The following is a 144,179-nucleotide window of genomic DNA, read 5'->3' on the forward strand; positions in this document are numbered from 1 at the left end:
TAAAATATCTCACATGGAAGGTGACGATGCGGTTAGCCCTGGTTTCAACCAGGCGTGTGTCAGAATTGGCGGCTTTTATCATATAAAAGCCCTTACTTAATGTTTCATTCTGACAGGGCAGAATTGAGGACTCGTCCTCAATTTCTCCCTAAGGTGGTTTCTGCTTTTCACATGAACCAACCTATTGTGGTGCCTGCGGCTACTAGGGACTTGGAGGACTCCAAGTTACTTGACGTGGTCAGGGCCCTGAAAATATATGTTTCCAGGACGGCTGGAGTCAGAAAGTCTGACTCGCTGTTTATCCTGTATGCACCCAACAAGCTGGGTGCTCCTGCTTCTAAAGCAGACTATTGCTCGTTGGATTTGTAGTACAATTCAGCTTGCACATTCTGTGGCAGGCCTGCCACAGCCAAAATCTGTAAAAGCCCATTCCACAAGGAAAGTGGGCTCATCTTGGGCGGCTGCCCGAGGGGTCTCGGCTTTACAACTTTGCCGAGCAGCTACTTGGTCAGGGGCAAACACGTTTGCTAAATTCTACAAATTTGATACCCTGGCTGAGGAGGACCTGGAGTTCTCTCATTCGGTGCTGCAGAGTCATCCGCACTCTCCCGCCCGTTTGGGAGCTTTGGTATAATCCCCATGGTCCTTACGGAGTTCCCAGCATCCACTAGGACGTCAGAGAAAATAAGATTTTACTTACCGATAAATCTATTTCTCGTAGTCCGTAGTGGATGCTGGGCGCCCATCCCAAGTGCGGATTGTCTGCAATACTTGTACATCGTTATTGTTAACTAAATCGGGTTATTGTTGTTGTGAGCCATCTTTTCAGAGGCTCCTTCGTTGTTATCATACTGTTAACTGGGTTCAGATCACAAGTTGTACGGTGTGATTGGTGTGGCTGGTATGAGTCTTACCCGGGATTCAATATCCTTCCTTATTATGTACGCTCGTCCGGGCACAGTATCCTAACTGAGGCTTGGAGGAGGGTCATAGGGGGAGGAGCCAGTGCACACCAGCTAGTCCTAAAGCTTTCTTTAGATGTGCCCAGTCTCCTGCGGAGCCGCTATTCCCCATGGTCCTTACGGAGTTCCCAGCATCCACTACGGACTACGAGAAATAGATTTATCGGTAAGTAAAATCTTATTTTTAATTACCTACCGGTAAATCCTTTTCTCGTAGTCCGTAGAGGATGCTGGGGTTCCATTTAGTACCATGGGGTATAGACGGGTCCTTTGGGAGCCACTGGCACTTTAAGAGTTTAACAGTGTGGGCTGGCTCCTCCCTCTAAGCCTCTCCTACCAGACTTATTCTAGAAACTGTGCCTGAGGAGATGGACATACTTCGAGAGAAGGAAATACAGATAGTGGTGAGATTCACACCAGCTTACACCGAATCGAAAAAACCATGCTGACCAGTATGCAACATGGAGAAACCATGCTAACCAGCATACACCATGAAGAAATCATGCAAAACCGCATGAAACATGAAGAAACCATGCTAACCAGCAGGCAACATAAAGAAATCATGCCAACCAGGATGAAACATGAAGAAATCATGCCAACCATCATGCAACACGAAGAAAATAGGTTATATAGCATGAAACAGGAAGCAACCATGCCAATCCGCATGTAACCTGAAGAAACCATGCATGAAAGAGGAACAGCAACAGCTCAACCAACACTTAACCAAGTAGCAACGCAGGAAAACAAAGCACTGGGCGGGCGCCGAGCATCCTATACAGACCACAAGAAAAAGGATTTACCGGTAGGTAATTAAAATCCTATTTTCTCTTACGTCCTAGAGGATGCTGGGGTTCCATTTAGTACCATGGGGATGTACCAAAGCTCCCAGTACGGGAGGGAGAGTGCTGAGGATCCTGCAGAACGGAGTGACCAAACTTTAGGTTTTCAGATGCCAAAGTATCGAACTTGTAGAAGTTCAGCAAACGTGTTCGACCCGACCAAGCAGCTGGTCGGCAAAGCTGTAAAGCCGAGACACCCCAGGAAGCTGCCCAGGAACAACCCACTGTACGAGTAGAGTGGGCCTTAACAGATCTTGGACACGGCAGGCCCGCCGTAGAATAAGCATGCTGGATTGTAAACCCGATCCAGCGAGCAAATGTCTGCTTAGAAGCAGGACACCCAACCGAGTTGGGACCATAAAGGACAAACAGAGCGTCAGACTCAGTGGCGGAACTAGCGAGCGGTGGGCCCAGGTGCGACAAAATGCTTTGGGCCCCCCATCCCTTCCAAGTCCACCCCCTCACCCCTGGAGAGGATCTGGTGAGGGGGACCTGCTCAGGGCCAGAGAAATGGATACCTAGCAACAGCGCCGTAACTAGACATTTTAGCACTGTGTGCAAGAAACGGCATTGGAGCCCCACCCCTGCACGCAAAACAGGGGCAGTGCGCGCCGTAGGTGCGTGCAAAAATACATAGTTGCGTGGCTTCGTGGGGAAGGGGTGTGGCCACAAAATAATACCAATTCATAAAACGGTGCACAGTAGTCTCCATTATTAAAATTACGCCACACAGTAGCACCAATACACCAGGTAGAGACCCTTTTACACCTTACGGCGGACAGATTCCTCTTTTTACACATTACGGCAGACAGCGTCCCCCTTTTTACACATTACGGCAGACAGCGTGCCCCTTTTTACACATTACGGCAGACAGCGTGCCCCTTTTTACACATTACGGCAGACAGCGTGCCCCTTTTTACACATTACGGCAGACAGCGTGCCCTTTTTACACATTACGGCAGACAGCGTGCCCTTTTTACACATTACGGCAGACAGCGTGCCCTTTTTACACATTACGGCAGACAGCGTGCCCCTTTTTACACATTACGGCAGACAGCGTGCCCCTTTTTACACATTACGGCAGACAGCGTGCCCTTTTTACAAATAACGGCAGACAGCGTGTCCTTGTTAAACATAGCGGCAGACAGCGTCACCTTTTTACACATTGCGTCAGGCAGATTCCCCCATTTTACACATTGCGGCAAGCAGATTCCCCCATTTTACACATTGCGGCAGGCAGAAAGAAAGAAAGAAAGAAAGAAAGAAAGAAAGAAAAAAAGAAAGAAAGAAAGAAAGAAAGAAAGAAAGAAAGAAAGAAAGAAAGAAAGAAAGAAAGAAAAAAAGAAAGAAAGAAAGAAAGAAAAAAAGAAAAAAAGAAAGAAAGAAAGAAAGAAAGAAAGAAAGAAAGAAAGAAAGAAAGAAAAAAAGAAAGAAAGAAAGAAAGAAAGAAAGAAAGAAAGAAAGAAAAAAAGAAAAAAAGAAAGAAAAAAAGAAAGAAAGAAAAAAAGAAAGAAAGAAAGAAAAAAAGAAAGAAAGAAAGAAAGAAAGAAAGAAAGAAAAAAAGAAAGAAAAAAAGAAAGAAAGAAAGAAAAAAAGAAAAAAAGAAAAAAAGAAAAAAAGAAAGAAAGAAAAAAAGAAAAAAAGAAAAAAAGAAAAAAAGAAAGAAAGAAAAAAAGAAAAAAAGAAAGAAAAAAAGAAAAAAAGAAAGAAAGAAAGAAAGAAAGAAAGAAAGAAAGAAAGAAAGAAAGAAAAAAAGAAAGAAAGAAAGAAAGAAAGAAAGAAAAAAAGAAAGAAAGAAAGAAAGAAAGAAAGAAAGAAAGAAAGAAAAAAAGAAAAAAAGAAAGAAAAAAAGAAAGAAAGAAAAAAAGAAAGAAAGAAAAAAAGAAAGAAAAAAAGAAAGAAAGAAAGAAAGAAAGAAAAAAAGAAAGAAAAAAAGAAAGAAAGAAAGAAAAAAAGAAAAAAAGAAAGAAATTATACTTACCCTCTCCGCTGGCTCAGGCTCCTCGGTGCAGCTTCTGGTCACGATTCCCGGGCAGGAGAGAAGGAGGAGGAGGGAGGTGGAGGAGGGAGCCGCAGCAGCGCTGTGTTATTGGTGGAGGCGCTGCTGTTGCTGCCCCTCTGCTTCACTATAGGCTGTTCTCGGAAGACAGCCTATAGTGAAGCAGAGGGACAGCAGCAGCGCCTCAACCAGTAACAAAGCGCTGCTGCGGCTCCCTCCTCCACCTCCCTCCTCCTCCTTCTCTCCTGCCCTTCTCCCCCCATGCCGCTGCGCTGTTCTTCTCTCCTGTCCGGGCGGCTGTGTGCTGCGGGCAGCGGTTGCCCGCAGCACACAGCGGCATGTAATGAGTCAGTTTGACTCATTACATGCTTTGGGCCCCTGGACAGTGGCGGGCCCCAGCGCAACGCACTGGTTGCACTGGCGGTAGTTCCGCCTCTGGTCAGACTACCTGTGACGAGAAGTCCTCATCACAGAAACTTTCAAAGCCCTCACAACACATCCAAGGACTGTGAGGTAACTGAGGAGTCAGTAGCCACTGGCAGCATAATAGGTTGGTGATATGAAAAACCGACACAACCCATGGAAGAAATTGCTGCCACGTTCTGAGCTCAGATCCATCGTCATGGAAAAACAAGTAGGGGCCCTTGCATGACAATGCCCCCAATTTCGACATCCGTCGAGCAAATACCAATGCCAACAGTGTGACCACCTTCCAAGTTAGAAACTTGATGTCCACCTCCTGTAAAGGCTTGAACCAATCCGACTGCAGGAACTGCAGCACCACATTTAGATCCCAAGGTGCCATAGGAGGCACAAAGGGTGGCTGGATGTGCAGAATCCCTATCAAGAAAGTCTGAATCTTAGGGACAGCAGTCAATAGTTTCTTGAAGAAATGGACAATCTGGACCTTTATGGAGCCCAAGCGTATGCCCACAACCACACCTGCTTGCAGTAAGTGGAGAAACCATCCTACTTGAAACTACACCGTAGGAAACTTCTTGGATTCACACCAAGACATGTACGTTGTACAAATGCGACGGTAATGTTTAAACGTTACCCCCTTCCTAGGCTGTATATGGGTAGGAATTACTTTGTTCGGAATGCCATTCCGAGCTAAGATCTGGCGTTCAACCTCCATGCCGTCAAACATAGCCGTGGTAAGTCTTGATAAGCGAACGGCCCCTGTCGCAGAAGGTCCTTGCGAAGAGGAAGATGCCTCAGATCTTCCAGCAGTAACTCCAGAAGATCCGCGTACCAAGCACTTCTTGGCCAGTCCGGAGCAATGAGGATCGCCTGAGCTCTTGTTCTTTTTATTAGCTTGAGAATCCATGGGATGAGTGGAAGTGGAGGGAACACATACACTGACTGGAACACCCACGGAGTTACCAGGGCCTTGTGCTTGTGGGTCTCGTGACCTGGAACAGCATCTCCGAAGCTTCTCGTTGAGTCGAGAGGCCATCATGGCTATCTGAGGTACACCCCATCAGCTTGTTACCTCTGCGAAAGCCACCGGGTGGAGGCCCCATTCTCCTGGATGGAGATAGTGTCTGCTGAGGAAGTCTGCTTCCCAGTTATCCACTCCCGGAATGAAGACCGCTGACAGCGCCCGCACATGCTTCTCTGCCCAGAGGAGGATTATGGTCACCTCTGATATTGCAGCTCTGCTCTTCGTTCCGCCCTGCTTGTTTATGTAGGACACCGCTGTGACGTTGTCCGACTGAACCTGAATGGCTTGATCTCGCAGAAGATGTGCCGCTTGTAGAAGGTCGTTGTACATGGCCTTCAGATCCAGAATGTTTATTGGAAGGAGAGATACCTGAACTGACCGCTTTCCTTGGAAATTTTCCCCCTGAGCGACTGCTCCCCAACCCCTGAGACTTGCATCTGTGGGTAGATGAATCCAATTCTGAATTCCGAACCTGCGGCCCTCGAGGTGAGAAGTTTGCAACCACCAGAGGAGTGAAATTCTGGCTTTCAGGAACAGGCGTATGCGCTGGTGCATTGAAGATGAGATCCTGTCCATAAGACCAGGATATCCAGTGGGAAAGACCGTGCAAGGTATCTTCCGTACTGTCGAGCCTCTCCGTAGGCAACCATCTTCCCCAGAAGGCGAATGCACCGATGAACAGATACCCGGGCTGGCATCAGGACATCCCGGACCATTGATTGGATCACCAACGCTTTCTTCACCGGTAGAAACACCCTCTGCACTTCCATGTTGAGAATCATCCCCAGGAAGGAACGCCTCCTTATCGGCTTCAAATGCGAAAGTGGAAACTTCAGGATCCACCCGAGATCCCGAGACAGTTGATTTGAGAGAGCAACATTCCGTAACAACATCTCCCTGTAGGATGTTAAGGTCGCCCAGATATGGAATTATGTCCACTCCTGGTTTGTGGAGCAGGAGTCTAAAGGCTGCCATGGCCCTGATGAACACCCCCGGTGTTGCGTAGAAGACAAGCTCAGTGTTTGGAACTATAAGTGACATAGTTGTAGTGCAACCCTAGATAGGCGGCCAGATTGGAATGTGAAGTACGCACTCCTGATATCCCGGGATACCAGGAATTCCTCTACATCTCGAGCAGAAGTCACCACTCCCAGACTCCATCCTGAATTGAACACCCACCAGTAGGGAATCAATGACCCCAGGTTTGAATAGTAACCCCTGTTACGTAAATGAGGTGGAACTGGAATAATGACATTAGTTTGACAAATGATACGATAGCTTCCAGCAGTAGTGCACTTTCTGTCTGAGAAGCTAGTAAACCAGATTTGAATAATCTGTGAGGCGGGAATACCTGTACTAGAAATTCTAGTCTGCCCCCCTGGGTAGCCCAACTGCTTCCAGGGGTCTAGGCAGGATATCGCCCAGATGTGTTACTGAATCTCTTTAGTCTCACTCCCACCTGCCTGATCCCCAGGCAGTGAGGTCCACCGACAAACCGAATGGTTTGAAAAAGGCCAAATTTGAAATCAGTCCCTGGGAACCTGGCGGTGCAGGTTTTCTGGATTTCCCCAACATCCTCTAAAGGAAGTGGAGGAATATGTGGAATTATGTTCGAAGGAATTGCAGTGTAGCCGTGGGATATAATTTCCTGGTCTGTGCAGCTGCGGAAGGAAGACATACGACTTACCCGCAGTTGACATGGATAATCACGTATCCCGTGCGTCCCAAAAGGGTCCCAAATAAGGAGTTAAACGCCCTACACAGTGGGAAGGCATTCATTATATACAATAATATTCCTCATCCCTAATAGCCTCAAACATATGTTTGACCCCTCATATATATGCATTATATGGGCAAGTGTACGCTTTCTAGGGTACGGAGATTGGGTGAGAGGCACAGCAGTGGCATTTGAAACCCCTCTTCTCTCAAAACTGCGGCTTCTACACAGTATGGGATATACTGGAAGCGATATATTCTTAAAGTACACCTTATGGAGGCCACCCCAGGGGGATCTGCCACCAAAGCCTGAGATGTGTACAGTTTTGAGCATGGTATAGACTCCCCAGGAGAAGATACACATTCTGCAGTACAGGACAAAGTCCCTTAAACATGGTAAAGTGGATTACACATACACAGGAAAATGTCAACACAGTCCCCCCCCCTAGAATATCTTCAGAGAGTCACAGATCACAAGAAGCCAGCCACAACGCGCCCTTATAGGCTTTTATAAAGATAAAAACCCTGCTGACTAGCGTAACCTTAACAGGGTAGCTAGTACATATCACTACCCCCTTTTATAACACCTTTTACCTCAGTGTAGTTATGTGGAGGACAGTGTTCCCTGTCAGCGAGTGTCTGCAGGGAGAAAATGATGCTGGTTAGTGCTGGATCTGCTCTGAGGAGAAGCTCGGCCCCCTGTAATGGCATGTCTTCCCGGACTTAGAGATTATACTGGTCTGAGGTAATTTTTGCAGCAAACAGTGGGTTAGACCTTGAAAGCTATGTTTGACCAGTGTAAGGTATCGCACTGGCCCAGGACGCCCCTCACAGTGCCGTACACAGTGTGCCGCTGAGCCTTCCGGAGCGCAGCCTGTCAGAGCCACCCTTGTGCTGCCATTCCCGCTGGGGACCCGCTTACCGGGACTCCGGTGTCAGATTCACCACTCTTCTTTCTTCTGGCTCTGTTAGGGGGTGGCGGCATGCTGCGGGAGTAAGCGGTCGCCTCGGGAGGCTAACGATCATCACCCTCAAATAAAACGAAGAAAACTCCTAGGAGCTCCCCTAGCTGTGACCGGCTCCTCCGGGCACATTTTCTAAACGGAGTCTGGTAGGAGGGGCATAGAGGGAGGAGCCAGTCCACACTATTAAACTCTTAAAGTGCCAGCGGCTCCCAAAGGACCCATCTACACCCCATGGTACTAAATGGAACCCCAGCATCCTCTAGGACGTAAGAGAAACGTAAGTGGAGCAAGAGCTCCTTTCTGTGCTTCCTACTCCTAGCACAATTTTTCAAACTGGAGGGATTAGGGGGCATGAAGGGGGAGGAGCGAGCTGTGCATAATTTTGTTTATTGTATTGTGCCACCTCCGGTCTGCATCCCTTCACACCCCAGCTGTCTGAGAATTCTCCAGTGTCCCCTAGTGGATGAAAGAGAAAATAAGAATTTACTCACCGGTAATTCTATTTCTCGTAGTCCGTAGTGGATGCTGGGAACTCCGTAAGGACCATGGGGAATAGCGGGCTCCGAAGGAGACTGGGCACTCTAAGAAAGAATTATGACTACCTGGTGTGCACTGGCTCCTCCCTCTATGCCCCTCCTCCAGACCTCAGTTAGGGAAACTGTGCCCGGAAGAGCTGACACAATAAGGAAGGGATTTGGAATCCCGGGTAAGACTCATACCAGCCACACCAATCACACCGTACAACTCGTGATACTATATCCAGTTAACAGTATTAACAACAACTGAGCCTCACGAACAGATGGCTCATAACAATAACCCTTTAGTTAGGCATTAACTATATACAAGTATTGCAGACAATCCGCACTTGGGATGGGCGCCCAGCATCCACTACGGACTACGAGAAATAGAATTACCGGTGAGTAAATTCTTATTTTCTCTGACGTCCTAGTGGATGCTGGGAACTCCTTAAGGACCATGGGGATTATACCAAAGCTCCCAAACGGGCGGGAGAGTGCGGATGACTCTGCAGCACCGAATGAGCAAACTCAAGGTCCTCCTCAGCCAGGGTATCAAACTTGCAGAATTTTGCAAATGTGTTTGAACCCGACCAAGTAGCAGCTCGGCAAAGTTGTAAAGCCGAGACCCCTCGGGCAGCCGCCCAAGAAGAGCCCACTTTCCTCGTGGAATGGGCTTTTACAGATTTAGGATGCGGCAGTCCAGCCGCAGAATGTGCAAGTTGAATCGTGCTACAGATCCAGCGAGCAATAGTCTGCTTAGAAGCAGGAGCACCCAGCTTGTTGGGTGCATACAGGATAAATAGCGAGTCAGTTTTCCTGACTCCAGCCGTCCTGGAAACATATATTTTCAGGGCCCTGACTACGTCCAGTAACTTGGAATCCTCCAAGTCCCGAGTAGCCGCAGGCACCACAATAGGTTGGTTCACATGAAAAGCTGAAACCACCTTAGGAAGGAATTGGGAACGAGTCCTCAATTCCGCCCTATCCATATGAAAAATCAGATAAGGGCTTTTACATGACAAAGTCGCCAATTCTGATACACGCCTGGCCGACGCCAAGGCCAACAGCATGACCACTTTCCACGTGAGGTATTTTAGCTCCACGGTTTTAAGTGGCTCAAACCAATGCGACTTTAGGAAATCCAACACCACGTTGAGATCCCACGGTGCCACTGGAGGCACAAAAAGGGGGCTGAATATGCAGCACTCCTTTAACAAAAGTCTGAACTTCAGGCAGTGAAGCCAGTTCTTTTTGAAAGAAAATCGACAGAGCCGAGATCTGGACCTTAATGGAACCCAATTTTAGGCCCATAGTCACTCCTGACTGTAGGAAGTGCAGAAATCGACCAAGCTGAAATTCCTCCGTTGGGGCCTTCCTGGCCTCACACCAAGCAACATATTTTCGCCATATGCGGTGATAATGTTGCACGGTCACATCTTTCCTAGCTTTAATCAGCGTAGGACTGACTTCCTCCGGAATGCCCTTTTCTTTTAGGATCCGGTGTTCAACCGCCATGCCGTCAAACGCAGCCGCGGTAAGTCTTGGAACAGACAGGGCCCCTGCTGCAGCAGGTCCTGTCTGAGCGGCAGAGGCCATGGGTCCTCTGAGATCATTTCTTGAAGTTCTGGGTACCAAGCTCTTCTTGGCCAATCCGGAACCACAAGTATAGTTCTTACTCCTCTCCTTCTTATTATTCTCAGTACCTTGGGTATGAGAGGCAGAGGAGGGAACACATAAACCGACTGGTACACCCACGGTGTCACTAGAGCGTCCACAGCTATCGCCTGAGGGTCCCTTGACCTGGCGCAATATCTTTTTAGCTTTTTGTTGAGGCGGGACGCCATCATGTCCACCTGTGGCCTTTCCCAACGGTGTACAATCATGTGGAAAACTTCTGGATGAAGTCCCCACTCTCCCGGGTGGAGGTCGTGCCTGCTGAGGAAGTCTGCTTCCCAGTTGTCCACTCCCGGAATGAACACTGCTGACAGTGCTATCACATGATTTTCCGCCCATCGGAGAATCCTTGTGGCTTCTGCCATCGCCATCCTGCTTCTTGTGCCGCCCTGACGGTTTACATGGGCGACCGCTGTGATGTTGTCTGACTGGATCAGCACCGGCTGGTGTTGAAGCAGGGGTCTTGCCTGACTTAGGGCATTGTAAATGGCCCTTAGTTCCAGAATATTTATGTGTAGGGAAGTCTCCTGACTCGTCCATAGTCCTTGGAAGTTTCTTCCCTGTGTGACTGCCCCCCAACCTCGAAGGCTGGCATCTGTGGTCACCAGGACCCAGTCCTGTATGCCAAATCTGCGGCCCTCTAGAAGATGAGCACTCTGCAGCCACCACAACAGCGACACCCTGGTCCTTGGAGACAGGGTTATCAGCCGATGCAACTGAAGATGCGATCCGGACCACTTGTCCAACAGATCCTACTGAAAGATCCTTGCATGGAACCTTCCGAATGGAATTGCTTCGTAAGAAGCTACCATCTTTCCCAGGACTCGCGTGCAGTGGTGCACCGACACCTGTTTTGGTTTTAGGAGGTCTCTGACTAGAGATGACAACTCCTTGGCCTTCTCCTCCGGGAGAAACACCTTCTTCTGTTCTGTGTCCAGAACCATCCCCAGGAACAGTAGACGCGTTGTAGGAACCAGCTGCAACTTTGGAATATTCAGGATCCAGCCGTGCTGTTGTAGCACTTCCCGAGATAGTGCTACTCCGATCAACAACTGTTCCCTGGACCTCGCCTTTATAAGGAGATCGTCCAAGTACGGGATAATTATAACTCCCTTTTTTCGAAGGAGTATCATCATTTCGGCCATTACCTTGGTAAATACCCTCGGTGCCGTGGACAGACCAAACGGCAACGTCTGGAATTGGTAATGACAGTCCTGTACCACAAATCTGAGGTACTCCTGGTGAGGAGGGTAAATGGAGACATGCAGGTAAGCATCCTTGATGTCCAGTGATACCATGTAATCCCCTTCGTCCAGGCTTACAATAACCGCCCTGAGCGATTCCATTTTGAACTTGAACCTTCTTATATAAGTGTTCAAGGATTTCAAATTTAAAATGGGTCTCACCGAACCGTCCGGTTTCGGTACCACAAACATTGTGGAATAGTAACCCCGTCCCTGTTGAAGGAGGGGTACTTTGGTTATCACCTGCTGGGAGTACAGCTTGTGAATCGCCTCCAGCACCGCCTCCCTGTCTGGGGGAGTAGTTGGCAAGGCTGATTTGAGGAAACGGCGAGGGGGAGACGTCTCGAATTCCAGCTTGTACCCCTGAGATACCACTTGTAGAATCCAGGGATCCCCCCGTGAGCGAACCCACTGGTCGCTGAAGTTCCGGAGACGGGCCCCCACCGCACCTGGCTCCACCTGTGGAGCCCCAGCGTCATGCGGTGGACTTAGAGGAAGCGGGAGAGGACTTTTGTTCCTGGGAACTTGCTGTTTGGTGCAGCTTTTCCCCCCTACCTCTGCCTCTGGGCAGAAAGGACGCGCCTTTAACCCGCTTGCCTTTCTGGGGCCGAAAGGACTGTACCTGATAATACGGTGCTTTCTTTGGCTGTGAGGGTACATGGAGTAAAAATGTCGACTTCCCAGCCGTCGCTGTGGAAACGAGGTCCGAGAGACCATCCCCAAACAATTCCTCACCCTTGTAAGGCAAAACCTCCATGTGCCTTTTAGAATCCGCATCACCTGTCCACTGCAGAGTCCATAATGCTCTCCTGGCAGAAATGGACATTGCATTTATTCTAGATGCCAGTTGGCAAATATCCCTCTGTGCATCTCTCATGTATAAGACTACGTCTTTTATATGCTCTACAGTTAGCAATATAGTGTCCCTGTCAAGGGTATCAATGTTATCAGACAGGGAATCTGACCACGCAGCTGCAGCACTGCACATCCATGCTGAAGCAATAGCCGGTCTCAGTATAATACCTGTGTGTATATACAGACTTCAGGATAGCCTCCTGCTTTCTATCCGCAGGCTCCTTTAGGGCGGCCGTATCCGGAGATGATAGTGCCACCTTCTTTGACAAGCGTGTGAGTGCTTTATCCACCCTAGGGGATGTCTCCCAGCGTATCCTATCCTCTGGCGGGAAAGGGTACGCCCTTAGTAACTTTTTGGAAATTACCAGTTTCTTATCGGGGGAAACCCACGCTTCATCACACACTTCATTTAACTCTTCAGAAGGAGGAAAAACCCACAGGTTGCTTTTTCTCCCCAAACATAATACCCTTTTTTGTGGTACCAGGGTTAATGTCAGAAATGTGCAACACATTTTTCATTGCCGTAATCATGTAACGAATGGATGGCCCTATTGGAATGTACACTAGTCTCATCGTCGTCGACACTGGAGTCAGTATCCGTGTCGACATCTGTCTCTGCCATCTGAGGTAGCGGGCGTTTTTGAGCCCCTGATGGCTTTTGAGACGCCTGGGCAGGCACGGACTGAGAAGCCGGCTATCCCACATCTGCTATGTCATCAAACCTCTTATGTAAGGAGTTGACACTGTCACGTAATTCCTTCCACATATCCATCCACTCAGGTGTCAACCCCGCAGGGGGTGACATCACATTTATCGGCACCTGCTCCGCCTCCACATAAGCCTCCTCATCAAACATGTCGACACAGCTGTACCGACACTCCGCACACACACAGGGAATGCTCTGAGGACAGGACCCCACAAAGTCCTTTGGGGAGACAGAGAGAGAGTATGCCAGCACACACCACAGCGCTATAAATCACAGGGATGTACACTATAATGAGTGATTTTACCCTATAGCAGCTATATATATATATATATATATATACACATACTAATATATATATATATATATATATATATATATATATATATATTTGCGCCTAAATTTAGTGCCCCCCCTCTCTTTTTTTACCCTATTGAGCCTGGAAACCGCAGGGGAGAGCCTGGGGAGCTTCCTTCCAGCGGAGCTGTGAGGGAATGGCGCCAGTGTGCTGAGGGAGATAGCCCCACCCCCTTCACGGCGGACTTCTCCCGCTTTTTTTATGGATATATGGCAGGGGATTTTACACATATATAGTCTTAATGACTATATTATGTGTATTTTTTGCCAATGTAAGGTAATCTTATTGCAGCCCAGGGCGCCTTCCCCCCCCAGCGCCCTGCACCCATCAGTGACCGGAGTGTGAGATGTGCATGAGGAGCAATGGCGCACAGCTGCAGTGCTGTGCGCTACCTTAATGAAGTCCAGAGTCTTCAGCCGCCGATTTCCTGGACGTTCTTCTTGCTTCTGCAAGGGGGACGGCGGCGCGGCTCCGGGACCGGACGACCGAGGCTGGGCCTGTGTTCGATCTCTCTGGAGCTAATGGTGTCCAGTAGCCTAGAAGCCCAAGCTAGCTGCAAGCAGGTAGGTTCGCTTCTCTCCCCTAAGTCCCTCGTAGCAGTGAGTCTGTTGCCAGCAGATCTCACTGAAAATAAAAAACCTAAATATACTTTCTTTTCTAGAAGCTCAGGAGAGCCCCTAGTGTGCATCCAGCTCGAGCCGGGCACAGATTCTAACTGAGGTCTGGAGGAGGGGCATAGAGGGAGGAGCCAGTGCACACCAGATAGTCCTAATTCTTTCTTAGAGTGCCCAGTCTCCTTCGGAGCCCGCTATTCCCCATGGTCCTTACGGAGTTCCCAGCATCCACTAGGACGTCAGAGAAATGAAAGTTTGGGGCTGCTTTATTAGAGATGCATCCAGCTTCCTGCTGGCACCAACAAAAAACTGACCCGCCTGAGCATGGAGGCGAGGTTATTGGGGGTTGGAAGAGTACACTGGGTTTGCTGAAAGTTTGGTGCCCGTACCTGATCCCACCACCTACAACCCCGATGTTTTCCTGTGGAGCCCTATGGAATCCAAAGAAGAAAACAATGTTGCCATGCAAAAGGCGCAAATACATTTGTGTGTTTCTGAGCAGAGTAAATAATGGCTGCTTTTGCATGTAGCCTACAAATGTTAGACAGCTTTATTTTTACATTGCAAATTAGATTTCAGGTTGAAAACACATTGGGGTAGATTCAAAATGTTTGAAAATAAGAATTTACTCACCGGTAATTCTATTTCTCGTAGTCCGTAATGAATGCTGGGAACTCCGTAAGGACCATGGGGAATAGACGGACTCCGCAGGAGACTGGGCACTCTAAAAAAAGATTAGGTACTATATGGTGTGCACTGGCTCCTCCCTCTATGCCCCTCCTCCAGACCTCAGTTAAGGAAACTGTGCCTGGAAAAGCTGACACAACAAGGAAAGGATTTGGAATCCAGGGTAAGACTCATACCAGCCACACCAATCACACCGTACAACTTGTGATAATTATACCCAGTTAACAGTATGAACAACAACGTAGCCTCAGTAACAGATGGCTCATAACAATAACCCTTTAGTTAAGCAATAACTATATACATGTATTGCAGAGTCCGCACTTGGGACGGGCGCCCAGCATCCACTACGGACTACGAGAAATAGAATTACCGGTGAGTAAATTCTTATTTTCTCTGACGTCCTAGTGGATGCTGGGAACTCCGTAAGGACCATGGGGATTATACCAAAGCTCCCAAACGGGCGGGAGAGTGCGGATGACTCTGCAGCACCGAATGAGCAAAGGCAAGGTCCTCCTCAGCCAGGGGTATCAAACTTGTAGAACTTAGCAAATGTGTTTGAACCCGACCAAGTAGCAGCTCGGCAAAGCTGTAAAGCCGAGACCCCTCGGGCAGCCGCCCAAGAAGAGCCCACCTTCCTTGTGGAAAGGGCTTTTACTGATTTAGGATGCGGCAATCCTGCCGCAGAATGAGCTTGCTGAATCGTGTTACAGATCCAGCGCGCAATAGTTTGCTTTGAAGCAGGAGCACCCAGCTTGTTGGGTGCATGCAGGATAAACAGCGAGTCAGTTTTCCTGACTCCAGCCGTCCCGGCTACATAGATTTTCAAAGCCCTGACTACATCTAGTAACTTGGAGTCCTCCAAGTCCCGAGTAGCCGCAGGCACCACAATAGGTTGGTTCAAATGAAACGCTGATACCACCTTAGGGAGAAATTGGGGACGAGTCCTCAATTCTGCCCTGTCCATATGGAAGATCAGATAAGGGCTTTTACACGACAAAGCCGCCAATTCTGACACACGCCTAGCCGAAGCTAAGGCCAATAGCATGACCACTTTCCACGTGAGATATTTTAGTTCCACGGTCTTAAGTGGCTCAAACCAGTAGGATTTCAGGAAATCCAACACAACGTTAAGATCCCAAGGTGCCACTGGAGGCACAAAAGGGGGCTGAATATGCAGCACTCCCTTAACAAACGTCTGAACTTCAGGCAGTGAAGCCAGTTCTTTTTGAAAGAAAATGGATAGGGCCGAAATCTGGACCTTTATGGATCCTAATTTTAAGCCCATAGTCACTCCTGACTGTAGGAAGTGCAGGAATCGACCCAGCTGGAATTCCTCTGTAGGGGCCTTTCTGGCCTCACACCAAGCAACATATTTTCGCCATATATGGTGATAATGTTGTGCTGTCACATCTTTCCTAGCCTTTATCAGCGTAGGAATCACTTCATCTGGAATGCCCTTTTCCGTTAGGATCCGGCGTTCAACCGCCATGCCGTCAAACGCAGCCGCGGTAAGTCTTGGAACAGACAGGGCCCCTGTTGCAACAGGTCCTGTCTGAGAGGCAGAGGCCATGGGTCCTCTGAGATCATTTCTTGTAGTTCTGGGTACCAAGTTCTTCTTGGCCAATCCGGAACGATGAGTACAGTTCTTACTCCTCTCTTTCTTACTATCCTCAGTACCTTGGGTATGAGAGGAAGAGGAGGGAACACATAAACCGACTGGTACACCCACAGTGTCACTAGTGCGTCCACAGCTATCGCCTGAGGGTCCCTTGACCTGGCGCAATATTTTTTTTAGCTTTTTGTTGAGGCGGGACGCCATCATGTCCACCTGTGGCCGTTCCCAACGGTTTACAATCTGCTTGAAAACTTCTGGATGAAGTCCCCACTCTCCCGGGTGGAGGTCGTGCCTGCTGAGGAAGTCTGCTTCCCAGTTGTCCACTCCCGGAATGAATACTGCTGACAGTGCTAGCACGTGATTTTCCGCCCATCGGAGAATCCCTGTGGCTTCTGCCATCGCCATCCTGCTTCTTGTGCCGCCCTGTCGGTTTACATGGGCGACCGCCGTGATGTTGTCTGATTGAATCAGCACTGGTTGGTTTTGAAGCAGGGGCTCTGCTTGACTCAGGGCATTGTAAATGGCCCTTAGTTCCAGTATATTTATGTGTAGTGAAGTCTCCTGACTTGACCACTGTCCTTGGAAGTTCCTTCCCTGAGTGACTGCCCCCCATCCTCGGAGGCTTGCGTCCGTGGTCACCAGGACCCAGTCCTGTATGCCGAATCTGCGGCCCTCGAGAAGATGAGCACTCTGCAGCCACCACAGCAGAGACACCCTGGCCCTTGGGGACAGGGTGATCAACCGATGCATCTGAAGATGCGATCCGGACCATTTGTCTAACAGATCCCACTGAAAGATCCTTGCATGGAACCTGCCGAAGGGAATTGCTTCGTAAGAAGCCACCATCTTTCCCAGGACTCGCGTGCAGTGATGCACCGACACCTGTTTTGGTTTCAGGAGGTCCCTGACCAGAGATGACAATTCCTGGGCCTTCTCCACTGGGAGAAACACCTTCTTCTGTTCTGTGTCCAGAATCATGCCCAGGAAGAGCAGACGCGTCGCAGGAATCAGCTGCGACTTTGGGATATTCAGAATCCAGCCGTGCTGTTGCAACACTTCCCGAGAAAGTGCTACGCTGACTAAACAACTGCTCTCTGGACCTCGCCTTTATAAGGAGATCGTCCGAAGGAGTATCATCATTTCGGCCATTACCTTGGTAAATACTCTCGGTGCCGTGGACAGACCAAACGGCAACGTCTGGAATTGGTAATGACAATCCTGTACCACAAACCTGAGGTACTCCTGGTGAGGTGGGTAAACGGGGACATGCAAGTAAGCATCCTTGATGTCCAGCGACACCATAAAATCCCCCTCTTCCAGGCTTGCAATAACCGCCCTGAGCGATTCCATTTTGAACTTGAACTTCCTTATATAAGTGTTCAAGGATTTTAAATTCAGAATGGGCCTCACCGAACCGTCTGGTTTCGGTACCACAAACATTGTGGAATAGTAACCCCGTCCCTGTTGAAGGAGGGGAACCTTGATTATCACCTGCTGGAGGTACAGCTTGTGAATTGCCGCTAATACTACCTCCCTTTCCCTGGGAGCAGCTGGTAAGGCCGATTTGAGGTAACGGCGAGGGGGAGTCGCCTCGAACTCCAGCTTGTATCCCTGAGATACAATTTGTACAGCCCAGAGATCCACTTGTGAGCGAACCCACTGGTTGCTGAAGTTTCGGAGACGCGCCCCCACCGCACCTGGCTCCGCCTGTGGAGCCCCAGCGTCATGCGGTGGACTTAGAGGAAGCGGGGGAGGATTTTTGTTCCTGGGAACTGGCTGCCTGGTGCAGCTTCTTTCCTCTACCCCTGCCTCTGGGCAGAAAGGATGCGCCTCTGATCCGCTTGCCTTTCTGAGGCCGTAAGGACTGTACATGATAATACGGTGCTTTCTTAGGCTGTGAGGGAACCGGAGGTAAAAAAGTTGACTTCCCGGCTGTTGCCGTGGATACGAGGTCCGAGAGACCGTCCCCAAACAATTCCTCACCCTTATAAGGCAACACCTCCATGTGTCTTTTAGAATCAGCATCACCTGTCCACTGCCGAGACCATAATACTCTCCTGGCAGAAATGGACATTGCATTAATTCTAGATGCCAGCAGGCAAATGTCCCTCTGTGCATCCTGCATATATAAGACGACGTCTTTTATATGTTCTATGGTTAGCAAAATAGTATCCCTGTCGATGGAATCAATGTTGTCTGACAGGGAATCAGACCATGTGGCTGCAGCACTACACATCCATGCTGAAGCAATAGCAGGTCTCAGTATAGTACCTGAGTGTGTATACACAGACTTCAGGATAGCTTCCTGCTTTCTATCCGCAGGCTCCTTTAAGGCGGCCGTATCCTGAGACGGCAGTGCCACCTTTTTTGATAAGCGTGTGAGCGCCTTGTCCACCCTAGGGGATGTTTCCCAACGTAACCTGTCCGTTGGCGGGAAAGGGTACGCCATCAGTAACCTCTTAGAAATCACTAGTTTCTTATCGGGGGAACTCAACGCTTCCTCACACAATTCATTTAATTCATCAGATGGGGGAAAAGTCACTGGCTGCTTTTTCTCCCCAAACATAATACCCTTCTTGGTAGTAACCGGGTTAATATCAGAAATGTGCAATACATTTTTCATTGCAGTAATCATGCATCGGATGGCTTTTGTAGACTGTGCATTTGTCTCATCCTCATCTACACTGAAGTCAGACTCCGTGTCGACATCTGTGTCTACCATCTGAGCTAGCGGGCGTTTATGAGCCCCTGGTGGCCTCTGAGACGCCTGGGCAGGCGCGGGCTGAGATCCCGGCTGTCCCAAGGCTGCTGCGTCATCGAACCTTTTATGTAAGGAGTTGACACTGTCGGTTAAAACCTTCCACATCTGATATATATGATATGCAATGATTTTGTCCCCTTTTTTTGGAAAAGTATTGCTGTAATGTTCTGTCTGCTGCTTTAATTAATAAAAAACAGTTTACACAAAAAAAAAACCTTCCACATATCCATCCAATCCGGTGTCGGCCCCGTCGGGGGCGACACCACACTTATCTGCTCTTGCTCCGCCTCCACGTAACCCTCCTCATCAAACATGTCGACACAGCCGTACCGACACACATCTGCCTCACTTGCATTTTTGCCCAACTGACTACTGTTTTGCTTTACTTGCAAACATAAATCAAACCCTGTATACTGTACGCACAACAAACCCATTCATGTACATGCCTGAACCAAAAGCAACCCATGCCTTCTATCCCCTACAAACTTCCAGGAACAAATATCATAGTTATTCTAACAATGAACAACACAAACACGAGTTACTGAGCTGAAATGTATATTTTTTTTCGGCATTCCGCGCTATATACAATTTGTACATTGTTTCAAGGTCACAGTCTTCACCTCAAACAAAACAGGGTAGATTTATGGAATGTGTTAATAAAAACAATACCCTCCTCTCCTGGTCATATCATCCATCCCTGCGAGACCTTCCCCAGCAAGAGAGGGCAAAGTTTTGCCCGATGTGATATCAATTCTTTTAATGTTAGACTATTATTAATAATTTAAAAACAAAAAACAGTCTACAAGTGATTAAAACAAGAATGTGTAGTCTTTATACAGAGGCAGAGGAACCTGGCCGATCCTTTCACATGCCTCACATTGATTTGAGGGGAGTTCCAGTAAGACACTTCAGATAAGTTGGATTAAACTTTCCGTCACACATACTTATCCAATCACTTGATGAACATTGGCAAATGTCACAGCCTGTGTATGTATGACCCAAACGTGCACACACACACACAGGCAATGTCTACACATACACAGCACTTTCACTCCATCCAATCTACTCGCCACTTTCACTCAAGTCACTGATAAAGTGTGTGTCTGTGTGTACATATATTACATGGTCTAAACCAGAGGTTCTCAAACTCGGTCCTCGGGGGCACACACAGTGCATGTTTTGCAGGTAACCCAGCAGGTGCACAGGTGTATTAATTACTCACTGACACATTTTAAAAGGTCCACAGGTGGAGCCAATTATTTCACTTGCGATTCTGTGAGTAGACCTGCAAAACATGCACTGTGTGGGGTCCTGAGGACCGAGTTTGAGAACCTCTGGTCTAAACTATATTTATATGTAATTGTCAATATATAATAATATATTTATTTATACATATACACACACACACACACACACACACACACACACACAAACCGTATATTCTCTCATGACACTATCATATATGTGCACCATATTGTCCAAGGGAAGGCATCCCACTACTCTACAGGTGTAGTAAGAGAGTAGGTCCACCCCTGATCATCACACGTCATCTGTCACTCACACACACACATCCCAGTCCACACATACACCTCCACACACTCACATGCTGACACTTTGTGATATTTCCTCCATGTTGCCGTACTGGGATGTCCGGAGGTAGTACGGAGTGTGTGGACAGTTTTGATTGTTAGGGGGGTTATTTCAAGCCAGGAAAACCACAAAGATGATGAAGAAAACAATAAGTATAAGAAAGATCTTTATCATCAGCCAGCGGTTTGATGTGACGGATTGAAAGTATTTCAGGATCTCCGAGTGGGCGGCTTCCACATTTAGGTGCGTCTCTTCTACATTCCCATCAATTCTGAGCAGAGAGAGAAAAAAGGGTGAGAGCGCTGAAAGGGAAACTATATTACCATTTATACAAGATAAGAATGCTACTGGGAATGAAAGGCTGTATTACTTTTAACCTTTATTTATAGGGTCTCATAAAGACTGTATGTACAGATACGAGGGAATCATGACAGGGTCTGATTTGGAGTCACACAAGACCTAATGCGGCCACATATATAGCGAATATCAGCAAACACTGTGTGGTGGGCTGCATACACATTTCTGCAAAACAGATGATCGATTCAGAGTCTTAAGCATCTTGTTCTTTATTCTGCGGCTGCTTAATGGGCGGCAACAATGCAAACGCAAGTAAAATAACTGTTACATAGGTGTACTGGGTGTGTGTTGTGGGCGTGCAGTCAGTGACTTTCTATTCTGTTACGCAAAAATCAGACAGACATCCTCCACCCAGGATTGGGTAGGTATAAGTGCCAATGATAAGGATGATGATACGGGTAGAGTTGATGGATACAAGCAGGCAAGCTCAGGGCCACTGTAAACATTAGGAGGGGTGGGGGAGTAATGGCAAAAGTAAAAGGACTGTACATTAGGGAAGAGGATCCAGTTGTTGAGCACAATACTGGGTGTGGATAATTAGATCTACAAGAAAAAAAGTCTACAGTGAATAGGTCGACCCCACATGGTCGACATGGAAAAAGTAGACCGTGTCAAAAGGTCGACATGAAATAGACCGTAGAAAATGTCGACATGGTCAAACGGTCGACATATGAAAAGATTAACATGATAAAAAGGTAGACACAAAAAGATCAACACAACATTTATATATTTTTTGTCATTTTCGCAATCAAAGCACATTGAACATCAATTAGTGTACCGTCCCCTCGCATCTTTGGGATTGGTGCCTTGTTCTGCTACTGCTGCGCCCGGCAGAGTTTACTATTCCCAATCATAGTCCACGTGGATGGTAAAATATGAAAAAAATTGAATAAAATGAAAAAAAAAAAAAAAAAAAAAATACCCCAAAAAGCTGTGTTGACCTTATGTGTGTCAGCCATTGACATGTTGACCATTTGACCCTGTCACCGTTAAGAACTGTTGACCTTTTATATATTGATCTCTTGACCATGTCGACCATTAGTGATCGACCTAATGAATGTCGACCTATAGTCCGGATACCTTACAGAATATAGGGAAAGGGAGACACAGAGAGGTAAGTTGTTGTGCTAGGACTCAGATGCAGTTCTAATGGTGGGTTCTTTGTCATTACCTTTGTATAGTTTCCTCCTGCTCCTTTACCATGTGAGCCAACTGTTGGAAAATGGAGCCCAGCTCAACTATGGTGGATTCTATATTCTGCATTGTGTCTGCTCGGCTTTGAATATAGGAATCCTGAAATAAAAAATAAAATTGTACTTGTGAAGCCTGCAGATTTCACAGGTTTACTCCATCTATGAATCTCCTTTATCCTTTTAACCCTCTCATTCAAAGCCATACTCCCTTGCACCTACCTGCTCATCTATGAGCTGCAGCTGTTGGCTAACTTTAGAATCCATCTCTATTGTCACTTCTCCATGTCTACGGGAGTCATCCTGGAGGAGAACTGAAGGACCTAGAGATATAGGTGGAAAATGAGAAAAGCAGGTTTGGGATAGAACATTGGAAATGTGGATAAAAGAACAGGTCAGACAGAAAAAATAGGATTTTAATTACCTACCGGTAAATCCTTTTCTCGTAGTCCATAAGGGATACTGGGGTCTTAATACGATGGGGTATAGATGGGGTCCAAGGGAACCGGTGCACTTTCAATTTCTTCAACTGGGTCCTCCCCCCTATGCCCCCTCCTACAGCCAGTCTAGGTAAAACTGTGCCCGAAGGAGAATGGACATACTTGAGTGAAGGAACATAACAGCAAGTGGTGAGATTCACACACCAGCACACCACAACAAGGCTTGCACAGAATACAATGCCTCTGGAGGAGCAGAAGTGCCAGAACTAGACGGGACCACAATAGGTTGGTTTAAGTGGAATGCAGAGACAACTCTCGGCAGGAACTGCTGCCTAGTACTGAGCACTGCTCTGTCTTCGTAAAAGACCAAGTATGGACTTTTGCACGATAAGGCCCCCAATTCTGAGACACGCCTAGCAGAAGCCAGGGCCAGTACCATTACAGTCTTCCACGTAAGGTACTTGTCTTCTACCAACATTAACAGTTCAAACCCGGAGGACTGTAGAAAATTCAGTACCACACTCAGATCCCAGGGTGCCGTTGGTGGCACAAAGGGAGGCTGTATGTGAAGTACCCCTTGCAAGAAGGTCTGCACTTCTGGCAGCACTGCCAACTTCTTCCGGAAGCAGATAGAGGGCTGAAATCTGGGCCTTAATGGAGCCTAGACGTAGGCCCATATCCATTCCAGTCTGCAGGAAACGCAATAAGCGTCCCAGGTGAAAATCCACATAAGGATAAATGCTTACCTCGCACCAAGGGGGTAATTCTGAGTTGATCGCAGCAGGAACTTTGTTAGCAGTTGGGCAAAACCATGTGCACTGCAGGGGGGCAGATATAACATGTGCAGAGAGAGATAGATTTGGGTGTGGTGTGTTCAATCTGCAATCTAAATTGCAGTGTAAAAATAAAGCAGCCAGTATTTACCCTGCACAGAAACAAAATAACCCACCCAAATCTAACTCTCTCTGCACATGTTATATCTGCCTCCTCTGCAGTGCACATGGTTTTGCCCAACTGCTAAAAAATTTCCTGCTGCGATCAACTTGGAATTACCCCCCAAGAGACATATCTCCTCCAGATATTATGGTAATGCTTTGACGTCACAAGCTTCCTGGCCTGAACCATAGTTGCAATAACCTTTTTGGAAATGCCTTTTCGAGCTAGGATGTTCCGCTCAACCGCCATGCTGTCAAACGAAGCATCCGTAAGTCCGGGTAGACTAACGGTCCTTGTTGAAGATCTCTTCTCAGTGGCAGAGGCCAAGGGTCTTCGACGGACATGTTCAGAAGATCCGCATACCACACCCTCCGAGGCCAGTCTGGGGCAATCAGAATTGCCTAGACTCTGATGCCTGATTCTCTTCAGCACACTTGGGAGCAACGGAATTGGCGGTAAGGCCACGGCTATCGCCTGAGGGTTCCTGATTCTTGAATAATATTGGTAAAGCTTCTTGTTGAGCCGAGAAGCCATCAGGTCGACCTGTGGGCAACCCCACAGGTCTTCGTGTCAATACAGGCGTGGCCGGACCGTGCAGGGAGCGGGCCGCAGCGGCTGCGTGACCTCACACGCAGCCGCTGTGACCAGGGGCATCGACCAGCAACTGCCAGTCAGCCGCAGGAGCTGCGCTGGCCGGCAGTTACTCATCAAATACGCATCTCCGCTGTGCGATGCTTTTGTACTTGTGCGGGGGGGGGGCTGGACAGACATGCGGGCGGGCTAAACCTGTGCTGGGCATCCCCCCCGCATGTCTGGGAACATGATCGTAACTGTGCTAAATTTAGCACAGCTACGATCAACTCGGAATGACTCCCTATGTACGAATGGCCTGCGTAATCCAGCAGCCTACAGAGATGGGTCTCTAACCTTGTGGTTATGTATTAGACATCAGTTTTCCATTTCGTGGGAAAGCACAGAGAACACACAAACTCCACACATCCAGGGTCGTGATCGGAACAGAACCCCCCGACCGCAGTGATGTGAAGCAGCAATGCCAATCTCGGATAGGGAAGCCAATTGTTTCTGGAAGAAAATGGATAAGGCCGAGATCTGGACTTTTATGGAGCCCAGGCGTAGGCCCACTTCCACACCTGACTGCAGAAAAAGCAGAAAACATTCCAGCTGAAATTCCAACGCAGGAAATTTCCTGTTCTCACACCAAGAGACGTATTTTATCCAGATACGGTGGTAATGCTTAGACGTTACCCCCTTTCTGGCTTGGATCAAAGACGGAATAACCTTGTCCGGAATCCCTTTCCAGGCTGGGATTTGACGATCAGCTTCCATGCCATAAAACGTAGCCGTGGTAAGTCTTGATAGACGAACGGCCCCTGTTGCAGGAGATCCTCTCGAAGAGGTAGAGGCCACGGATCCTTCAGAAGCATTTCCAGTAGATCCGCGCACCAAGCCCTTCTTGGCCAGTCCGGAGCAATGAGAATTGCTTGAACCTTTTCCCTTTTTACTCTTGAGAATTTTTGGGATCAATGGAAGTGGCAGAAACACATACACCAGGTAGGCCCATGGGGTCACCAGAGCGTCCACCGCCACTGCCTGTGGGCCCGTCGACCTGGTACAATACCGTTTGAGCTTCTTGTTTAGATGAGAGGCCATCAATTCTTGACACCACTAACATTGCTGCTCTGCTTTTCGATCCACCCTGTCGATTTATGTACGTTACTGCCGTCACACTGTCCGACTGAACTTGAATGGCTTGATCTTGAAGAAGACGTGATGCCTGTAAAAGGGCATTGCATATGGCCCTTAGTTCCAGAATGTTGATTGGAAGAATGGTTTTCTGACTTGACCATTTTCCTTGGAACTGTTCCCCTTTGGTAACTGCTCCCCAACCTCTGAGGCTTGCGTCTGTGGTTAGCAGAATCCAATTTTTAAACCCGAACCTTCGACCCTCGGTCAGGTGAGAAGTCTGAAGCCACCACAGAAGAGAAATCCTGGCTTTTGGTGACAGACGTACCCTCTGGTACATGTGAGATGCGATCCGGACCATTTGTCAGCTGGAAGGGCTTGCGTGAAACCTTCCGTACTGTAGCACCTCGTAGGCATCTTCCCCAGAAGGCGAATGCATAGGTGCACCGATATCCGGGTTGGCTTCAAGACATCCCGCACCATTGACTGGATTACCAATGCCTTTTCTAATGGAAGGAATACCTTCTGTGCCTCTGTATCAGTATCATCCCCAGGAATGGAAGCCTTCGTGTTGGTTCCAGGTGAGATTTCCCGTGATGCTGGAGTAGTCGAGTTTGGGGCAATGGTGTCCAACAACCTCTCCCTAGATGTTGTCTTTATCAGCAGGTTGTCCAGGTAAGGAATTATGTTCACTCCCTGTTTGCGGAGGAGAAACATCATCTCTGCCATTACCTTGGTGAATACCCTCGGTGCCGTGGAGAGGCCAAATGGCAGGGCCTGGAACTGGTAGTGACAGTCCTGTAATGCAAACCTTAGATAAGCCGGATGAGGCGGTCAGATTGGAATATAAAAGGTACGCATCCTTGATATCCAGAGACACCAGGAATTCACCTTCCTCCAGACCTGAACTCACCGCTCTCAGAGACTCCATATTGAATCTGAACACCCGTAAATATGGGTTCAATGACTTGAGATTTAAAATGGGTCTTACGGAAGCAACCGGCTTCGGTACCACAAACCGGTTGGAATAATAACCTTTGTTCTGCTGCTGAGGTGGAACTAGAAGAATGACCTGAGTCTGTACCAGTTTTTGAATTGCATCCTGTAAAAATATGATTTTAGTTACCTACCGGTAGATTCTTTTCTCGTAGTACGTAGAGGATGCTGGGGTCCATATTAGTACCATGGGGTATAGACGGGTCCTCCAGGAGCCATTGGCGCTTTAAGAGTTTAACAGTGTGGGCTGGCTCCTCCCTCTATTCCCCTCCTACCAGACTCAGTTCAGAAACTGTGCCCGAGGAGACGACATACTTCGAGAAAAGGAATTACACAGATAGTGGCGAGATTCATACCAGCACACACAACAGACAAATCCGGCTAACATGCCGGAAATCTCAGCAACAGCTGAAACAGTACTGTAATAGTAAATAAGGCAGAACCTACCTAGGAACAAGGTAGACCTGAACTTTAAAACCAATGCAGGAAACAAAGCGCTGGGCTGGCACCCAGCATACTCTACGGACTACGAGAAAAGGATTTACCGGTAGGTAACTAAAATCCAATTTTCTCTTACGTCCTAGAGGATGCTGGGGTCCATATTAGTACCATGGGGATGTACCAAAGCTCCCAGTCCGGGGTGAGAGCGCGGAGGCTCCTGCAAGACTGCTTGACCAAACCTGAGGTCATCAGAGGTCAAAGTATCGAACTTGTAAAACTTAGCAAACGTGTTCGAACCAGACCAAGTAGCTGCTCAGCAAAGCTGTAAGGCCGAGACACCCCGGGCAGCCGCCCAGGAAGAACCCACTTTACGAGTAGAGTGGGCCTTAACCGATTTCGGACACGGCAATCCTGCCATAGAATATGCATGCTGGATAGTGAACCTGATCCAGCGTGAAATCGACTGCTTAGAAGTAGGAAACCCAATTTTCTTGGGATCATAGAGGACAAACAGAGAGTCAGTTTTTCTATGACGAGCTGTCCTCTTCACATAGATCTTCAAAGCCCTCACAACATCCAAGGCCTCTGAAGCAACTGAGGAGTCAGTAGCCACAAGCACTACAATAGGTTGGTTGATATGGAAAGCAGATACAACCTTGGGCAGGAACTGTGGACGAGTCCTAAATTCCGCCCCGTCCTCATGGAAGATCAGATAGGGACTTTTACAAGATAAAGCCCCCAATTCCGACAGGCGTCAGGCAGAAGCCAAGGCCAACAAAGTGACCACCTTCCACGTGAGAAACTTGATGTCAGCCTCCAGCAGAGGCTCAAACCAAGCTTATTGTAGGAACTGCAATACCACATCAAGATCCCAGGGCGCCGTTGGTGTCACAAAGGGAGGTTGGATGTGCAGAACCCCTTTCAAAAAGGTCTGAACCTCAGGGAGGACAGCCAATTGTTTTTGAAAGAAGATGGACAAAGCAGAGATTTGGACCTTGATGGAGCCCAATCTCAGGCCCATATCCACACCTGCTTGCAGGAAAAGGAGAAAACGTCCAAGTTGAAACTCCACGGCAGGAAACTTCCTGGATTCACACCAAGAAACATATTTCTTCCAAATACGGTGGTTATGTTTAAACGTTACCCCCTTCCTAGCCTGAATCAGGGTAGGGATAACCTTACTCGGGATACCCTTCCGAGCTAAGATCTGGCGTTCAACCGCCCTACCGTCAAACGTAGCTGTGGTAAGTCTTGATAGGCGAACGGCCCCTGCAGTAGCAGATCCTCCCGAAGAGGTATGGGCCTTGGATCTTCTGTTGGAGGATCCAGCAGATCTGCGTACCAAGCCCTCCTTGGCCAGTCCGGAGAAATGAGGATTGCCAGAACCTTTGTTCTTCTCACCAGCTGAAGAACCCTTGGTATCAGAGGAAGTGGAGGGAACACATACACTGACGTGAACACCCACGGCGTTACCAGTGCATCCACCGCCACTGCCTGAGGGTCTCTCGACCTGGAACAGTACCTCCGTAGCTTCTTGTTGAGGCGGGAGGCCATCATGTCTATTTGTGGAACCCCCACCAACCGGTTACCTCCTCGAACACCTCCGGGTGGAGACCCCACTCTCCTGGATGGAGATCGTGTCTGCTGAGGAAGTCCGCTTCCCAGTTGTCTACTCCCGGAATGAAGATTGCTGACATCGCCACCGCGTGCCTTTCTGCCCAGAGGAGGATTCTTGACACCTCTGACATGGCAGCCCTGCTCTTCGTTCCGCCTTGTCGGTTTATGTAGGCCACTGTGGTCACGTTGTCCGACTGCATCTGAACAGCCCGATCCTGTAGAACATAGGTCTTCAACCTGTGGCCCTCCAGCTGCTGCGGAACTACACATCCCAGCATGCCCTGCCTCAGTTTTACCATGCCTTAATAGCAAAACTGTGGCAGGGCATGGTGGGATGTGTAGTTCCGCAGCAGCTGGAGGGCCACAGGTTGAAGACCCATGCTGTAGAAGGTGAGTTGCCTGCAGAAGGCCCTTGTAGGCCCTCTTAGCTCCAGAATGTTTATTGGGAGAAGGGATTCTTGATCCGACCACCATCCTTGGAAGGTTTCCCCCTTAGCGACTGCTCCCCAACCTCTTAGACTTGCATCTGTGGTTAGAAGGATCCAGTCCTGAACTCCGAACCTTCGGCCTTCCAGAAGGTGTGGTAGTTGTAGCCACCAGAAGAGCGAAATCCTGGCTTTCGGTGACAGACGTATCCTCTGGTGCATGTGTAGGTGAGAGCCCGACCACTGGTCCAAGAGATCCAGCTGAAAGGATCGAGCATGAAACTTTCCGTATTGTAGAGCCTCGTAGGAGGCAACCATCTTCCCCAGAAGGCGGATGCACTGATGAACCGAGACCCGGGTAGGCTTTAAGACATCCCGGACCATTGACTGAATCACCAATGCTTTCTCCACCGGCAGAAACACCCTCTGCACTTCCGTGTCTAGGATCATCCCCAGGAAAGACAGCTGCCTCGTCGGCTCCAGATGAGACTTTGGAAGGTTCAGGATTCAACCGTGCTCCTTGAGCAGATGCGTTGTGAGAGCAATGGATCGCAACAACTTCTCCCTGGACGACGCCTTGATCAGGAGATCGTCCAGATACGGGATTATATTTACCCCCTGCTTGCGGAGAACCATCATCGCCGCCATCACCTTGGTGAAGATCCTTGGTGCTGTGGAGAGGCCAAACGGCAGCGCCTGAAACTGATAATGATTGTCCAACAGTGCAAACCTGAGATATGCCCGATGCGGCGACCAAATGGGAATGTGGAGGTAGGCATCCTTGATGTCCAGAGACACCAGGAACTACCCCTCCGTCAATCCTGAGATGACAGCTCTCAGAGATTCCATCTTGAATTTGAACTCTCTGAGATAAGGGTTCAACGACTTTAGGTTCAGAATAGGCTGTACCGAACCATACGGTTTCAGTACCATGAAAAAGGTTCGAATAATAACCTTTGTTCCGCTGAGGCGGAACAGGGACAATGACCTCGGACACCACCAATTTTCGGATGGCCGCCAGAAGAATTGTTCTGTCTGCCAGCAGAGCTGGCAAGCCTGACTTGAAGAAACGGTGAGGTGGGAGATTTTGAAACTCAAGTCTGTACCCCCTTGGGCACTATATCCAGGACCCAGGGGTCCAGGCCAGACGACACCCAGACGTGGCTGAAATGTCGGAGTCTTGCCCCCACCTGACCTTCCTCCAGGCCTAGTCGTCCACCGTCATGCGGAAGACTTAGGGTTATCAGAAGCAGGTCTCTGGATTTGGGAACCTGTTGGAGCAGGTTTCTTTCCTTTGGCACGACCACCTCTGAAGAAGGTGTTCGAAGGCTTGTTCTCTCTAGACCTTGCGGGCCGAAAGGACTGATGTGGCTGGTGTAAAGGGCTTCTTCATAGCCGGAGCCGCTGAGGGGAGAAAAGGAGACTTACCCGCAGTAGCCATGGCAATCCACGCATCCAGCGCCTCCCCAAAGAGAGCCTGACCTGTATATGGTAGGCCCTTCACACTTTTGCTGGATTCCGCGTCCGCGGACCATTGGCGCAGCCAGACACCCCTGTGAGCCGAGACAGACATGGAGGAGATCCCCGCAGCCATGGAACCCAGGTCCTTCGTGGAATCTACCAGGAACCCTGCAGAATCCTGATTACGTAAGAATAAATCAACGTCACCTCTATCCAGCGTAGTCAATTCCTCCTGCAGAGTGATTGACCACCTGGCAATAGCTTTTGCAATCCAAGCACAGGCTATAGTAGGCCGCAATATAGCCCCTGAAGCCGTGTAAATGGATTTTAGCGTAGCATCCACCTTGCGATCCACCGGGACCTTCAACGCGGTAGATCCCGGGACTGGCAGCACCACCTGTTTGGACAGCCTAGAGACAGAGGCGTCGACTAACGGTGGGGACTCCCACTTTTTCCTATCTTCCTCTGGGAAGGGAAAAGCAACCAAGACCCTCTTAGGGATCTGTAATTTCTTCTCCGGATTTTCTCAGGCTTTTTCAAAGATAGCATTTAATTCTTTGGATGCCGGGAAGGTGAGGGGGGCTTTTTATGGTCTGTGAAAAAGGCCTCCTCCTCTACCTGCTCAGGAGCTGTGTCAGTAATATGTAACACATCCCTTACAGCTTCAATCATCAACTGCACCCCCTTAGCAAGTGAAGCCGTCCCCCTCAACGCATCCCCGTCACTGTCTGCAGTGTCAGAATCGGTGTCCGTGTCATCCTGCATAAGTTTGGCAAGTGCACGTTTGTGAGAATGTACTGCAGGGGACCCCGGGGAAGCAGTATCAGACCATACAACCATAGAGGATTGCAGAACTTGAGTGGCATGCTCAGTCCTAGCAACCCTATCAGAAATCTGACAAATAGTTCCCCTCAGAGAGACTAACCATTCTGGCTCTCTAGCTGGGATCTGAGCTACAACAGTGCAATCCTGATTACATGGTATGGAGTCTTCCTGGGAAGATAAATCCTCTGCAGCATATGAAACAGTGTCCCTAGACATGTTTGCACATACACACCAATCACCCCACAAACACACAGGGCACTCGGCTTGACAGAGTTTCCCCCCCAAGAATGGCAGAGAGACACAGAGATTGGAGCCAACCCACACACAGCGCTATTATAGGTATAGGGCACCCTAACCAGCGCTGACTGTGTCCCTTAATAGGTGACCCAGTCTTTACACAGCTTCCCCTCCCTTCTAAAACCCCCTGCTACCGTACATATAGCTGGAGGTGCTCTGGAGGGACCTGCTCTTCCACTGGCAGTGAGCTGCAGGCAGGAAAATGGCGCTGAGTGCTGCTGAGTCCACTCTGAGAAGCTCCGCCCCCCTAATGGCGCGGTCTTCCCGCTCTGTGAGATTATACTGGACTGAGGATTTCTTTGCTGGCTGAGATCCGCAGACACCGCCAGGTTGGATTTGGTCAGTGTAGGGTCAGGTGCTGGCTCAGGGCGCCCCTCACAGCGCCGCACCACAGTACCGCTGAGCCGCCCGGAAGCGAGGTTAATACCGCGCTCCTACCCTTAAAGCCGCCCTCTTCACATTGCCCCCGCACTTGTAAGGGGGGACAGTGACTTACTCTCCACACTTCAGCTCTGCAAGGGGGTGGCGGCTGGCTGCCGGGGTGAGCGTTCCCTTGTGGCGGGGCGCGATCTGTCCCCTCTGGAGCTCAATGTCCAGTCAGCAGATACAGTGGCTCAGACCCCGCAGGGCAGACCCTGCTCTTCCCCCTCAGTCCATCATTGCAGGCAGGCTGTTGCCAGCAGCCTCCTGCAAAAAAAATAAACTCTAAGATAAACTTTTACCAGGAAAGCTCTGTAGAGCTCCCCTAGCTGTGACCGGCTCCTCCGGGCACATTTTCTAAATGGAGTCTGGTAGGAGGGGCATAGAGGGAGGAGCCAGCCCACACTGTTAAACTCTTAAAGTGCCAATGGCTCCTGGAGGACCCGTCTATACTCCATGGTACTAATATGGGCCCCAGCATCCTCTAGGACGCAAGAGAAATTATACTTGCTTCTTGAGAAGCTGGTAAGCGTGATTTGAAGAATCTGTGAGGTGGAAGTTCCTGAAACTCCAGTCTGTAACCCTGGGCGACAAGCTCTTTGAGACAGGGATCCTGGCATGATGTCGCCCATGTGACTGAAATCTCTTAATCGGGCTCCCACCTGCCTGTCTTCTAGGCAGTGTGGTCCACTGTTATGCTGAATGCTTAGAGGAAATAGAACCTGAGTGCAGTTATGGGGAACCAGCAGTAGCTGTTTTTTTGGGTTTACCGCTATAACCTTTGAAGGCTGTAGAAGAACCTTTGGTCTTATTTTTAAATTTTGCTGTCCGAAAGTACTGCAGAGTCGGAGCCGAGTAGGTCTTCCTAGCTGGGGAAGCTGTGGAAGGAAGGTATGTAGACTTACCTGCCGTAGCCTTGGATATCCACGTATCCAGTTCATCTCCAAACAGGGCCTCACCTGTGAATGGAAGGCTTTCCACACCCTTTCTGGAATCCGCATCCGCAGTCCACTGACGTAGCAATAGGCCCCTGCGTGCTGACACTGCCATGGCCGTGGTGCCTGTATTTAGCAAGCCTATCTCTTTTATGGCCTCCACCATAAAACTTGCAGAGTCCTGTATATGCTGTAGGAGTAAAACAATATCCCCTCTGGGTAAGGAATCTAATCCCTCAATTAAGTTACCGGACCATTTTGCAATAGCTCTCGCTATCCATGCACAAGCTATAGTAGGTCTTTTTGGCCACCCCCACAGCTGTGTACAGAGATTTGAGAGTGGTTTCAATCTTGCAGTCAGCTGTGTCTTTTAAGGAGGCTGCCCCCGGTACAGGCAAGACAATCTTGCGTGACAACCTAGATACCGATGCATCAACAATCGGTGGGTTTTCCCATTTTTTCCTATCATCCTGAGGAAAAGGGAAGGATGTAATTAACCTCTTAGGGATCTGAAACTTTTTGTCAGGATTAACCCACGTTTCTTCAAATAGGGAATTTAATTCCTTTGATGCAGGGAAAGCAGCAGAGGATTTCTTTTTTACATTAAAATAAGATTCCTCATCCTCCTCTGTCACTTTTTCAGGAATTTGCAGGACATCTCTAATAGCTTTTATCAGGGCTTTTATTCCTTGCGACAGGGCTGCATCCTCCACCCCCTCCTGAGCCCACCTCACCCTCCTCTGCATCTGACACATCATCATCAGTGTCAGCCTGCAATATCTGTGCCAGTGTACGCTTCTGTGGACAAATGGCAGAGGTTTGAGACCTGAATCTCTATTCATCAGGTCATCCACAGACAGTCTTAAGTATTGCGTCTCTTTCTCATTATGGGACAATTTGTTTGAATTATTTGAGATCATCCCCTTTAATGAATCCAACCATGCAGGTTCGGAACCACCAGCCTGAGAATGTGTACTGTCCCGAGTACACTGTAGCGATTTCCCTGGGGAAGAAAAACACTGCCGTGCATGAGACACATTCCTTAGACATTGTACAATGTAAAAGAACACACACACAGAAGAAAGGGAAAACACAGTTAACCCACACGGAGCCCTCTAGGGAGACACAGTATGTTGGAGCCAGCCACACTCTTATAGCCAATTGCAAAGTTAGCTGGGTCTCAAACTAAGTACCCTTAGTAGGGTCTTAGTATCCCAATATTGCTCCCCACCTTGCTATGACCCTCTGGTACCGCTGAGGTAGCTTGGAGTCCTTGTGGAGGAGCTGCGCGTCTCTGCCAGTCTGATCTGTGTAAGCTGCAGAGGGAAAATGGCGCTGGTGAGCCGCTGGATCCGCTCATAGCGAAGCACCGCAGTCTTCCCGTTTTTTTTTATACTGGCTGAGGATTTATGATGCTAAACAGCAGGTTAGAACCCCTGTAAGCAGTGCTGCCAGTGTGGGTAATATTTATAGTGACTCAGCTCGCCCCTCACAGCGGTTTAACATACACACACACACACACACACACACACACACACACACACACAGCATGTTGCCTGAGCCAGGAGACGCAACCTGCATGTCAGTGCTGTGCTCCATACCCTTATGCCTCCATTACAGCAGGCGACCCGCTAATCGGGACGCCGGCCTCCTACTCACCACTCTTCATACTCATGGCTCTGTTAGGGGTGGAGGCGTGCTGCGGGAATGTACGCTCGCCATGGTGGGGCTTGCGAATAGTTCCCCCAGGAGCTCAGTGACCTGTCAGTGGGGAACGGGACCATTAACCCTATGGGAGGTTGGGCCTTCCCCGCCTCCCCAACCTCCCCTCCCCTCCCATAAGTCCCACGAAGCAGACCGGCTGGTGCCAACCAGCCCTGTCTGAAAATAACAAACAGAGCTATAAATAAAGAAAACTCTTCAGGAGCTTCCATTTTCTAAACTGAGTCCGATAGGAGGGGCATAGAGGCAGGAGCCAGCGCATACTATTAATTTCTTAAAGTGCCCAAGGCTCCTAGTGGACCCATCTATACCCCATGGTACTAATGTGGAGCTCCAGAGTGTGCATCCTCTCCCGAGGGCACAATTTTCTAAACTGGCTGTAGGAGGGGACAGAGGGGATGAGCCATAAAGGGGAGGAGCCTGCACACCCAGCTGAAGAAATTTAAAGCGCACCGGCTCCTTTGGACTGCAGCAATACCCCATCGTACTAAGACCCCAGTATCCCTTATGGATGCTAGAGAAAAGATGGTGCTAGAGCAGACTGACCATTACAGACACAGACAGAGGATGATAAATAGGTATGTAACAGATCACTGTTTCATACAATAGGGCTGTGACAGACAAGAATACAGACAATATGACATATTACCCATGCTATTGTGATGGAGGGGGAGAGCAGGGACCTGGTGCTGAGAGAACTGCTCCCTGCGACTCCGCTGCTGCTTTAGATTCTGGGGTTAAAAACAAACACGGATTTAGATGACTGCAGAATAAGAGAGACTCTTCCCCTCCCTTAAATCTGGTGCACTAAATCCCCAAATCTTACCTCGGTCCTTACTTCCAAAACAGACTTGAAATCGTTAGACATTGATGCCAGTTTTGACTAGAAAGATTAAACAAATATATCTAAATACATTTTTGAGTTTAAGAACATTTGAAAAGAAAACATGAATGGAATACGGGTTACACTTATCTATGGATGACACAGTTTGGGTATTCACTGGGAAAGAGGATGGATACAAAATGATTCATGGTTCGTTTATACTCCACAAGTGACCAATTTCTGGCTCTCCAGTTAGTTCATTGACTTTGCCTGCCACCGAGCTTAGAGTCTATTTACATGTATTTACTCACAATTCTAAACGTAAGGAACATCTTCATTCTATGAATATTTAGTAATGATACCAGTTGTTATAGACTAGCCTAGGTCACTTTAATGCAGTATAGTACTATATGTAGTGCAGGAATTTATGATTGGAGCCCACCATATACTTAGTGAATCTACACAATAGAATCCAGGGGTCTATATCTTGCATTGATGGGTTCAATTATGGGTTTTCGTGGACAAAATCTAGAATTCGGGCATGGGATGCAGTGACCAGGGTAGGGGAGAGGCTATGGACATTGGCCGATTGGAGATGGCAGGATCCAATATGTAGGGTGATGAGCTGGGAGATGTAGGTAGCAGTGGAGTTAGAGAGGGCCTTGCATGGAAGGGTGACGAGTTTGAAGAGGATTCTGTAGGGGAAGTGGAACCAGTGCAAGTTTTGTCGAATAAGAGTGGCAGATGTGGCTCTCCAGTTAGTTCACTGACTATGCCTGCCATCAAGCTAAGAAGCAATTTGCACGTAGCAGCAGGATAGGAAGAGAAGTCTAGCTGCTGAGTTGAGAACAGTTCAGAGGGAAGCAAGATGGCAGCATGGGAGGCCAGTGAAGAGAGTGTTGCAATAGTCTAACCATGAGATGACTTATTGTAACCTGGTTATAAATAGCAGATACTTTAAGTAAGCGGCCATGGAGGTTGTAGCCCCACAAAAGTCGGTCAGTGTCAGTACACTACATACTTATCACCTCACCTGAAGAGAGACCACCACAGTATTAGAGTGAGTCTGAAGATGCTTTCCACTCTGACTGCCACGAGCTCTAACAAATGACTGTAACTGAGCAATCTGCTGATTCAGGCTACCAATGTCCTGTACAAGAGAAGGCAAGTACACGTTAGGAACAATCAGAAATAAAAATGTAATATGTGCCTTATCTATGACACACATAAGATATGTATATTATAAATACAGACTTACTTGCTTGATAATGTATGTCAGTTCCTCAATTTCCACAGCTTTGTCATTGAAAAGAGACTTTCTTTTAGCCACTGAGGGAAGAAGAGTTATTTTTCAGCATAAAATGTTTTTAAACTTTCTATCCTGATGCCAAAATGACTCAAAATCTTGCCCTCTCCCCTTTCTGTATTACATCCCTTATGCTGGAGAAAATATATATTATATACATTCACCTAACTTTAAGTTATAATTTTTTCTGACCTGGATCTTTGTCAATCTCTGCTGTTGTGAAGGGCTTTAATGAACAGCCCTGATGTAGTTATATTTTACCCCAAAACTGGCCAGACTGATTGTCTAAAGGCAGAAAGATAGGTGGCAATCCAATCTGGTCAGCCTAGTAGTGGATGCTCGGGCTCCTCCCATTGCGACGTTAACAATGAATACAGCAAGGCTACTCATTGATGTCTTAGAACAGTTATATTGGTTAATATATATATATATATAGATATAGAGAGAGAGAGAGAGAGAGAGAGAGAGAGAGAGAGAGAGAGAGAGAGAGAGAGAGAGAGAGAGAGAGAGAGAGAGAGAGATGGACGGCGGCACTCAGGAAATAAAAAACGCAGACACAGCCACTTGTTCCAATCTGAACAAGTGGCTGTGTCTGCGTTTTTTATTTACTGCAATATTATATATATATATATATATATATATATATATATATATATATATATATATATATATATATATATATATATATATATATATATAATAGGAATTTACTTGCCGATAATTCTATTTCTCATAGTCCGTAGTGGATGCTGGGGACTCCGAAAGGACCATGGGGAATAGCGGCTCCGCAGGAGACTGGGCACAAAAGTAAAAGCTTTAGGACTACCTGGTGTGCACTGGCTCCTCCCCCTATGACCCTCCTCCAAGCCTCAGTTAGGATACTGTGCCCGGACGAGCGTACACAATAAGGAAGGATTTTGAATCCCGGGTAAGATTCATACCAGCCACACCAATCACACCGTACAACTTGTGATTTGAACCCAGTTAACAGCATGATAACAGAGGAGCCTCTGAAAAGATGGCTCACAACAATAATAACCCGATTTTTGTAACAATAACTATGTACAAGTATTGCAGACAATCCGCACTTGGGATGGGCGCCCAGCATCCACTACGGACTATGAGAAATAGAATTATCGGCAAGTAAATTCCTATTTTCTCTGACGTCCTAGTGGATGCTGGGGACTCCGAAAGGACCATGGGGATTATACCAAAGCTCCCAAACGGGCGGGAGAGTGCGGATGACTGCAGCACCGAATGAGAGAACTCCAGGTCCTCCTCAGCCAGGGTATCAAATTTGTAGAATTTAGCAAAGGTGTTTGCCCCTGACCAAGTAGCTGCTCGGCAAAGTTGTAAAGCCAAGACCCCTCGGGCAGCCGCCCAAGATGAGCCCACTTTCCGTGTGGAATGGGCTTTTACAGATTTTGGCTGTGGCAGGCCTGCCACAGAATGTGCAAGCTGAATTGTACTACAAATCCAACGAGCAATCGTCTGCTTAGAAGCAGGAGCACCCAGCTTGTTGGGTGCATACAGAATAAACAGCGAGTCAGATTTTCTGACTCCAGCCGTCCTGGAAACATATATTTTCAGGGCCCTGACTACGTCCAGCAACTTGGAATCCTCCAAGTCCCTAGTAGCCGCAGGCACCACAATAGGCTGGTTTAAGTGAAATGCTGAAACCACCTTAGGGAGAAATTGAGGACGAGTCCTCAATTCTGCCCTATCCGTATGAAAAATTAGGTAAGGGCTTTTATAGGATAAAGCCGCCAATTCTGATACACGCCTGGCTGAAGCCAGGGCTAACAGCATTACCACTTTCCATGTGAGATATTTTAAGTCCACAGTGGTGAGTGGTTCAAACCAATGTGATTTTAGGAATCCCAAAACTACATTGAGATCCCAAGGTGCCACTGGAGGCACAAAAGGAGGCTGTATATGCAGTACCCCCTTGACAAACGTCTGAACTTCAGGAACTGAAGCTAGTTCTTTTTGGAAGAATATTGACAGGGCCGAAATTTGAACCTTAATGGACCCTAATTTTAGGCCCATAGACAGTCCTGTTTGCAGGAAATGCAGGAAACGACCCAGTTGAAATTCCTCTGTAGGGGCCTTCCTGGCCTCACACCACGCAACATATTTACGCCAAATACGGTGATAATGTTGCACAGTTACATCCTTCCTGGCTTTGATCAGGGTAGGGATGACTTCATCCGGAATGCCTTTTTCCTTCAGGATCCGGCGTTCAACCGCCATGCCGTCAAACGCAGCCGCGGTAAGTCTTGGAACAGACATGGTCCCTGCTGGAGCAGGTCCTTTCTTAGAGGTAGAGGCCACGGGTCTTCCGTGAGCATCTCTTGAAGTTCCGGGTACCAAGTCCTTCTTGGCCAATCCGGAGCCACGAGTATAGTCTTTACTCCTCTCCTTCTTATGATTCTCAGTACCTTGGGTATGAGAGGCAGAGGAGGGAACACATACACTGACTGGTACACCCACGGTGTTACCAGAGCGTCCACAGCTATTGCCTGAGGATCCCTTGACCTGGCGCAATATCTGTCCAGTTTTTTGTTGAGGCGGGACGCCATCATGTCCACCTTTGGTTTTTCCCAACGGTTCACAATCATGTGGAAGACTTCTGGGTGAAGTCCCCACTCCCCCGGGTGGAGATCGTGTCTGCTGAGGAAGTCTGCTTCCCAGTTGTCCACTCCCGGAATGAACACTGCTGACAGTGCTATCACATGATTTTCCGCCCAGCGAAGAATCCTTGCAACTTCCGTCATTGCCCTCCTGCTTCTTGTGCCGCCCTGTCTGTTTACGTGGGCGACTGCCGTGATGTTGTCCGACTGGATCAACACCGGCTGACCCTGAAGCAGAGGCCTTGCCTGACTTAGGGCATTGTAAATGGCCCTTAGTTCCAGGATATTTATGTGAAGTGACGTTTCCATGCTTGACCACAAGCCCTGGAAATTTCTTCCCTGTGTGACTGCTCCCCAGCCTCTCAGGCTGGCATCCGTGGTCACCAGGACCCAATCCTGAATGCCGAATCTGCGGCCCTCTAGGAGATGAGCACTCTGTAACCACCACAGGAGAGACACCCTTGTCCTTGGAGACAGGGTTATCCGCTGATGCATTTGAAGATGCGATCCGGACCATTTGTCCAGCAGATCCCACTGAAAAGTTCTTGCGTGGAATCTGCCGAATGGAATCGCTTCGTAAGAAGCAACCATCTTTCCCAGGACCCTTGTGCATTGATGCACTGACACTTGGCCTGGTCTTAGGAGGTTCCTGACTAGGTCGGATAACTCCCTGGCTTTCTCCTCCGGGAGAAACACCTTTTTCTGTACTGTGTCCAGAATCATCCCTAGGAACAGCAGACGTGTCGTCGGAATCAGCTGCGATTTTGGAATATTTAGAATCCATCCGTGCTGTCGTAGTACTACTTGAGATAGTACTACTCCGACCTCTAACTGTTCTCTGGACCTTGCCCTTATCAGGAGATCGTCCAAGTAAGGGATAATTAAGACGCCTTTTCTTCTAAGAAGAATCATCATTTCGGCCATTACCTTGGTAAAGAACCGGGGTGCCGTGGACAATCCAAACGGCAGCGTCTGAAACTGATAGTGACAGTTCTGTACCACAAACCTGGGGTACCCTTGGTGAGAAGGGCAAACTGGGACATGGAGGTAAGCATCCTTGTTGTCCAGAGACACCATATAGTCCCCTTCTTCCAGGTTCGCTATCACTGCTCTGAGTGACTCCATCTTGAACTTGAACCTTTTTATGTAAGTGTTCAAGGATTTCAGATTTAAAATAGGTCTCACCGAGCCGTCCGGCTTCGGTACCACAAACAGCGTGGAATAATACCCCTTTCCCTGTTGTAGGAGTGGTACCTTGATTATCACCTGCTGGGAATACAGCTTGTGAATGGCTTCCAATACCGCCTCCCTGTCGGGGGGAGACGTTGGTAAAGCAGACTTCAGGAACCGGCGAGGGGGAGACGTCTCGAATTCCAATTTGTACCCCTGAGATACTACCTGCAGGATCCAGGGGTCCACTTGCGAGTGAGCCCACTGCGCGCTGAAATTCTTGAGACGGGCCCCCACCGTGCCTGAGTCCGCTTGTAAGGCCCCAGCGTCATGCTGAGGACTTGGCAGAAGCGGGGGAGGGCTTCTGTTCGTGGGAAGAGGCTGTCTCCTGTAGTCTTTTTCCCCTTCCTCTGCCCCGGGGCAGATATGAGTGGCCTTTTGCCCGCTTGCCCTTATGGGGACGAAAGGACTGAGCCTGAAAAGACGGTATCTTTTTCTGCTGAGAGGTGACCTGGGGTAAAAAGGTGGATTTCCCAGCCGTTGCCGTGGCCACCAGGTCCGATAGACCGACCCCAAATAACTCCTCCCCTTTATACGGCAATACTTCCATATGCCGTTTGGAATCCGCATCACCTGACCACTGTCGCGTCCATAACCCTCTTCTGGCAGAAATGGACATCGCACTTACTCTTGATGCCAGAGTGCAAATATCCCTCTGTGCATCTCGCATATATAGAAATGCATCCTTTAAATGCTCTATAGTCAATAATATATTGTCCCTGTCCCAGGGTATCAATATTTTCAGTCAGGGAATCCGACCAAGCCACCCCAGCACTGCACATCCAGGCTGAGGCGATTGCTGGTCGCAGTATAATACCAGTATGTGTGTATATACTTTTTAGGATATTTTCCAGCTTCCTATCAGCTGGTTCCTTGAGGGCGGCCGTATCAGGAGACGGTAACGCCACTTGTTTTGATAAGCGTGTGAGCGCCTTATCTACCCTAGGGGGTGTTTCCCAACGCGCCCTAACCTCTGGCGGGAAAGGGTATAATGCCAATAATTTTTTAGAAATTAGCAGTTTCTTATCGGGGGAAACCCACGCTTCATCACACACCTCATTTAATTCATCTGATTCAGGAAAAACTACGGGTAGTTTTTTCACACCCCACATAATACCCTTTTTTGTGGTACTTGTAGTATCAGAAATGTTCAAAACCTCCTTCATTGCCGTGATCATGTAACGTGTGGCCCTACTGGAAAATACGTTTGTTTCCTCACCGTCGACACTGGAGTCAGTGTCCGTGTCTGTGTCGACCACCTGAGGTAACGGGCGCTTTAGAGCCCCTGACGGTGTTTGAGACGCCTGTACAGGTATTAACGGATTTGCCGGCTGTCTCATGTCGTCAACAGTCTTTTGTAAAGTGCTGACACTATCACGTAATTCTTTCCATAAGACCATCCAGTCAGGTGTCGACTCCCTAGGGGGTGACATCACTAACACAGGCAATTGCTCCGCCTCCACACCATTTTCCTCCTCATACATGTCGACACAACGTACCGACACACAGCACACACACAGGGAATGCTCTGATAGAGGACAGGACCCCACTAGCCCTTTGGGGAGACAGAGGGAGAGTTTGCCAGCACACACCAGAGCGCTATATATATATATATATATATATATATATATATATATATATATATATAGGGATAACCTTATATAAGTGTTTTTCCCTGATATAGCTGCTGTATATATATATATCTGCCAAATTAGTGCCCCCCCTCTCTTGTTTTACCCTGTTTCTGTAGTGCAGGACTGCAGGGGAGAGTCAGGGAGCCTTCCTCCAACGGAGCTGTGAGGAAAAAATGGCGCCAGTGTGCTGAGGAGATAGGCTCCGCCCCCTTCTCGGCGGCCTTTCTCCCGCTTTTTTAAGGAAAAATTTGCAGGGGTTAAATGCATCCATATAGCCCAGGAGCTATATGTGATGTATTTTTTGCCAAATAAGGTGTTTTTATTGCGTCTCAGGGCGCCCCTTCCCCAGCGCCCTGCACCCTCAGTGACCGGAGTGTGAAGTGTGCTGAGAGCAATGGTGCACAGCTGCGGTGCTGTGCGCTACCTTATTGAAGACAGGACGTCTTCTGCCGCCGATTTTCCGGACCTCTTCAGTCTTCTGGCTCTGTAAGGGGGCCGGCGGCGCGGCTCTGGGACCCATCCATGGCTGGGCCTGTGATCGTCCCTCTGGAGCTAATGTCCAGTAGCCTAAGAAGCCCAATCCACTCTGCACGCAGGTGAGTTCGCTTCTTCTCCCCTTAGTCCCTCGGTGCAGTGAGCCTGTTGCCAGCAGGTCTCACTGAAAATAAAAAACCTACTTTAAACTTTTACTCTAAGCAGCTCAGGAGAGCCCCTTAGTATGCATCCTTCTCGTTCGGGCACAAAAATCTAACTGAGGCTTGGAGGAGGGTCATAGGGGGAGGAGCCAGTGCACACCAGGTAGTCCTAAAGCTTTTACTTTTGTGCCCTGTCTCCTGCGGAGCCGCTATTCCCCATGGTCCTTTCGGAGTCCCCAGCATCCACTAGGACGTCAGAGAAATATATAATAAGAATTTACACACCGGTAATTCTATTTCTCGTAGTCCGTAGTGGATGCTGGGAACTCCGTAAGGACCATGGGGAATAGACGGGCTCCGCAGGAGACTGGGCACTCTAAAGAAAAGATTAGGTACTATCTGGTGTGCACTGGCTCCTCCCTCTATGCCCCTCCTCCAAACCTCAGTTAGGGAAACTGTGCCCGGAAGAGCAGACATTACATTACAAGGAAAGGAAATTTTGAATCCAGGGTAAGACTCATACCAGCAACACCAATCACACCGTACAACTTGTGATAACCTTACCCAGTTAACAGTATGAACAACAACTGAGCCTCACTCAACGGATGGCTCATAACAATAACCCTTAGTTAAGCAATAACTATATACACGTATTGCAGAAAATCCGCACTTGGGACGGGCGCCCAGCATCCACTACGGACTACGAGAAAATAAGAATTTACTTACCGATAATTCTATTTCTCGGAGTCCGTAGTGGATGCTGGGGTTCCTGAAAGGACCATGGGGAATAGCGGCTCCGCAGGAGACAGGGCACAAAAAAGTAAAGCTTTACTAGGTCAGGTGGTGTGCACTGGCTCCTCCCCCTATGACCCTCCTCCAGACTCCAGTTAGGTACTGTGCCCGGACGAGCATACACAATAAGGGAGGCATTTTGAATCCCGGGTAAGACTCATACCAGCCACACCAATCACACCGTACAACTTGTGATCTAAACCCAGTTAACAGTATGACAACAGAAAGGGCCTCTTAAAGATGGCTCCTTAACAATAACCCGAATTAGTTAACAATAACTATGTACAAGTATTGCAGATAATCCGCACTTGGGATGGGCGCCCAGCATCCACTACGGACTCCGAGAAATAGAATTATCGGTAAGTAAATTCTTATTTTCTCTATCGTCCTAAGTGGATGCTGGGGTTCCTGAAAGGACCATGGGGATTATACCAAAGCTCCCAAACGGGCGGGAGAGTGCGGATGACTCTGCAGCACCGAATGAGAGAACTCCAGGTCCTCCTTTGCCAGGGTATCAAATTTGTAAAATTTTACAAACGTGTTCTCCCCCGACCACGTAGCTGCTCGGCAGAGTTGTAATGCCGAGACCCCTCGGGCAGCCGCCCAAGATGAGCCCACCTTCCTTGTGGAGTGGGCTTTTACAGTTTTAGGCTGTGGCAGGCCTGCCACAGAATGTGCAAGTTGAATTGTGTTACAAATCCAACGAGCAATCGACTGCTTTGAAGCAGGTGCGCCCAACTTGTTGGGTGCATACAATATAAACAGCGAGTCAGATTTTCTGACTCCAGCCGTCCTTGCAATGTATATTTTTAAGGCTCTGACAACGTCCAACAACTTGGAGTCCTCCAAGTCGCTAGTGGCCGCAGGCACCACAATAGGTTGGTTCAGATGAAATGCTGATACCACTTTAGGGAGAAAATGCGGACGAGTCCGCAGTTCTGCCCTATCCGAATGGAAGATTAGATAAGGACTTTTATAAGATAAAGCCGCCAATTCAGATACTCTCCTGGCAGAGGCCAGGGCTAGTAACATAGTCACTTTCAATGTGAGATATTTCAAATCCACCTTTTTCAATGGTTCAAACCAATGGGATTTGAGGAAATCTAAAACTACATTTAGATCCCACGGTGCCACCGGAGGCACCACAGGAGGCTGTATATGCAGTACTCCCTTGACAAAAGTCTGGACCTCAGGGACAGAGGCCAATTCTTTTTGGAAGAATATTGACAGGGCCGAAATTTGAACCTTAATGGATCCCAATTTGAGACCCATAGATAATCCTGATTGCAGGAAATGTAGGAAACGACCCAGTTGGAATTCCTCCGTCGGAACCCTCCGATCCTCGCACCACGCTACATATTTTCGCCAAATGCGGTGATAATGTTTCACGGTGACTTCCTTCCGTGCCTTAATCAAGGTAGGAATGACTTCTTCTGGAATGCCTTTCCCTTTTAGGATCTGGCGTTCAACCGCCATGCCGTCAAACGCAGCCGCGGTAAGTCTTGAAAAAGACAGGGACCCTGCTGTAGCAGGTCCCTTCTCAGAGGTAGAGGCCACGGTTCGTCCGTGAGCATCTCTTGAAGTTCCGGATACCAAGTCCTTCTCGGCCAATCCGGAACCACTAGTATTGTTCTTACTCTTCTTTGCCGTATGATCTTCAATACCTTTGGTATGAGCGGCAGAGGAGGAAACACATACACTGACTGGTACACCCAAGGAGTTACCAGTGCGTCCACAGCTATTGCCTGTGGATCTCTTGACCTGGCGCAATATTTGTCCAGTTTCTTGTTGAGGCGAGACGCCATCATGTCTACAATTGGTCTTTCCCAACGGTCTATTAACATGTTGAAGACTTCTGGATGTAGACCCCACTCTCCCGGATGAAGATCGTGTCTGCTGAGGAAGTCTGCTTCCCAGTTGTCCACGCCCGGGATGAACACTGCTGACAGTGCTATCACGTGATTCTCCGCCCAGCGAAGAATCTTGGCAGCTTCTGCCATTGCACTCCTGCTTCTTGTGCCGCCCTGCCTGTTTACATGGGCGACCGCCGTGATGTTGTCCGACTGAATCAACACCGGCTTTCCTTGCAGGAGAAGTTCCGCCTGGCTTAGAGCATTGTAGATTGCTCTTAGTTCCAGAATGTTTATGTGAAGAGACTTTTCCAGACTCGTCCATACTCCCTGGAAGTTTCTTCCTTGTGTGACTGCTCCCCAGCCTCTCAGGCTGGCGTCCGTGGTCACCAGGATCCAATCCTGAATGCCGAATCTGCGGCCTTCTAATAGGTGAGCCTTCTGCAACCACCACAGAAGTGACACCCTTGTCTTTGGTGACAGGGTTATTCGCAGGTGCATCTGCAGATGCGACCCTGACCATTTGTCCAACAGATCCCTTTGGAATATTCTTGCATGGAATCTGCCGAATGGAATTGCTTCGTAAGAAGCCACCATTTTTCCCAGGACTCTTGTGCATTGATGTACTGACACTTTTCCTGGTTTTAGGAGGTTCCTGACCAGATCGGATAACTCCTTGGCTTTTTCCTCTGGAAGGAAAACCTTTTTCTGAACCGTGTCCAGAATCATTCCTAGGAACAGCAGACGAGTTGTCGGGATTAAATGGGATTTTGGAATATTCAGAATCCACCCGTGTTGTCTTAGCACCTCTTGAGATAGTGCTAAAGCTGTCTCCAGCTGTTCTCTGGACCTTGCCCTTATTAGGAGATCGTCCAAGTATGGGATAACTAATACGCCTTTTCTTCGAAGAAGAATCATCATCTCGGCCATTACCTTGGTAAAGACCCGAGGCGCCGTGGACAATCCGAACGGCAGCGTCTGAAACTGATAGTGACAGTTTTGAACAATGAACCTGAGGTACCCCTGGTGTGCGGGGTAAATCGGAACGTGTAGATACGCATCCTTGATGTCCAAGGATACCATAAAGTCCCCTTCTTCCAGGTTCGCTATCACTGCTCTGAGTGACTCCATCTTGAACTTGAACTTTTTTATGTAGAGGTTCAAGGACTTCAGATTTAGAATAGGCCTTACCGAGCCATCCGGCTTCGGTACCACAAATAGAGTGGAATAATACCCCTTTCCTTGTTGTAATAGGGGTACTTTGACTATCACCTGCTGAGCGTACAGCTTGTGAATGGCTTCCAACACCCTCTCCCTTTCGGAAGAGACGGTTGGTAAGGCAGACTTCAGGAAACGATGAGGAGGATCCGTCTCTAATTCCAACCTGTACCCCTGAGATATTATCTGCAGGATCCAGGGGTCTACCTGCGAGTGAGCCCACTGCGCGCTGTAATTTTTGAGACGGCCCCCCACTGTCCCCGAGTCCGCTTGAGAGGCCCCAGCGTCATGCTGAGGTTTTTGCAGGAGCCGGGGAGGGCTTCTGTTCCTGGGAAGGAGCTGCCTGTTGGTGTCTCTTCCCTCTTCCTCTGCCTCGTGGCAGGTACGACAAGCCCTTTGCTCTCTTATTTTTGTAGGAGCGAAAAGGCTGCGGTTGAAAGGTCGGTGCCTTTCTCTGTTGGGGAGTGACTTGAGGTAAAAAAGTGGATTTCCCGGCAGTAGCCGTGGCCACCAAGTCTGATAGACCAACTCCAAATAACTCCTCCCCTTTATACGGCAAAACCTCCATGTGACGTTTTGAATCCGCATCGCCTGTCCACTGTCGTGTCCATAAGGCTCTTCTGGCTGAAATGGACATAGCACTCACCCGAGATGCCAGTGTGCAAATATCCCTCTGTGCATCACGCATATAGATAAATGCATCCTTTATTTGTTCTAACGACAGTAAAACATTGTCCCTATCTAGGGTATCAATATTTTCAATCAGGGATTCTGACCAAACTACTCCAGCACTGCACATCCAGGCAGTTGCTATAGCTGGTCGTAGTATAACACCTGCATGTGTGTATATATTCCTTTGAATAACTTCCATCTTTCTATCTGATGGATCCTTAAGTGCGGCCGTCTCAGGAGAGGGTAACGCCACTTGTTTGGATAAGCGTGTGAGCGCCTTGTCCACCTTAGGGGGTGTTTCCCAGCGCGCCCTAACCTCTGGCGGGAAAGGGTATAATGCCAATAACTTTTTTGAAATTATCAACTTTTTATCAGGAGCAACCCACGCTTCATCACACACGTCATTTAATTCTTCTGATTCAGGAAAAACTGTTTGTAGTTTTTTCACACCATACATAATACCCTGTTTTACGGTATCTGTAGTATCAGCTAAATGTAACGTCTCCTTCATTGCCAAAATCATATAACGTGTGGCCCTACTGGAAAATACGTTTGAATTTCTACCGTCGTCACTGGAATCAGTGCCCGTGTCTGGGTCTGTGTCGACCGACTGAGGCAAAGGGCGTTTTACAGCCCCTGACGGTGTTTGAGGCGCCTGGACAGGCATTAATTGATTGTCCGGCCGCCTCATGTCCTCAACTGACTGTTTAAGGGAAGATAAACCATCACGTAATTCCACAAATAAAGGCATCCATTCTGGTGTCGACCCCCTGGGGGGTGACATCTGCATATTTGGCAATTGCTCCGCCTCCACACCAATATCGTCCTCATACATGTCGACACCACGTACCGACACACACCGCAAACTCACAGGGAATGCTCTAATGAAGACAGGACCCACTAGCCCTTTTGGGGAGACAGAGGGAGAGTCTGCCAGCACACACCACAAAGCGCTATATATACAAGGGATATCCTTATATTAAGTGCTCCCTTATAGCTGCTTTAATATATATATATATAGCCATTAATGTGCCCCCCCTCTCTGTTTTACCCTGTTTCTGTAGTGCAGTGCAGGGGAGAGACCTGGGAGCCGTTCTGACCAGCGGAGCTGTGACAGAAAATGGCGCCGTGTGCTGAGGAGATAGGCCCCGCCCCTTTTTCGGCGGGTTCTTCTCCCGCTATTTTTCCAGTCAGGCAGGGGTTAAATATCTCCATATAGCCCCTATGGGCTATATGTGAGGTATTTTTAGCCTTGTATAAGGTTTATATTTGCCTCTCAGAGCGCCCCCCCCCAGCGCTCTGCACCCTCAGTGACTGCCCAGTGAAGTGTGCTGAGAGGAAAATGGCGCACAGCTGCAGTGCTGTGCGCTACCTTATGAAGACTGAGGAGTCTTCAGCCGCCGGTTTCCGGACCTCTTCACGCTTCAGCATCTGCAAGGGGGTCGGCGGCGCGGCTCCGGGACCGGACTCCACGGCTGGGCCTGTGTTCGATCCCTCTGGAGCTAATGGTGTCCAGTAGCCAAGCAGCAAATCCACTCTGCATGCAGGTGAGTTTACTACTTTCCCCCTAAGTCCCACGTTGCAGTGATCCTGTTGCCAGCAGGACTCACTGTAAAGAAAAAAACCTAAACTAAACTTTCTCTAAGCAGCTCTTTAGGAGAGCCACCTAGATTGCACCCTTCTCGTTCGGGCACAAAATCTAACTGGAGTCTGGAGGAGGGTCATAGGGGGAGGAGCCAGTGCACACCACCTGACCTAGTAAAGCTTTACTTTTTTGTGCCCTGTCTCCTGCGGAGCCGCTATTCCCCATGGTCCTTTCAGGAACCCCAGCATCCACTTAGGACGATAGAGAAATAGAATTACCGGTGAGTAAATTCTTATTTTCTCTGACGTCCTAGTGGATGCTGGGAACTCCGTAAGGACCATGGGGATTATACCAAAGCTCCCAAACGGGCGGGAGAGTGCGGATGACTCTGCAGCACCGAATGAGCAAACACAAGGTCCTCCTCAGCCAGGGAATCAAACTTGTAGAACTTTGCAAATGTGTTTGAACCCGACCAAGTAGCTGCTCGGCAAAGCTGTAAAGCCGAGACCCCTCGGGCAGCCGCCCAAGAAGAGCCCACCTTCCTTGTGGAATGGGCCTTCACCGATTTTGGATGCGGCAATCCAGCCGCAGAATGAGCCTGCTGAATCGTGCTACAGATCCAGCGAGCAATAGTTTGCTTTGAAGCAGGAGCACCCAGCTTGTTGGGTGCATGCAAGATAAACAGCGAGTCAGTCTTCCTGACTCCAGCCGTTCTGGAAACATATATTTTCAAAGCCCTGACTACGTTCAGCAACTTGGAGTCCTCCAAGTCCCGAGTAGCCGCAGGCACCACAATAGGTTGGTTCAAATGAAACGATGACACCACCTTTGGGAGAAATTAGGGACGAGTCCTCAATTCTGCCCTGTCCATATGGAAGATCAGATATGGGCTTTTACATGACAAAGCCGCCAATTCCAACACACGCCTAGCCGATGCTAAGGCCAACAGCATGACCACTTTCCACGTGAGATACTTTAGTTCCACGGTCTTAAGTGGCTCAAACCAGTGGGATTTCAGGAAATCCAACACAACATTAAGATCCCAGGGTGCCACTGGTGGCACAAAAGGGGGCTGAATATGCAGCACTCCCTTTTAACAAATGTCTGAACCTCAGGCAGTGAAGCCAGTTCTTTTTGAAAGAAAATGGATAGGGCCGAAATCTGGACCTTTATGGACCCCAATTTTAGGCCCATAGTCACCCCTGACTGTAGGAAGTGCAGGAAACGACCCAGTTGGAATTCCTCTGTAGGGGCCTTCCTGGCCTCACACCAAGCAACATACTTCCGCCATATACGGTGATAATGTTTTGCTGTCACGTCTTTCCTAGCCTTTATCAGCGTAGGAATAACTTCATCCGGAATGCCTTTTTCCGCTAGGATCCGGCGTTCAACCGCCATGCCGTCAAACGCAGCCGCGTTAAGTCTTGGAACAGACAGGGCCCTTGCTGCAGCAGGTCCTGTCTGAGAGGCAGAGGCCATGGGTCCTCTGTGCGCATTTCTTGCAGTTCCGGGTACCAAGTCCTTCTTGGCCAGTCCGGAACAATGAGTATTGTTCTTATTCCTCTCTTTCTTACTATTCTCAGTACTTTTGGTATGAGAGGAAGAGGAGGAAACACATATACCGACTGGTACACCCACGGTGTCATTAGGGCGTCCACAGCTATCGCCTGAGGGTCCCTTGACCTGGCGCAATATCTTTTTAGCTTTTTGTTGAGGCGGGACGCCATCATGTCCACCTGTGGCAGTTCCCATCGGTTTGCAATCAGTTGGAAGACTTCTTGATGAAGTCCCCACTCTCCCGGGCGGAGGTCGTGTCTGCTGAGGAAGTCTGCTTCCCAGTTGTCCACTCCCGGAATGAACACTGCTGACAGTGCTTGCACGTGATTCTCCGCCCATCGAAGAATCTTTGTGGCTTCCGCCATTGCCATCCTGCTTCTTGTGCCGCCCTGGCGGTTTACATGGGCGACCGCCGTGATGTTGTCTGACTGAATCAGCACTGGCCGGTTTCGAAGCAGGGGCTCTGCTTAACTCAGGGCGTTGTAAATGGCCCTTAGTTCCAGTATATTTATGTGTAGAGAAGTCTCCAGACTTGACCACAGCCCTTGGAAGTTTCTTCCCTGAGTGACTGCCCCCCATCCTCGGAGGCTTGCATCCGTGGTCACCAGGACCCAGTCCTGTATGCCGAACCTGCGGCCCTCGAGAAGGTGAGCACTCTGCAGCCACCACAGAAGAGACACCCTGGCCCTTGGGGACAGGGTGATCAGCCGATGCATCTGAAGATGCGATCCGGACCACTTGTCCAACAGATCCCACTGAAAGATCCTTGCATGGAACCTGCCGAAGGGAATGGCTTCGTATGAAGCCACCATCTTTCCCAGGACTCGCGTGCAGTGATGCACCGATACCTGTTTTGGTTTCAGGAGGTCCCTGACCACAGATGCTAATTCCTGGGCCTTCTCCACCAGGAGAAACACCTTCTTCTGTTCTGTGTCCAGAATCATGCCCAGGAAAAGCAGACGCGTCGTAGGAATCAGCTGCGACTTTGGAACATTCAGAATCCAGCCGTGCTGTAGTAACACTTCCTGAGAGAGTGTTACGCTGATCAACAACTGCTCCCTGGACCTCGCCTTTATAAGGAGATCGTCCAAGTACGGGATAATTATAACTCCCTTCTGCCGAAGGAGTATCATCATTTCGGCCATTACCTTGGTAAATATTCTCTGTGCCGTGGACAGGCCAAACGGCAACGTCTGGAATTGGTAATGACAGTCCTGTACCACAAATCTGAGGTACTCCTGGTGAGGTGGGTAAATGGGGACATGCAAGTAAGCATCTTTGATGTCCAGCGACACCATAAAATCCCCCTCTTCCAGGCTTGCAATAACCGCTCTGAGCGATTCCATTTTTAACTTGAATTTCTTTATATAAGCGTTCAAGGACTTTAAATTCAGAATGGGTCTCACCGAACCGTCCGGTTTCGGTACCACAAACATTGTGGAATAGTAACCCCTTCCCTGTTGAAGGAGGAGGACCCTGACAATCACTTGCTGGAGGTACAGCTTGTGAATTGCCGCCAGCACTACCTCCCTTTCCATGTGGGAAGCTGGCAAGGCTGATTTGAGGTAACAGGCGGGGGGAAGTCGCTTCGAATTCCAGCTTGTATCCCTGAGATACAATTTGTATAGCCCAGAGATCCACCTGTGAGCGAACCCACTGGCTGCTGAAGTTTCGGAGACGCGCCCCCACCGCACCTGGCTCCGCCTGTGGAGCCCCAACGTCATGCGGTGGACTTAGTGGAAGCAGGGGAGGACTTTTGTTCCTGGGAACTGGCTGCATGGTGCAGCTTCTTACCTCTACCCCTGCCTCTGGCAAGAAAGGATGCACCCCTGACCCTCTTGCCTTTTTGGGAACGAAAGGACTGCATTTGATAATACGGTGCTTTCTTAGGCTGTGAGGAAACCTGAGGCAAGAAAGTGGACTTTCCAGCTGTCGCTGTAGACACGAGGTCCGACAGACCGTCCCCAAACAATTCCTCACCCTTATAAGGCAAAACCTCCATGTGATTTTTAGAATCAGCATCTCCTGTCCCTTGCCGAGTCCATAAGACCCTCCTGGCAGAAATGGACATAGCATTAATTCTAGAGCCCAGCAGGCAAATGTCCCTCTGAGCATCTTGCATATATAAGACGACGTCTTTGATATGGCCCAGGGTTAGCAAAACAGTATCTCTGTCGAGGGAATCTATATCGTCTAACAGAGTATCTGTCCACGCTGCTACAGCACTACACATCCAGGCTGAAGCAATAGCAGGTCTCAGTAGAGTACCAGAGTGTGTATACACTGACTTCAGGATAGCTTCCTGCTTTCTATCCGCAGGCTCCTTTAGGGCGGCCGTATCCTGAGACGGCAGGGCCACCTTTTTAGATAAGCGTGTCAGCGCCTTGTCCACCCTAGGGGATGTTTCCAAACGTAACCTGTCCGTTGGCGGGAAAGGGTACGCCATCAGTAACCTCTTAGAAATCACTAATTTCTTATCAGGGGAACTCCACGCTTCTTCACACAATTCATTTAATTCATCAGATGGGGGAAAAGTCACTGGCTGCTTTTTCTCCCCAAACATATAAACCCTCTTGGTATTAACCGGGTTACTCTCAGAAATGTGTAATAGATCTTTCATTGCAATAATCATGTATCGGATGGCCTTGGTCATTTTAGACTGTAAATGTGCCTCATCATCGTCGACACTGGAGTCGGACTCCATGTCGGCATCTGTGTCAACCATCTGAGATAGAGGGCGTTTATGAGCCCCTGACGGTTTCTGAGTCGCCTGGGCAGGCGCGGGCTGAGACCCCGGCTGTCCCAAGGCTGCAGCGTCATCAAACCTTTTATGTAAGGAGTTTACATTGTCATTTAAGACCTTCCACATATCCATCCAATCAGGTGTCGGCCCCGACGGGGGCGATACCACACTTATCTGCCCTTGCTCCGCCTCCACATAACCGTCCTCATCAAACATGTCGACACAGCCGTACCGACACACCGCACACACACAGGGAATGCTCAGACTGAGGACAGGACCCCACAAAGTCCTTTGGGGAGACAGAGAGAGAGTATGCCAGCACACACCACAGCGCTATATAACACAGGGATTTACACTGCTAATAAGTGATTTACCCAATAGCTGCTTTTTTTGTATTGTTTGCGCCTAAATTTATGTGCCCCCCCTCTCTTTTTAACCCGTCTTGTACCTGGATACTGCAGGGGAGAGCCTGGGGAGCTGCTTCCAGCGGAGCTGTGAAGAGAAAATGGCGCTGGTGTGCTGAGGAAGAAGGCCCCCATCAAAGCTATAAATGTACAGGCATTAATGGTTGCTTAACAACCATATTGATGGATCATACCTAGATCTCACAGCACGTCACGTAATAACGGAAGTGACGAGCTACATTCAGCTGCTAAGCAACCATCAAAACAATATACCTGTCAGAGCTTAGGGTATACAGACACTATTGGTCACTTAGCAACCATACCAATAGATGCATTATAGCAACCTTGAAAAAGGCTACTATCAAATTGTACGTATATCTTATTCATTTATTAAAGGGGCAAAAACATAATTATTCAATAATTAAAAGGGCATATATTTTATTCATTTATTAAAGGGGCAAGGGCATAATTATTTAATAATTAAAAGGGGAAAGGAGCCGGTGAAGCATCGCGGACAACATGACACACAAATACAAACAAATACTTAACCACTAAGCAAAATCTTAAGCTAAAGATTTATATCATCAGATGAAAGACTATATCTATCCACCTGTGGCTTATCCAAAGCCTAATATATATCTTTAGTTTAATACTATAGAAATTACATTAATATTTTTTCTTTATTTCATTTTATTACTTTTTTTCTTTTTTCTCAAAAAGTGTTATTTAAAATTATTATTTAGAAGTGCATTGGTCCTATAAAAATTATCTCAAGAACACCCCTAATGGGTTGTTTTCGTTAAGTCCATGCGGGGCCAGTGTCCCCAACCTAAAAATCCATCTGGCTTCCAGTTTCTTTAGGATCATAGCTCGATCACCACCTCGTATAGGGTCTGGTACCCAATCGATCAATCTGCATCTAAGTGCGGAAACTTGATGGCCTGCTGTCAAGAAATGTTGGGCCACAGGTTTATCTGTCCGTCCTGAGATCACTGCCTGATGAATAGAGCTCCTGTGGTTCGCCATTCGTTCTCTAAAGCTGCAAGTGGTCATTCCAACGTAAGCTAAGCCACAGGGGCATAAGAGCATGTAAACTACAAAACTCATTCTGCAGTGCAATTTATAGCGAATCTGGATTAGGCTTCCAGTATGTGGATGTGGAAATGTGCTCCCAGGCAGTAATGATCGACACGTTACGCATCCCGCACATTTAAAGCATCCAGGTTTTCTAGAATTTAGCCAAGTGCTGTCTTCACGTGGTACGAAGGATCGTCCCGGCTGCATCAGAATCTGCTTTAGGTTCCTACCACGCCGGTAGGCCATCATTGGTAATTTATTCATAGTACCCTTAAACTTTGGCTCAGATTGAATAATCGGCCAGTGTTTTTTGATGGTTTTAGCAATCACGGGAGACCTATCGTCATATTGCGTTACAAAGATCATTCGTCCTTGTTGACGATCTCGTTTCTGAGTCAGTCTCATCCGTGCTTTATTTAGACAGCCTCATAGAAGGCTGTCTAAATAAAGCACGGATGAGACTGACTCAGAAACGAGATCGTCAACAAGGACGAATGATCTTTGTAACGCAATATGACGATAGGTCTCCCGTGATTGCTAAAACCATCAAAAAACACTGGCCGATTATTCAATCTGAGCCAAAGTTTAAGGGTACTATGAATAAATTACCAATGATGGCCTACCGGCGTGGTAGGAACCTAAAGCAGATTCTGATGCAGCCGGGACCTTCCTACCACGTGAAGACAGCACTTGGCTAAATTCTAGAAAACCTGGATGCTTTAAATGTGCGGGATGCGTAACGTGTCGATCATTACTGCCTGGGAGCACATTTCCACATCCACATACTGGAAGCCTAATCCAGATTCGCTATAAATTGCACTGCAGAATGAGTTTTGTAGTTTACATGCTCTTATGCCCCTGTGGCTTAGCTTACGTTGGAATGACCACTTGCAGCTTTAGAGAACGAATGGCGAACCACAGGAGCTCTATTCATCAGGCAGTGATCTCAGGACGGACAGATAAACCTGTGGCCCAACATTTCTTGACAGCAGGCCATCAAGTTTCCGCACTTAGATGCAGATTGATCGATTGGGTACCAGACCCTATACGAGGTGGTGATCGAGCTATGATCCTAAAGAAACTGGAAGCCAGATGGATTTTTAGGTTGGGGACACTGGCCCCGCATGGACTTAACGAAAACAACCCATTAGGGGTGTTCTTGAGATAATTTTTATAGGACCAATGCACTTCTAAATAATAATTTTAAATAACACTTTTTGAGAAAAAAGAAAAAAAGTAATAAAATGAAATAAAGAAAAAATATTAATGTAATTTCTATAGTATTAAACTAAAGATATATATTAGGCTTTGGATAAGCCACAGGTGGATAGATATAGTCTTTCATCTGATGATATAAATCTTTAGCTTAAGATTTTGCTTAGTGGTTAAGTATTTGTTTGTATTTGTGTGTCATGTTGTCCGCGATGCTTCACCGGCTCCTTTCCCCTTTTAATTATTAAATAATTATGCCCTTGCCCCTTTAATAAATGAATAAAATATATGCCCTTTTAATTATTGAATAATTATGTTTTTGCCCCTTTAATAAATGAATAAGATATACGTACAATTTGATAGTAGCCTTTTTCAAGGTTGCTATAATGCATCTATTGGTATGGTTGCTAAGTGACCAATAGTGTCTGTATACCCTAAGCTCTGACAGGTATATTGTTTTGATGGTTGCTTAGCAGCTGAATGTAGCTCGTCACTTCCGTTATTACGTGACGTGCTGTGAGATCTAGGTATGATCCATCAATATGGTTGTTAAGCAACCATTAATGCCTGTACATTTATAGCTTTGATGGATTAATTGCGTTTGTGGCTGCTTAGGAATTGATTATAGTTTGTTACTCCCGTTAGTAAGTGTTTAGCTGTGATACATAGCGACTTACAGGCCCTTTGTAATAGTACAGCGTCCTCCGGTTACCTAGTAACCGAGAGCGGAACGTCATTTCCGCTATCACGTGACCTGTTGTCACGTGTTGCGGTTCACGGAACCCAGGAAGCAGCAATGCGGTCTCTGGCGGTGGGTTAAATCCACCCGTAGGTAAAGGTAAACACAATGGGTAATATGTGTCCTGATTGTGATGTGACTAGATGTTGGCGAAAACGCTATCTGTAGGGCATAAAGGGTAAGGTCTAATATATTTTGATTTATACGTAGTGGTGACAGTTTAGTGTGGTTTGGGTGGCTCCGCCCACACAATGAGGTCACTATGACGCCGTATTGGCGCGAATTTTTGAATTTTAGGGTATTTAAGGAGCCGGTGAGGCATGGCCAGATATGCTGCAGATGGATGATTGGATGGTTAAGACAGCTTTCCTTGAATATTATTGAATATCTCCTGATGATGGTCTGCAAGGACCGAAAACGTTTGAGATACCCTGTATGCTGGAAGGTACACTTGTTACCACATAGGCTGTGAGGCACAGCTGAATTATGCTGTCAATACTAATAAATCTGGTGCATATTTGAGTATTGAGACTGGTGAGTGCTCCAATTTCTTTATATATATATATATATATATATATATATATATATATATATATATATATATATATATATATATATATATATATATACATACATATATACATACACATACACATACACACATACACATTTTATTATACATGTACCTAAGCATGCACACATACACACTCATATCTGAAGCATTTCTGCATTTTACAGACTTACGTATCGTCAACTTTTCCAGTTTGCTAAATGTGTTGCTAAGATCCTTCCCGATGCGTCTGCAGAACAGAGAGTACCAAGTAAAACAAGTTGGATGTGTGAACTTTGTTTCCTGACATAAGATTTACAAGAGCCTCTAATTACTGATCCGTGTAACTACAGGGAACCCTGCTCCTTCCACTATCTGTAAGTCTGTGGCGTTTTACTTTTCCTCCATGCCCTGTCACACACATCCCTGCCGTCACTATCATTATCTTTCATTCATAATCATAGAAGTGAGACTATCACTGACTATACAATATAGGTGCCCTAAAAATCTGTTGCTCTGATGATTGGCCAATAAACTAGGGCAATGATGGCTAACCTTGACACTCCAGCTGTTGTTGAACTACACATCCCAGCATGCCCTGCATCAGTTTTAGCATGGCCAAATAGCAAAACTGTAGCAGGGAATGCTGGGATGTGTAGTTCAACAACAGCTGGAGTGTCAAAGTTAGCCATCACTGAACTAGGGACATCCCAGTGGTACAGTTGTAGAAAGCCAAACACAATAAGGTTATCTAATCCTAGTCCCATCTCTCTCCTCCCTTTTGCCTCCAAACTCCTTGAGCGTATTGTCTACAACCGCCTTACTTCCTTTCTTTCCTCACACTCACTGCTTGACCCATTCCAGTCTGGCTTCCGCCCTCTCCACTCCACTGAAACTGCCCTTACAAAAGTATGCAATGACCTCAATGCTGCTAAATCTAAGGGACACTACTCTATACTTATTCTACTTGATCTCTCTGCTGCTTTTGACACTGTGGACCATCCTCTCCTACTGCAAATCCTTTACTCCATTGGTCTGCGTGACAATGCCCTCTCTTGGCTGTCCTCCTACCTTTCTGACCGTTCTTTCTCTGTCTCCTCTCATGACTCCACCTCCCCCTCACTTCCACTAACTGTAGGGGTACCCCAAGGTTCTGTCCTTGGTCCTCTTCTCTTCTCTCTCTATACGTCCTCACTAGGTAAGCTCATTAGTTCTTTTGGTTTCCAATATAATCTCTATGCTGATGACACCCAAATCTATCTTTCCTCTCCAGACCTCTCCCCTGCTCTCCTCACTAGTATCTCCAACTGTCTCTCTGCTACCTCTTCCTGGATGTCCCAGCGCTTTCTTAAACTTAACATGTCTAAGACCGAGCTGATCATCTTCCCTCCCTCCCGCATAACCTCACCTCCTACAATCTCATTATCTATTGATGGCACTACTATCTCCTCTAGCCCCCAAGTACGCTGTCTTGGAGTAATCCTTGACACCTCCCTCTCCTTCAAACCACACATTCAGCACCTCTCACAAACCTGCCATTTTCATCTAAAAAATATTTCCAGGATCAGACCCTTTCTGACCCAGGATGCTACTAAGACTCTTATCCCACTCACTGGTCATCTCCAGACTGGACTACTGTAATCTGCTCCTGATTGGCATTCCTGACAGATACCTCTCTCCACTCCAATCTATCCTCAATGCTGCTGCCCGGCTCATCTTCCTCACCAAACGCACTACGTCCACCTCTCCTCTCTTACTAGACCTTCACTGGCACCCCTTCCCTTTCAGAATCCATTTCAAGCTTCTCACACTCGCTTACAAAGCCCTCACCCACTCCTCTCCCATCTACATCTCTGACCTTATCTCCCTTTACACTCCCACCCGTCCTCTTCACTCTGCTAATGCACACCAACTCTCCTACCTACGGATTACTTCCTCCCACTCCTACCTCCAAGATTTTTCACGTGCTGCACCACTTCTCTGGAATTCCCTACCTCTCCCCCTCAGACTCTCCACCTCTCTACAAAACTTCAAACGGGCTCTCAAGACCCACTTCTTCACCAAACCCAGCCAAATCTCATCCTAACCCTCTGTTCTACGCTCTCTATGTACCCCATCTGTGTCACACCTGTCTGTCTACCCCTCCCCTTTAGAATGTAAGCTCTCACGAGCAGGGCCCTCTTCCCCCATGTGCTTATCCTTTCTTACTTTAATAATCTTCAACTGCACCAAATCCATCAGTCTTCTGCCACCTGATACTTATTCCAGTGTCATCTGCTGATGTAACTATGTTTATTTACCCTGTACTTGTCCTATACTGTCATTAACTGTAAGTTGCTATTTTCCTGTTTGATTATTTGTTTATGTACTCTGTAATTGGGCGCTGCGGAACCCTTGTGGCGCCATACAAATCAAGGATAATAATAGTGTAAAGTATATTCCAAATTAATTTACAAATGGGAACTGTGTATTTAAAAAATCAGGTTAACATGAGAGGAAGAGAAAACAAAAAGAAGAAAATAAGTAGTGGTTATGTTGACAGAATAGAAACTGAAAGTGGAAGAAATACAAAAGACTCATGTAACACAGTACTATACAAAGATTAAGGTTGAAAATCAGAGCAGGCCAGTAGAAACAAAAGTAAGAAAAATAAAGAAACAAAGGAGTGCCTTACTTAGCCATAAGAGTGAATTCACTTCTCTGTTTCACAGCATTGAGAGTGGGATTGGACAGCTGAACTCCATTCTGTAAATCAAAGCATACAGTGGGATGAGCAGAGATACATTTCCAGCACATTGGGGGTCATTCCGACCTGACCGCATGCAAGGTTTTTCCGCTGCGATGCGATCAGGTCAAAATTCAGCAAAACTGCGCATGCGCGTCATACGGGTACAAAGCGGATCGTTGCTGAGCGATGGATTTAACAAAGAATCCATTCACACAACCAATCGCAAGGAAATTGACAGGAAGGAGGAGTTTGTGGGTGGCAACTGACCGTTTTCTGGGAGTGGTTGGGAAAACGCAGGCGTGTACAAGCGTTTGCAGGGCGGGTGTCTGACGTAAATTCCGGCCCCGAATAGGCTGAAGTGATCGCAGCGGCTGAGTAAGTTCTCGGCAACTCAGAAACTGCACAAAACTTTTTTGTACCGCTCCGCTGCACATGCGATCGCACACTTGCAAAGCGAAAATACACTCCCACATAGGCGGCGACTATCTGATCGCAGCGCTGCAAAAAGTACCTAGCGAGCGATCAACTCGGAATGACTTCCATTGTTCTCAATATGTCACTTTTTTACTAATACCCCCTAGCCGGGGTTACAATCTCCAACAATCAATCTTTCTACAATCTTAAGGCCCATACACACTGGTCGATATATCGGCCGTTCTCCTGAGCGGCCAATATATCGCGGGACCGTTGGCCAGTGTGTACGGCCGATACGTCTGTCAACTCCGTCGTTCACAGACGTATCGCGTCGGCCGCGCAGCACAGCCGACGGCCAATATATCTACCGATATATTGGCGCGTCGCTGTGTGTGTACGGGGCGGTCGGCCGACCGCACACATGCTGCGGCGGCCGGCGGTGATTGACAGGTGAACTGGGCGGGCGTGTGTACACGCCCGCCCAGTTCATGACGTCAGTCCCCGACGGATCGAGCAGTGTGTATGCTGAACACACTGCTCGATCCGTCCATAGATATATCTGCAGATCAATTGATCTGCAGATATATCTACTAGTGTGTTCCCACCTTTACAATGTAACTACAACATAAATATTTTGTTATAGTATAGAAAATGGTGAACTGTACAAAAAGGATTCTCAAAAGATTTCACAAGTTGATTCCATCAATGACTATCCTCAAAAGATATGTATACTCAGCAAATTGCCACTGTAAGCGGCCATATTTCTGTGGAGGGAGGAAGATATTCCAAATAATTTTCCTGCATTCCATTCACCGCATATAATTCAGTATAAAACAACAATTTATCAAGTTCACGTACATAGTTAGATGCCTCTTAAGGGCCCTACACACAGGCCGCCAAGGTGCCCGACGGCCGATGGACGACACATACGGCCGAAAAACGACCCGTTGGGGGGTGAAAGGGGGAGTGAAGTCTCTTCACTTCCCCAGTCACCCGGCCCCATAGCCCTGCATGCTAATATGAACGATATTGTCCATATTGGCATGCAAGCATCAATGAGCCGGCACCAACGATAAACGAGTGAGGGGCTGAGCATCGTTCATCGTGGGTGCATACACACTGAAAGATATGAACGATATCGCCAAGTGTGTAGGGCCTATTAGACAGCATTTCAAGATACATATCCTAATTTCTAGCCATTAGTTCCACTTTTTTCAAGTGAAGGTAGTATTCACAAACAGTACTAGCAAATCTACTCCAGTGCCTTTAACCACGTTCCCCATTTTGTGACTTTCTACCACACTGACCTGCCGTCCACGCAAAGACTTGCAAGCAGACATGAACTCAGCAGTACGATCCCGGCAAGACATGACGTCAATCGGTGGGGCAAGAACAGGGGGAGATGAAGTTTCTGAGGAGGTTTGGGAGGGCAGGACCTGGGTCTGGGGGGGTCCTACGTATACTCCGTTCTCAGTGTTGCGGGAACCGAGACGTTTACGAGTGTTCATGGGTCCTGGGCCGGCTAAAAAGAAAACTTAAAATTATTTCATGCAAAAGCACTTTAAGACTTCCAAAATTGTAAGGGCACAAGTCTGCACATTAATCAAAAATCCATGAGACAAAGACTGTAAAAATAGGATTTTAATTACCTACCGGTAAATCCTTTTCTCGTAGTCCAGAAGGAATACTGAGGGAAACTAGTATGGATGAGGATATAGACAGGGTCCAAAGGAGCCAGTGCATTTTAAATTTCTTCAACTGGATGTGCTGGCTCCTCCCATCTATGCCCCCTCCCACAGGCAGTTATAGGTAAAACAGTGCCCGAAGGAGAAAGGACATACTTGAGAGAAGGAACATAACAAAAAAGTGGTGAGATTTACACACCAGCACACCACGAATATAAAAACTACCAGCAACAGCTGGTAACCAAACAGCAACAGCTGAACAGGTAACCATAAAGAGACAACCTGCAGACAAGTCCACGCACTGAGGCGGGCGCCCAATATTCCTTATGGACTACGAGAAAAGGATTTATCAGTAGGTAATTAAAATCCTTTTTTCTCTAGCATCCATAAGGGATATTGGGGGAAACTAGTATGATGGGGATGTCCCAAAGCTTCCAGAACGGGCAGGAATGTGTGGAGACGTCTGCTGCATTGCCTACCCAAACTGGGTATCCTCTTTCACCAGGGTATCAAACCTGTAGAACTTCACAAAGGTGTTCTTCCCCGACCAGGTAGCAGCTCGGCACAGTTGCAGGGCCGGGACTCCACGGGCAGCCGCCCAGGAAAACCCCACCGACCTTGTAGAGTGGGCCTTCAGAGACTGTGGAACAGGTAAGGCTGCCGACACATAGGCCTGTTGGATAGTAAGCCTAAGCCAACGAGCAATGGACTGCTTTGAAGCAGGGCAACCCTTTTTCTGCGCATCATATAGCACAAACAAGGAATCAGTCTTTCTGATCCGAGCCGTCCTCTTGATATAGATCTTCAGAAGTGCCAGAACCGGATGGGACCACAATAGGTTGATTCAAATGGAACGCCGAGACGACCTTCGGCAGGAACTGCTACCTAGTCCTGAGCTCCGCTCGGTCCTCATAAAAGACTAAGTATGGACTTTTACACGGTAAAGCCTCTAATTCTGAGACACGCCTAGCAGAAGCCAGAGCCAATAACATCACCGTCTTCCACGTGAGGTACTTGTCTTCTGCCATCATCAGAGGTTCAAACCAGGAGTACTGTAGACATTTCAACACCACATTCAAATCCCAAGGTGCTGTGGGCGGCACAAACGGAGGTTGTATGTGAAGCCCCCCTTGCAAGAAGGTCTGAACTTCTGGCAAAACTGCCAATTTCTTCTGGAAGAAAATTGAGAGAGCTTAAATCTGGACCTTAATGGAACCCAGACGCAAGTCCTTATCCACACCAGCCTGCAAGAAACTGAGGAAAGGCCCCAAGTAGAACTCCACAGGTGGATACGTGCGTTTCTCGCACCAAGAGACATATCTCCTCCAGATATGAGGATAGTGGTTTGACGTCACAGGTTTCCTTGCCTGGACCATGGTAGCAATAACCTTCTTGGAAAGGCCCTTGTGAGCTAGTATGTTCCGCTCAACTTCCATGCCATCAAACAAAGTCGCTGTAAGTCCGGGTAGATGAACGGCCCTTGTTGAAGAAGATCTCTTCTTAGTGGCAGAGGCCAGGAGATCTGCGTACCAAGCTCTCTGGGGCAATAAAAATTGCCTGAACTCCTTGATGCCTGATTCTCTTGAGCACCCTTGGGATCAATGGAATCTGAGGAAACAGGTAGACCAGCCAGTAAGGCCAAGGTGATGTCAGTGCATCTACTGCCCTCGCCTGAGGGTCCCTGGTTCATAAGCAATAGCAACAAAGCTTCTTGTTGAGTCGAGAAGCCATCATTTTCTATCTGTGGGCAGCTCCACCGGTCGATGATTTGCTGAAACACCAGATGGTGAAGCCCCCACTCTCCCGTGTGGAGATCGTGATGACTGAGGAAGTCTGCCTCCCAGTTGTCTACTCTCGGAATGAAGACTGCAGACAGTGCTCTTGCATTTCTTTTTGCCCAGAGGAGTATCCTTGACACCTTTCGCATGCAGGCCCTGCTTTTTGTCCCTCCTTGTCGATTAATGTACGCCACAACCGTGGTGTTGTCCGACTGTACTTGCATCGAATGATCCCTGAGCAGAGGAGAGCCTGAATCAGAGCATTGTAGATCACCCAAATCAAGAATGTTGATTGGAAGTAGGGCTTCATGGGCAGACCACCTGCCCTGGAACTGAGCCCCATGGGTGACAGCTCCCCATCCTCTCATCCGTCGTGAGAAGGATCCAATCCTGAATCCCGAAATTTCAGCCTTCCAGGAGGTTGGAAGACTGCAGCCACCACAGGAGGGAAATCCTGGCCTGAGGTGACATCTGTATAATCCAGTGCATCTGAAGATGTAATCCAGACCACTTGCTCAGGAGATCCAATGGAGATGTCCTGGCATGGAACCTTCCATACTGGATCGCCTCGTACGAGGCCACCATTTTCCCCAACAATCTTATACAAAGATGGATATCCGAGTAGGCCGGAGAACCCTGTGGACCATCTTCTAAAGTGTTCGCGCTCTGTCCTCTGGGAGGAACACTTTCTGGTCCACAGTATTCAGTAGCATTCCCAGGAACAGGAGCAGCTGAGATGGCTCCAGGAGGGACTTCTGTAAATGGAGGATCCACCCATGGTGTGACAGAAGTTGGACAGTGCGGTCTATATGGAGCAATAAATGTTCCCTGGATTTTGTTTTAATCAGATCGCCCAGGTAACGGACAATATTGACCCCCTGGACCCTGAGCTGGAACATCATTTCCGCCATCACCTTCGTGAATACCATCGGAGCTGTGGACAGGCCAAAGGGCAGCACCTGGAACTGGTAGTGATCGCTCAGCAGGGCAAACCTCAGGTAAGCCTGATGAGGGGGCCAAATCAGTATATGGTGATAGGCGTCCTTGATATCCAGGGAGACCATGAAATCCTGCTCTTCCAGGCCCACAATCACTGCTCGCAAGGCTTCCATCTTGAAAACCTTTAGGTAAAAGGTTCAGAGATTTCAGATTCAGAATGGGCCTTACCGAACCGTCTGGTTTCGGTACTACAAACAGGTTGGAGAAATAACCCTTTCCTTGTTGTTGTAGTAGCACTGGAACAATGACCTGCGACTGGACCAACTTTAGGATGGCCTGTTGCAGCGTAACACGTGTATCCTCCAAAGCTAGTAAGCTTGATCTGAAAAATTGTTGGGGAGGATCACCGTCGAACTCTAGCTTGTAGCCCTGAGAAATGAGATCCCTTACCCAGGTATCTTGGCAGGAACTTTCCCAGATGCAGCTGAAGTGACGCAGCCGAGCACCCACCTCGAGATCCCCTCGGGGTGGGTGTGCACCGTCATGCTGAGGCCTTAGTGGAAGCTGAACCAGTGCTCGGATTCTGGAAACCGGCGATTGCTGATTTTCTTGTCTTACCTCTGGCCCTAGATCGAAATCTGTTAGACCAAAAGGACTGAGTAGATGGCCCTGTGTAGGAACGTCTAGCCGGCGGGGCCATAGAGATGAGAAATGTGGATTTTCCCGCAGCAACCTTTGAAATCTAGGTATCCAAATCCACCCCGAAAATTGTATACAAAGGAATTATCCTAACCCAGCGCGCATATGTATAAGCAGCCTAGCCCCAGTGAACGAGGTACAGTATCACCAATCACCTCCACCAATAATTCACAAACAAAAAACACACCGTTTCCAGGCGCTGCATATAAATGTTCACCAAAATTCACCATACAGGAGATATGTTGATATTACTGGTCCCAATTGTCCATCAGGTGTTTCTCTTGAATATTTTCCCGGTATCATACATAAAGCGAAGAAAAAGAAACTCCAATAGTGTAATACCGATTAGTCCACTAATGAACCTTCTATTTCTGGAAGTTGTAGACTCTTACTAGAATAAATGGTCTACAAGATTTGCAGACAATAACGCAATCATATTATTTAAATATTTTGCAGTAGGCATAAATTTTTCACATCACAATTTAATAAGGTTAAAACAGTACAAAACAGGTATGGGTTAAGATTGGTCTCTCACCAAAACGTAATGTCTGCCAAACAACAGACAAAAAGGCATGTGTACAAATCCACAGGCGTCCCTGGATAGATGGTTGAAAAGAGAGTATCCAAAATTCAACCCACTGATACGCAGGAGTACAGATTACAGGGATACAGGGGTACACCGGTATCCGTGTACAGATTATACAACCAAGTCTAGAGTTTGCGCTTTCGACGGATCCAAAGAGATAACTGTCGTGCAAAACTGGCGAGGGAGACGTCTTATGAAAGAGATTGCGTAACCGTGAGAGACAACTCCCCGCACCCAGGCGTCTGAAGAGGTCTTTAACCAGGCCTGGGCGAACTGCAGAAGTCGGCCTCCCACCCTGGGGTCCCCCAGAGGAAGGCCCGCCCCATCATGCAGAAGGCTTGTCTTGTTTGGAAGCAGGCTGATGGGCAGCATAAGATTGTTTAGATTTGGGATTAGTGGTTTTGGAAGCACGAGACTGTCTCGGGTACGCCTGACCTATTGCTTTGCCTGGAGGATGAAAGGAACGAAAAGTGGTACTCTTAACCTTCGGAGCAGAGGGATTAGTACTTGGGTGAAACGCAGTCTTGGCCGTCGCCAAGTCAGTCACAATCTTGTTCAGATCCTCCCCAAATAGTATGTCTCTCTTAAAAGGAAGCACCTCCAAGGTCTTCTTAGAGTCCAGGTCCACCTTCCAGGACCTCAATCACAGAATCCGGCGAGCCAGGATAGACGTAGTAGACGCCTTGGCCGCCATTACACCTGCATCAGAGGCCGCCTCCTGAATATAGTGGGAGTCTGTGGTAATATACGACAGATAATTCCTGAGGTAGCTCATCCTCTATTGCCTGAACCCATGCTTCAATTCATTTTGCAGCCCAAGGGGCCGCCATAGTGGGTCTATGTACTGCACCGGTAAGAGTGTAAATAGACTTCAGGCATCCCTCCACGCGCTTATTCGTCGGTTCCTTCAATGAGGTGACGGTGGTAACAGGTAGAGTAGAGGACACCACGAGACAGGCGACATGAGAGTCACCCGACGGTGGAGTTTCCCACTTGTTACTTAATTCCGCCGGAATAGTATAATGAGCTAGCATCTTTTTAGACAGGGAAAATTTATTTCCTGGAGACGACCAGGATTCCTGACGTTTGTCAATTAAAAGGTCAGAATGTGGTAAAACTACTTTAGCAAATCAGGTTTCTGAGACGTAGCAGGAGGCTCAATCTAATCATCAATCTGGAGAATCAACTTGATAGCCTCCACTAGGTAAGGAACATCAACCTGGGTTGTAGATTCCTCATCAGAAGTAACTGTATCAGTGTCTGACAGATCAGTATATTCTCCATCCTCATCGGACGAATTATCCAAAATATGAGTGGACTGTGAGGAAGAAATGGCCCGCTTAGATGACCCCTTGGCCCCAGAAGGGCGTGGGGTACACTTTTGTTTAACCAAAGATTGATTTAATTGTTGTAACTGGTTAGACAGAGTATCCGCCCAGGGCGGACTAACTACAGGGACAATATGAGGCTGTAATGGCACAGGAGGTCCCACAGAGGGCGTAAGGCGTGTTACAAGCGCAGTTAGCATACTTGAAAACGCTGCCCAAGGTGGGTCCTGAATGGCCACAGGTGCTGCGGGCTGACTTGAAAGAATCTAGCACCCAGGGCCTGAACCCTCAGCTGAAACTTCTCCCTCAGGTAAATTCGTGAAGCCAGCACTGCATGATGCAGGAGTGTCTTCGGATTTCCCGCCCTGTGCAGCATACATTACAAGCAATGTCCCCTTCGGGCGTAACAGTACAATATAGCCAGACAAATACAAAACCTGCAAACAACCCCATGTTATGTGACAGTAAATACAGAACACAAAGAGGATTTAAGCGGTGTGAGGTGTCTGAAAAACACAGTGAAAATTACAAAACAGTATATCCCGTGTAGCACTATTATTATATGAGACCCTGATGCACTTGGCCCCCCAGAGTACAGAATATAGTGATAGCAATATGTGTGATACACAAGAATGGAATCCACACAGCAGCTACAGGCACACTCAGTCACAGGTACAATGCAGAAGTTAATACAGATAGACAATAAAACTGCACTGGACTAGTAAAGCTACGTAGATATGTATGTATGTATACAGATATAACAATGCACAGTAACTACTGGATGTATATCACAGAATACTTATACTAAATATTCAGATAGCAATACACTTGTTCTTAACTAACACTGTCTAAAATGACATGTAGAATACTTAAGTGTGCTGTAAATGCGCTGAGGAGACAGGCGGGTTTACAGAGGAGACAGTGCCCTGCAGTCCCAGAGATCAGTCCAGCTAGTAGTGAAGATGACGCCAAAATCTCTTCAGGGAGTAAGGGAGAGAGAAATGCAGCTCCAGGGCGGAAACACCAGCAGTAGATGGCGCCCGGAGCTGAGGGAGGGGCTACAGGTCAGCGCCTTACCCCCTATGCTGGTCCTCACCACCAGGTACTGCGGAGCCTATGAAAAACGGATTTTAGTAAATCCGACCTGTGCTCCTTGCCATGGTGGATATTGCAGGGTCCCTGTGCGGCACAGTGTCCACGCCAGCGGCGCGGTCCATCTCCTGGGACCGCGACCGGATCGCTATTTACCCGTGGGTCCCAACTGGGGGACCCTCTTACCTCCTCCCCGTTGAGCAGCCATGCGATCCTGGAAAGTGGCAGCGGTAGTGTGCCTGAAAACCGGTGCATCTCCGCTGCAAGTACCCGGGAACCCGGCCGCGGGAGTATGCAGCGCCGTAGAGGAAGGTGATGGAGCCGCAGCACAGCATGTCATAAAGACAAAGTGCTGTGGCCCTTGAAGGTTTCTAAAAAGCTCTTTTCACCCGTTAGTGACCTGCACTGCAGGCACCAACTTACAAACTGAGCTCCAGTGCCTGCAGGCAGGGCTATAGAGGTGGTGGTGCATCCTGGGAACAGTCAAAGCTTTAGCCTGTTGGTGCCTCGGATCATGATCCAATTCAAAAGTCTAGAAAAAGTCAAGCAGGTTCCCTGGACGCAGAGCCGCCTGTACACTTCTGATGTCAAAATAAATGTCACCACATTTATAAAACACAGATATCTAACACAACAGATAGACACCAGATTGTGTCCTAGGCGCTTAAAGAAATGGATAATTTGTACAATACGTTCCTTTTTTGAGATGGATGGCCTCAGGATTGGTTCCCTCCTTGTATTGTAATCTCGTCCGGTTGTATTGTACCGTAATTATTCAAACATGTGGAAGAAAAAATAGCATACAATGTGTAGTATTGCTAACAATCCAATAATGACAGACAAATGAAGAAAAATTGTAGTGAGAAAGATGCTCCACAGCTATCTTGCGTACCCCACTCACAATAAGGTGAATGTAGGTGTATCCATAAAGGTATCTTTTAGTATAGTGATGTTGACAGCATCCAGGTGACCAGACAGTATATTATGGTGATTTAATCAAACACAGGCGTACCCAAAACTCACACAAAGGATGTAGAGGGCACTCCTTGAAAGGTATCTTTAAATTAAGTATTCTTCAGAAAAATAAAGCGTACCCCAACTCACACTGGCACGAAGAGTTATAATCCTATCAAGGTTTCTTTATTCCGTAGTGGTGCTGTCGGTAAACTTCAGTGCTCTGGTTTAATAACTCGCAGATATGCGGAGAGGAGGAGATAATGACAAACAATGTGTGATATTGTTTTAAATCAAAAATGTGCACAGAATGGAAGGCACCAATACTACGTGGGACACTCGTGTTTAACGTACCCCACTCACATCAAAAAAAGGGTAATGATAAGCCCATAAAGGTATCTTTCATATGGAGACTGCCATAAACCATAAAATAGAGGCTTAATCTAAAATGGATTGATGTACACAGGCGTACCCGAACTCACACTGGATAAATGACACACGTTCCTATAGCAGTATCTTTCACACCATGGCACTCAAATATAGGCGTACCCAGACTCACGTTGAAGTGAAATAGATGAATCCTATCAAGGTATCTTTTAAAAAACTTTCTCCAATCAGTGTGTGATGGCAGGAAAAGTCACAAAAAGTGTATAAAAATTTCCCAAAAGAAAATCCAAATATAATATTCATAAAAACAAAATTGTACTTTATTCCAATCCGACAGAACAAGAGGTTTTTCAAATAGAAGAAAAGTCCAGGTTCAATACAAAACAATAATTGTCCATAAAAAAATAAATTTGTTGGCCGTTTAAAAATTCAATTAAAAGAGGAAAATGGAAATCTTGCTACTCACAGTCCAGATAATGTCTTTACATTATCTGGACTGTGAGTAGCAAGATTTCCATTTTCCTCTTTTAATTGAATTTTTAAACGGCCAACAAATTTATTTTTTTATGGACAATTATTGTTTTGTATTGAACCTGGACTTTTCTTCTATTTGAAAAACCTCTTGTTCTGTCGGATTGGAATAAAGTACAATTTTGTTTTTATGAATATTATATTTGGATTTTCTTTTGGGAAATTTTTATACACTTTTTGTGACTTTTCCTGCCATCACACACTGATTGGAGAAAGTTTTTTAAAAAGATACCTTGATAGGATTCATCTATTTCACTTCAACGTGAGTCTGGGTACGCCTATATTTGAGTGCCATGGTGTGAAAGATACTGCTATAGGAACGTGTGTCATTTATCCAGTGTGAGTTCGGGTACGCCTGTGTACATCAATCCATTTTAGATTAAGCCTCTATTTTATGGTTTATGGCAGTCTCCATATGAAAGATACCTTTATGGGCTTATCATTACCCTTTTTTTGATGTGAGTGGGGTACGTTAAACACGAGTGTCCCACGTAGTATTGGTGCCTTCCATTCTGTGCACATTTTTGATTTAAAACAATATCACACATTGTTTGTCATTATCTCCTCCTCTCCGCATATCTGCGAGTTATTAAACCAGAGCACTGAAGTTTACCGACAGCACCACTACGGAATAAAGAAACCTTGATAGGATTATAACTCTTCGTGCCAGTGTGAGTTGGGGTACGCTTTATTTTTCTGAAGAATACTTAATTTAAAGATACCTTTCAAGGAGTGCCCTCTACATCCTTTGTGTGAGTTTTGGGTACGCCTGTGTTTGATTAAATCACCATAATATACTGTCTGGTCACCTGGATGCTGTCAACATCACTATACTAAAAGATACCTTTATGGATACACCTACATTCACCTTATTGTGAGTGGGGTACGCAAGATAGCTGTGGAGCATCTTTCTCACTACAATTTTTCTTCATTTGTCTGTCATTATTGGATTGTTAGCAATACTACACATTGTATGCTATTTTTTCTTCCACATGTTTGAATAATTACGGTACAATACAACCGGACGAGATTACGATACAAGGAGGGAACCAATCCTGAGGCCATCCATCTCAAAAAAGGAACGTATTGTACAAATTATCCATTTCTTTAAGCGCCTAGGACACAATCTGGTGTCTATCTGTTGTGTTAGATACATGATCCAATTCAATTGTATTCCCTGTGGAATACCAGTGTACCCCGCAGCAGAAAATAGGATTTCAATTACCTACCGGTAAATCCTTTTCTCGTAGTCCGTAGAGGATACTGGGGTTCCATTTAGTACGATGGGGTACAGACGAGTCCACTAGGAGCCATGGGCACTTTAAGAAATTGATAGTGTGGACTGGCTCCTCCCTCTATGCCCCTCCTGCCAGACTCAGTCTAGGAAACTGTGCCCGAGGAGATGGACATACTTTGAGAGAAGGATATAAAGGATAGTGGTGAGATTACGAACCAGCACACACAAACCAGAGGAAATCTATGCTAACCCAACTTTAAACAGGAACAGCAACAGCTGAACCAACAATACTTAACCAAGTAACAGTGCAGGAAGAACGAAGCACCGGGTGGGCGCCCAGTATCCTCTACGGACTACGAGAAAAGGAGTTACTGGTAGGTAATTAAAATCCTATTTTTTCTTACGTCCTAGAGGATACTGGGGTTCCATTTAGTACCATGGGGATGTACAAAAGCTCCCAAACCGGGTGGGAGAGTGCTGAGGTTCCTGCAGAACTGATTGACCAAACTGAAGGTCCTCAGAGGCCAAAGTATCGAACTTGTAGAACTTAGCAAACGTGTTCGAACCAGACCAAGTAGCTGCTCGGCAGAGCTGTAAAGACGAGACACCCCGGTCAGCCGCCCAGAAGGAACCCACCGTCCTATTAGAGTAGACCTGTACAGATTTTGGAACCGGCAAACCTGCCGTGGAAAAAGAATGCTGGATAGTGAGCCTAAGCCAGCGTGCAATGGACTGCTTTGAAGTAGAACACCCAATTTTATTGGGATCATAAAGAACAAACAGCGAGTCCGATTTTCTGTGACGAGCTGTTCGCTTTACATACACCTTCAAAGCCCTCACAACATCCAAAGACTTTGAAGTAGCAGAGGTGTCAGTGACAACCAGAACCACAATAGGTTGGTTGATGTGAAACACAGACACCACTTTAGGAAAAAATTGCTGACGAGTTCTGAGTTCAGCCCTGTCCTCATGGAAAATTAAATCCGGCCTTTTGTGAAACAAAGCCCCCAGCTCCGACACACGTCTTCCTGAAGCCAAGGCCAACAGTGTGATGGTCTTCCACGTAAGATATTTTACATCCATTCAAACCAGTCCGAATGGAGGAACTGCAGCACCAAATTGAGATCTCAAGGTGCAGTGGAAGGCACAAAGGGAGGTTGGATGTGCAGAACACCTTTCAAGAACGTCTGGGCCTCAGGGAGAGAAGCCAATTGTTTTTGAAAGAAAATGGGCAAGGCCCACATCCACACCTGCCTGCAGAAAAAGCAGGAAACGTCCCAGATGAAATTCCACCGCAGAATAATTTCTGCTCTCACACCAAGAGACGCATTTCTTCCAAATACAGTGGTAATGTTTAGACATTACCCCCTTCCTGGCTTGGATCATAGGTGGTCATTCCGAGTTGTTCGCTAGCCGTTTTCGGTTGCTGTGCAGCAATCAGGCAAAAAAATGGCATTTCTGCGCATGCGTCGCAATGCGCACGCGCGACGTACTTTCGCGACGGCCGTTGCAGTTTCACACAAGGTCTAGCAACGCTTTTCAATCGCACTCCTGGCCGCAGAGTGATTGACAGGAAGTGGGTGTTTCTGGGAGGCAACTGACCGTTTTCGGGGAATATGTGTAAAAACGCAGGAGTGGCTGGGGAAACGTAGGGCGTGTTCGTGACGTCAAAACAGGAACTAAATAGTCTGCAGTGATCGCTAGGAGTAGGTCTGGAGCTACTCTGAAGATGTACTGGCGCTGGCTGTTAGTCAAATAATGATTACCAATGTAAAAAATATAACAAATTTATTTAGACATTCATAAAAGGCAGTAAAATACCCCCATTCATCAAGGAAAAATATAAATATAGCAGCTGCTAAAATTCATATATCTAAAAATGCAGGATACCACTAATTATCGTTTTTGTTGGATATAATGTCCACTGTTTCTGGCTAGGGCTCTATTTCCACATTATTCACAAGTCATTAGATGACAAGATTAATTACCAGACTTGCTTCCGGATAAGAAAAGTCCCCCTAGGTATCTTTGTGCAGATAAGATCCAAATAGCAGCAGGGGAAAGTCCGGGTCTTTGAAGTACTTGTGTTTGGAAAAATCCAGTGGATGCAAAGAGTCCGTGAATTGCCAGAGAGTCTATTAGGGTAAATCCAATATCAGTGGTCCTGCAGAATGTGGCTCAACGCGTTTCGCTGGTCTGATCACTGCCAGCTTCCTCAGGAGCATATGCTCCTGAGGAAGCTGGCAGTGATCAGACCAGCGAAACGCGTTGAGCCACATTCTGCAGGACCACTGATATTGGATTTACCCTAATAGACTCTCTGGCAATTCACGGACTCTTTGAAGTACTTGTGTTTGGAAAAATCCAGTGGATGCAAAGACCCGGACTTTCCCCTGCTGCTATTTGGATCTTATCTGCACAAAGATACCTAGGGGGACTTTTCTTATCCGGAAGCAAGTCTGGTAATTAATCTTGTCATCTAATGACTTGTGAATAATGTGGAAATAGAGCCCTAGCCAGAAACAGTGGACATTATATCCAACAAAAACGATAATAAGTGGTATCCTGCATTTTTAGATATATGAATTTTAGCAGCTGCTATATTTATATTATTTTTCCTTGATGAATGGGGGTATTTTACTGCCTTTTATGAATGTCTAAATAAATTTGTTATATTTTTTACATTGGTAATCATTATTTGACTAACAGCCAGCGCCAGTACATCTTTTTTGTATTCTATATATTTCCCTTGGAGAATCGACCCTCTCCATACTGGCTGCTGTTGACAGCGCACTCTAAATCTTTGTTTCTTTCGCTGGAGCTACTCTGAAGCTGCACAAAATAATTTTGTAGCCGCTGTGCGATCCTTTCGTTCGCACTTCTGCTAAACTAAGATACAATCCCAGAGGGCGGCGGCTTAGCGTTTGCACGGCTGCTAAAAGCAGCTAGCGAGCGAACAACTCGGAATGAGGGCCATAGTCGGGATAACCTTGTTAGGGATCCCTCTTCTGGCTAAAATCAGCCCTTCAACTTCCATGCCATCAAACATAGCCGCGGTAAGTCCTGATAGATGAACGGGCCCTGTAGCAGAAGATCCTCGCGAAGAGGTAGAGGCCACGGATCTTTGAGGAGCATCTCCAGAAGGTCCATGTACCAGGCCCTTCTTGGCCAGTCCGGAGCAATGAGTATTGCTTGAACTTTTTCCCTTTTTATTCTTTTTAGAATTCTTGGGAGCAGAGGAAGTGGAGGAAACACGTACACCACCTGATAGACCCATGGAGTCGTCAGGGCGTCTACCGCCACTGCCTGTGGGTCTCTCGACCTGGAACAATACCGCCTGAGCTTCTTGTTGAGACAAGAGGATATCATGTCGATCTGTGGATATCTCCATCGATGTGTCAAGCACCTGAACACTTCCAGGTAAAAGCCGCCCTCCCCCGGGTGCAGGTCATAGAAACATAGAATTTGACGGCAGATAAGAACCACTTGGCCCATCTAGTCTGCCCTTTTTATCCTTTAGGTAATCTCAACCCTTTTTGAACCTTAATTCCTTGTAAGGATATTCATATGCCTATCCCAAGCATGTTTAAATTGCTCTACAGTCTTAGCCTTTACCACCTCTGATGGGAGACTATTCCACTTATCCACTACCCTTTCCGTGAAGTAATTTTTCCATAAATTTCCCCTGAACCTCCCCCCCTCCAGTCTCAGTGTATGTCCTTGAGTTCTAATATTTCTCTTCCTTTGAAGAATGTTTCCCTCCTGAACATTGTTAAGATCCTAGATATATTTGAAAGTTTCTATCATGTCCCCCCTTTCTCTCCTCTCCTCCAAACTATACATGTTAAGATCTTTTAGCCTTTCCGGGTACGTTTTGTGATGTAGACCATGCACCATTTTAGTTGCCCTTCTTTGTACACTCTCTAATGTATTTATATCCTTCTGGAGATATGGTCTCCAGAACTGGACACAGTATTCCAGATGGGGCCGCACCAATGACCTATACAGTGGCATTATCACTTCTTTTTTCCTACTACTGATTCCTCTCCCTATGCAACCAAGCATCTGACTTGTCTTTCTCATTGCTTTGTTGCATTGCTTTCCTGCCTTCAAGTCACTTGAAATAGTGACTCCTAAATCCCTTTCCTCCTCAGTAGTTTCCATTATAGTACCCATGATACTATATTTAGCCTTTGGGTTTTTGAGACCTAAGTGCATGATTTTGCATTTTTTTGCATTAAACTGTAGTTGCCACGTGCTTGACCATTTCTCAAGCCTACCTAGGTCATCAATCATTTGTTTTACCCCTCCCGGTGTGTCTACCCTGTTGCATATCTTTGTATCATCTGCAAAAAGGCATACCTTCCCTTCAATACCATCTGCAATGTCACCAACAAAGATATTAAAGAGAACTGGACCAAGTACAGATCTCTGGGGTACTCCACTAGTAACATTTCCCTCCACAGATTGCACTCCATTAACTACAACTGTCTGTTTCCTATCCTGCAACCAGGTTTGTATACATTTAACTATTTTATAATCCACCCCCACGCTTTCAAGTTTATTTAGCAGTCTGCAATGTGGGACAGTGTCAAATGCCTTACTAAAGTCTAGATATGCTACATCTACAGCTCCCCCTTGGTCTATTATTTTCGTCACAGAGTCAAAAAAGTCAATAAGATTTGTTTGGCATGATCTACCACCAGTAAATCCATGCGGTTTTGGATCCTGTAAGTGGTTTGATTTAAGACATTCCACAACTCTTTCTTTTAATAGTTTTTCCATTACTTTCCCCACTACTGATGTAAGGCTTACTGGTCTGTAGTTACTTGCTTCCACTTGTGTGCAGTGGAACTACATTTGCTCTTTTCCAGTCCTCTGGAATAGCACCTGTATTTAGTGACTGGTTAAATAATTCTGTTAATGGTGTAACCAGCACATCTTTTAGCTCTTTGAGTATCCTTGGGTGTATCCCATCTGGTCCCATTGATTTATCCACTTTTAGTTGTGAAAGTTCTGTTAGGACCTTCTCCTCTGTAAATGTACTTTCATCTACCTTATTTTTATGAATGTCCTTGCAACTTAACTGTGGCCCCATCCCTTCTTCTGTAGTAAATACTGAGCAAAAATTATTATTTAGGTGATCTGCTATTGCCTTGTCACCCTCCACCAAATGCTCACTCTCTGTCTTAAGTCTTATTATTTCTCCATTTGATTTTCTCCTTTCACTTATATACTTAAAAAAAGTTTTGCCCCCTTTATCTACTGACTGGGCCATTTTTTCCTCAGCTTCTGCCTTTGCACGTCTGATCACTTTCCTGGCATCCTTCCGTCTGTCACGATACACCTCTTTGTCGTTATTATTTTGAGTCTGTTTGTATTTCCTAAAAGCCATCTTTTTTGCTTTCACACTAGTTGATACTTCTTTTGTGAACCACACTGGCTTCCTTTTCCTGGTGCTTTTACTAACCCTTTTGATACAAAGATCAGTTGCACTTAGTATTGCACTTTTCAGTTTTTCCCACCTCTCCTGCACTCCTTCCAAGTTCCATCAGTCCGCCAATGAATCACTTAAACATCTCCCCATTTTTGCAAAATCAGCATTTCTAAAATCCAACACCTTTGTTTTGTGTGACAGGAGTTGGATCCTGTCTTTATACTAAACCATACTGCTTGATGATCACTGGATCCCAGGTGCTCACCCACATATATGTCAGATATCCTATCACCATTTGTAAGAATTAAACCTAATATTGAATCTTTGCGAGTGGGCTCCGTCACCAATTGCTTGAGAGATGCTCCCCGTAAGGAATGTAGAAATTTGCCACTTGTAGCTGAACTTCCAAAAGACCCCTCCCAACTTACATCAGGTAAATTAAAGTCTCCCATGATTATGACTTCTCCCTTTAAAGCCATTTTAGTGATGTCCAACAATAGGTTCCTGTCCAAATCCTGCCCCTGGCCTGGTGGTCTATAGATCACCCCAATGCAAATAACATCCTTCTCCCCGGTTTCTTTGGTGACCCAAAGGGCCTCAGTTTTGTCTTCAATATTTTGTATTAAAATGGCATTTATGCTTTTTTTCCACATACAATGCTACCCCTCCTCCTATTCTTCCTATTCTATCCTTCCTAAATAAATTGTATCCTTGTATAGCTATGTCCCAGTCATGATTTTGATTGCACCATGACTCTGTAATTGCCACAAAATCCAGGTTATCCCTTGTCATTATCGCAATTAGCTCTGGAATTTTGTCTCCTAAGCTCCTAGCATTTGCACACATAGCTTTAAGATTGTTGTCTATGCATTTGTTATTAGTAGCCATGTCCAGACTGTACAAAATAAATGACAAGTTTAAAGTTGAAATTACCTGTTTGGGGATGTTGCTCAGTGTTTGAGATTTTTATATATATATATATATATATATATATATATATATATATATATATATATATATTTATTTATTTTTTGGTGTCCTTTACACCATGAATACACCTCCCTAAATGTAAAGATATAGTACACCTGACCACAATGAGCAAATGATCAAAGGAGGTAAACACCAGAGAGCATGCAATAATAAACTATGTTTCACTGTGCAACTTCCCCACACATGCAATGCCAATTACAAGCCAATCATTACATAAAAAAAAACATACATGAGTTTGCATAAGAGAGAGAGCTGTAGTGAGCAGTTTGGGGATGTCTTTTCATAGTGTAAAAAGAAAGATCGCATTGGTACAGGTGAGAATTCAGATGGTTTTGGTAAGCTATAGACATAAATTTGAGTAGTTGCAGATGAAGTGGAAAGGTCTTGCAGCGTTCCTAACACAGATTTAAGTTATAAGTATGGGTTACTCAGGCTGGAGTAGTTTGAGGTGTAGAGGAACTGGACTCACATTTGTTTGAAAGTTGTCCTTTAGTGGTCCAGATTGTGGATAGATTGTTGTCCTTCTGTTTTCCTTCGGTTTAACGTCGGTGTAACGTCGAAATTATTTTTAAACTTGTAGTTATCCTTTGAAGTAATGGCCCACAAGCCTACGGCCTAAGCCGTCCTGATGCTCTTTAAGTAATGGACCAAGCATGTGCATACACTGATTACACCCAAACTCCAATGACCCCTCCCCCAGCAATGACTAGTAATAAAACAGTTTTAAGAAAACAACCAAACAAACCAACCAACTGAGATTTATTACAGTCATGCCCTCATGCCTATACTCAGGAGATAGCATTCCAATTTATCAATAGCAACCCATCATGTGCATAAGCAATCTAATATAAAAGCAGATGCCTTATGACTATAGCAATGCTATAATTCTTAACACCCAATTTGCTATTTACTATTTCAGTGCAATCAGTAGTGATAATCTGCAGCACTCATTTACAATAAACCTAGACAAGTATATATTCACCAGCAAATATTTGAGTGCAATGTTCTGCAGGAGTGTAGAAGATGGAATTACCAGCAGTTATTTGAGTGCAATGTTCTGCAGGAGTGTAGAAGATGGAATTACCAGCAGTTATTTGAGTGCAATGTTCTGCAGGAGTGTAGAAGATGGAATTACCAGCAGTTATTTGAGTGCAATGTTCTGCAGGAGTGTAGAAGATGGAATTACCAGCAGTTATTTGAGTCTGCTTCCCAGATGTCTACTCCCGGGAATGAAGACTGCTGACAACGCAACAGTATTTTTTTTCTGCCCACAGGAGAATTCTTGACACCTCTGACATTGCTGCTCTGCTTTTCATTCCGTCCCTGTCGGTTTATGTACGTCACTGCCGTCACATTGTCTGACTGGACCTGAATGGCCCGATCTTGAAGAAGATATGAGGCCTGCAGAAGGGTGTTGTATATGGCCCTGAGTTCCAGAATGTTGATTGGAAGAATGACTTCCTGACTTGAGCATCTTCCTCAAAACTGCACCCCCTGGGTGACTGCTCCCCAACCTCTGAGGCTTACGTCTGTGGTTAACAGAATCCAGTTCTGAATTCCGAACCTCCGACCCTCGACGAGGTGAGAAGTCTGTAGCCACCACAGAAGGGAGAGCCTAGCTTTTGGCAACAGACGGATCCTCTGGTGCATGTGAAGATGCGATCCAGACCATTTGTCCAACAGATCGAGCTGGAAAGGTCTTGCGTGAAACCTTCCGTATTGAAGCGCCTCGTAAGAGGCCACCATTTAACCCAGAAGGCGAATGCACTGATATCCGGGTTGGCTTCAGGACAACCCAAACCATCGACTGGATTACCAATGCCTTTTCCAACGGAAGGAACACCTTCCGTGTTCAGTATCATTCTCAGGAATGGGAGCCTCCGTGTTGGCTCTAGGTGAGATTTCGGAAGGTTCAGAATCCACACATGATTCTGGAGAAGTTTGGTTAAGAGACCAATGCTGTCCAGAAACCTCTTCCTGGACGGTGCCTTTATTAGAAGATCGTCCAGGTACGGAATTATATTCACTCCCTGTTTGCGAAGTAGAAACATCATCTCTGCCATCACTTTGGTGAACACCCTTGGTGCCGTGGAGAGACCAAATGGCAGGGCTTGGAACTGGTAGTGACAGTCCTGTAGTGCAAACCGTAGATAAGCCTGATGAGGCGGCCAGATCGGAAATGTGAAGGTACGCATCCTTGATATCCAGCGACACTAGGAATTCCCCCTCCTCCAGACCTGAGAACACCGCTCTCGGAGACTCCATCTTGAACTTGAACACTCTTAAGAACGGATCTTATGATAAAAAAAGATAAAACATCTAGGAAGGATAACGATAGGTTCAAATGGGCCTTTACAACGTGTTATTCCACCCAACATAATAAAGTGAAAAACATTTTAAAAACACATTGGCCCTTATTAAAAAGGGACCCGGTCATTGGGATGGAATTACCGGATAAACCCGTCTGTATATATATAGGAAGGCAGAAAATCTACAGTCAAAATTGGTACATAATTTCCTTGATAAGCCCTCTACAGGACAAAAAATTATATCACAAGGGTTTTACCGATGTGGATCCTGTTTGCCTTGCAGGAGTATTCCGAACACATTTGGTAATAAGAAATTGGAAGTAGTGATTAATGGAAAGAAGTGTTCCATTAAGGACTTTATTACTTGCCATTCAGTAAATATTATTTATTGTATTGAGTGCAGTTGTGATAAATTTTATATAGGTCGGACCAGTAGGGCTCTAAAGATTAGAATGGGTGAACACCGACGTAATATAAGAAAAGGCTTGGATACACATGCACTGTCATTTCATTTTAAAAAAGTGCATGAGTGTAATCCAAAATATATTAAAAAAAACTTTTTTGCTCTAAGAAAAGTAAACCCCAATATTAGGGGTGGTGACATGCATAAAAGATTAGCTAAAAGTGAAATGCAACTTATATACACATAAAAAACTTTGGAGCCCTCTGGTCTGAATAAAGACTTCGAAATGAAATGGTTTTTATAAGTGGAACTTTATTTAATATTTTATATGGTACTATAACCTTTCCATTTTTATGTTTTTGTTAATATATACTGAAACGGAACCACATTGATATGTCCCCATTGAAAACTACATGGTACGCAAACAGAGTGCAATGAATACGGCACTTCCGCCGCAACACCCGGGACTTCCGCTGACATATGCAGGGAGATGGGATAGAAGGCCTAATAGACGACATGTCGGTGACCTTCTTCCGCTGGAGGTAGGACATATGGTGATGACATGTGGGTCATACGTCAGGATACGCCCTTCGACAATTGGACCGAGATGCCGCTGACCTTCTTCCGATGGAAGCGAAACAGATGTCGGACACGGTTTCACACAGGAAATTAGAACCTGTGCATTGCGGGTGGGAATCGAGATACTGGAATGGATTTTTTCGGACGGCATTTTCATTACTGGGTATGGGGATCATAGAAAGTAGTAGATCTTTGTCTGGTATTACGTCTTACACAAATTTATTGATTGGAGTTCATCAAGTGGGGTATAAATATTCCCACAGCACAACAACCTCCTACACCTTGAAAAAGATAGCCTAGAGCTATCGAAACGCGTTGGAGGAGGAAACTGGAGGACACGTGGATCGCTCACTTGCTTGTATGACGGTTCCTAGGGACGCCTGGATCAATTTATTACATGCCTTTGTTTATTTACATCTGGTGAGAGTCCACCAAGCTTGTTTTTATCGGATTTGTTTTAATAAAATGGTGTTACACTATTTGGAGCTTTTTTCATTTGCATATTGTGAATACCTTGTCTGGGGGAAGAGTTCTGGTCCAGAAAGAGGTGGAGGAAAAAGGATTGGGATTCACCACACTGTTGGCCCGCTCCCTTAACAAAGCGATACATGTCTACTATTAAGTAGACCATAAGTTGGGGTACGAGTCCAATATTTATACGGTTTAATATAATCATATGTTTTACAGTATTATACTATGGTTGTGTTTTTGTGTTGTCTTAAAGTGATTTCCGAGTAAACGGAATCGACATACGTAATGATTCATTTATGAAACTGAAGCGCCCTGACCTGTATGGTAAATTGTCTTTTTCACTCTTAAGAACGGGTTCAAGGACTTGAGGTTCAGAATCGGCCGTACCGAATCGTTCAGTTTTGGTACTACAAACAAGTTGGAATAGTACCCATTGTTTTGCAGATGAGGTGGAACTGGAACAATGACTTGAGTCTGTACCAGTTTTTTGATGGCATGCTGCAAAGTTATACTTGCCTACTGTGAAACTGGTAAGCCTGATTTGAAGAATCTGTGAGGTGGGAGCTGTTGGAACTCCAGTTTGTAGCCCTCAGAAAAAAGATCTATGAACCAGGGATCCCGGCACGAATTTGACCAGATGTGACTGAAGAATTGTAGTTGGACTCCCACCTGACAGTCTTCCAGGCATCGCGGTCCACCATCATGCTGAAGGCTTTGAGGAAGCAGAGCCTAAGTTTCGTTCCTGAGCACCTGCAGTTGCTGGTTTGCGTGGTTTACCTCTTGTGCCTCTGGAGGCTGTAGAAGCACCTCTGGATTTGCCAAAAGAACTGTAAATTAGAAGCTGAATAAGCCTTCCTGGCTGGGGGGCTTGAGGAAGGAAGATACGTAGATTTACCAGCAGTAGCTTTGGAGATCCATCTCTCTAGTTTATTTCCAAACAAGGACTCTCCTGTGAATGGTAGGCCTTCCACGCCTTTCCTGGAGTCCGCATCAGCAGTCCACTGGCGTAGCCACAAGCCCCTGCGTGCCGACACTGCCATAGCGGTGGTGCGTGCATTAAGCAAGTCTATCTCTTTTTTGGCTTCCACCATAAAGTTTGCAGAGTCCTGTATATGCTGCAGAAGTAAAACAACATCCCCCCTAGACAAGGAATATAACCCTACAATTAGGTTACCTGACCATTTAGAAATGGCTTTTGTAATCCACGCACATGCAATAGTGGGTCACTGGGCCACCGTAGCAGCTGTGTACAATGATTTGAGTGTAGTCTCAATTTTACAATCAGCCGTGTCTTTTAGGGAGGCTGCACCAGGAACAGGCAATACAATTTTTCGTAACAGCCTAGAGACTGTTGCGTCCACTATCGGTGGATCTTCCCATTTTTTCCTATCCTCCAGAGGAAAAGAAAAAGATGAGAGCAACCTTTTAGGGATTTGAAATTTCTTATCAGGATTAACCCACGGTTCTTCAAACAGGGTATTCAATTCCTTTGACACAGGAAAAGTGACTGAGGACTTATTTTTTACATTAAAATAAGATTCCTCACATTCCTCTGACACCTTATCTGGAATTTGCAGAACATCTCTGATAGCCTCTATAAGAGCCTCTATTCCCTGTGAGAGAGCAGCTTCTCCCCCCTCCAAATCCACCTCACCCTCCTCCATGTCTGACCCGTCAGAGTCAGACTGCAGGATATGGGCCAGAGATCGTTTCTGCGGACAAATGGGAGGAGATTGAGACGCTGGTTTGGGGACTGAGTCTCTGTTCATAAACTCACCCACAGTCTGTCTTAAGTATTGCTTCTCTTTCTCATTGCGGGACAATTTCGTAGAAATATTGGAGATCATTCCTTTAAGGGAATTAACCCACTCCTGTTCAGCCCCGCTATTCTGGAAAGGTGATCTGCCCTGAGTACCCAGTAGTGAGCCCCCTGGTGAACACTCCACTGTACAAGAAACACACTCTTTGCCTGACATAATGTAATGTGACAGCGCACACACACACACACACACACACACACAGAAAAAGGTTAAGCACAATTAAAGCACAAAGAGCCCTTCAGGGAGACACAGAGTTATCTGGAGCCAGCCCACACCGCCGCCCTTATTGCTAATGCCAAGCTTAGCAAGGTCGCAGACTAAGTAATAATAATAATCCCCCCCCCCCCTGCTATGATCCCCTGGTACCGCCGAGGTAAACTGAAGTCACTCTGGAGGAGCTGCGCATCCCTGTCAGTCAGCGTGTTCACTGCAGAGGGAAAATGGCGCTGGTGAGTTGCTGGATCCGCTCATCATGAAGGCCCCGCCCCCACAATGGCGCGCAGTCTACCTGCTTTTTTATACTGATTTTGGGGTGAAGAAACCATAAGAAAGGTTTGATCAAAGAAGGCTTTCTTTTTGGTGCACTCTTTTTTACTTTAATGATTGCTAGTTAACTAAAACATAACTTTTGTTATAATTGTTTGTTTAAAAAATAGGCAACACCAGTTACATAAAGAATTCTGTGAGTAAAAGATACCAACAGTGCAAGAAATAATTTTTATTCTATAGAACGTTTATATTTAAAAAGGAGGTGACTTAGGTCATACCCCCAATAATTGTAATGGTCATCTGTTAACTCAATGTGAGAAATACTAATATATCCTCAAAATAAATATGAAACTTGTTCTGCGAAAATATTGTTAATGTGTTACCATCAAATAATAAGAATTTACTCACCGGTAATTCTATTTCTCGTAGTCCGTAGTGGATGCTGGGGACTCCGTAAGGACCATGGGGAATAGACGGCTCCGCAGGAGACTGGGCACAATTAAAGAAAAATTCAGGACTATCTGGTGTGCACTGGCTCCTCCCCCTATGACCCTCCTCCAGACCTCAGTTAAGATACTGTGCCCGGAAGAGCTGACACAATAAGGAAGGATTTTGAATCCCGGGTAAGACTCATACCAGCCACACCAATCACACCGTACAACTCGTGATATGAACCCCGGTTAACAGTATGATAACAACGGAGCCTCTGAACAGATGGCTCGCAATAACAACCCGATTTGTGGAACAATAACTATTTACAAGTATTGCAGACAATCCACACTTGGGATGGGCACCCAGCATCCACTACGGACTACGAGAAATAGAATTACCGGTGAGTAAATTCTTATTTTCTCTGACGTCCTAGTGGATGCTGGGGACTCCGTAAGGACCATGGGGATTATACCAAAGCTCCTAAACGGGCGGTAGAGTGCGGATGACTCTACAGCACCGAATGAGCAAACTCAAGGTCCTCCTCAGCCAGGGTATCAAATTTGTAAAATTTAGCAAAAAAGTGTTAGACCCTGACCAAGTAGCCGCTCGGCAAAGTGGCAGTGCCGAGACCCCTCGGGCAGCCGCCCAAGATGAGCCTACCTTCCTTGTGGAGTGGGCTTTTACTGATTTTGGCTGCGGTAGTCCTACCGCAGAATGCGCAAGCTGAATAGTGTTACAAATCCAGCGAGCAATGGTCTGCTTAGAAGCAGGAGCACCCAGCTTATTGGATGCATACAGGATAAACAGCAAATCAGTTTTCCTGACTCCAGCCGTCCTGGAAACATAAATTTTCAGGGCCCTGACTACGTCCAGCAACTTGGAATCCTCCAAGTCCCTAGTAGCCGCAGGCACCACAATAGGTTGGTTCAAGTGAAACGCTGATACCACCTTCGGGAGAAACTGAGGACGAGTCCTCAACTCTGCCCTATCCATATGGAAAATCAGATATGGGCTTTTACACGACAAAGCCGCCAATTCTGATACACGCCTGGCCGAAGCCAGGGCCAACAACATGACCACTTTCCACGTGAGATATTTCAAATCCACGGTTTTAAGTGGCTCGAACCAATGTGACCTCAGGAATCCCAAAACCACATTGAGATCCCAAGGTGCCACAGGAGGCACGTAAGGAGGCTGAATATGCAGAACTCCCTTGACAAAAGTCTGAATTTCAGGCAACGAAGCCAGTTCCTTTTGAAAGAAAATCGACAGAGCCGAAATCTGGACCTTAATTGACCCCAATTTGAGGCCCATCGTCACCCCTGCTTGCAGGAAATGCAGGAAACGACCCAGTTGAAATTCCTCCGTTGGGGCCTTCCTGGCCTCACACCAAGCCACATATTTCCGCCAAATGCGGTGATAGTGGGTTGCAGTCACATCCTTCCTGGCCTTGATCAGGGTAGGAATGACTTCCTCCGGAATACCTTTTTCCTTCAGGATCCGGCGTTCAACCGCCATGCCGTCAAACGCAGCCGCGGTAAGTCTTGGAACAGGCAGGGCCCCTGCTGCAGCAGGTCCCGCCTTAGCGGTAGAGGCCATGGGTCCTCTGAGAGCATCTCTTGAAGTTCCGGGTACCAAGTTCTTCTTGGCCAATCCGGAACCACGAGTATAGTTCTCACTCTTCCCCTTCGTATTATTCTCAGCACCTTGGGAATAAGAGGCAGAGGGGGAAACACGTAAACCGACTGGTACACCCACGGTGTCACTAGAGCGTCCACAGCTATCGCCTGAGGGTCCCTTGACCTGGCGCAATATCTTTTTAGCTTTTTGTTGAGGCGGGACGCCATCATATCCACCTGTGGTCTTTCCCAACGGTTTACAATCAATCGGAAGACTTCTGGATGAAGCCCCCACTCTCCCGGGTGAAGGTCGTGTCTGCTGAGGAAGTCTGCTTCCCAGTTGTCCACACCCGGAATGAACACTGCTGACAGTGCTTGCACGTGATTTTCCGCCCATCGGAGAATCCTTGTGGCTTCTGCCATTGCCCTTCTGCTTCTTGTGCCGCCCTGTCTGTTTACATGGGCGACCGCCGTGATGTTGTCTGATTGGATCAGAACCGGTTTGTTTTGAAGCAGGGGACTTGCTTGGCATAGGGCATTATAAATGGCTCTTAGCTCCAGGATATTTATGTGTAGTGAAATCTCCTGATTTGACCACAGCCCTTGGAAATTTCTTCCCTGTGTGACTGCTCCCCAGCCCCGAAGGCTGGCATCCGTGGTCACCAGGACCCAGTCCTGTATTCCGAATCTGCGGCCCTCTAGTAGATGAGCCCTCTGCAGCCACCACAGTAGTGACACCCTGGTCCTTGCCGACAGGGTTATCCGCTGCTGCATCTGGAGATGCGACCCGGACCATTGGTCCAACAGGTCCCACTGGAAAATCCTTGCGTGGAACCTTCCGAATGAAATTGCTTCGTACGAAGCTACCATTTTTCCCAGAACTCGCGTGCATTGATGTACCGACACCTGTCCTGGTTTTAGGAAGTTTCTGACTAGAGATAACAACTCCTCGGCTTTTTCCACTGGAAGAAACTTTTTTCTGGCCTGTGTCCAGAATCATTCCCAGGAACAGAAGACGTGTCGTCGGGACCAGCTGTGACTTTGGGATATTGAGAATCCAGCCGTGCTGCTGCAGCACTTCCCGAGAAAGTGCTACCCCCACTAACAACTGTTCCTTAGACCTCGCCTTTATCAGGAGATCGTCCAAGTACGGGATAATTTAAACCCCCTTCCTCCGAAGGAGTATCATCATTTCGGCCATTACCTTGGTAAAGACCCTCGGTGCCGTGGATTTCCCAAACGGCACCCGTAGTGGATGCTGGGACTCCGTAAGGACCATGGGGAATAGCGGCTCCGCAGGAGACTGGGCACAACTAAAGAAAGCTTTAGGACTACCTGGTGTGCACTGGCTCCTCCCACTATGACCCTCCTCCAGACCTCAGTTAGGATACTGTGCCCGGAAGAGCTGACACAATAAGGAAGGATTTTGAATCCCGGGTAAGACTCATACCAGCCACACCAATCACACCGTATAACTCGTGATACTATACCCAGTTAACAGTATGAAATATAACTGAGCCTCTCAACAGATGGCTCAACAATAACTATAAACAAGTATTGCAGACAATCCGCACTTGGGATGGGCGCCCAGCATCCACTACGGACTACGAGAAATAGATTTACCGGTGAGTAAAATCTTATTTTCTCTGACGTCCTAAGTGGATGCTGGGACTCCGTAAGGACCATGGGGATTATACCAAAGCTCCCAAACGGGCGGGAGAGTGCGGATGACTCTGCAGCACCGAATGAGCAAACTCTAGGTCCTCCTCAGTCAGGGTATCAAACTTGTAGACTCTTGCAAAAGTGTTTGAACCCGACCAAGTAACAGCTCGGCAAAATTGTAAAGCCGAGACCCCTCGGGCAGCCGCCCAAGAAGAGCCCCTTTCCTCGTGGAATGGGCTTTTACAGATTTAGAGTGCGGCAGTCCAGCCGCAGAATGTGCAAGTTGAATCGTGCTACAGATCCAGCGAGCAATAGTCTGCTTAGAAGCAGGAGCACCCAGCTTGTTGGGTGCATATAGGATAAATAGCGAGTCAGTTTTCCTGACTCCAGCCGTCCTGGAAACATATTTTTCAGGGCCCTGACTACGTCCAGTAACTTGGAATCCTCCAAGTCCCAAGTAGCCGCAGGCACCACCATAGGTTGGTTCACATGAAACACTGATACCACCTTAGGAAGGAATTGGGAACGAGTCCTCAATTCCGCCCTATCCATATAAAAAAATCAGATAAGGGCTTTTGCATGATAAAGCCGCCAATTCTGATACACGCCTGGCCGACGCCAAGGCCAACAGCATGACCACTTTCCACGTGAGGTATTTTAGCTCCACGGATTTAAGTGGCTCAACCCAATGCGACTTCAGGAAATCCAACACCACGTTGAGATCCCACGGTGCCACTGGAGGCACAAACGGGGGCTGACTCTGCAGCACTCCCTTAACAAAAGTCTGAACTTCAGGCAGTGAAGCCAGTTCTATTTTGGAAGAAAATCGATAGAGCCGAAATCTGGACCTTAATGGAACCCAATTTTAGGCCCATAGTCACCCCTGACTGTAGGAAGTGCAGAAATCGACCTAGCTGAAATTCCTCCGTTGGGGCCTTCCTGGCCTCACAGCACGCAACATATTTCCGCCATATGCGGTGATAATGGTTTGCGCTCACTTCTTTCCTAGCTTTAATTAGCGTAGGGATAACTTCCTCCGGAATGCCCTTTTCCTTCAGGATCCGGCGTTCAACCGCCATGCCGTCAAACGCAGCCGCGGTACGTCTTGGAACAGACAGGCCCCCTGCTGCAGCAGGTCCTGTCTGAGCGGCAGAGGCCATGGGTCCTCTGAGATCATTTCTTGGAGTTCTGGGTACCAAGCTCTTCTTGGCCAATCCGGAACAATGAGTATAGTTCTTACTCCTCTCCTTCTTATTATTCTCATTACCCTGGGTATGAGAGGCAGAGAAGGGAACACATACACCGACTGGTACACCCACGGTGTTACCAGAGCGTCCACAGCTATCGCCTGAGGGTCCCTTGACCTGGCGCAATATCTTTTTAGCTTTTTGTTGAGGCGGGACGCCATCATGTCCACCTGTGGCCTTTCCCAACGGTGTACAATCATTTGGAAGACTTCTGGATGAAGTCCCCACTCTCCCGGGTGGAGGTCGTGTCTGCTGAGAAAGTCTGCTTCCCAGTTGTCCACTCCGGGAATGAACACTGCTGACAGTGCTAACACATGATTTTCCGCCCATCGGAGAATCCTTGTGGCTTCTGCCATCGCCATCCTGCTTCTTGTGCCGCCCTGTCGGTTTACATGAGCGACCGCCGTGATGTTGTCTGACTGGATCAGCACCGGCCGGTGTTGAAGCAGGGGACTAGCCTGACTTAGGGCATTGTAAATGGCCCTTAGTTCCAGAATATTTGTGTGTAGGGAAGTCTCCTGACTTGTCCATAGTCCTTGGAAGTTTCTTCCCTGTGTGACTGCCCCCCAGCCTCGAAGGCTGGCATCCGTGGTCACCAGGACCCAGTCCTGTATGCCGAATCTGCGGCCCTCTAGAAGATGAGCACTCTGCAGCCACCACAACAGCGACACCCTGGCCCTTGGAGAAAGGGTTATCCGCTGATGCATCTGAAGATGCGACCCGGACCACTTGTCCAACAGATCCCACTGGAAGATCCTTGCATGGAACCTGCCGAATGGAATTTCTTCGTAAGAAGCTACCATCTTTCCCAGGGCTCGCGTGCATTGATGCACCGACACCTGTATTTGTATTAGGAGGTCTCTGTCTAGAGACGACAACTCCTTGGACTTCTCCTCCGGGAGAAACCCATTTTTCTTGTTCTGTGTCCAGAACCATACCCAGGAACAGTAGACGCCTCGTAGGAACCAGCTGCGACTTTGGAATATTCAGAATCCAGCCGTGCTGTTGTAGCACTTCCCGAGATAGTGCTACTCCGACGAACAACTGCTCCCTGGACCTCGCCTTTATAAGGAGATCGTCCAAGTACGGGATAATTATTTCGGCCATTACCTTGGTAAATACCTTCGGTGCCGGGGACAGACCAACGGCAACGTCTGGAATTGGTAATGACAAACCTGTACCACAATTTTGAGGTACTCCTGGTGAGGAGGGTAAATAGGGACATGCAGGTAAGCATCCTTGATGTCCAGTGATACCATGAAATTCTCCAGGCTTGCAATAATCACCCTGAGCGATTCCATTTTGAACTTGAACCTTCGTATATAAGTGTTCAAGGATTTCAATTTTAGAATGGGTCTCACCGAACCGTCTGGTTTCGGTACCACAAACATTTTGGAATAGTAACCCCGGCCTTGTTGAAGGAGGGGTACCTTGATTTCACCTGCTGGAAGTACAGCTTGTGAATTGCTGCCAGTACTACCTCCCTTTCTCCGAGGGCAGCAGGCAAGGCTGATGTGAGGTAACGGCGAGGGGGAGTCGCCTCGAACTCCAGCTTGTATCCCTGTGATACTACTTGCAGAACGTAGGGATCCACCTGTGGGCAAGCCCACTGGTCCCTGAAGTTCCCGAGACGCGCCCCCCCCCCCCCCCCCGCACCTGTCTCCACCTGTGGAGCCCCAGCGTCATGCGGTGGACTCAGAGGAAGCGGGGGAAGATTTTTGATCCTGGGAACTGGCTGTCTGGTGCAGCTTTTTCCTTCTTCCATTGTCTCTGTGCAGAAAGGAAGCGCCTTTGACCCGCTTGCTTTTCTGAAGCCGAAAGGACTGTACCTGAAAATACGGTGCTTTCTTAGGCTGTGAGGAAAACTGAGGTAAAAATTTTTCTTCCCAGCTGTTGCTGTGGATACAAGGTCCCAGAGACCATCCCCAAACAATTCCTCACCCTTATAAGGCAGAATCTCCATGTGCCTTTTAAAGTCAGCATCACCTGTCCACTGCCGGGTCTCTAATACCCTCCTGGCAGAATGGACATTGCCTTAATTCTGGATGCCAGCCGGCAAATATCCCTCTGTGCATCTCTCATATATAAGACGACGTCTTTAATATGCTCTATGTTAGCAAAATATTATCTCTGTCTAGGGTATTAATATTGACAGGGTATCAGACCACGTTGCAGCAGCACTATTCATGCTGAGGCAATTGCAGGTCTCAGTATAGTACCTGAGTGTGTATATACAGACTTCAGGATAGCCTCCTGCTTTTTATCAGCAGGCTCCTTCAAAGTGGCCGTATCCTAAGACGGCAGTGCCACCTTTTTTGACAAACGTGCGAGCGCCTTATCCACCCTAGGGGATATCTCCCAACGTGACCTATCCTCTGGCGGGAAAGAGTACGCCATCAGTAACTTTTTAGAAATTACCAGTTTCTTATCGGGGGAACCCACGCTTCTTTACACACTTCATTCACTCATCTGATGGGGGAACAAAACACTGGCTGCTTTTTCTCCCCAAACATAAAACCCCTTTTATGTGGTACTTGGGTTCATGTCAGAAATGTGTAACACATTTTTCATTGCCGAGATCATGCAACGGATGTTCCTAGTGGATTGTGTATATGTCTCAATCTCGTCGACACTGGAGTCAGACTCCGTGTCGACATCTGTGTCTGCCATCTGAGGTAACGGGCGTTTTTTTTGAGCCCCTGATGGCCTTTGAGACGCCTGGGCAGGCGCGGGCTGAGAAGCCGGCTGTCCCACAGCTGTTACGTCATCCAGCCTTTTATGTAAGGAGTTGACATTGTCGGTTAATACCTTCCACCTATCCATCCACTCTGATGTCGGCCCCACAGGGGGCGGCATCCCATTTATCGGCCTCTGCTCCGCCTCCACGCAAGCCTCCTCATCAAACTTGTCGACACAGCCGTACCGACACACCGCATACACACAGGGAATGCTCTGACAGAGGACAGGACCACACAAAGCCCTTTGGGGAGACAGAGAGAGAGTGTATGCCAGCACACACCAGAGCGCTATATAACACAGGGATCCCACTATAAATGAGTGTTTTTTCCCTTATAGCTGCATATATATATATATATATATATATATATATATATATATACACACACACATATACTGCGCCTAATTTTAGTGCCCCCCCTCTCTTTTTTTACCCTTATGTAGCTTGACACTGCAGGGGAGAGCCAGGGGGCGTCCCTCCAGCGGAGCTGTGAGGGAAAAATGGCGCCAGTGTGCTGAGGGAGATGGCCCCGCCCCTTTTCCGGCAGAATTCTCCCGCTTTTTCTGGAATTCTGGCAGGGGTATTTTTACACCTATATAGCCTTCCTGACTATATATGGTGTAGATTTGCCAGCCAAGGTGTATTATATTGCCCTCAGGGCGCCCCCCCCCAGCGCCCTGCACCCATCAGTGACCGGAGTGTGAGGTGTGCATGAGGAGCAATGGCGCACAGCTGCAGTGCTGTGCGCTACCTTGTTGAAGACAGAAGTCTTCTGCCGCCGATTTTCCGGAACACTTCTTGCTTCTGGCTCTGTAAGGGGGCCGGCGGCGCGGCTCCGGGACCGAACGATCGAGATCGGGTCCTGTGTTCGATCCCTCTGGAGCTAATGGTGTCCAGTAGCCTGAGAAGCCCAAGCTACCACCAGTTAGGTAGGTTCGCTTCTTCTCCCCTTAGTCCCTCGCTGCAGTGAGTCTGTTGCCAGCAGATCTCACTGTAAAATGAAAAACCTAAAATATACTTTCTTTCTAGGAGCTCAGGAGAGCCCCTAGTGTGCATCCAGCTCAGCCGGGCACAAGATTCTAACTGAGGTCTGGAGGAGGGTCATAGTGGGAGGAGCCAGTGCACACCAGGTAGTCCTAAAGCTTTCTTTAGTTGTGCCCAGTCTCCTGCGGAGCCGCTATTCCCCATGGTCCTTACGGAGTCCCAGCATCCACTTAGGACGTCAGAGAAATGGGCAGTGTACCATACAGAGAGTATAGTTTAACAACAGTTAAGGGCCCTACACACCTAGCGACCCATCACCGAGCTGCCCAACGGCCGATACGGCAGACGGCAACCCGGCGGCGGGGGGGGGAGGGATGGGTGGTGTGAAGTTTCTTCACCCCCTTCCCGTCGCCATAGCAGTGCATGGTAATATGGACGAGATTGTCCATATTGGCATGCATGTTTAAACGAGCCGGCACCAGCGATGAACGAGCATGGGGCCACGCATCGTTCATCGCTGGTGCCTACACACTGAAAGATATGACCGGTATCTCGTTCATATCTTTCACTGATATAGGCCAGTGTTTAGGGCCCATTAATTAAACATCAATTGACCATTTTCTCTGTATACTGGACAAGAATTTAAGAGGGTACCACTGGCGCTCAGTCTCTTATAGATGATCCTAAAAGACCTACTAAAAATACAGTGTGTGTCTGCCACATGTGACACAAAAACAATGGGTTTGGGGAGAACAATGTTTAATTGAACAGACAACACATAAAAATCACATTAAAAATTTAGGTACAGTGATGTATAAAGTGACTCGTGCATCGATGGTGAACGGGTTTTTTCACCTTTGGATGGTTAACAGCTGATGGTATTGCACCTATACTGAAGGGCTGTAGCCGATTGGACTGTGATGGATTATTTCCACAACTGGTCACCACAAACTTACAGCAAACTGTTTGACAGGGTCACCGACCACGCTGCAGCAGCACTATCTGCAGGTCTCAGTCTAGTACCTGAGTGTGTAAATACAGACTTCAGGATAGCCTCCTGTTTTTTATCAACAGGTACCTATTAAAGTGGCCGTATCCTAAGACGGCAGTGCCACCTTTTTTGACAAACGTGTGAGCGCCTTATCCACCCTAGGAGATATCTCCCAGCGTAACTTATCCACCTGGCGGGAAAGGGTACGCCATCAGTAACTTTTTATAAATTACCAGTTTCTTAACGGGGGAACCCACGCTTTCACACACTTCATTTATTCATCTGATGGGGGAACAAAACACTGCCTGTTTTTTCTCCCCAAACCTAAAACCCATTTTTAGAGGTGCTTGGGTTAAAGTCAGAAATGTATAACACATTTTTTATTGCCGGGATCACGTCACGGAAGTTCCTAGTGGATTGTGTATATGTCTCCACCTTGTCGACATTGGAGTCAGACTCCGTGTCGACATCTGTGTCTGCCATCTGAGAGAGCGGGCGTTTTTGAGCCCCTGATGGCCTTTGAGACGCCTGGGCAGGCGCGGGCTGCGAAGCCGGCTGTCCCACAGCTGTTACGTCATCCACCCTTTTATGTAAGGAGTTGACACTGTCGGTTAATACCTTTCACCTATCCATCCACTCTGGTGTCGGCCCCACAGGGGGCGACATCACATATATCGGCCTCTGTTCTGTCACCATATAAGCCTCCTCATTCAACATGTCGACACAGCCGTACCGACACACCGCAGACACACAGGGAATGCTCTAAATGAGGACAGGACCCACAAAAGCCCTTTGGGGGGACAGAGTAAGAGTATGCCAGCACACACCAGAGCGCTATATATATACAGGGACTAACTGAGTTATGTCCCTAATAGCTGCTTTTTATATAATATACTGTATACAGTGCCAATTTTAATGCCCCCCCTCTCTTTTCCCTCTTACTGTACTGTAGAATTGCAGGGAAGAGCCAGGGAGCTTCCTTCCAGCCGAGCTGTGAGGGAAAAATGGCGCCAGTGTGCTGAGGAGATAGGCTCCGCCCCTTTTTCGCGGCCTATTCTCCCGTTTTTTATGGAATTCTGGCAGGGGTATTTACCTCATATATAGCCCCTGGGGCCATATATTGAGGTATTTTAGCCAGCCAAGGTGTTTTTATTGCTGCCTCAGGGCGCCCCCCCCAGCGCCCTGCACCCTCAGTGACCGGAGTGTGAAGTGTGTGAGAGGAGCAATGGCGCACAGCTGCAGTGCTGTGCGCTACCTTGGTGAAGACAGAGTCTTCATGCCGCCGATTTTCCGGACCATCTTCTTACTTCTGGCTCTGTAAGGGGGACGGCGGCGCGGCTCCGGGACCGAACATCAAGGCTGGGCCTGCGGTCGATCCCTCTGGAGCTAATGGTGTCCAGTAGCCTAAGAAGCCCAATCCGGCTGCAAGCAGGCGAGTTCGCTTCTTCTCCCCTTAGTCCCTCGCTGCAGTGAGCCTGTTGCCAGCAGGTCTCACTGAAAATAACAAATTCTAAGACTATAACTTTCTAAGAGCTCAGGAGAGCCCCTAGTGTGCATCCAACCTCGGCCGGGCACGAAATCTAACTGAGGCTTGGAGGAGGGTCATAGTGGGAGGAGCCAGTGCACACCAGGTAGTCTAAGATCTTTCTAGAGTGCCCAGCCTCCTTCGGAGCCCGCTATTCCCCATGGTCCTTACGGAGTTCCCAGCATCCACTAGGACGTTAGAGAAATAGAGAGAAAACTGTTTTGAGGCTTTTTTTTGCCAGTGTGGGTACAGTGTACGGAGACGCAGCTGTGTACTGTGTCTGGAGACGCATTCCGCCCCGGTTAGAAGCTGTGCGTCTCCGTACCCTCATGCCGCCATAATGGCCATTGCCCCGCTAACCGGGACGCCGGCTTAGTACTCACCACTCTTCATTCTTCTGGCTCTGTTAGGGGTGGTTTGCTGTGGGAATGTACGCTTGCCGTGGTGGGGCTTGCGAATAGCTCCCTCAGGAGCTCAGCGTCCTGTCAGCTGGGAATGGGACCATTAACCCTTCAAGAGGTTGGGCCATTTCCCCCCCTTCCCCAAGTCCCACGAAGCAGACAGGCTGGTGCCATCCAGCCCTGCCTGAAAATAACATATAAAATAAATGCAGAAAACTCTTCAGGAGCTTCCATAAGCGTGACCGGCTCCTCTGGGGACATTTTTTAAACTGAGTCTGGTAGGACGGGCATAGAGAGAGGAGTCAGCCCACATCATCAAATTCTTAAAGTGCCCAGGGCTCCTAGTGGACCAGTCTATACCCCATGGTACTAAATGGAACCCTGTATCCTCTAGGACGTAAGAGAAACATTGTTATTTCTTGCTTGCATCCCTATCAGGGGAGTTAAAAAATGAGCAAAGCTCATTACCGGAGCTTAATGTGGAAACATTACGTGTGATTCTACTAAATTATTATTACCAGTTATTTATATAGCGCACACATATTCTGCAGCACTTTTACAGAGAATATTTTGGCCATTCACATCAGTCCCTGCCCCAGTGGAGCTTACAATCTATATTCCCTACCACATGTACACGCACACACATTCACACTAGGGTCAATTTTTGTTGAAAGCCAATTAACCTACCAGTATATTTTTGGATTGTGGGAGGAAACCAGAGCACCCGGAGGAAACCCACGCAAGTACGGGGACAATATACAAACTCCGCACAGTTAGAGCCATGGTGGTAATCGAACCATGACCTCAGTGCTGTGAGGCAGTAATGCTAACCATTACACCATCCGTACTGCCCCCTACTAAAGGAACCTTGTGGCTAATTGAGGGAAATGATCTACTTTCCCCACTGCCCACCTCTGCAGAGAAGTTGACTAAGTTTCAAGCAAACCCAATCTTACACTTTACCCACTCCAGTGGTAAACATGCTCCTGTTACAGGATGTAGAGAAAGAGACGGGTGAGCCAAACACAGCCTGGCTTGGTGATTCATCCACATGGTCGTGGGACAAACCTACAAACCTGTAAATCTTTAGGCAGCATGAGACACATCTATCCCTGTTACCCCAGTGTGTGGGAGGCAGACAAACAGTGAAAGTTATCACTCTACTACAACCTTTTCTTCCCTGTATGCCCACTGTGTGTTCATGGTTACAGATATGTACAAATAATCTGTAGAGAAATCCAGTGCCCTAAAATATCAAGAGCACAAAGCAATGGAAACAGGGGTGAAGCCAAACGTAACTTCACATAAATGATATAGAGCTTAGCCTATCTCACATATGACACGAATGCCAGCTAGCACTCTCTATCAGACTGAGGGGAGATGCAGTGCAGAAGTGACCCATAGCAACCAGGCAGATTCTACACATTATAAATCTAGTATAGTCTGTACACTGAATCGGACTAGTTGCCATGGGTCACTTCTCCTCCTTAGAGGGTGTGATACATGCCCTCCTGAGCCAGGTAACACACTGTAATGGCCATCTCAGCACACACCTAACATCAGTGACACAGGTAATAGAAAACCTGAGGGGCTAGTCCTAGAGTTGTGACGTCACTCAGAGACCCGTGAAACTCATTTCCCTTAGCCCAGCGACTCCTTGTTATGACGTCAGCTATAACCATAAGCAGTGAAAGCCCCCTCTATCCCCTTTGCCCCCATATGACGTAAGGCGCCGTCATATGTCCACTTTGAATAATCGGCACTGATACTTACAGTTCTTTCTACGTCACAATTCTCCGTCCGTCTCACCAGCTACCTCCGCTGATGACTTACTCTGTGCCGGAGGTTTCGCTGACGTCAGCGCCACGTACCCCGGCGTCACTGGCTGCCGCTGCTGCTGCGCTTCTCCCGGCGCACGCTGATGACGCGTACGGCTGGGGGCTGGGGACTGGGGAGGAGGCGCCTCAGTCACCTCGTCTCATCTTTGCGGAAGTCGGTGTAGTAGTAGTAGTAGGGTAGCATCTAGTTTACCTTCGTGGAGAGGACTTTTCCCATACCCTGGGTACACTTGCCTACCTGACCCTCTCTATGAGGAGAAAATGCTCTGTTCCTGGACTTTCCTGGTAATGTATGATTGCCATCACCTGTGGTGAGCTAATTAATTGATAAGAAAGGTGTTTCACCACAGGTGATGGCAATTATACATTACCAGGAAAGTCCAGGAACAGAGCATTTTCTCCCTCATGGAGAGGGTCAGGTAGGCAAGTATGCGCCCAGGGTCCATGTCACAGTCTATGACTGGTACAGTTCTATCGAAGACGTGGGGTGCAATAGAGGCGGGAAGCACAGTCAGCAGGGTCGGGAAGGAAGGGGTTTCTCATGGGTATTCTCATCCACTGATTAAAGTGGTCCTAGTGGTGGAACTCGTACCCCTTCCTAGCCCTGCTAATCCCACCCTCCCCCCGTGGTTGCTACGCCACTAGCCCTCCGTGTCTGACCCACCTGGTGGGCATTCCTATTAGGAAAGATGATTTGCACACAGTCCGTGCCTCCCAACATGACCCTCTCCAGGAGGGACAGAATGCTCTGCTCCTGGACTTCCCTCTTAATTTATGATTGCTATCACCTGTGGTGAAATACCTTTCTTATCCATTAACCTGTTCAAAACAGGTGCCAGCAATCATACATTAAGAGAAAAATCCAGAAGCAGAGAATTTTGTCCCTCCTGGAGAGGGTCATGTTGGGAGGTATGCAGTCAAGTTGAACTCACAATGTCATTCAATCTCTAGCTACGGGTCCTCTCAAGGCTCCTCTTCGCGCGGTAAAGGGCCTCATACACTAATTTAACATGTTGGACCCTCATGTCACAGACAATCACCCCGGCAGCCTTCCGGGCAGCAGGATCGCATAAAATACATCGTATGCAGTCCTTTTGCTTACGATGTATCATGTACGATCCCAGCCATGCCTGCGGGGTCCGACATGTCACGGAACCGTGCATCGGATTGGATGTAAAACATCCGAAATGCCTGATTTCATCCAATATATCGTCCCGAATGGCCGAAATCGGGCATTATCGTTCTAGTGTATGGGGCCCTTTAGACTCCAGAGAGACAGGCGCTTGATGATGTTACTGCACCTTCTTATTCCCACCATTGTCACCACTGGCAGGGGACTAGGGGGTAAATGTAAGAACGGGCACTATGGGGGAGAAGCGGTATCAGCGCATTTTATGTGCCTCTGTCCATATCGGCGCTGCTATCTAAAAGGCTGATATGTAAGGGCAATGCGATGCTGACTGTTCCTACAGTAATGAGGCGAAGCAGGAAGTGTTATAGCTGCACGATCCGTGCCGCTATAATACATTTACACCTAGACAAGGTCGGCTGTGTATCGGTGGTGTACAGCAGGGCTGCCAGCTGCCTGTACAAGATGCTTGAGAAGGTGGGCGGGCGGAGGTAGACTGACACCCACTTTAACCCCTACTCTCATTTCTGTCAAGAGTCGAATTTAGGGGTCAGATGACCCTCCCCCCTCTCAAAAAATAAAAGATATGTCTCTTATGGTTACCGCCCTCCATATCTCCACACAGCCTTTTCATTACCCCTTCCATAGCTCCAGTTCCATCCACATCTCACTGCCCTCGCCACCTCCACAGCTCACACTGCTTTCCTCACACCTCACTGCCCCCTCACCCCCTCCACACCTTACTGGTCTCCCCAGCTCACTACCCCATCATGCCAGTGGCGTGCGGTGGGGTGAGGCAGAGCCTTTCCTGCCATACTAACGTTTAAAATAGGTTTGACTATAAAAAGTATATGACAAATACAAAGAATATTGTAACGAAACAAGATGGACTTGGAATGAGAACCTTTTAATTCATCACTCGTTTCTCACAGTATAATGTACTTTTTAATCCTTGGCCCAGTCTAGGTATATACACCAGAGCATAGGTGTATCATGTATACTATTATTTCATGGTATTAGATATTTATTGCCTTTGCTATTACCTGCAATATGGTATGTACTGGAGATATAAAGACCATTGCTATACTGTGTGACTATAGCAGGACAGGCCATAGGGGGTCATTCCGAATTGTTCGCTCGTTGCCGATTTTCGCAATATTGCGATTAGTCGCTTACTGTGCATGCGCAAGGTTCGCAGAGCGCATGCGGTTAGTTATTTTACACAAAAGTTAGGTATTTTACTCACGGCATAACAAGGATTTTCCATCGTTCTGGTGATCGTAGTGTGATTTGGGCGGAAACTGGCCGTTTTCTGGGAGTGTGCGAAAAAACGCTGGCGTTTCTGGGAAAAACGCGGGAGTGTCTGAAGAAACGGGGGAGTGTCTGGGCGAACGCTGGGTGTGTTTGTGACGTCAAACCAGGAACGAAACTGACTGAACTGATCGCAATGGCTGAGTAAGTCTGGAGCTACTCAGAAACTGCTAAGAAATTTCTATTCGCAATTCTGCTAATCTTTCGTTCGCAATTCTGCTAAGCTAAGATACACTCCCAGAGGGCGGCGGCTTGCGTGTGCAATGCTGCTAAAAGCAGCTAGCGAGCGAACAACTCGGAATGAGGGCCATAGTGTGTGACAGGAGGAGAGCCAGGCAGCTGTGCTAGCTCCAGGGCCGCCATCAAGGGGGTGCCCTGTGTACAGTTGTCCCGGGCCCGGCCACTCTGACAGAGTGGAGGGCCCAGGCTGCACACACAATATTCCCCCAGCGGCAGCCGCCGCTGCAGACAGTGAGTCACAGTGACTCACTGTCTACAGCAGTGGTGGCCAGCAAGCGGCTCGATCCGCTCCCGGCCACCGCTGCCCGGCGCGCACTGACGTCTCCGGCGGCAGTGAAGTCTATCTCAAATTCGGCGCCGGCCCGTGAGCCAATCAGAGCTCGCGAACCGGCAGCTGAGGCTCCTGATTGGCTGCCGGACCGCGAGCTCTGATTGGCTCACGGGCAGGCAGCGAATTGAAGATAGACACAGCCGCTGGAGACGGAGGGGTAGAAGAGGCACACGCTGCGCTCTCCTCCCCTTAGGGCCCTTACAGCAGCAGGTGAGAAGCGGAGGGGGGGAGGCACTGTGGGGGCATGTGTATCGACACTGGGGGCATATCTGGCACTGTGGAGGCACTGTGGGGGCATGTGTATCAGCACTGGGGGCATATCTGGCACTGTGGGGGCATGTGTATCGGCACTGGGGGCATATGTGGCACTGTGGGAGGCACTGTGGGGGCATGTGTATCAGCACTGGGGGCATATCTGGCACTGTGGGGGCATGTGTATCAGCACTGGGGTCATATCTGGCACTGTGGGGGCATGTGTATCGGCACTGGGGGCATATCTGACACTGTGGGAGGCACTGTGGGGGCATGTGTATCAGCACTGGGGGTAAATCTGGCATGGTGGGGGCATGTGTATCAGCACTGGGGCATATCTGGCACTGTGGGGGCATGTGTATCAGCACTGGGGCATATCTGGCACTGTGGGGGCATGTGTATCTGCACGGGGGCATTTCTGTATCTGGCACTGGGGGCAATGTATATCTGGCACTGTGGGGCATTGTATATCTGGCACTGTGGGGCAATGTATATCTGGCACTAGGGGCAATGTGTATCTGTCACTGTGGGGCAATGTGTATCTGGCACAATGTGCATCTGGCACTGTGGGGGCATTTGTGTATCTGGCACTGTGGGGCAATGTATATCTGGCACTGTGGGGCAATGTGTATCTGGCACTGGGGGCAATGTGTATCTGGCACTGTGGGGCAATGTGTATCTGGCTCTCTGGGGGCATTTGTGTATCTGGCACTCTGGGGGCATTTGTGTATCTGGCACTGTGGGGCAATGTATATCTGGCACTGTGGGGCAATATATATCTGGCACTGTGGGGCAACATGTATCTGGCACAATTGGGGTCATGTGTATCTGCCCCTCCCCCCATATGTGTATCACTCCCCCATTTCTCTGACGTCCTAGTGGATGCTGGGAACTCCGTAAGGACCATGGGGAATAGACGGGCTCCGCAGGAGACTGGGCACTCTAAAAGAAAGATTAGGTACTATCTGGTGTGCACTGGCTCCTCCCACCATGACCCTCCTCCAGACCTCAGTTAGATTTCTGTGCCCGGCCGAGCTGGATGCACACTAGGGGCTCTCCTGAGCTCCTAGAAAGAAAGTTTATTTTAGGTTTTTTATTTTACAGTGAGATCTGCTGGCAACAGGCTCACTGCATCGAGGGACTAAGGGGAGAAGAAGCGAACCTACCTGCTTGCAGCTAGCTTGGGCTTCTTAGGCTACTGGACACCATTAGCTCCAGAGGGATCGACCGCATGGAACTGGCCTTGGTGTTCGTTCCCGGAGCCGCGCCGCCGTCCCCCTTACAGAGCCAGAAGCAAGAAGAGGTCCGGAAAATCGGCGGCAGAAGACTTCGGTCTTCACCAAGGTAGCGCACAGCACTGCAGCTGTGCGCCATTGCTCCTCATGCACACTTCACACTCCGGTCACTGAGGGTGCAGGGCGCTGGGGGGGGGCACCCTGAGGGCAATATATGACACCTTGGCTGGCAAATCTACATCATATATAGTCCTAGAGGTTATATAGATGTAAAATTACCCCTGCCAGTATTCCAGAAAAAGCGGGAGAAAGTCAGTTGAAAAAGGGGCGGGGCTTCTCCCTCAGCACACTGGCGCCATTTTCTCTTCACAGTGCAGCTGGAAGACAGCTCCCCAGGCTCTCCCCTGTAGTTTTCAGGCTCAAAGGGTTAAAAAGAGAGGGGGGGCACAAAATTTAGGCGCAATATTGTATATACAAGCAGCTATTGGGAAAAATTCACTCAATATAGTGTTAATCCCAAAATTATATAGCGCTCTGGTGTGTGCTGGCATACTCTCTCTCTGTCTTCCCAAAGGGCTGTGTGGGGTCCTGTCCTCAGTCAGAGCATTCCCTGTGTGTGTGTGCGGTGTGTCGGTACGGCTGTGTCGACACGTTTGATGAGGAGGCTTATGTGATGGCAGAGCAGATGCCGATAAATGTGATGTCGCCCCCTGTGGGGTCGAAACCAGAGTGGATGGATAGGTGGAAGGTATAAACCGACAGTGTCAACTCCTTACATAAAAGGCTGGATGACGTAACAGCTATGGGACAGCCGGCTTCTCAGCCCGCGCCTGCCCAGGCGTCTCAAAGGCCATCAGGGGCTCAAAAAACGCCCGCTCCCTCAGATGGCAGACACAGATGTCGACACGGAGTCTGACTCCAGTGTCGACGAGGTTGAGACATATACACAATCCACTAGGAACATCCGTTACATGATCCCGGCAATAAAAAATGTGTTACACATTTCTGACATTAACCCAAGTACCACTAAAAAAGGGTTTTATGTTTGGGGAGAAAAAGCAGGCAGTGTTTTGTTCCCCCATCAAATGAGTGAATGAAGTGTGAAAAAGCGTGGGTTCCCCCCCGATAAGAAACTGGTAATTTCTAAAAAGTTACTGATGGCGTACCCTTTCCCGCCAGAGGATAAGTTACGCTGGGAGATATCCCCTAGGGTGGATAAGGCGCTCACACGTTTGTCAAAAAAGGTGGCACTGCCGTCTTAGGATACGGCCACTTTGAAGGTACCTGCTGATAAAAAGCAGGAGGCTATCCTGAAGTCTGTATTTACACACTCAGGTACTAGACTGAGACCTGCAGATAGTGCTGCTGCAGCGTGGTCTGTAACCCTGTCAAACAGGGATACTATTTTGCGAACATAAGACGTCGTCTTATATATAAGGGATGCACAGAGGGATATTTTGCCGGCTGGCATCCAGAATTAATGCAATGTCCATTCTGTCAGGAGGGTATTAGAGACCCGACACTGGACTGGTGAGGCTGACTTTAAAAGGCACATAGAGCCTTATAAGGGTGAGGAATTGTTTGGGGATGGTCTCTGGGACCTCGTATCCACAGCAACAGCTGGGATGAAAAATTTTTACCTCAGGTTTCCTCACAGCCTAAGAAAGCACTGTATTATCAGGTACAGTCCTTTCGGCTTCAGAAAAGCAAGCGGGTCAAAGGCGCTTCCTTTCTGCACAGAGACGAGGGAAGAGGGAAAAAGCTGCACCAGTCAGCCAGTTCCCAGAATCAAAATTCTTCCCCCGCTTCCTCTGAGTCCACCGCATGACGCGGGGGCTCCACAGGCGTAGCCAGGTACGGTGGGGGGCCGCCTCAAAAATTTCAGCGATCAGTGGGCTCGCTCACAGGTGGATCCCTGGATCCTTCAAGTAGTATCTCAGGGGTACAAGCTGGAATTCGAGGCGTCTCCCCCCCGCCGTTTCCTCAAATCTGCCTTGCCGACAACTCCCTCAGGCAGGGAGGCTGTGCTAGAGGCAATTCACAAGCTGTATTCCCAGCAGGTGATAGTCAAGGTGCCCCTACTTCAACAAAGACGGGGTTACTATTCCACACTGTTTGTGGTACCGAAACCGGACGGTTCGGTGAGACCCATTTTAAATTTGAAATCCTTGAACACATACATAAAAAAATTCAAGTTCAAGATGGAATCGCTCAGGGCGGTTATTGCAAGCCTGGAGGAGGGGGATTACATGGTATCCCTGGACATCAAGGATGCTTACCTACATGTCCCCATTTACCATCCTCACCAGGAGTACCTCAGATTTGTGGTACAGGATTGCCATTACCAATTCCAAACACTGCCGTTTGGACTGTCCACGGCACCGAGGGTCTTTACCAAGGTAATGGCAGAAATTATGATACTCCTTCGAAAAAAGGGAGTTTTAATTATCCCGTACTTGGACGATCTCCTTATAAAGGCGAGGTCCAAGGAGCAGTTGCTGGTCGGAGTAGCACTATCTCGGGAAGTGCTACAACAGCACGGATGGATTCTATACATTCCAAAGTCACAGCTGGTTCCTACCACACGCCTACTGTTCCTGGGGATGGTTCTGGACACAGAACAGAAAAAAGTGTTTCTCCCGCAGGAAAAAGCCAAGGAGCTGTCATCTCTAGTCAGAGACCTCCTGAAACCAAAACAGGTATCGGTGCATCACTGCACACGAGTCCTGGGAAAAATGGTAGCTTCTTACGAAGCAAAATTCCATTCGGCAGGTTCCATGCAAGAACCTTTCAGTGGGACCTCTTGGACAAGTGGTCGGGATCGCATCTTCAGATGCATCGGCTGATAACCCTGTCTCCAAGGACCAGGGTATCTCTACTGTGGTGGCTGCAGAGTGCTCATCTTCAAGAGGGCCGCAGATTCGGCATACAGGACTGGGTCCTGGTAACCACGGATGCCAGCCTTCGAGGCTGGGGGGCAGTCACACAGGGAAGAAATTTCCAAGGACTTTGGTCAAGTCAGGAGTCGTCCCTACACATAAATATTCTGGAACTGAGGGCCATTTACAATGCCCTAAGTCTGGCAAGGCCTCTGCTTCAAAACCAGCCGGTACTGATCCAATCAGACAACATCACGGCAGTCGCCCATGTAAACCTACATGGCGGCACAAGAAGCAAGATGGCGATGGCAGAAGCCACAAGGATTCTCCGATGGGCGGAAAATCACGTCTTAGCACTGTCAGCAGTGTTCATTCCGGGAGTGGACAACTGGGAAGCAGACTTCCTCAGCAGACACGACCTACACCCGGGTGAGTGGGGACTTCATCCAGAAGTCTGCCAACTGTTGGTAAACCGTTGGGAAAGGCCACAGGTGGACATGATGGCGTCCCGCCTAAACAAAAAATTAGATATTGCGCCAGGTCAAGGGACCCTCAGGCAATAGCTGTGGACGCTCTAGTGACACCGTGGGTGTACCAGTCGGTTTATGTATTCCCTCCTCTGCCTCTCATACCAAAGGTACTGAGAATAATAAGAAAACGAGGAGTAAGAACGATACCCGTGGTTCCGGATGGGCCAAGAAGAGCTTGGTACCCAGAACTTCAAGAAATGATATCAGAGGACCCATGGCCTCTACCGCTCAGACAGGATCTGCTACAGCAGGGGCCCTGTCTGTTCCAAGACTTACCGTGGCTGCGTTTGACGGCATGGCGGTTGAATTCCGGATCCTAAAGGAAAAGGGCATTCCGGAAGAAGTCATTCCTACGCTGATAAAAGCCAGGAAAGAAGTAACCGCAAACCATTATCACCGTATTTGGTGAAAATATGTTGCGTGGTGTGAGGCCAGGAAGGCCCCAACAGAGGAATTTCAGCTGGGTCGTTTTCTGCACTTCCTACAGTCAGGGGTGACTATGGGCCTAAAATTGGGTTCCATTAAGGTCCAGATTTCGGCTCTGTCGATTTTCTTCCAGAAAGAACTGGCATCACTGCCTGGAGTTCAGACATTTGTAAAGGGAGTGCTACATATTCAGCCCCCTTTTGTGCCTCCTGTGGCACCTTGGGATCTCAACTAGAGATGAGCGGGTTCGGTTTCTCTGAATCCGAACCCGCCAGAACTTCATGTTTTTTTTCACGGGTCCGAGCGACTCGGATCTTCCCGCCTTGCTCGGTTAACCCGAGCGCGCCCGAACGTCATCATGACGCTGTCGGATTCTCGCGAGGCTCGGATTCTATCGCGAGACTCGGATTCTATATAAGGAGCCGCGCGTCGCCGCCATTTTCACACGTGCATTGAGATTGATAGGGAGAGGACGTGGCTGGCGTCCTCTCCGTTTAGAATTAGAATAGATTAGAGAGACACTTGATTTACTAATTTTGGGGAGCATTAGGAGTACTCAGTAGTGTACAGTGCAGAGTTTTGCTGATAGTGACCAGTGACCACCACTTTTATTTATAATCCGTTCTCTGCCTGAAAAAAGCGATACACAGCACACAGTGACTCAGTCACATACCATATCTGTGTGCACTGCTCAGGCTCAGGCCAGTGTGCTGCATCATCTATTATCTATATATAATATTATATATATCTGTCTGACTGCTCAGCTCACACAGCTTATAATTGTGGGGGAGACTGGGGAGCACTACTGCAGTGCCAGTTATAGGTTATAGCAGGAGCCAGGAGTACATAATATAATCCGTTCTCTGCCTGAAAAAAGCGATACACAGCACACAGTGACTCAGTCACATACCATATCTGTGTGCACTGCTCAGGCTCAGGCCAGTGTGCTGCATCATCTATTATCTATATATAATATTATATATATCTGTCTGACTGCTCAGCTCACACAGCTTATAATTGTGGGGGAGACTGGGGAGCACTACTGCAGTGCCAGTTATAGGTTATAGCAGGAGCCAGGAGTACATAATATATTATATAGTGAGTGACCACCAGACACACAGTGCAGTTTATTTAATATATCCGTTCTCTGCCTGAAAAAAGCGATACACACAGTGACTCAGTCAGTCACATACCATATCTGTGTGCACTGCTCAGGCTCAGGCCAGTGTGCTGCATCATCTATATATATTATATATCTGTCTGACTGCTCAGCTCACACAGCTTATAATTGTGGGGGAGACTGGGGAGCACTACTGCAGTGCCAGTTATAGGTTATAGCAGGAGCCAGGAGTACATAATATTATATTAAAATTAAACAGTGCACACTTTTGCTGCAGGAGTGCCACTGCCAGTGTGACTAGTGACCAGTGACCTGACCACCAGTATATAATATTAGTAGTATACTATCTCTTTATCAACCAGTCTATATTAGCAGCAGACACAGTACAGTGCGGTAGTTCACGGCTGTGGCTACCTCTGTGTCGGCACTCGGCAGCCCGTCCATAATTGTATATACCACCTAACCGTGGTTTTTTTTTCTTTCTTTATACATACATACTAGTTACGAGTATACTATCTCTTTATCAACCAGTCTATATATTAGCAGCAGACACAGTACAGTGCGGTAGTTCACGGCTGTGGCTACCTCTGTGTCGGCACTCGGCAGCCCGTCCATAATTGTATATACCACCTAACCGTGGTTTTTTTTTCTTTCTTTATACATACATACTAGTTACGAGTATACTATCTCTTTATCAACCAGTCTATATATTAGCAGCAGACACAGTACAGTGCGGTAGTTCACGGCTGTGGCTACCTCTGTGTCGGCACTCGGCAGCCCGTCCATAATTGTATATACCACCTAACCGTGGTTTTTTTTTTCTTTCTTTATACATACATACTAGTTACGAGTATACTATCTCTTTATCAACCAGTCTATATATTAGCAGCAGACACAGTACAGTGCGGTAGTTCACGGCTGTGGCTACCTCTGTGTCGGCACTCGGCAGCCCGTCCATAATTGTATATACCACCTAACCGTGGTTTTTTTTTTCTTTCTTTATACATACATACTAGTTACGAGTATACTATCTCTTTATCAACCAGTCTATATATTAGCAGCAGACACAGTACAGTGCGGTAGTTCACGGCTGTGGCTACCTCTGTGTCGGCACTCGGCAGCCCGTCCATAATTGTATATACCACCTAACCGTGGTTTTTTTTTCTTTCTTTATACATACATACTAGTTACGAGTATACTATCTCTTTATCAACCAGTCTATATTAGCAGCAGACACAGTACAGTGCGGTAGTTCACGGCTGTGGCTACCTCTGTGTCGGCACTCGGCAGCCCGTCCATAATTGTATACTAGTATCCAATCCATCCATCTCCATTGTTTACCTGAGGTGCCTTTTAGTTGTGCCTATTAAAATATGGAGAACAAAAATGTTGAGGTTCCAAAATTAGGGAAATATCAAGATCCACTTCCACCTCGTGCTGAAGCTGCTGCCACTAGTCATGGCCGAGACGATGAAATGCCAGCAACGTCGTCTGCCAAGGCCGATGCCCAATGGCATAGTACAGAGCATGTCAAAACCAAAACACCAAATATCAGTAAAAAAAGGACTCCAAAACCTAAAATAAAATTGTCGGAGGAGAAGCGTAAACTTGCCAATATGCCATTTACCACACGGAGTGGCAAGGAACGGCTGAGGCCCTGGCCTATGTTCATGGCTAGTGGTTCAGCTTCACATGAGGATGGAAGCACTCAGCCTCTCGCTAGAAAACTGAAAAGACTCAAGCTGGCAAATGGCAAAGCACCGCAAAGAACTGTGCGTTCTTTGAAATCCCAAATCCACAAGGAGAGTCCAATTGTGTCGGTTGCGATGCCTGACCTTCCCAACACTGGACGTGAAGAGCATGCGCCTTCCACCATTTGCACGCCCCCTGCAAGTGCTGGAAGGAGCACCCGCAGTCCAGTTCCTGATAGTCAGATTGAAGATGTCAGTGTTGAAGTACACCAGGATGAGGAGGATATGGGTGTTGCTGGCGCTGGGGAGGAAATTGACCAGGAGGATTCTGATGGTGAGGTGGTTTGTTTAAGTCAGGCACCCGGGGAGACACCTGTTGTCCGTGGGAGGAATATGGCCGTTGACATGCCAGGTGAAAATACCAAAAAAATCAGCTCTTCGGTGTGGAGGTATTTCACCAGAAATGCGGACAACAGGTGTCAAGCCGTGTGTTCCCTTTGTCAAGCTGTAATAAGTAGGGGTAAGGACGTTAACCACCTCGGAACATCCTCCCTTATACGTCACCTGCAGCGCATTCATAATAAGTCAGTGACAAGTTCAAAAACTTTGGGTGACAGCGGAAGCAGTCCACTGACCAGTAAATCCCTTCCTCTTGTAACCAAGCTCACGCAAACCACCCCACCAACTCCCTCAGTGTCAATTTCCTCCTTCCCCAGGAATGCCAATAGTCCTGCAGGCCATGTCACTGGCAATTCTGACGAGTCCTCTCCTGCCTGGGATTCCTCCGATGCATCCTTGCGTGTAACGCCTACTGCTGCTGGCGCTGCTGTTGTTGCCGCTGGGAGTCGATGGTCATCCCAGAGGGGAAGTCGTAAGCCCACTTGTACTACTTCCAGTAAGCAATTGACTGTTCAACAGTCCTTTGCGAGGAAGATGAAATATCACAGCAGTCATCCTACTGCAAAGCGGATAACTGAGGCCTTGGCATCCTGGGTGGTGAGAAACGTGGTTCCGGTATCCATCATTACTGCAGAGCCAACTAGAGACTTGTTGGAGGTACTGTGTCCCCGGTACCAAATACCATCTAGGTTCCATTTCTCTAGGCAGGCGATACCGAAAATGTACACAGACCTCAGAAAAAGAGTCACCAGTGTCCTAAAAAATGCAGCTGTACCCAATGTCCACTTAACCACGGACATGTGGACAAGTGGAGCAGGGCAGGGTCAGGACTATATGACTGTGACAGCCCACTGGGTAGATGTATGGACTCCCGCCGCAAGAACAGCAGCGGCGGCACCAGTAGCAGCATCTCGCAAACGCCAACTCTTTCCTAGGCAGGCTACGCTTTGTATCACCGCTTTCCAGAATACGCACACAGCTGAAAACCTCTTACGGCAACTGAGGAAGATCATCGCGGAATGGCTTACCCCAATTGGACTCTCCTGTGGATTTGTGGCATCGGACAACGCCAGCAATATTGTGTGTGCATTAAATCTGGGCCAATTCCAGCACGTCCCATGTTTTGCACATACCTTGAATTTGGTGGTGCAGAATTTTTAAAAAAACGACAGGGGCGTGCAAGAGATGCTGTCGGTGGCCAGAAGAATTGCGGGACACTTTCGGCGTACAGGCACCACGTACAGAAAACTGGAGCACCACCAAAAACTACTGAACCTGCCCTGCCATCATCTGAAGCAAGAAGTGGTAACGAGGTGGAATTCAACCCTCTATATGCTTCAGAGGTTGGAGGAGCAGCAAAAGGCCATTCAAGCCTATACAATTGAGCACGATATAGTAGGTGGAATGCACCTGTCTCAAGTGCAGTGGAGAATGATTTCAACGTTGTGCAAGGTTCTGATGCCCTTTGAACTTGCCACACGTGAAGTCAGTTCAGACACTGCCAGCCTGAGTCAGGTCATTCCCCTCATCAGGCTTTTGCAGAAGAAGCTGGAGGCATTGAAGGAGGAGCTAACACGGAGCGATTCCGCTAGGCATGTGGGACTTGTGGATGCAGCCCTTAATTCGCTTAACAAGGATTCACGGGTGGTCAATCTGTTGAAATCAGAGCACTACATTTTGGCCACCGTGCTCGATCCTAGATTTAAAGCCTACCTTGGATCTCTCTTTCCGGCAGACACAGGTCTGCTGGGGTTGAAAGACCTGCTGGTGACAAAATTGTCAAGTCAAGCGGAACGCGACCTGTCAACATCTCCTCCTTCACATTCTCCCGCAACTGGGGGTGCGAGGAAAAGGCTCAGAATTCCGAGCCCACCCGCTGGCGGTGATGCAGGGCAGTCTGGAGCGACTGCTGATGCTGACATCTGGTCCGGACTGAAGGACCTGACAACGATTACGGACATGTCGTCTACTGTCACTGCATATGATTCTCTCAACATTGATAGAATGGTGGAGGATTATATGAGTGACCGCATCCAAGTAGGCACGTCACACAGTCCGTACTTATACTGGCAGGAAAAAGAGGCAATTTGGAGGCCCTTGCACAAACTGGCTTTATTCTACCTAAGTTGCCCTCCCACAAGTGTGTACTCCGAAAGAGTGTTTAGTGCCGCCGCTCACCTTGTCAGCAATCGGCGTACGAGGTTACATCCAGAAAATGTGGAGAAGATGATGTTCATTAAAATGAATTATAATCAATTCCTCCGCGGAGACATTGACCAGCAGCAATTGCCTCCACAAAGTACACAGGGAGCTGAGATGGTGGATTCCAGTGGGGACGAATTGATAATCTGTGAGGAGGGGGATGTACACGGTGATATATCGGAGGGTGAAGATGAGGTGGACATCTTGCCTCTGTAGAGCCAGTTTGTGCAAGGAGAGATTAATTGCTTTTTTTTTGGGGGGGGTCCAAACCAACCCGTCATATCAGTCACAGTCGTGTGGCAGACCCTGTCACTGAAATGATGGGTTGGTTAAAGTGTGCATGTCCTGTTTTGTTTATACAACATAAGGGTGGGTGGGAGGGCCCAAGGACAATTCCATCTTGCACCTCTTTTTTCTTTTCTTTTTCTTTGCATCATGTGCTGATTGGGGAGGGTTTTTTGGAAGGGACATCCTGCGTGACACTGCAGTGCCACTCCTAGATGGGCCCGGTGTTTGTGTCGGCCACTAGGGTCGCTAATCTTACTCACACAGTCAGCTACCTCATTGCGCCTCTTTTTTTCTTTGCGTCATGTGCTGTTTGGGGAGGGTTTTTTGGAAGGGACATCCTGCGTGACACTGCAGTGCCACTCCTAGATGGGCCCGGTGTTTGTGTCGGCCACTAGGGTCGCTAATCTTACTCACACAGTCAGCTACCTCATTGCGCCTCTTTTTTTCTTTGCGTCATGTGCTGTTTGGGGAGGGTTTTTTGGAAGGGCCATCCTGCGTGACACTGCAGTGCCACTCCTAGATGGGCCCGGTGTTTGTGTCGGCCACTAGGGTCGCTAATCTTACTCACACAGCTACCTCATTGCGCCTCTTTTTTTCTTTGCGTCATGTGCTGTTTGGGGAGGGTTTTTTGGAAGGGCCATCCTGCGTGACACTGCAGTGCCACTCCTAGATGGGCCCGGTGTTTGTGTCGGCCACTAGGGTCGCTAATCTTACTCACACAGCTACCTCATTGCGCCTCTTTTTTTCTTTGCGTCATGTGCTGTTTGGGGAGGGTTTTTTGGAAGGGACATCCTGCGTGACACTGCAGTGCCACTCCTAGATGGGCCCGGTGTTTGTGTCGGCCACTAGGGTCGCTTATCTTACTCACACAGCGACCTCGGTGCAAATTTTAGGACTAAAAATAATATTGTGAGGTGTGAGGTATTCAGAATAGACTGAAAATGAGTGTAAATTATGGTTTTTGAGGTTAATAATACTTTGGGATCAAAATGACCCCCAAATTCTATGATTTAAGCTGTTTTTTAGTGTTTTTGGAAAAAAACACCCGAATCCAAAACACACCCGAATCCGACAAAAAAAATTCGGTGAGGTTTTGCCAAAACGCGTTCGAACCCAAAACACGGCCGCGGAACCGAACCCAAAACCAAAACACAAAACCCGAAAAATTTCAGGCGCTCATCTCTAATCTCAACGTGGTGTTGAGTTTCTTAAAATCACATTGGTTTGAGCCACTTAAAACTGTGGATTTGAAATATCTCACGTGGAAAGTGGTCATGTTATTGGCCTTGGCTTCGGCCAGGCGTGTGTCAGAATTGGCGGCTTTGTCATGTAAAAGCCCTTATCTGATTTTCCATATGGATAGGGCAGAATTGAGGACTCGTCCCCAGTTTCTCCCTAAGGTGGTATCAGCTTTTCACTTGAACCAACCTATTGTAGTGCCTGCGGCTACTAGGGTCTTGGAAGATTACAAGTTACTGGACGTAGTCAGGGCCTTAAAAATTTATATTTCCAGGACGGCTGGAGTCAGGAAAACTGACTCGCTTTTTATCCTGTAGGCACCCAACAAAATAGGTGCTCCTGCTTCTAAGCAGACTATTGCTCGCTGAATTTGTAGCACAATTCAGCTGGAGCATTCTGCGGCTGGATTGCCGCATCCTAAATCAGTAAAAGCCCATTCCACGAGGAAAGTGGGCTCATCTTGGGCGGCTGCCCGAGGGGTCTCGGCTTTACAATTTTGCCGAGCTGCAACTTGGTCAGGGGCAAACACGTTTGCTAAATTCTACAAAATTGATACCCTGGCTGAGGAGGACCTTGAGTTCTCTCATTCGGTGCTGCAGAGTCATCCGCACTCTCCCGCCCGTTTGGGAGCTTTGGTATAATCCCCATGGTCCTTACGGAGTTCCCAGCATCCACTAGGACGTCAGAGAAAATAAGATTTTACTCACCGGTAAATCTATTTCTCGTAGTCCGTAGTGGATGCTGGGCGCCCATCCCAAGTGCGGATTGTCTGCAATACTTGTATATAGTTATTGCCTAACTAAAGGGTTATTGTTGAGCCATCTGTTGATAGGCTCAGTTATATTTCATACTGTTAACTGGGTATAGTATCACGAGTTATACGGTGTGATTGGTGTGGCTGATATGAGTCTTACCCGGGATTCAAAATCCTTCCTTATTGTGTCAGCTCTTCCGGGCACAGTATCCTAACTGAGGTCTGGAGGAGGGTCATGGTGGGAGGAGCCAGTGCACACCAGATAGTACCTAATCTTTCTTTTAGAGTGCCCAGTCTCCTGCGGAGCCCGTCTATTCCCCATGGTCCTTACGGAGTTCCCAGCATCCACTACGGACTACGAGAAATAGATTTACCGGTGAGTAAAATCTTATTTTTCATTGGCCACGCCCCATGTGGCATTTGGCCACACCTATTTTTTGGCGCGCACGCCGACACAGTGCCTGTAAGACATTTTTTCTACTCGATGGGCGGGGGGCTGTCTATTTTTTCAGTCGCGGGCCCCACAATTTCTGGTGGCAGCCCTGGCTAGCTCATTACCATGTGTATCACATATGTGAGTCCATTGTGTGAGGTGTGATAGGTGTTGCTGGTAATGTAATCAGAACAATGACTGAGTGACTGGTAAGATAGCTAGCTGCCAGCCCAAATTATTTATCTAGGTCATCAGGTCATCTGGGAGGTAATTAGGTTAGAACTCCCAGAGGATGTACAATGGGTCTCCACAGCACTATACTGGCTGAAATAGCCTTGGGGTATCCTGACCCAACCTCCTGAGTAGACTGTTTGGCACCATAGGGGATCTACCAGTCAGGTATATAAGCAGAACAGGTCTCAATGGCAGAGAGTCTATTGTGGTGGATCCTGTGAATTAGACATCAGCAGGAAACACTCTGAGCTGGGCATCGCTGTGCCACCAGAGGAAACCCTACCAGGACAGGGTCAGTGTGAGCCAGTACCCCAGGCTTGGGGACACAGGACTGTCTAGCAACAGGTAGTGGTAAGGATACAGATTACTGCTATTGCTACTTATGGATGCTCACTGCAAGAGGATGCTGGAGGATACGTGCTACCAATTACCCTGTAACATGTGACTATTTTATGGTGTTGTGCTGTCATAATAAAGACTTATTTTTTATATATTCTGATCTGCCCGAGTGAATTGAATCCCACAGAGGGTAACCACCATCCCAGCGAAGCGTGGTTTCCTCACAAATATATTATAAATATCTTCTTTATATTATTCTAATGATTTTTCTGCAGCAGGGTACACTGGGGTTCCACAGGGAATACATCAGGGTGTAGAGTTGGATCATAATCCGAGGCACCAGCAGGCTAAAGCTTTGACTGTTCCCAGGATGCACTGCACCGCCTCCTCTATAACACCGCCTCCGGGCACTGGAGCTCAGTTTGTAAATTGGTGCCTGCATAGCAGGCCACTTAACAGGGGGGCTGCGCTAGGCATCCTTCAAGGGCCGCAGCACTTTCTATGTCATTATGACATGCTGTGCTGCGGCTCCATCACCGCCTTAGCGGCGCTGCATACTCCCGCGGCCAGGTTCCCGGGTACTTGCAGCGGAGGCACACCGGTACACAGGCACACCACGTGGCTGCACATCAGGGAGGAGGTAAGCGGGTCCCCCAGGTGGCACCCGCCGGTAAATTGCGGTCCCAGGAGACAGACCGCGCCACTAGCGTGGACACTGTACTTCACAGGGACCCCACTATATCCACCAGGGCGGGGTGCACAGGTTGGATTTTAATAAAACCGTTTTTCACATAGGCACCACAGTACCCGGTGGTGAGGACCAGCATAGGGGATAAGGCGCCGACCTGTAGCCCCTCCCCCAGCTCCGGGCTCCATCTAGTGCTGGTTCCCCCCCCCCCCCCCCCCCCCTCCCGGAGCTGCATTTCACTCTCTGACAGAGATTTTGGCGCCATCTGTACACTAGTAGCTGGGACGATCTCCGGGACTGCAGGGCAGTAACTCTTTTGTAAATCCGCCTGCCTCATCAGCGCTGTTTATTTACAGTCACTTAAGTAGTCTACATGTCATTTTAGACTGTTAGTTAAGAACAAGTGTACGTCTACCTGAATATTTAGTGCAAGTATTCTGAGATATACATCCAGTATCTACTGTGCATTGTTCTATCTATCTATCTATCTATCTATCTATCTATCTATCTATCTATCTATCTATCTATCTATCTATCTATCTATCTATCTATCTATCTATCTATATGTCTATCTATCTATATATATGTATATATATATATATATATATAGATATATATGTCTATCTATCTATCTATCTATCTATCTATATATATATATATATATATTTATACATGTAATTTTACTTGTCCAGTGCAGTTTTAATGTTTTTCTGAAATAACTTCTGCATTGTACCTGTGACTGAGTGTGCCTGTAGCTGCTATGTGGATTTCTTGCTCGTGTATCACACTTATTGCTATCACTGTATTCTATACTCTGGGAGGCTAGGTGCGTCAGAGTCTCATGTGTGTGTATATATATATATATATATATATATATATATATACACTGCTCCAAAAAATAAAGGGAACACTTAAACAACACAATGTAACTCCAAGTCAATCACACTTCTGTGAAATCAAACTGTCCACTTAGGAGGCAACACTGATTGACAATCAATTTCACATGCTGTTGTGCAAATGGAATAGACAACAGGTGGAAATTATAGGCAATTAGCAAGACACTCCCAATAAAGGAGTTGTTCTACAGGTGGTGACCACAGACCACTTCTCAGCTCCTATGCTTTCTGGCTGATGTTTTGGTCACTTTTGAAAGCTGGCGATGTTTTCACTCTAGTGGTAGCATGAGACGGAGTCTACAACCCACACAAGTGGCTCAGGTAGTGCAGCTCATCCAGGATGGCACATCAATGCGAGCTGTGGCAAGAAGGTTTGCTGTGTCTGTCAGCGTAGTGTCCAGAGAATGGAGGCGCTACCAGGAGACAGGCCAGTACATCAGGAGACGTGGAGGAGGCCGTAGGAGGGCAACAACCCAGCAGCAAGACCGCTACCTCCGCATTTGTGCAAGGAGGAACAGGAGGAGCACTGCCAGAACCCTGCAAAGACCTCCAGCAAGCCACAAATATGCATGTGTCTACTCAAACAATCAGAAACAGACTCCATGAGGGTGGTATGAGGGCCCGACGTCCACAGGTGGGGGTTATGCTTACAGCCCAACACCGTGCAGGACGTTTAGCATTTGCCAGAGAACACAAAGATTGGCAAATTTGCCACTGGTGCCCTGTGCTCTTCACAGATGAAAGCAGGTTCTCACTGAGCACATGTGACAAACATGACAGAGTCTGGAGACGCCAAGGAGAACGTTCTGCTGCCTGCAACATCCTCCAGCATGTCCGGTTTGGCAGTGGGTCAGTAATGTGTGGGGTGGCATTTCTTTGGGGGGGCCGCACAGCCCTCCATGTGCTCACCAGAGGTAGCCTGACTGCCATTAGGTACCGAGATGAGATCCTCAGACCCCTTGTAAAACCATATGCTGGTGCGGTTGGCCCTGGGTTCCTCCTAATGCAAGACAATGCTAGACCTCATGTGGCTGGAGTATGTCAGCAGTTCCTGCAAGACGAAGGCATTGATGCTATGGACTGGCCTGCCCGTTCCCCAGACCTGAAGCCAATTGAGCACATCTGGGCCATCATGTCTCGCTCCATCCACCAATGCCACGCTGCACCACAGACTGTCCAGGAGTTGGCGGATGCTTTAGTCCAGGTCTGGGAGGAGATCCCTCAGGAGACCATCCACCACCTCATCAGGAGCATGCCTAGGCATTGTAGGGAGGTCATACAGGCACGTGGAGGCCACACACACTACTGATTTTGACTTGTTTTAAGGACATTACATCAAAGTTGGATCAGTCTGTAGTGTGTTTTTCCACTTTCATTTTGAGTGTGACTCCAAATTCAGACCTCCATGGGTTAATAAATTTGATTTCCATTGATAATTTTTGTGTGATTTTGTTGTCAGCACATTCAACTATGTAAAGAACAAAGGATTTAATAAGAATATTTCATTCATTCAGATCTAGGATGTGTTATTTTAATGTTCCCTTTATTTTTTTGAGCAGTGTATATATATATATATATATATATATAGTGCTACATAGTATATACTGTTACTGTGTATTTCAGTCACCGCATACCGCTTTAATTCTCTGTTTGTGTCCTGTATTTACTGTCACATAAATCAGGGGGTTATTTCCAGGTATTGTATATGTCTGGCTATATTGTACTGTTACGCTCTAAAGCTACATTCCCTATAATGGTTGCCAAACAGGGCGGGAAATCCGCGGACGCTTTTGCATCATGCAGTGCTTGCACCAAGGATTTACCTGAGGGGGAAGTTTTAACTGATGGTTCATATAGGGTGCTATACATCTCCCAGTCAGCCCGCAGCACCTGTGGTCAATCAGGATCCACCTTGGGCAACGTTTTCAAGTATGCTGAATATGCTTGTAACACGTCTTACGCCCCCCTGTGGGACCTCCCGTACCATTGCAGCCTCATATTGTCCCTGTAGTCAATCAGCTCTGGGCGGACACTCTGATACAAGAATTAAATCATTCTTTGGTGAAATAAAAGTCTACCCCACGCCCATCTGGTGTCAAGGGGTCATCTAAGCGGGCCGCTTCCTCCTCACAATCCACTAATACTTCACATAATTCTGATGAGGATGGGGAATATACTGATCCATCAGACACTGATACAGTCGCTTCTGACGAGGAAACTACAACTCAGGTTGATGTTCCTGACCTAGTGGAGGCTATTAAGCTGATTCTACAAATTGATGATGAGGTAAATCCCACTACTGCGTCTAAAGTAGTTTTACCACATTATGACCATTTAATTGACATTTGCCAGGAATCCTGGTCGTCTCCAGGAAGGAAATTCTCCCTTTCTAAAAAGTAGAGATGTGCGGCTGGCACTTTTCGTGTTCTGTGTTTTTGTTTTGGTTCTAATTCCATTTTCGTGTTTTGGTTTTGGCTTGATTTTGCCAAAACCACCCTTTCGTGTTTTGGTTTTGGTTTTTGGTTTTGGATCTCTGTGATTTTTGATAAAAACATAGAAACAGCTAAAATCACAGTATTTGAGGTAATTTTGCTCCTATGGTATTATTAACCTCATTAACATTAATTTCCACACATTTCCAGTCTATTCTGAACACCTCACACCTCACAATATTGTTTTTAGTCCTAAAAGTTGCACCGAGGTGGCTGTATGACCAAGCTAAGCGACACAAGTGTACGGCACAAACACCTGGCCCATCTAGGAGTGGCACTGCAGTTGCAGACAAGATGGCACTATTCAAAAACTAGTCCCCAAACAGTACATGATGCAAAGAAGAAAAAGAGGTGCAATTAGATAGCTGGATGGCCAAGCTAAGCGACACAAGTGTGCGGCACAAATACGTGGCCCATCTAGGAGTGGCACTGCAGTGGCAGACAGGATGGCAGATTTAAAAAATAGGCCCCAAACAGCACATGATGCAAAAAAGAAAAAGAGGTGCAATGAGGTAGCTGGATGACTAAGCTAAGCGACACAAGTGTGCAGCACAAACACCTGGCCCATCTAAGAGTGGCACTGCAGTTACAGACAGGATGGCACTTAAAAAAAAAACTAGTCCCCAAACAGCACATGATGCAAAGAAGAAAAAGAGGTGCAAAATGGAATTGTCCTTGGGCCCTCCCACCCATTCTTATGTTGTATAAACAGGACATGCACACTTTAACAAACCAATCATTTCAGCAACAGGGTCTGCCACACGACTGTGGCTGAAATCACTGGTTTGTTTGGCCCCCCACTAAAAAAGAAGCAATCAATCTCTCCTTGGACAAACTGGCTCTACAGAGGCAAGATGTTGACCTCATCCTCATCCGCCGATTCCTCACCCCTTTCACTGTGTACATTCTCCTCCTCATGGAGTATTAATTCGTCCCACTGGAATCCATCATCACAGGTCCCTGTGTACTTTCTGGAGGCAATTGCTGGTCAAGGTCTTCCCGGAGGAATTTATAATTCATTTTGATGAACATCATCTTCTCCACATTTAGTGGAAGTAACCTCCTACGCCGATCACTGACAAGATTACCGGCTGCAGTAAACACTCTTTCGGAGTACACACTGGAGGGGGAGCAACTTAGGTAAAATAAAGCTAGTTTGTGCAAGGGCATCCAAATTGCCTCTTTTTCCTGCCAGTATACATACAGTCTGTATGCCTACTTGGATGCTGTCACTCATATAATCCTCCACCATTCTTTCAGTGGCGACAGAATCATATGCAGTGACAGTAGACATGTCCGTAATCATTGGCAGGTCCTTCAGTACGGACCAGATGTCAGCTTTCGCTCCTGACTGCCCTGCATCACCGCCAGCGGGTGGGCTAGGAAATCTTATCCTTTTCCTTGCAGCCCCAGTGGTGGGAGAAATTGAAGGACGAGCTGTTAACGGGTCACGTTCCGCTTGAGTTGACAATTTACTAACCAGCAGGTCTTTGCACCTCTGCACACTTGTGTCTGCTGGAAAGTGAGATACAACGTAGGCTTTAAACCTAGAGCACAGAGCACGGTGGCCAAAATGTAGTGCTCTGATTTCAACAGATTGACCACCCTTGAATCCTGGCCAAGCGAATGAAGGGCTCCATTCACAAGTCCCACATACTTTGCGGAATCGCTCCGTCTTAGCTCCTCCTTCAATTTTTCCAGCTGCTTCTGCAAAAGCCTGATGAGGGGAATGATCTGACTCAAGCTGGCAGTGTCTGAACTGACTTCACGTGTGGCAAGTTCAAAGGGTTGGAGAACCTTGCACATGAAGGAAATCATTCTCAACTGCGCTTGAGTCAGGTGCATTACCCCTCCTTTGCCTATATCATAGTTGGATGTATAGGCTTGAATGGCCTTTTGCTGCTCCTCCATCCTCTGAAGCATATAGAGGGTTGAATTCCACCTCGTTACCACCTCTTGCTTCAGTTGATGGCAGGGCAGGTTCAGGAGTGTTTGCTGGTGCTCCAGTCTTCAGCACGCAGTGGCAAAATACCGAAAGTGGCCCGCAATTTTTCGGGCCACCGACTGCATCTCCTGCACACCCCTGTCATTTTTCAAAAAATTCTGCACCACCAAATGAATTGTATGTGCAAAACATGGGACATGCTGGAATTTGCCCAGATGTAATGCACGCACAATATTGGTGGCGTTGTCCGATATCACAAATCCCCAGGAGAATCCAATTGGGGTAAGCCATTCTGCAATGATGTTCCTCAGTTTCCATAAGAGGTTGTCAGCTGTGTGCCTCTTACGGAAAGCGGTGATACATAGCGTAGCCTGCCTAGGAATGAGTTGGCATTTGCGAGATGCTGCTACTGGTTCCGCTGCTGTTGTCGCTGCGGGAGGCCATACATCCCAGTGGGCTGTTACAGTCATATTGTCCTTAGTCTGCCCTGTTCCACTTGTCCACATGTCCGTGGTTAAGTGGCCACTGGATACAACCGCATTTTGTAGGACACTGGTGACTCTTTTTCTGATGTCTGTGTACATTCTCGGTATCGCCTGCCTAGAGAAGTGGAACCTAGATGGGATTTGATACCGGGGACACAGTACCTCAAACAATTCTCTAAGTCCCACTGAACTAATGGCGTATACCGGATGCACGTCTAACACCAACATAGCTTTAAAGGCCTCAGTTATCCACTTTGCAAAAGGATGACTGCTGTCATATTTCATCTTCCTCACAAAGGACTGTTGGACAGTCAATTGCTTACTGGAAGTAGTACAAGTGGTCTTCCGACTTCCACTCTGGGATGATGATTGACTCCCAGCAGCAACAATAGCAGCAGCAGTAACAGCAGGCATACCGCTCAAGGATCCTCCGGAGTAATCCCGCTTAGGAGAGGACTCCTCAGTCCTGACAGTGACATGGCCTGCAGGGCTACTGACATTCCTGACTGAGGAGGAAGTTGACGTTGAGGGAGTTGGTGGTGTGGCTTGCAGGAGCTTGGGTAGAGGAGGGATTTAGGTGTCAATGGACTGCTTACGCGTCTTACCCAAAGTTTCACAACTTGACACTGACTTATGATGAATGCGCTGCAAGTGACATATAAGGGAGGATGGCTTGACACCTGTTGTCCGGATTTGTGGAGAAATAATTCCACTCCGAAGAGGTGGCTTTTTTGGTAGTTTGCCCAGGCATCACAATGGACAACAGGTGTCTCCCCCGGGGCCTGATTTAAATAAACCACATCGCCATCAGACTCCTCATCGTTAACTTCCTCCTCAGCGCCAGCAACACCCATATCCTCATCCTGGTGTACTTCAACAGTGACATCTTCAATTTCAATATCAGGAACTGGACTGTGGGTGTTCCTTCCAGCACTTGCAGGGGGCGTTCAAATGGTGGAAGAAGCCACCTCTTCCCGTCCAGTCAAACATCGCAATCGCCGACACACTTGGACTCTCCTTGGGGATTTGTGATGCCATCTCAGAACGCACAGTTCTTTTCTGTGCTTTTTCCAGCTTAACTCTTTTACATTTTCTAACAGGAGGATGAGGGCTTCCATCGTCATATGAAGCTGAACCACTAGCCATGAACATAGGCCAGGTCCTCAGCCGTTCCTTGCCACTCCGTGTCGTAATTGGCATATTGGCAAGTTTACATTTCTCCTCAAATTTCTTTTTTTGGGTCTTTTTACTGTACTTTGGCTTTTTGGATGTTACATGCCCTCCACTATCACATTGGGCATCGGCCTTGGCTGACGACGTTGATGGCATTTCATCGTCTATGTCATGGCTAGTGACAGCAGCTTCAGCACTAGGAGGAAGTGGTTCGTGATCTTTACCTATTTTATCCTCCAAATTTTTGTTCTCCATTATTTTTTGGGAGTTATATAAGACAATGGCCCTCATTCCGAGTTGTTAGCTCGTTGCCGATTTTCTCTATTTTGCGATTAGTCGCTTACTGCGCATGCGCAATGTTCGCAGAGCGCATGCGCTTAGTTATTTTACTCAACATTTAGGTATTTTATTCACGGCATTACGAGGAATTTTCTTCGTTCTGGTGATCGGAGTGTGATTGACAGGAAGTGGGTGTTTCTGGGCGGAAACAGACCGTTTTATGGGTGTGTGTGAAAAAACGCTGCCGTTTCTGGGAAAAACGCGGGAGTGGCTGGAGAAACGGGGGAGTGTCTGGGCGAACGCTGGGTGTGTTTGTGACGTCAAACCAGGAACGAAACTGACTGAACTGATCGCAGTGGCAGAGTAAGTGTCGAGCTACTCAGAAACTGCTAAGAAATTTCTATTCGCAATTTTGAGAATCTTTAGTTCGCAATTCTGCTAAGCTAAGATTCACTCCCAGTAGGCGGCGGCTTAGCGTGTGCAATGCTGCTAAAAGCAGCTTGCGAGCGAACAACTCGGAATGAGGGCCAATATGCGACACAGGAATGACTGGAATGACTGATGACCAGCACACTACCACTGGTCTGATGCAACATAACGCAACAACACTGTAAGGGAAGGGACTTGTTGTTGTTGTTGTTATAATACGGCAGCAGTGAACATATAGCAGCAGCGTATACCACTGTGACTGCCTGGTCGCTGGAATGACTGATGGCCAGGATGCTACCAATGGTCTGATGCAGCACAACACAACAACACTGTAAGGCACTTGTTGTTGTTATTATTATTATAATACTGTAGCAGTGGACATATAGTAGCAGCATATACCACTGTGACTGCCTCGTCACTGGAATGACTGATGGCCAGGACATTACCACTGGTCTGATGCAGCACAACACCACAACACTGTAAGGGACTTGTTGTTATTATTATTATATGGCAGCAGTGGACATATAGCAGCAGCGTATACCACTGTGACTGCCTGGTCACTGGAATGACTGATGGCCAGGACACTACCACTGGTCTGATGCAGCACAACACAACAACACTGTAAGGGACTTGTTGTTGTTGTTGTTGTTGTTGTTATTATTATATGGCAGCAGTGGACATATAGCAGCAGCAGCAGCGTACACCACTGTGACTGCCTGGTCACTGGAATGACTGATGGCCAGGACACTACGACTGGTCTGATGCAGCACAACACAACAACACTGTAAGGGACTTTTTGTTGTTATTATTATAGCACTGTAGCAGTGGACATATAGCAGCAGTGTATACTAGAGATGAGCGGGTTCGGTTTCTTTGAATCCGAACCCGCACGAACTTCACTTTTTTTTTCACGGGTCCGAGCGACTCGGATCTTCCCGCCTTGCTCGGTTAACCCGAGCGCGCCCGAACGTCATCATGACGCTGTCGGATTCTCGCGAGACTCGGATTCTATATAAGGAGCCGCGCGTCGCCGCCATTTTCACACGTGCATTGAGATTGATAGGGAGAGGACGTGGCTGGCGTCCTCTCCATTTAGATTAGATTTAGAAGAGAGAGAGAGAGAGAGATTGCTGTGATACTGTAGATTAGAAGAGAGTGCAGACAGAGTTTAGTGACTGACGACCACAGTGACCAGTGACCACCAGAGACAGTGCAGTTGTTTGTTTTATTTAATATATCCGTTCTCTGCCTGAAAAAAACGATACACAGTCACACAGTGACTCAGTCTGTGTGCACTGCTCAGCCCAGTGTGCTGCACATCAATGTATTGTATATAAAGCTTATAATTGTGGGGGAGACTGGGGAGCACTGCAGGTTGTTATAGCAGGAGCCAGGAGTACATGATAAATAATATTATATTAAAATTAAACAGTGCACACTTTTGCTGCAGGAGTGCCACTGCCAGTGTGACTAGTGGTGACCAGTGCCTGACCACCAGTATATTAGTAGTATTGTATACTATCTCTTTATCAACCAGTCTATATTAGCAGCAGACACAGTACAGTGCGGTAGTTCACGGCTGTGGCTACCTCTGTGTCGGCACTCGGCAGGCAGTCCGTCCATCCATAATTGTATTATAATATATACCACCTAACCGTGGTTTTTTTTTCATTCTTTATACCGTCGTCATACTAGTTGTTACGAGTATACTACTATCTCTTTATCAACCAGTGTACAGTGCGGTAGTTCACGGCTGTGGCTACCTCTGTGTCGGCACTCGGCAGGCAGTCCGTCCATCCATAATTGTATTATAATATATACCACCTAACCGTGGTTTTTTTTTCATTCTTTATACCGTCGTCATACTAGTTGTTACGAGTATACTACTATCTCTTTATCAACCAGTGTACAGTGCGGTAGTTCACGGCTGTGGCTACCTCTGTGTCGGCACTCGGCAGGCAGTCCGTCCATCCATAATTGTATTATAATATATACCACCTAACCGTGGTTTTTTTTTCATTCTTTATACCGTCGTCATACTAGTTGTTACGAGTATACTACTATCTCTTTATCAACCAGTGTACAGTGCGGTAGTTCACGGCTGTGGCTACCTCTGTGTCGGCACTCGGCAGGCAGTCCGTCCAACCATAATTGTATTATATACCACCTAACCGTGGTTTTTTTTTCATTCTTTATACCGTCGTCATACTAGTTGTTACGAGTATACTACTATCTCTTTATCAACCAGTGTACAGTGCGGTAGTTCACGGCTGTGGCTACCTCTGTGTCGGCACTCGGCAGGCAGTCTGTCCATCCATAATTGTATTATAATATATACCACCTAACCGTGGTTTTTTTTTTCATTCTTTATACCGTCGTCATACTAGTTGTTACGAGTATACTACTATCTCTTTATCAACCAGTGTACAGTGCGGTAGTTCACGGCTGTGGCTACCTCTGTGTCGGCACTCGGCAGGCAGTCCGTCCAACCATAATTGTATTATAATATATACCACCTAACCGTGGTTTTTTTTTCATTCTTTATACCGTCGTCATACTAGTTGTTACGAGTATACTACTATCTCTTTATCAACCAGTGTACAGTGCGGTAGTTCACGGCTGTGGCTACCTCTGTGTCGGCACTCGGCAGGCAGTCCGTCCATCCATAATTGTATTATAATATATACCACCTAACCGTGGTTTTTTTTTCATTCTTTATACCGTCGTCATACTAGTTGTTACGAGTATACTACTATCTCTTTATCAACCAGTGTACAGTGCGGTAGTTCACGGCTGTGGCTACCTCTGTGTCGGCACTCGGCAGGCAGTCCGTCCATCCATAATTGTATTATAATATATACCACCTAACCGTGGTTTTTTTTTCATTCTTTATACCGTCGTCATACTAGTTGTTACGAGTATACTACTATCTCTTTATCAACCAGTGTACAGTGCGGTAGTTCACGGCTGTGGCTACCTCTGTGTCGGCACTCGGCAGGCAGTCCGTCCAACCATAATTGTATTATATACCACCTAACCGTGGTTTTTTTTTCATTCTTTATACCGTCGTCATACTAGTTGTTACGAGTATACTACTATCTCTTTATCAACCAGTGTACAGTGCGGTAGTTCACGGCTGTGGCTACCTCTGTGTCGGCACTCGGCAGGCAGTCCGTCCATCCATAATTGTATTATAATATATACCACCTAACCGTGGTTTTTTTTTTCATTCTTTATACCGTCGTCATACTAGTTGTTACGAGTATACTACTATCTCTTTATCAACCAGTGTACAGTGCGGTAGTTCACGGCTGTGGCTACCTCTGTGTCGGCACTCGGCAGGCAGTCCGTCCAACCATAATTGTATTATATACCACCTAACCGTGGTTTTTTTTTCATTCTTTATACCGTCGTCATACTAGTTGTTACGAGTATACTACTATCTCTTTATCAACCAGTGTACAGTGCGGTAGTTCACGGCTGTGGCTACCTCTGTGTCGGCACTCGGCAGGCAGTCCGTCCATCCATAATTGTATTATAATATATACCACCTAACCGTGGTTTTTTTTTCATTCTTTATACCGTCGTCATACTAGTTGTTACGAGTATACTACTATCTCTTTATCAACCAGTGTACAGTGCGGTAGTTCACGGCTGTGGCTACCTCTGTGTCGGCACTCGGCAGGCAGTCCGTCCAACCATAATTGTATTATAATATATACCACCTAACCGTGGTTTTTTTTTTCATTCTTTATACCGTCGTCATACTAGTTGTTACGAGTATACTACTATCTCTTTATCAACCAGTGTACAGTGCGGTAGTTCACGGCTGTGGCTACCTCTGTGTCGGCACTCGGCAGGCAGTCCGTCCATCCATAATTGTATTATAATATATACCACCTAACCGTGGTTTTTTTTTTCATTCTTTATACCGTCGTCATACTAGTTGTTACGAGTATACTACTATCTCTTTATCAACCAGTGTACAGTGTACCGTACTTATACTGGCAGGAAAAAGAGGCAATTTGGAGGCCCTTGCACAAACTGGCTTTATTCTACCTAAGTTGCCCTCCCACAAGTGTGTACTCCGAAAGAGTGTTTAGTGCCGCCGCTCACCTTGTCAGCAATCGGCGTACGAGGTTACATCCAGAAAATGTGGAGAAGATGATGTTCATTAAAATGAATTATAATCAATTCCTCCGCGGAGACATTGACCAGCAGCAATTGCCTCCACAAAGTACACAGGGAGCTGAGATGGTGGATTCCAGTGGGGACGAATTGATAATCTGTGAGGAGGGGGATGTACACGGTGATATATCGGAGGGTGAAGATGAGGTGGACATCTTGCCTCTGTAGAGCCAGTTTGTGCAAGGAGAGATTAATTGCTTCTTTTTTGGGGGGGGTCCAAACCAACCCGTCATATCAGTCACAGTCGTGTGGCAGACCCTGTCACTGAAATGATGGGTTGGTTAAAGTGTGCATGTCCTGTTTTGTTTATACAACATAAGGGTGGGTGGGAGGGCCCAAGGATAATTCCATCTTGCACCTCTTTTTTCTTTTCTTTTTCTTTGCATCATGTGCTGATTGGGGAGGGTTTTTTGGAAGGGACATCCTGCGTGACACTGCAGTGCCACTCCTAGATGGGCCCGGTGTTTGTGTCGGCCACTAGGGTCGCTAATCTTACTCACACAGCTACCTCATTGCGCCTCTTTTTTTCTTTGCGTCATGTGCTGTTTGGGGAGGGTTTTTTGGAAGGGACATCCTGCGTGACACTGCAGTGCCACTCCTAGATGTGCCCGGTGTTTGTGTCGGCCACTAGGGTCGCTAATCTTACTCACACAGCTACCTCATTGCGCCTCTTTTTTTCTTTGCGTCATGTGCTGTTTGGGGAGGGTTTTTTGGAAGGGACATCCTGCGTGACACTGCAGTGCCACTCCTAGATGTGCCCGGTGTTTGTGTCGGCCACTAGGGTCGCTAATCTTACTCACACAGTCAGCTACCTCATTGCGCCTCTTTTTTTCTTTGCGTCATGTGCTGTTTGGGGAGGGTTTTTTGGAAGGGCCATCCTGCGTGACACTGCAGTGCCACTCCTAGATGGGCCCGGTGTTTGTGTCGGCCACTAGGGTCGCTAATCTTACTCACACAGCTACCTCATTGCGCCTCTTTTTTTCTTTGCGTCATGTGCTGTTTGGGGAGGGTTTTTTGGAAGGGACATCCTGCGTGACACTGCAGTGCCACTCCTAGATGGGCCCGGTGTTTGTGTCGGCCACTAGGGTCGCTTATCTTACTCACACAGCGACCTCGGTGCAAATTTTAGGACTAAAAATAATATTGTGAGGTGTGAGGTATTCAGAATAGACTGAAAATGAGTGTAAATTATGGTTTTTGAGGTTAATAATACTTTGGGATCAAAATGACCCCCAAATTCTATGATTTAAGCTGTTTTTTAGTGTTTTTGGAAAAAAACACCCGAATCCAAAACACACCCGAATCCGACAAAAATAATTCGGTGAGGTTTTGCCAAAACGCGTTCGAACCCAAAACACGGCCGCGGAACCGAACCCAAAACCAAAACACAAAACCCGAAAAATTTCAGGCGCTCATCTCTAGTGTATACCACTGTGACTGCCTCGTCACTGCAATGACTGATGACCAGGACACTACCAATGGTCTGATGCAGCACAACACAACAACACTGTAAGGCACTTGTTGTTGTTATTATTATTATATGGCAGCAGTGGACATATAGCAGCAGTGTATACCACTGTGACTGCCTGGTCACTGGAATGACTGATGGCCAGGACACTACCACTGGTCTGATGTAGCACAACACAACAACACTGTAAGGGTCTTGTTATTATTATTATACGTCAGCAGTGGACATATAGCAGCAGCGTATACCACTGTGACTGCCTCGTCACTGGAATGACTGATGGCCAGGACACTACCACTGGTCTGATGCAGCACCACTGAAAGGGACTTATATAGCTACACTGGATATATGGCAGCAGAGGACACCACCACTGTGACTGGTCACTGGACTGATGCTGCACAAAAGAGACACTACCCCTGGTCTGATGCAAGACAACACAGCAAAAATGCAAGGGACTTATACAGCATCCAGCAGCACTGAGGACATATAGCAGCAGAGGACACCAACACTGTGACTGGCTGGACTGATGCAGCACAATACACGGACTACACTGGACTGGACTGAGCAGCACGACACAGCACAAGACTCGCCACCCCACTTTCCCGCCCACACAGACACTGAGGACACGTTCTCTCAATACACTCTCCGAGACTGGAGTGAAAATGGCCGTGATGCGCAGCTCCTTATTGGAATCCAAATCCCGCGAGAATCCGACAGCGGGATGATGACGTTTTGCCTCGTTCGGGTTTCCGAGTCAGGCGGGAAAACCCGAGCCTGACTCGGAGCCGGGCTCAGAGAGTGAAGTCCGGTAGGGTTCGGTTCTCTGAGAACAGAACCCGCTCATCTCTACTAAAAAGATGCTAGCTCGTTATCCTATCCCTGAGTTGTGTAACAATTGGGAAACTCCACCGCCAATGGACTCTCATGTCGCCTGTCTTGTGGTGTCCTCTACTCTGCCTGTCACCACTGTCACCTCACTGAAGGAACCGACGGATAAGCGCGTGGAAGGATGCCTGAAGTCTATTTACTCCCTTACCAGTGCTCTACATAGACCCACTATAGCGACCTCCTGGGCCGCAAAAGGAATTGAAGCATGGGTTCAGGCATTGGAGGATGAGCTGCCTCAGGATATTTCTGACACTGCCAGACAATATCTGTCTTACATTACCACAGTCTCTCACTATATTCAAGAGGCGTCCTCTGAGGCAGGTGTTATGGCGGCCAAGGTATCTACTACGTCTATACTGGCTCGCCGAATTCTGTGGTTAAGGTCCTGGAAGGTGGACCTAGACTCCAAAAAGACCTTGGAGGTGCTCCCTTTTAAGGGAGACATCCTATTTGGAGAGGATCTGAATAAGATTGTGACTGACTTGGTGTCTGCTAAGACTGTGTTCCTCCCAAGTACTAATCGTTCTGCACCGAAAGCAAAGAGTACCACTTTTCGTTCCTTTTGAACTCCAGGATAAGCAAAGGGTCAGACGTACCCGAGACAAGCTTGTACTTCCAAAACCACTAAGCCCAAACCAAAACAGTCTTGGGCTGCCCATCAGCCTACTTCCAAACAAGACGAGCCTGCTGCATGACTGGGCGGGCCTCCCCTTGGGAGATCCCAGGGTGGGAGTCCGACTTCTGCAGTTCACCCAGGCCTGGTTAAAGACCACTTCGGATGACTGGGTGTGTGAAGTTGTCTCTCATGGGTATGCAATCTCTTTCAAGAGACGTCCCCCTCGCCAGTTCTGCTCGACGGTTATCCCTTCGGATCCGTTGAAAGCGCAAGCTCAACACCTGGTTGTTCGATCCCTCCTGGACACAGGAGTGGTAATGCCAGTACCTCTGTCCCAGAGAGGCAGGGGATATTATTCAACCCTGTTTCTAGTCCCGAAACGCAATGGGTCCTTCCAACCTATACTCAACCTCAAATCTTTGAACAAATTTGTGAGAGTGTCCAAATTCCGTATGGAAACCCTGCGATCTATTGTACTGGCCATGGAACCTGAAGACATACAGGATGCTTACCTGCACATACCTATTGCCTTATCACATCAGCAATATCTGCGGTTTGCTATTGGCAACCTACATTATTATTTTTGGTCTCTGCCATTTGGACTGGCAACGGCCCCTCGGATCTTCACCAAGGTCATGGCGGTGATGACGGACCTTCCCCGCCGTCAGGGAATCAGGATCGTGCCGTATCTGGACGACTTGCTGATCCTGGTGAACTCCCAAGATATCCTTCTCAGTCATCTGGAACTGACGGTCTAATTACTACAAGCCCACGGGTGGCTCATCAACTGGAAAAAGTCCTCAATGGTCCCTGCTCGGAGCATGGTCCACCTGGGGGCACTGCTGGACACACACAGTCAAAGATTGTTTCTCTCTCCAGAGAAAGTCCTGAAACTTCAGGACAGGATCAGATACTTCCTCTCTCGCCCAAGAGTGTCGATACACTCGGCGATGCAAGTACTAGGCCTCATGGTGTCGGCTTTCAACATGGTGGAGTACACTCAATTTCATTCCCGCCCTCTGCAGAGGTTAATCCTTACCAAGTGGGACGGCCTGCATCATTGGATCAGGTCTCAGATGATCTCCTGGACTCCGAAGGTTCGTCTGTCACTGAGCTGGTGGCTACAGGACCAACAGTTGAGCAAGGTCCGTCCCTTCTGGATCTCCACCTGGGTCCTACTGACAATGCACGCCAGTCTGCGGGGTTGGGGCGCGGGGTTGGCGCAACACTCTCTCCAGGTTTGGTGGACCAAGGAGGAATCTCTCCTCCCAATAAACATTCTGGAATTGCGGGCAGTGTTCAATGTGTTGACGCTTGCCCTGCCTCTGATACAGAACAGGCTTGTTCAAGTTCAATCAGACAATGCTACCATGGTGGCATACATAAAGCAGCAAGGTGGCACTCGAACCCGCATGGCAATGCTGTAGGTATCAAAAATCCTTTGTTGGGCCGATCACCATCTGCCAGAATATCGTCAGTGTTCATTCCGGGTGTCCTAAACTGGGAAGCGGACTTCCTAAGTCGTCAGGACGTACACACACTGGCAATTCCATGGACCTTTCGGCTGCCATACATGTTCCCTCCGGTGTCACTCCTGCCCAGGGTACTACGGAAGTTCAAGCAAGAAGGAGGATTACTACTTCTAGTCACTCCAGCGTGACCCAGACGGCATTGGTTCTCAGACCTGCAGGGTCTGTCGATCAAGCGTCCTCTTCTACTTCCTCAACGCCCAGACCTCCTCGTTCAGGGCCCTTGTGTCTACCCAGACCTGGCCAGACTGGCTTTGAAAGCATGGCTCTTGAAGCATCACTCCTGAGAGCCAAAGGATTCTATGAGGCGGTCATTCAAACTATGTTAAAAGCCTGTAAGCCGGCTTCAGCTCAGATTTATCACAGGGTCTGGAATTCTTACTTCACCTGGTGTGCTGGTAAGAACTATAATGAATATACTTTCAGAACTTCCAGACTTTTGGCTTTTCTGCAGCAAGGCCTGGACTTAGGCCTTCGTCTGGCCTCCCTCAAGGTTCATATATCTGCCTTGTCGGTGTTGTTTCAGAGGAAAATTGCGTCTATTCCTGACGTTCATACTTTCACTCAGGGTGTTTTACGGATTGAGCCTCCCTATGTCCCTCCTGTGGCTCCATGGGATCTGTCAGTTGTTTTGACTGCCCTACAAGAGTCTCCATTTGAACCTCTTGAGTCTGTGGACCTTAAATGCCTTACACTTAAGGTCGTTTTTCTGTTGGCTATTGCCTCTGCTAGGAGGGTGTCGGACTTTGTCCTGTCGTCCACCCTTTCTGATTTTTCACCATGACCGGGCAGTTCTTAGAACTAGCCCTTGTTATCTCCCTAAGGTGGTGTCATCTTTCCATCTTAACCAAGAGATTGTGGTTCCGGCTTTTATCTCTCCTGGTTTGTCCTCCAAAAAGCGGTCTTTGGATGTGGTACGGGCTCTCCGTATTTATGTGGAGAGGACTGCCTCTATACCCTTTTTGTACTTTTTGATTTTCACAAACGTGGCTGGCCTGCGAATAAGCAAACCTTGGCCAGATGGATTAGAAACAAGCCTATGCGCAGGCTGGACATCAAGCTCCTGCTGCTATCAAAGCCCATTCTACTCGGTTTGTTAGACTGTCTTGGCCAGCCCGCCGAGGCATGTCCGCTGAACAATTGTGCAAGGCGGCTATGTGGTCCTCAGTGAACACGTTCATTAGGTTCTATGCCTTTGATACTTCCGCCTCCAAGAAGGTCCCTTCTCCTGACGTAAGAATCTGGTTCTATGTGACTAACATCTGCCGTCTCTTTTACCTGTGATAAAGCCTATTCTTTACCTTATAACATTCACTATATATTTGTACCAGACTCAGTACGCAATTGGCGTATGAAGTACCGTAATGGTACGCTTATAGCGTAGCAGACGCTGTGCCCACGAGAACACGAGCGGTGCAGACGCTCACAGAATGACACTCAGTAAACCTTGCTAGCAACACACTGAAAGGATATGCTTATACTGTAAAACCTTAGTACTGTAATACTGTAATGATATAATGCTTATAGACCTTGATAATATAAAAGCTGTTTGAGCGATATGAGACGCTCAGAGTACCCTTTGCAATAACTAGTAAAACACACACTCCTTGCTAAGGTTCCAACACCTTTACTAGATGATATTAGTAAGTAAAAAGGGAAAAAGTACAGTTAACAGCTTATACACTACAAAACTAACATTAATATCTAAACAGAGTAACTAGACATGAATATACAATAGTGGCACAATCGCAAATAATAACAGAGAGAAAGAGTAAATGGCTAACACAGAAGGAGAACAAGATGGTCACAGAGAAACTTACACACGTGGGAATGACTTCGCCGGCGCAACCTGAATTCAGTCCTCAGCTTATCAAGGAGAAAGCCTTGCAGAGTCTTGTGTGACCAAACCTATTGCAAGCTATATTTATTCACTAGCTCAAGACATAATACAATAGATACTGTGTGCTCTCTTTCCATTGGTTAGGGGGTGGGACATGTACTGCACCGGGGATCATTGGTTAGTTCAAGAAGTGGGCGATGGCTAGGACTTGTTAGTATTCTAAATTCCTCTTTGTCTGGTTATATTGTGGAAAGCTATTGTTTTGGATCTTCCAAACAAACTCTGTCTCTGGGCTTTGTTCACCCCACTGTCCCCTCCTTCAGTTGAGACAATTGACAACTCAGCCCTCATTATTCTGGAGAGAAACCTGGTCCTATTCATAAACAAAGGTGTAAGCCCTCTTCATAGAATCTCCAAGCTTAGTGTAAATAAAGCTATTGTATTCAGTCTGTGGGAAAGAAATGACTGAATTCCATTCACCTACCCTGCACTTATGTGTAATTTATTCGGAATACAATTAATCTTATTTTCTACTTCTGCGCATAACTATGCGTAGGAATAGGCGAATCTTTCCTAACTATCATAGGCATAATACCCTTTTAATACCCTACAGTTGATACTAAACACTACCTTCCAACCTTCCAAAGCATGATATTTTTCCGACTTTGACAGTCCACCCTTTGGCATTCACCAATAACTGCCACTTCCTAAACAATTCAAACAGAAAAATATATGTCATCATGTAAATACCTTTTTATGATTGGGTAAAGGGAGGAGAGGAGAAGGTGGGAAAGATATGACCTAGTGAGATAGTAAAAGCATGTGTGTATGAAATCCATGTCTGAGGGGTCAAGTATCATCGTGCCGTACGTGTTCTAAATCAAGCTTCGAGGTATTGCGAAGTATACATTTGAATCCTTCTTATCCCGTATTAAGGGTCTGTGGATGGGCTGTCAAACTCTACCGAGCTCTTTTTGGCTTTTGGTTACATAGAATGGGGTGCACATTAGTTGATGATACATGAAGGGGGAGAGTATGTGGATGCTAGTATGTGAAAATCACCTGTCGACTATGTGGGATACTACCTGGAGGTTGTAGAGATGAAGATAAGAAACAAACATTATAAATGCAGTCATATAACTATGTGAGATTTAGTATACAGTCGCCGATTGAGGTCTTGTTTGATGTCTTGTCTGATGTACGTGTTGTCTGATGTCTCGCGGTGCTTTTGCTGTAAGTGGCGAACAAAAGCTTTTCCAGTGTCCATAAAATTACAGTCTCTAAAGTATTGGGTTTCCAGTACATAGTTAAAGTCACTAAAAGTATTGGGTGTCTGTGACACAGTTCATCAATGGTCTGTATAAAAGAGGTTGTCAAATTCTTCTTCCAAGTGGATGTCCTTGTACCTTGGAGGAAAACAAAGGAGAAACGGGTGAAAGAAATGGATCGTGGAATCACATTTTCATCACAACATTGGTGTATATATACTAAGGTCCCGATTTTGTCCGAGATGCCATTTTTTCTTCAAAGTGTCATCTCGGTAATTCACTAAGCAAAAATCACGGCAGTGATGAGGGCATTCGTAATATTTTGGAAGTCCTAGGAAAAAATCACGAATCAATACACCATCGGTCAAATACGCCTGCAATTTGGTAGAAATCGGGAATTTACTAAAAAGTGCAAATCACAAACACTGCCGACAATAGCCAAACACTGCCGTGCAGAGATACAAACCGTAAAAAAGTGCTAAAAAAAAACAGACCTGCTTTTTTATCCCGTGTTTGGATAGGCATGCAGGGATCCTTGAGATCCGTGCATGTTTATCAGTGGGAAGGGGATGGGAAAGTTTTAATTTTTAGAAAAAAAATTGCGTGGGGTCCCCCCTCCTAAGCCAAACCAGCCTCGGGCTCTTTGAGCCGGTCCTGGTTGCAAAAATATGGGGAAAAAATTGACAGGGGTTCCCCCATATTTAAACAACCAGCACCAGGCTCTGCGCCTGGTCCTGGTTCCAAAAATACGGGGGACAAAAAGCGTAGGGGTCCCCCGTATTTTTGAAACCAGCACCGGGCTCCACTAGCTGGACAGATAATGCCACAGCCGGGGGTCACTTTTATACAGCGCCCTGGCATTAAATACCCAACTAGTCACCCCTGGCCGGGGTACCCCGGAGGAGTGGGAACCCCTTCAATCAAGGGGTCCCCCCCATCCAGCCACCCAAGGGCCAGGGGTCAAGCCCGAGGCTGTCCCCCCCCATCCAATGTGCTGCGGATGGGGGGCTGATAGCCTTTGTTGAAAGTTATGAATATTGTTTTTAGTAGCAGTACTACAAGTCCCAGCAAGCCTCCCCCGCAAGCTGGTACTTGGAGAACCACAAGTACCAGCATGCGGCGGAAAACCGGGCCCTAGTACTACTACAAAAAAAATACCCCAATAAAGACATTGCACACACAACTTGAAAGTATAACTTTAATGCATACATACACACCACATATACACATACTTACCTTATGTTCACACGAGGGTCGGTCCTCTTCTCCATGTAGAATCCATGGTGTACCTGTTGAAAAAATTCTACTCACCAAATCCAGTGTAGAGGGCTCCTCGGGTAATCCATTTGTAATCCACGTACTTGTAAAAATAAAAAAACGGACACCCGACCACGAACTGAAGGGGCCCCATGTTTTCACATGGGACCCCTTTCCCCAAATGCCAGAAACCCCCTCTGACTTATGTCTAAGAGGGTTTCCTCAGCCAATCAGGGAGCGCCACGTTGTGGCACCCTCCTGATCGGCTGTGTGCTCCTGTACTGTCTGACAGGCGGCACACGGCAGTGTTACAATGTAGCGCCTATGCGCTCCATTGTAACCAATGGTGGGAACTTTGTGGTCAGCGGTGAGGTTACTTTCGGTCACCGAAAATGCAGAATACGGCAGCTTAGTAAATTAGTCGTAATCAATTCAAAAAGTTGCATATTTACACTTTCGATGTCATTCGTGATTGAACTTTGACCTCAAACGGAAAATTACGAATGTTAGTAAATTTACCCCATTGTCTCTATCGTTGGGTCGTAAATTAAACCAATTGGTATTACAGTTTCCTCGCTCCTCAGACTCATCACTCTGGTACTAGGTTTACACTTCATTAAAGTCCGAACGCATCTAAATATCAGACCAATCAATATGACGATTTCCAGAATACACAAGAGAAATTTCCCTACATCCATGATAATGCCTTGGGCCCATTCTCCTAAACCAGAGAACCAATTTCGTGGGTTCAACCATGACACCCAGCCAGTCAGCTCATTACCCACTGCAGCGAGTGTAAGGTTGTGTCTCCTTCGGAACTCCCACTTCAATTGCAAAATGTCATCCATCTTTTGGTCTATGACCTCGGTCGGGTCCTCAGTGCCGTTTGTAATATACGTGCAGCACTTTACACCATACTGAGTTGCTAGGGTAACACAATACCCGCCTGTCACTGCTGTGAGGTAATTGAGAATCATCCTATGCTGAACCAGCTCTGTTTTGTAGGCTTGTAGCTCTCTCCCAGTATACCTGAACGTGTCGTCATACATTTCGGTGATATTGTCTATCAGATTCGCAAGCGCGTTTATATACCTAAAGTTTATCACTCCTCTGGCGGTACGAGTGATATCTAACGCGAGTAGGAATTGAATCCCGGTGGATTCATGGATCAGATCAGAGGCCGGATGCTCTGTCTTCTCTATCAGGTGCCTTTTAACGACGTGCTCGTAATGAGTGTGAGTATAAGGAGCTTGGGCACCGCGGTGAATGTCTTTCATTTTGTTATGGGATACAGTCATTACTTCAGGCAGTACTTTTCCAATGTAACACAATCCCTCTGAGTTTGGGGCAAGCCACTTATACGCCTTCCTCCCGCATATGAAATATGCATCATCGGGGAGAACATATGGGACGGAGTATGACATAACCATGTTACAAACCTTCCATGAAAACAGTCCTATCCCTAACTCTCTCATTTGTCTAGTACACGTATCAGGCTGTATGATATGTGCACAGTATCCTGGTGATACTTCTCCAACTCGCATGATCCTATTTCCTAGGGTGTACCTATACTGGAAATATTTTCCACTGTTGGCTATTTGGCGTATAAGTTCTGAGTCTAGGGGCATTCTGTCGGCTCTGTGTGAGAATGTCATGGTTTGGTTGTTCCATGACACTTCCCAATTTCCCGGCTTTCGGGGATTGGAAATGTTAAAGCATACTAAGGACCTATCTACATGATATTGGTGGAGCTTCAAACTAGGAGGACTAGAAATATTAAACCTCTTGTCCACCGGCCTCCCACCACTTAACTCAAGTACCTCTCCTGTTGTTAAAGGGAATGGTACTAGTCCTGATTTGCTATGACCTTGAGGTACTTGAGAGCACACCCAACAGTCTGTCTGGTTTAACACTTTACCCACTAAGGAGTGATAGTCACTCAATGGATGCCGGTCCATGTGGATATTAAAACTGGACTGACATTTCTTGATGCACCCATCCTCAACTATACTGTCACAATGCCTACAGATGCAGTTCTCTTCAGCTAACAATCCTTCACAATGTCTATCAATAACATGGCTACTAGATCGTTTTCTGGTACTCGCCTTTGCGCTGTGATTATGTTGCTATTGGAATTCTACTAATCCATCCTGATCATCAGAACCCATTCCAGATCCTTTCTCGACCTCACTGGTACTCTCACCGAAACAGACTGCTCTGGTCAACAACAGGGTCAACAGGAAAACACGGACTGCAGTCTCTTGGGGCGAGTCCATCTTACAGGAGGAGAAATAGAAATTTGTAATGGGGGTACAGAAAATAATTGAGGGGAAAGAAAAATGTTACGATGATTTTTTTTTTTTTCTTGTCTTCTAGTCTTGTTGTTCTTCTTGCTCTGTCGTCATCTCAAAGGTGCTGTCTCTCAGTCTTCAAAACGAACATTCCGGTGATGCAATATTCTTTCCGACTCAGCGATCTTTCTGTAAGGAGAATAAATCTTGCATTACCATTTGTCTAACTGATGTGTGACATACCATCTGTAAAGCATGAAAACATGAGAAAAAACTAAAGAGAGAGAGAACAATATATATATGTTACATAAGACACAACAAAAAAAAAAACATTGTCAGATCTTCCATTCACCATCAGGCTGTCACATCAACACATCCATTGGTATCTTTGCACAGTCTCCCCCACCAGTATTTCCACACTGCACCCTTTTGTGCCTGGCCAGGACACAACGATGCTGGTAGGACATACTGGGGTTGGGTAGACCTCTGAAAAGACCAAGTAGTCATGTGACGTTGGAGCTGTCGTGGTGAACGTCAGAGATGGGAAAAAGAAACATTTATAGATAAATTACAAAGCTTACCCGGCCGTCCCTGTGTCTTCAAGAAATGACCTCCCAATTACATTGACTGTAACCTCAGGCTTACTATCAAGGCTAATGACCAACTATCCTGGTTGCAAATTATAGGTGTAGCTCAAAGTTTTACATATATGGTACCTGATTACAATTTCGTGTGTCATGACTTTGCTCGTGTTCTTGTCTAGGGGGTCTGACTTTATGTGGGCTGTTACAGTTGCTGGCATAATGCCCTTCTCTTTTACAAAGTTAACAAATCCTTGGCTTCCTCCATGTGCCAGTGGCCTGGGGTTTCGGTCGATTTGATGCCTCCTCTAGTGTTTGGATGCTCATCACCATTGACCGCTCTCCCTGTGCTTCCCTGATTCCTTGGATACCACGGTTATGTTGTTGTCTAGGGGGTTGATATACCTTCTGTAGATCTTTAAACATACAATCTCGTGCATAATTACCTTCCTTCTGGCAGCTATAACATCTTATCACATTCGACTTACCCACAGGGCTCTGGGGCTTCTTACCCTCCTGTTACTCCCTGTGTCTCGTGATGTTCCGATCATGATCAATAGCGGCCTCTCTCAAAGTAGCCACCGACAAACCTCGCCAACATGGTTGGGTGGTCTGTACCCTCGTCCTCAATACTTCCTTTAAATCATCCATTAATACATAAACTACTACTTTATGAGGTGCATTTGTCTGTGTATGACATACAATACCGTACTTACCTGTGGACACGACCTCACCTGACCCTCCGTTAGGGGGTTTGACTACTGCCTTTACCGATTGGGCCGTGTCCACCTGGATGTCTTGTATGATGGCTGCTGGAAAAGGTGCCGACATCGTGCTGGGCTCACTTTCTTGCTTGTAATCCTGAGGGAAGTTTAACATGGGGTGCAACTTGCACGGGTTAGAATTTGTACATTTATCAGTTTTACTTCTATTATTATTACATTTATTCTTTTCATTATTAATACAGTTGCTAAGTGCACAATTATCATATACCAGTGTGCCATTCTCTGCAGCCATTTGTTCTCCTGTTGCCATATTTTTCTTACCAAAGTGAGAGTCAGCTGTGTAAGCTAATCCTCCTTGTATCTCACCTTCCCGTTGCCATAACTGTAAACAATCATAATGCCTAATCCTCTGTTTTGCAGATGTTATTAGACATATCCTTTTCTTTAAATTTTGTAACACCTCAGGACTAAAACTGCCTACTCGTGGGAACTTTTCCCCATTATGCACAGTCATTCGTTCCCACTCATTGCATAATACCTCTGCGTGTGATCCATATTTCTCACACATTATGTACCTCGCTGACCCGGCTGGGCACGGAATATCATCAACCTGAACCTTGGTTGATCGCCCCTTACTTGAGCAACTGGCCCCCATTATTTGCAGGCGTTGCCTTCTCAGCGAACCCTTACAAAAAAAACAAGTTCCCAGAGGTAAGGCGACGGTGAAAGTTTAACGAGTACCTTCACACACTCTCGCCCACGTCGACCAATATGCCCACACGCTGCCTTAGCGCTGGCGTACTCAACCCAGGGCCCCTGCAACCTGAACCTCTATTTACTGGGACATGTGGGTGTGATCCGCAGAGCACTTATCCTTCCCAGTAAATATCAGTTGCTGGAGAATTCCTGAGTGATCAGCGAACCTCCCTTAAAATAAAAAATTTTTACACAAATCACGTTAGAATGTACAAATAGCGTTTATGATCCCCCAGCAAATTTTTAGTGGGTATCAAGGTAACAAACTAATGCACACAATTACATGCGGTACAGTCGCACTGCGTATAAGTAACTATACTTATGCGCCTTACGACCAGCGGAATCGATAATTGCGGCTGCGAATTCCTTTCAGCCAGAGCGTAATGGCCTATATGGGTATTGCACCAACCCTCCCGGGGTTGTGCCTCTTGATTCTATCTCTAGCGGACTTCCTAGTCTGCTGTACCTGGACCTCCTGGTCTGTATCTACAGTAGACTTCCTAGTCTGCTGTACTTCTAATGCTCTTATTTCAGTATTAACAAGGGATGCCTCCCAAGCCACCACGTGCTATCACTTTCACGGATGTACCTCACAAGAACTCGATTTCCTGGGGTTCCAACCAAAATGAGAAACTTATATATATATATATATATATATACACACACTCTTTCACCTCATATACTCTTTACTTTTTTCTGTACAGAAAATTCCTTTCACTCAGGTAACAAAGGCTAGTCCCAGAGGAGTTGCAACTATTGAAGGATTACAATTTTGGACACTGAGATTAACTTGCGCTATTATCGCGTTGCTTCCGTATCGCCTTACTAAAACAATGCTATCGTGTGATTTGTATTAAGTGGGCGTACCCGTACGCTCCGTTGCGTAATATACGCTACGTGTGTAGGCTCTTGCGTCGCGTACGCTTGTCCCGCCCTTTGTTAGGGACACGTGTACACAGGCCAGACACGTCCGCAGTAACACAAATAACACGTGTCTATCAATGCAAATGATATTTAGCTATAATCATTTACCGAACACCACACAGATTCCACTGTATCAACCTTTAACTAGGCCAGGCTGTGTGCGTGTTTTTATAATTACTCCCTTAAGTATTAATTTTATTTTTAACTATCAATAGCAACAAATCTTTCTCAGCACGTTATCAAATGCAAATGGCAAACAGGAAGGTAGATAGGTGAAAATACACAGATACAATACAATTCTAAATTAATCTAATAACATACATTAATGTAAACACACACATATAATATTACATCTATGTACTAATCACTATTACATCTATGAGACCCATTCACTTCTCTAATTTGCATATGAATGTGCCCTTGACTGTGTGTGAGGGTGAGTCTCTTCACTGCTGGGGAAAAAAAACAGCCACACAGGTTAATTTGCACTTCAATGGCCATCCCACAACAAGCAGAGAATCCCAGAAGCCTGGAGGCAAAGAAACAAAAAAAAAAACCAAAACCCTGTTCTATCTGCGCATCGCTCTTAAATCAAATATTCATTTTACTATTAACTTACATTAAACCCCATCTAAACTATTTATAATTGATTATGATATGGATTAAATAGATGCATTGGAAACTCATAAATGGTGATTTTTTTTTTTTTTTTTTTACAAAGGACGGCTGATTATTCCTGAGTCAACTGAAAATCAGCCATTCAGAAAAAATTTTTTTGACCTTCCCAAAATGGCCGCTGCTCCTCCCCCTTCCACATCCATGAGGGTTACACAAAATGGAGGACAGACCATGCGGCTTCTTTTGTCACAAAGAAAAAAAATCACCATGCAAGCCCCTGAAGTTATTTTAGGCCTGGGTTTAAAATAGAACTATCAAGCTATGCAGAGCGATTAAAAATACTTTTAAACCTATTTAAACAGATAAGCAATCCAATCTGAATCAAACACGATATAACTTATTTGAACCTTGTTTTGCAACAATATAATCGGATATGCAGAGTACAGGTGTATGCTTGTATTGTGTGCGCATTTGGAGCCAAACAGAAATTAAAAACCAGATTTAAAAAAAGACAATAGCTTAATGTTCTTACCTTCTTCGGATTCCACCAGCATCCCTACAAACCAAGCGAAGCAGACGCTTATCTGATCAGCACTACCGTATCCCCAACCACAAACACGGATACAGGGGATACTACCTTTTCCGCCCTTTGCTGACGGATAAAGTCTGCCTGGTTTCGCTTGACTGCGGATATGAGGTGGCCTGGACAAGATCCCCAATTGATAAAGCCTATTCTTTACCTTATAACATTCACTATATATTTGTACCAGACTCAGTACGCAATTGGCGTATGAAGTACCGTAATGGTACGCTTATAGCGTAGCAGACGCTGTGCCCACGAGAACACGAGCGGTGCAGACGCTCACAGAATGACACTCAGTAAACCTTGCTAGCAACACACTGAAAGGATATGCTTATACTGTAAAACCTTAGTACTGTAATACTGTAATGATATAATGCTTATAGACCTTGATAATATAAAAGCTGTTTGAGCGATATGAGACGCTCAGAGTACCCTTTGCAGTAACTAGTAAAACACACACTCCTTGCTAAGGTTCCAACACCTTTACTAGATGATATTAGTAAGTAAAAAGGGAAAAAGTACAGTTAACAGCTTATACACTACAAAACTAACATTAATATCTAAACAGAGTAACTAGACATGAATATACAATAGTGGCACAATCGCAAATAATAACAGAGAGAAAGAGTAAATGGCTAACACAGAAGGAGAACAAGATGGTCACAGAGAAACTTACACACGTGGGAATGACTTTGCTGGCGCAACCTGAATTCAGTCCTCAGCTTATCAAGGAGAAAGCCTTGCAGAGTCTTGTGTGACCAAACCTATTGCAAGCTATATTTATTCACTAGCTCAAGACATAATACAATAGATACTGTGTGCTCTCTTTCCATTGGTTAGGGGGTGGGACATGTACTGCACCGGGGATCATTGGTTAGTTCAAGAAGTGGGCGATGGCTAGGACTTGTTAGTATTCTAAATTCCTCTTTGTCTGGTTATATTGTGGAAAGCTATTGTTTTGGATCTTCCAAACAAACTCTGTCTCTGGGCTTTGTTCACCCCACTGTCCCCTCCTTCAGTTGAGACAATTGACAACTCAGCCCTCATTATTCTGGAGAGAAACCTGGTCCTATTCATAAACAAAGATGTAAGCCCTCTTCATAGAATCTCCAAGCTTAGTGTAAATAAGGCTATTGTATTCAGTCTGTGGGAAAGAAATGACTGAATTCCATTCACCTACCCTGCACTTATGTGTAATTTATTCGGAATACAATTAATCTTATTTTCTACTTCTGCACATAACTATGCGTAGGAATATGCGAATCTTTCCTAACTATCATAGGCATAATACCCTTTTAATACCCTACAGTTGGATACTAAACACTGCCTTCCAACCTTTGTCTGAGCCTTTCTAGCATGTAAAGAGGAATCTCTCAGGTCCAAGAAGTTTTAAACTTACCATACTTGCTGATGTTGTTAAGGGGAATAATATCTACAAAACACACTATAAAGGTTAAATATGCTGCAATCGAGTCGCTCGCTAGTCGCTCACAAACACCGCCGTAAATACACATCTCCGTGCGCAGGCAACGTCGGAGCGTCCCTTACGCAACCTGAGGGGATGCGTATGCACGGGGGAGTCGGTGCGCGAGCAGCGGGCACGTGCATTGGGGTTAGTACAAGGCAATGTAAAGCATGATATTTTTCCGACTTTGACACCTGCTACTGCATTGGACTGGTTAACGAAACTGAGCTCCAGTGCCCGGAGGCGGATTTATAGAGGAGGCGGTGCAGTACATCCTGGGAACAGTCAAAGCTTTAGCCTGTTGGTGCCTCGGATCAAGATCCAACTCTACACCCCGACGTATTCCCTGTGGAATCCAGTGTACCTCGCGGAAAGAAATGTAACTATGGTAAGTCTACCATAAATCTCCTTTTATAGTCAAATCTCTGGAGTAAAAAGTCTATGGCAGCTATCTTTTCCGCACATCTCTGTATCCCTGCACCTGTGTATAAGGCCCACATG

At 47.1% G+C, this 144,179-nt stretch overlaps 1 protein-coding gene across 2 annotated transcripts; it reads right to left on the reverse strand.

Annotated features, from left to right (window-relative positions):
- Window positions 1-19,495: 19,495 nt before the first annotated feature.
- On the reverse strand, window positions 19,496-97,502 carry STX5 (syntaxin 5). 2 transcript variants are annotated; one of them, XM_063945009.1, is made up of 11 exons: window positions 97,201-97,502; window positions 61,423-61,637; window positions 59,648-59,718; window positions 57,168-57,223; window positions 36,395-36,465; window positions 36,170-36,286; window positions 35,140-35,196; window positions 34,963-35,044; window positions 22,317-22,417; window positions 22,076-22,197; window positions 19,496-20,818 (listed from the first exon to the last, which is right to left on the reverse strand). In XM_063945009.1, the coding sequence occupies exons 2-11, from the start codon at window positions 61,621-61,623 to the stop codon at window positions 20,659-20,661; spliced, it is 1,038 nt and encodes a 345-aa protein (XP_063801079.1). In that variant the 5' UTR covers window positions 61,624-61,637; window positions 97,201-97,502; the 3' UTR covers window positions 19,496-20,658. The 2 variants fall into 2 exon arrangements, with proteins under 2 accessions (XP_063801079.1, XP_063801078.1); XM_063945008.1 differs by lacking the exon at window positions 97,201-97,502 and adding an exon at window positions 96,981-97,080.
- Window positions 97,503-144,179: the final 46,677 nt, after the last annotated feature.

This window comes from Pseudophryne corroboree, chromosome 11 (assembly GCF_028390025.1).
Source record: "Pseudophryne corroboree isolate aPseCor3 chromosome 11, aPseCor3.hap2, whole genome shotgun sequence".
NCBI lineage: Eukaryota > Metazoa > Chordata > Amphibia > Anura > Myobatrachidae > Pseudophryne > Pseudophryne corroboree.

What these genes read in the sequence shown, in the direction of transcription:
- STX5 (XM_063945008.1), bottom strand. An exon ending in ACTGGAAAAGTTGACGATAC is followed by an intron (nt 36,466 to 57,167) that starts GTAAGTCTGTAA and finishes TTCTTCCCTCAG; the next exon opens with TGGCTAAAAGAAAGTCTCTT. An exon ending in CAGGAGGAAACTATACAAAG is followed by an intron (nt 20,819 to 22,075) that starts GTAATGACAAAG and finishes CTCTCTGCTCAG; the next exon opens with AATTGATGGGAATGTAGAAG.